This window comes from Stegodyphus dumicola, chromosome 5, assembly GCF_044657685.1.
Source record: "Stegodyphus dumicola isolate Sdum_Otavi_A_Nest chromosome 5, ASM4465768v1".
NCBI lineage: Eukaryota > Metazoa > Arthropoda > Arachnida > Araneae > Eresidae > Stegodyphus > Stegodyphus dumicola.
This window is the reverse complement of record NC_140772.1, coordinates 36523270-36667448: the sequence shown is the minus strand read 5'-3', so window position 1 is coordinate 36667448 and position 144179 is coordinate 36523270. Positions and strand designations below refer to the sequence as shown.

The 144179-nt window shown below is 34.5% G+C and overlaps 1 protein-coding gene across 1 annotated transcript; it reads left to right on the top strand.

Annotated features, from left to right (window-relative positions):
• The first annotated feature begins 43428 nt into the window (after nucleotides 1–43428).
• On the top strand, nucleotides 43429–132620 carry LOC146997077 (zinc finger MYM-type protein 1-like). The gene is made up of 2 exons (XM_085817799.1): nucleotides 43429–43488; nucleotides 130668–132620. The coding sequence occupies exons 1-2, from the start codon at nucleotides 43429–43431 to the stop codon at nucleotides 132618–132620; spliced, it is 2013 nt and encodes a 670-aa protein (XP_085673925.1).
• The last annotated feature ends 11559 nt before the right edge of the window (nucleotides 132621–144179 follow it).

Sequence of the window (144179 nt, the reverse complement as noted above, 5' to 3'; positions counted from 1 at the left end):
TTGGAATTTTTGTTACCTCTTTTGAAACTCAACTCCCCGCCGTTACGGAGAAGATGATGGTGCCACAAACAAACAAACAGACGCGCAATATTTTAATAGTCAAGACTATTTCGAGAAAAATATGATGCAAGTACACTATTTCATGCAGTTTACTCCAAGTAAAATAACACTTAGCATTTCGGTGGTATAAGTTTGATAAAAAACTGAGTTAAGACTTGACGATGTTCTTTGATAAAGCTTTTAAATTATTCAAATAATTTATATTAACTATGCCAGTTTTCCTTATTTTCAGCTCAGCTTACTTCAGAAGAATTCATATTTAGCTATAATTTAAACACAAGAAGCATGCATCGGGATATAAACTAGATGTTGGTATCTAGTAATCTACTTGAAAACGGCTGAAGCTCTTGAAGTTCCTCTGTGAATGTGTTTGTAAGAGAAAGCTTACTCGTATTCATGATACACATAAAAAATGCCATTCAAACTTTCATGGAGCCATTCTATTTGCCATAACAAGAAATAACGTGTTATCTTAAAAAAAAAAAAAAAAAAAAAAAAAAAAAAAACCTTAAAACACTACGGAAGAAAGCTAGAAAAAGGAACACTAGGAAAAGGAACATCTGAATGCTAGAAAGTAAAGAAAGGAAAATCTAAATGCTAGAAAGGAACATCAGAAAAGGAACATCTGAATGCTAGAAAGTAAAGAAAGGAACATCAGAAAAAGGATGGAAAGGAAAGGAAGGAACATCGGATTTCTGATGCTTGCTAGAAAGGAACATCAGAAAAAGGAACATCTGAATGCTAGAAAAAGGAAATGTATTGCAGTAGAGTTTCAAAAACTAGCTTTTACGTACAATAACATTTTAATTTTAATAATTTAACAATGCATTTTAATCATGTGTATACTACTAAAACTATTAAAGTGTATTGTATTCGAGACTTTAATAAACACATCATTTTTACACTGCTAAAAGAACGAAAGCATATTTATGTATTCTTAACTTAAATACGAATTTTTATACATTCAGAAATTTCAAAGGACATTTTCCTTTTCCGAATTACAGGAGGAAACTTATTTAGTTTTCTTACGAAATATACCTGGAAATAAAATGTTAAACATTTAGCCGAAAAACAATCAATTATTTTTAAATGGATAATTTTTTTGTCTTTGCTCATTTCTTTACGTAGCCATCAACTCCTCCTTCCAGGCTGAAGCAAAATAAAAAAATTGTCACATTTAATTTCCCCTTTTGAGTTCTTTTCTTCTCGTTGCCAAGCGAAAAGGGGAGGGGGAAATTGTGCCGGCAATTAGCGATAATTCGAGCGCTTGTTGTTGAAGAAAGAAGAAGCAAAATGGAAGATTAGAGAGCAAATCTTTCGTTCATTATGGGGAGCGTTCGAACTCCCGCTGGGTCCTTTGCTGCCTAGGGAGTTGCTCTGCATTTACAGTCATTCTATGAAAGAGGAGTATAAAGGAGTTCGCGTTCACTGTGCACGAGGCTGTGCGATTTTGCTTTGTCGCCCGATTCTTTCTGCATTTTCCAGAGCTATGTATGAAGAATATTCTTCGAGTTATGGACCAAAATCAAATTGATCTGTCTACTCTAGAGCAGTAATCTGTACTATTAAAAGCTGTGCCCGTCTGTTTATTTGTTTTATGTTTCTGCTTATTTGTTCTCTTCTAGAACGGCGGAACGTTGAGCTTCCAAAGAGGTATCTCCGGATCCCAAAAGTCCGTGGGAAGGCATTTCGGTTTCTTCGTACGACTTGAATTAGCCGAGATATAAATTAAAAACTCTGAAAACGCTAATTTTCGTCCTCATTTTTCCGGGTGGCAACAGTCTCGCATGCTGGGGATAAAAATCTGTTTTATTTCGAAAAGAGTTGCCATTGCTCGCTTTCAAATCGTAAAGTTTGTTAATAAAAAATTTCTAAGTTTTACAAAATACGAAATAAAAATAGCATTACCAAACATTAAATATATTATTACCGATTCTAAAAACTCGTAGGAAGCTATTTCGACCATTATAATCTACAAACGACTTTAATCAGCTGAAATATTAATTAAAAACCCAGAAAACGCTAATTTTCGCCCTCATTTTCCCGAGTGGCAACAGTCTCGCATGCTGGAGATAAAAAATCTGCTTTATTCAAGGAGGTTAGAATAGAAGGAGGGAAGGTTCAACTCAAATGCTGAAGTTTGGCGGCCATGTTCCTGTTATCGCTGTGACTTGTGCAAGGAAGTCTGTAATTGCAATATTTTGCTTTCTTTTCTTTTTGAAGCATGTCAGCTTGTGTTGTATATGGATGCACAAATAGATTTTCGAAAATGATTCCTGGGATTACTTTTCAGGCTTAAGTAGTGATTTTCTTTTTTATGTAATTTGATAACTATGGTAAAATTATCACAATGTCATGTTGTTTTCTTTCCAGATGTGAAAAAAAGGACTTAATAATAATCGAAATATGTTAAATACATTTTAATGTTTCTGTTTATAGCTTTTCTGTTGTTAATTTTTTTTTCATAAATTTACAAATTTGTGGGCAGTATAGCGATAAAAGTAAGTAAAATATTTACACAATTGAACATGTGGAAAGATGTATCCAAAAATATAGGTATAGGTATAATTGAGCTTTATTCAAGGCAATTTATTTGGGATTCATAAATATGAAACGCGCATAAACTGAAATTACTGAATTCACATAAATCTGTTTTATTTTATTAATATTTATTTTCTTGTTGTTATAAGGTTGTTGTTTGTGAAAAGAATCTATTTAAAACTTTCATTTAAAAAAATGCAACCTGTGACTATTTTTTTAGATAATTATCTGCTATTAATTTCAGGTTAAATATATTTTAAATGATTCTTTAATAAATTACAATATTGTGAATAAATCAGAAATATCACTTCTTAAAGGAAACACTGGAAAGTACACCCAACAGGTTGCTAATAAAAACCTAAACAAATTCTTGAAATATGCAGAAACATTATTTTTAAAGGCTTTAATGTTATGCACATGCATTTAGATTTCGAACTATTTCTTAATGATTTTTCTGTACGTAGTAAATTACAGATATCATCTTTATAACTTTAAAACAAAAAACTAACAATAGCGAAGTATTTCATTATAAATTTTACATATTTTTAGTGGAAAATACACGCACGGAACAGCTTAAAAACACGCACGTTTCCCTGCCGTAATGCAATGTTTTGAAGTTACAAACATGGACGCCGCTTGTTCGGTGGCGTTTCATTCCCCGATAGTGGAGGAAACTGCGAACCCTCCCTCCTTCTATTCTAACCTCCTTGGCTTTATTTCGAAAAGTGTTGCCATTGCTCGCTTTCAAATCGTAAAGTTTGTTAATAAAAAATTTCTAAGTTTTACAAAATACGAAATAAAAATAGCATTACCAAACATTAAATATATTATTACCGATTCTAAAAATTCGTAGGAAGCTATTTCGACCATTATAATCTACAAACGACTTTAATCAGCCGAAATATTAATTAAAAACCCAGAAAACGCTAATTTTCGCCCTCATTTTCCCGAGTGGCAACAGTCTCGCATGCTGGAGATAAAAAATCTGCTTTATTTCGAAAAGTGTTGCTATTGCTCGCTTTCAAATCGTAAAGTTTGTTAATAAAAAATTTCTAAGTTTTACAAAATACAAAATAAAAATAGCATTACCAAACATTAAATATATTATTACCGATTCTAAAAATTCGTAGGAAGCTATTTCGACCATTATAATCTACAAACGACTTGAATCAGCCAAAATATTAATTAAAAACCCAGAAAACGCTAATTTTCGCCCTCATTTTCCCGAGTGGCAACAGTCTCGCATGCTGGAGATAAAAAATCTGCTTTATTTCGAAAAGTGTTGCCATTGCTCGCTTTCAAATCGTAAAGTTTGTTAATAAAAAATTTCTAAGTTTTAGAGAACATGAAATAAAAATAGCATTACCAGACATTAAATATATTATTATTATACAAAGTTACATTCTGATATTGAAGAAAGCATGCGATTGCATGTGACGTCATTGTATGTCGAAAATGTTTCTTTAATGTCAACATTTTAAATAAATAGCTGCAGTTGGCAATTTTTTTGTTTCATGTTAGTATCATTGGCAGGATATATTAACGCCGTGTTAATTCTTTCATTGATATTAAGAAAAATGTTGTTATATTACTTTAAATTTAAATCATGACGACGTATGTATTAACCTGAAGCGTCAAAAGTTTCTGTTTCCTGATTTGCAATAAAAAAATTATATAAGAATTGGTTGTTGCTTGGAAAGAATGAACTGATTTCATTCATACTGAAATGTTTTTATACACTTGCTTTTTTGGGTTACATAGAATTCATAAATTTTGCTTTGGCTGCAGCCTTCTAGTCATTCTTAAATTGTGTCTACAGACCCGTGGTGGAAGTATCCGAGACTCGTGAAATTTAAGTCCTGGCGGTTAAAGTCAGCGAGTGATTTTCCAAACTGAAACTTGATTTGTTTTCGCTGTAAATGTGATATCCAACGACCAATGTGCGAATGGAGAAAGGAGTATGCCAGATCATTACTTATTCAACTTCTCTCTAACATCTACTACGCACTACAAAAATCAAATTCTGATCTTACAGCGTATCAAAAATATATGCTCAGAGTATTCCGTATGTTTATAAAATATACAGAAAAATCATGGAAATTCACAAATATGTTTGTGTCATATTTCTAACTGTACCAGATATAATATACAACAAAATTTAAGTATCACTCGCATAACAAGATGCACTGCCTAAGATTGCATACTAAATATTTATCAGAAAACATATCAGGCAGACTACATAACATGCAGTAAGTTCCTATGGATCTGTTACCATAGCGAAAAACTAAACAATTCAACAATCCATAAAGACGGTATATCTAAAATTCTACAAAATGGCTAAATGAGACAAGAGCAATTCGATGCACTAGGCCAGTAGTCTTAAAACTGCCAGATAGGAAAATTTTTTGTATATTTTTCAAATTTACAGAGAAAACTATCAAAGAGGGACAAAACTTAAGATTGACAACCCTCTTTCTTATATTTATTAAACTTTTTCTTTGACACAGGCATTAAAAATGCATATATTTGTATGTAAATAATTATAAACTTCTTTATTTCAGATTGACATTTGAAGGTATTCGATTCTTATTAAGTTTATAGCCTCGAAAAAAATAATTACAAGTTTTTTTCACGGATTGTAAATTCTCATCGGTTAATGAACACTGCTCACATATATAAATATATATAAATATTGTTCCGGGCGTACGGATTCATAATAGATTGAATGCACAAGTCCGATAAAAAGTTGATAAAATTTACTCTTATCACAAGAAATGTAACAAAATTCTGGATTTTTTTTTTCTATAAAGATATTCGTACAATATCACAATATAACATAATATCACGCTGTAATTATATTTGAAACTACTAAAACGTTAAATAGAACGCAATCCAAACCGCAGAGAAAGCTAATCCCATCTCAAAATTACAGCAGCTAAGTAAGCAACAGCAGCTAAGTAAACAACAGCAGCTAAGTAAACAACAGCAGCTAAGTAAACAACAACAACTAAGTAAAACAACTGAACTGAGATGTTTCTCTCCGGCATTTAAAGCTTTTTAATCAGTCACAAGAAGCTTCTGGTAATTTCCGTTTTCTGGAGATTTCTGGAAAGCAAAAGAGTAGAATTACGAGATATCTATTTATTAAATGTTAAATGCGCATGCTCCTGTATTTTTACTTTTTTGGCCTAGCTTTCTCTTAATTCAGGTAATGCATTGCACTGGGATATAAAACAATTTTAGTTATAATTCTACTAAAATAGCAAACTAAATGCAAAATCCGTAACAATATATTTTCAAACCAAATGATTATTTTTATTGCAAAAATTTCGCAATTGAGAGTACGTATCTTTGGACAATAATACGAATTTGATAATTTACTAATAAAACTTGATCAAAGTTGTATGTTCAAATCCTTGAATAAGATTTATATTACATTGTTAAATTAATTAAATTTTTGTTTGTAGATTTTTCTGGTGCGTTGTTCACGTTTGTTTTAATGGTAGGTTTAGGTTCTATCGAGCGGACATCTAATGGTTAACCGTTGGTAATGTGGGCATTGTCCAACTACACTATCTATCTTTATTTGAATATTATATTTTTTGAAGAGTTTTGATATATTTACAATTTTTACATACGGTTACAATATAGTTGTGACATATGATGCCTTTCATACTCGAATACAGAATGGTAAATATAGAGGTAAATACAGAACATAAAGGTGAATACAATTGTTTTAATGGTAAAGAAATTAATGCAAAACTGGACTAAAATTATTAATATCAGAATATCTTTCTTCAAATTCTTATCATACTGATGCCATTTTTCTTGCGTATTTTTGAAATTTTTTGGGATATAGGAAATGTACGAAATAGTTTTGTTCAAACTGTGTTGTTCCCCATAATTCCAGTTTAACTTTAAAAAGTTTAATGCAAGCATACAAGTAAACGACAAGTTTATTCTTTCCTTGCAGCTTTTTATTGAGAAGTTGTAAATGTCCAGTTAAATTAACAAGAAATGTTAAATCCATATATGTATGCATCTACGTATCAATCAATACATTAGCTCCTCGATGGTTTCATTAATTTTTATTTATTTATTTAGTGCCATGAAAATTTCGATTTCATTTATTAAATAAAAAAAAATATTTTAATACAGATCCCTGATTTAAATACCTTGTTTTACTAAATAATTTTTCTGTACTCACTTTCAGTTTCTTCAAGCAATGCAAAAAACTTAGTATTTTAGAACTCATTCGCGGATAATGTATTGGTTTAATTATTATTTCAATAGCTTTATCCGCCCACAAACTTTTGGCAGCATATTTACAACAAATAGATAACTAAAATATAGTCACGTCCATAAAATAAGGATAATCCGGAGTCATGCGAAAATCGAACTCTAAAATAAATATATCACCTGTAAAATCACTACCCACATCTTCAAGAATCATATGCAAATTTCAGGAAGTAACCAGATGACACCGATGGTACGTCACAATGACGAGAGTGTAAGAGTGATATATAAGAAATACAGGCAAAGAAGTAAAATTGTTCGCAGGCGCTTTATAAGCATTTCAGTGCAATAACCGAATAGTTATGATACAAAGGACGCATTTGGATGATTTTTTACGTGGCAGAATTATCGGCCGTCTGGAATGTGGGCGTACCCAACTGGAAGTATCGAACGAACTTGGAATTGCCCACAGTGTCATCTCCAGGCTTTGACAACGATTCCAAGATGATGGTAATGTGAGTAGACGTTACAACACAGGTCGCCCCAGAGTTACAACGCCGAATGAGGACCGCTATTTGGCAGTTACTGCCAAAAGCAACAGGCAGCGCACAGCCTCAGACCTGTCTCGTCAGTTCTCTTCAGCCATTGGTACGACAATTTAAGGCAGACCGTGTACAGACGCTTAGGGCAGATTGGTCTATATGCTCGTAGACCTGTCAGATGCGTTCCACTTAACTCACTGTCGCCTGCGGTTAGCCTGGAGTAGAGAGCATGCATTGTGGACACCGCAACAGTGGGCTTCTGTGATGTTTTCCGACGAGTCCAAGTTTAGCTTGCAGTCTGATTCTCGCCAGACGTTCATATGGAGAGCTCCAGGTACCCGTTACCACCAAGAAAACATCACTGAACGACACCGTTACGGTGGTGCAGGAGTGCTCGTTTGGGGTGGAATTATTCTGGGTTCCAGAACTGATCTGCATGTTCAAATTGGAACCATGACAAGCCAAATCTATCGGGACGTCATTCTGGAACAACATGTACGTTTGTTTCGAGGCGCCATGGGCGCACAATTTGTGTTTATAGATGACAACGCCCGTCCTCACCGTGCAAACATTGTAAGCGAATGCCTTCAATCGGAGGATATTACCCGTATGGACTGGCCAGCATTCTCACCGGACTTGAATCCAGTAGAGCACGTGTGGGACATGCTTGGCCGACGAGTTGCAGCCCGTCAACCTCCTCCTACATGTCTACCGGAGCTTCGGAGAGCATTGCTTTTTGAGTGGTGTAATATCCCCCAAGATCAGATCGATAATTTGATACTCAGCATTCCTAGGCGTTGTACGGGACTGTATTGCATCGTCTGGGAGACATACAATGTATTAACAATCATACCAACCATGTAATATTGGTTTTTTGTAAATAGGTTTTTTTTGTAATTTGCTCCAGGGAGAAAAAATCGCTAATTTTTTTAATAATATCAAACATATAGTATCCTTTTTTGCTCTTTACCTTTTGTTTAATAAATAAGCTTTACAAATAAGTCAAATTTGTTTTACTTCTAACTCTTCCTTTGCCTGATTTTGCATTATCCTTAATTTATGGACATGAGTGTATATTCGCGGGCAACATAAAATGAGACGAGCAACCAGTTTGATATTACTGTTTTAATACATTATTATAATGCATCATGGAATGCAAATATCATCGATTTGCCGTTTTCTTCTAATGCAGCGTAGAAGGACGTACTTCTGATTATTAACAGGACAGACCGAGAATTGTACCGCTACTATCAAAAGAAGAACGCACTGACGATCGTGACGTCACTAGTAGTGTGTAAAGAAAAGAACTCGCTCGCAGCTAGTTAATTCAGAAATGAGACTGTCTTTGGTTAACAAGGCTGGATTCTCCACCCTCCAAATATCGATATAAACGATATTATAATTAAGCGTTTTCCCTTTAATATTATTGAATTTAAGACATTTGCTGAAGTTTCGCCTAATAAATTACTATAAATTCCCTTTTGAAATTTAGGTTGGTTTTAAAAAATTTACAGCATTTGTTGCAATGCATTTATTTGATAAAAAAATGTATAGCATAAAAATTATTAGTACGATTCGTAAAAATGTTTATTTAAACAGCTTGATACTTAAATATTTATTTTTCATACGGTTTCGTAGTTATTTCATCCAAAGGTCTTCTGAATTCAAACCATTTACTTTTTGTTTAATGAAAGATAAAAAATATTCATCAGACTCTTCTTTAATGGGATTAGTATTACATCCCGAATATGTCCTATAAATTGTGCTTGGATGTGGCCAAACGATATTAGATGAAATTCTAAAAAATTGATATGCATGGGGAGAAATAGAATAACGAAAACATATACATATATGATGAATAACGAATACTCTTCTTTTTACAAATATGATTTAAAAGCTGCTTTATAATGAATGCCACAGTTTTCTGCTTATCATCATCATCAAGAGCTTTCGATACAGAAACAGCCATTTTAATAACATTAGAAAACAGATTTTCATTTTGTGGTTTAGAAATATCCAATAAAACAACTAATACAACTTCAAAAACATTTATATCATTTATTATTGCAGAAAACAATTCCTTATATATTATTTTTAATTCTGAGTTGCCAATAAAAACATTTCAGTATTACCGAAACATCAGTAATCGGTACATAATGAGCATCAATAATAATAAAAATAACTTTAACTTCTTCGAAAATAGCTGTCCAAGCATCAGGAATTTTCTCATATTTTATGCACGACAGAAATTCAGAAAACCTGTAAAAATATTTTTTATTATCGTAAATTTAATTGCTGGTGAGACTTACAGTAAATGCGAACTGTAAATTGTTTCTATCAGTTTCTATCAGTTGTTCATCAGCAGCACTTTCTCTAGAAATTGAAGATTTACTTGATAAATATTTTGGCCAATCAGGCAGTTGCGGAGGTCAAGTATCCTTTTGAAGCTTTGGACGAACCAAATTTATTTTTACAGAACTTCCTTTTTTCTTATCAAAATGCTGGATTACTGTTTAAGTATTTCATTCAAGAAAATGTTTTTCATAAACTTAACAAGGATAATAAATTCATTATCAAGTACCACTCTAGATTCATAAGAAAATGTTATAAATAGAAGATGAAGATACAAAATGAAGATGCGTTTTTTCTTGCAATGCGTTAGGTTTCAGTTCAGAAATAAATTTAGAAACGTAGAAAATACTAACTAGCTGAAATCCAGTACTTATTATACTGATATTCTAGAAAGGTTCATGAAATTTTACCTTATCTATTATTAGCTTAAATGTTATACTTTAATTAATATCTCAACACATTTCATTAGAGATTTAATTAAATATTTTCGCATTAATGACTGAATGTAATGTTATTTGTTTATTCATGTGTCAGCATAATTAATTTCAGATTTTATTGAATTTAAAATAATATTATATAAGTTAAATCAATATCAAATATGAAGCAATAAGGTGAAATGTTTTGGATAATAGAGAAATATATATTTTTTAAATGCACCAATTAAGGTTTTTTTCCAGTCAAAAAAATTTGTAAAGTTTAAAAAAACTGAAATTTATTCTTTGAAAATCCGTACATAGTATAGAATGTTTGTTTGGTTGAAATTCTGCTAGTGAATGGCACATAACCAGTTCTTGCACATCAAATCCGATTTCGGAAACGAAAACAAGTGCACTTTTTTGTTATTTGGGAAAAACCGCTTTATGAACGTGCATGCAGGTGGTACCACGAAGTAGATTGGTATGCCTACTAGTTCCCCTCCAGTGGCGTCACTCGCAGCAGAAGGGATGCCTTGTTATTTCGGTGGTGACGGCCCTACACCAAAGAACGTCTATGTAAAGAAGGAAAGGCTCCATAGACGTAATGTAAACCAGTTTGTCTTCTACGCCGCTAGAAGGAAGAGATTTGGCGCCGCCAAGAGATTTGGCGACGGAACCTGTTGGCGAGAATTCCCCCTTCTGTGATGTACCAGACCTGGCCTAGATTTTCCTCCGCCGCCACGTGTACGGGAAATTGAGGAACACGGGTTAAGATGAATAAGAAAATTAGGTGAAGTTTGACTTTCACTGGCTGTTGAACTTGCATTATCCATATCGCAGTTTGATGTCTGATTTTATATCCGTTAATATGGAGGGGGGAAAATGGAGTCACAAAGCTTTAAACTCTTGATAAAAGTGACCGTGGAACCTGTTCGAACTTCGACATCAGCTTCGAGCTTTGGCTCTTTTTGGCGACAGATGTTTCACGCATGCGCAGCTGTTTCCCTTTTCGTTCGAAGGGAGCCACTCCTGCTGCTGCGAAGCTTTCCTTCTTAACAATACATATTCTTTGCCTACACACCTGTATGTGTTCCACTATTATGCCTGTACTATAGTGCAACAGGACTGTACCTTATCTAGACTAACACATAGAATTAAAAGTGTCGAAACCTTTTTTGAAAGACTATTAAGAAAGGTAAGCAAAAATTAGTAGAATAATAAAGAATTAAATCTCAATAAAATGCTAAGGGGTAAATAAATTTTTTAAAAACAAAGTTAAATTTATAATAAAAAAATAAAATTAAAACACTCAAACACATCTTGTTCGGGCTTTGGCTACAATTGCAATTTTATTCCAAATAGAGAAGCTCTAGAGCCGGATTGCTGAATTTAAACCCCGCCTGCACCTCCAATGACAGGTAGAAGTAGTGGCAGAGTTTAAAGGGGGCTAACCTTTAAGAATTAGCCAATAGCATTTAGCGGTGTACTTCAAGTTAAGTCCTGCCAGTGCCAACAATAGCAATAAGCTCTGCCTATGACACTAAATTACTGGTGTCCTGTCTTCTTATTCCTGCCCTGTTCTGCGAGCAACTTCATTGTCAAAAAATTCCTAAATCAAAACCTTGATTCCTTCAGAACAGGACCAGCTTGTATAATAATAGTGCTATGGTTCCTTAAAACTCGTATTTATGCAGAACGACTTTCCTGATATTTCGTTGTGCGTTAAGAATTTGTTCACAAAACTAGCAAAAACGATTATCGAGCAATTAGTTCTTTTTTGTGCAGCATGTTTATGCAAAAAGATTTTTTTATTTTGGGCATATAAGAAACAAACGTCGAAACGAGTTGGATGCTGATTTTGATTTAGTCATAAAAGTTTCAAATATTTGATTAAATATTGCGCATTCAGCGAAAAAGAAACATCTTCATTGTTTTAAGAAAAAAGATAATAAATGTGTTATATTTTTCAGAAAAAAAAAATGTGATTACAGCTTTGGTATTTTAAACAAAATTTAACTTTTGTGCCGGCAGAATGGCATCTACGTGAAAAAGATCCTCGATTATTTGGAGTAGGTAAAGCAAGCGACGGTTACGGATGTCTTCGTGAAAGACTTTGTGAATGAAACTGGTTCTTTCTACATTACAAATGGCAAAAACCACGAAATCTTTCCATGCAGCCAAGACTTTTAGAGGTCTTTAAATGCGGATATAACTAACATCCTTTAACAGTTTTAACACTCGTCCACAGGCGGGAACAGAAGATGAGATCTAATCACTTTTCTACAGGAATCTTACAAAAGTAACTGAACACTGAATAATCAGATCTGGCGGATCAAAACTTTGGTGCCCGCAGAGAAATAACTATTACCCATACTTTAAAATGGATTATATTTATTTACTCAAATTACCCCTATTCTTGTTGCTCGTTATTAGTATATTTAACAATTATTCTTCAGCGTTTCCCTTTCGCTATATTAGTTTCCACAGATTTACCTCGCAATGTATCAACTTTTTAAAAAAAACTATAGACAGTTAAAAGCTGAATTTTATCAAATATGATAAAATGTGCTCAGTCTGAAATAATTTAATGAAACTTTCACTGAATTCTTAAAGAAAGAAAAAGGGTATTTTTCTTCGGAAATACTATTGCTTAATGGTCTGAGTACCAACGCTAATCTTTTTTCCCCAGTCTTGAGGATAATCACATTTTCTTAGCCAGCGGCTCACAGATGAGACTCCAGAGACTGTATTGGCAGATAATGATAAAATTTATTAGATAAGTCATCGATAGTTCCAGACCTGATTATCAAGTAAACGTACAAAGCCAGAAGCAGAAACATGGACGTTACATTTGTGTGGTCGATATATCCAGTATCCTATCCTGATCTCCATTGTGATGATGCGCCTGAGAAGTTGAAAAGGTTAGTGGAGTTGCAGGGAAAAATAGTTGCTTTCTCTATACATTTTATGGATGAGATCTGACGCTAAATAAAGACATCGAAAGATGGAGGAAATTTTGAACAGAATGCAAACGCTAAAAGCTATACATAAAAACAGCAATATACTATTAATTTAAATTATTATTTCGCGAATGTCAACTTGTCTCCTTTGAGTTTATTAAGCAGTTATTTTATGTTAAATCACTTTCCTATCCTCCTTATTTCCATTTTACTGCCAGAATGTAAATTTCTAGCTCACGTGACATTCAAAATGAGGTAGAAAGAAGACTATTCAAAGGAAGGTTTTATAGGGTAGAATTAGAGCATATTTTGCTTTCTGAAGACCACGTTGTTGATTTCGATTCTTCCGAGAATGATATTCTGTGGCGTTGTGTTATTCTTGCCGATAGGCTTGTCACGCCGACCCTTAGGTCAGAGTCAACTTGAGCGTTACTTTAATTGTGTGCCATTAGTCTTATTCACTACTAGCAGCTTCGCTGCCAGTCTTCGTCTGGCTTTTAAATGTACCGGAAAAATGGCTGAAGGGAACACCAAACGTTAAATTTAAAAACTGCGTAGAATTTTACGCTGCAGAACAACTTCATAAAAAAATTATTACGTATAACAAAATTACAATGAAATAAGCAATATCCCTTAATACAAATATTAATTATCCTAATAAATAAATTAACGAACTTTTCTTTGCAAAATCTTAAGAACTCAAATGGTATAAAAAAGGTTAAGAACTTTGTTTCCTAAAAAATCATTCATAACTTTTCAATATCTTAAACACAGTGAAATGAGCAATAAATATCATAAAAGAATACAAAAAACAAAAAATTCTGAAAAGCAAAGTATAATTAAGGATATTTTATCTCATATTTTCAAGGGAAAAAAATTAAAATGAAATAAGCTATTTCCCTTCACACAAATACTAATTATCCTAATAAAAGAATTAACCAACTTTCCGTTTAAGAGAAAAAAATCATGCAAAACTTTTCAATATCTTACAAATAGTGAAATAAGTAAAACATAACATGAAAGAAACTCAAAAAATAACAAATTCCGCGCAGAATTTTACTCTGTAGAACAACTTTATCCCCCCCCCCCAAAAAAAAGAAAAAGAAAAAAGAAAAAAAATCAATAAAAATGTATTATATATGACAATGAAATATGCCAATCTCTTAAAAACAGTGACATAAGAAATGCGATGAAAAATTGTTGCCAAACCCGTATTTCTAAAAAGAATGAAACTATTCAAAATGATTCGATTTCATCAAAAATCTACCAACAACAATAAGACAGGAAAATTGTTGCTAAAATCACATTTTTAAAGATGTGAGATGTGAAAAGTGTACTCGGAAGCTTCATTTAAAAAAACTTTATACGAAATATTATCATTTTTCCAAAATTCTTTTTGTAAAAGCAGTCGCAAGGATGAAAGTTTAACGTGTCCAAAAATCAAAAAAAAAATAAACTGTACATTTTTCAAAAAAACCTTTTTAGACAAACTCCCGTTGAAAAGTTGTTAAGCTCCCTTTGTTAAATAAATTCGTATTCAATCGATTTATTGAAACACGAAATTTATTTTAAGTTCGTAAAATAGCTAAGTGCCTACGTTTTATGACGATGTGAAAATGGAGTGTGTAGAGTAATATCTCGCTTTCCTATAGCCCATTATGTGTCAAAATGACGCGATTTCGTCACAAAACATAAAATAAAAAAAATTCGAATTCGAATTTCGAAAAAATCGCTTCAAGGTGCACTGGCTCTTGTCTAGATGCACCTATGTACCAAATTTCATAGCCGTGGGTCTATTAGCTTACGCGCAGCGCGAACGAAAGACACACACACACAGACAGACTCTTTCTTTTATTATATGTAGAGATTACTTAGTTCAGTCAAATTCTTTATCTTTGATTTAAGCCATAATTGCTGGCTATATTTCGTAAGCATGACTGGTGCCTTTCGTTAACTTTTATTTCAGTCAAATAGAGTGTCCTTTAAACTCTTTACTTAACTGAAATAATATTTGACCCTTTATTTCCCTTGTCTCTGTGGTACTTTGCAAGACACAGCGATAATTTACTTCTAAGTCTTTATGAACTTATATATATATATATTTTTATTTATATAAAAATAAGAATGTTTCGTACATTTTATGCTTTCAAAGAACACGAGACTGTATAAACTAAAGTAACGAAAAATATAAAGATTTTTTATGCAAATATAAGGAAATGGATAAGATAACTGAGCGCTGGTAATTCGATTCGGGTTCGAATCCGAATGAATGGGCTGGCAGCATGGGTTGTGCCCAAGGATAAATAGTTATTATACTAAATTTTATTATACTATGTATGGATTATATTTATTTAGCTAACAGTTACATTTTGAGTTGAACTTCCTTTCCTATCGCTTCTTGATTTCAACTTACCACTTCCAGCCAGAACGTAGTTTTAGAATCACGTTTGAATACAAATTGAGGAAGAGTGGTATTTAACCGCGAAATTTTATGTCTTAGTCAGAGAGAACCAGAGATTCTGGCTAGCACGCGTCTGCCTTTTTAAGCTACTCTCAAGCTATTATTAAGCTCGGCCGTACTTTAGGCCCTTGATAGCTTCGCAGTCAATTAGCGTTAAAGGGCCAACTCCGTTAGAAGTTTGATAGCTTCAGCTATATCTCTTTAGTTAAGACTAGTTTAGTTTAATTCTTAATCTCTTAAGTTCAAGCCCGAGTGTTGGCTTTGTTGTAACCCCAAGATGGAGTTCTGTTACACCTGATTGGAATAATAAAGGGTTATTTCACCCTTCTATCTTGTTGTTTTCTGTCACACGAACTCAAGCGATTATTCGCTTATTAGTTCTTAAGATTATTCACATTCAACTGCAGCTTAAAGTACACAGTACAGAATCTTACAACTTGCAAATTTATATAAAAATAAAATTTTATTTATAGTATACACTTTAATCAAGTATAATAAAAGCTTTACTAATTCATTTGGCTATATTAACTCGAGATTTCTAAAAAAATCCATTAACTTAAAGGAAATGCTACATATAAAATGAATTCTTTATAGTATTCTACTTAATTTGGCTATAATACCTCGAGTTTTCTAAGAATCCAATAACTTAAAGAAACTACAATTTTAACCTTAACTAAATTTACTAGTTTGGCATTACCATTCTTACTCGTAAAAGACGAAAAACCTTCGCAATTGTTAATTATTGCTTGTTGAACGGGGGTTGGTTTGCTCAACTAATTTAAGATCATTGAGGATAATTACTTGGTTTATTAATTATCTTTTTCAAAGTTTGAAGTACGTTTAAAAATTTTTTCGGAATTAAAATTTCATACTTCTGGGTTACTTCATTTAGATACATTCTACTAAATTTATATTATACCCCAAGATTAATTTTAGTAGAATTATCTTAAAAGAGTGAATCCATACTTAGCAAGTTAAATTTCGAAAATTGTTAAAAATGTTTAACGGGGACAAATCAAAAAATAAAATTTTTTTTAAAATATATAATAAGAAAAGGGAATGTACATGAAGATATAAAGGCCAGAAAAAGCATTAATTAACTTACGTTCTTTCTAGTGGGGAGTGGGCAAAGTGTTTTCTTCGCGTCGACTCAGAAGGGTTGTGTTTCGGAAATTCTTTATCTTTTGATTTGTTTTTACAAAGATTGCATTATTTTTCTTATATTTTGTAATTTTCTAATGTTTATTTCAATTACTTTGAATTCTATTTCATAATGACAATTTCAAATGTTTAATTTTTACAAATAGTTTTGAACTAAAATGCATAAACACGAGGGTGTCGGGGGACAATTACTCGAGCGATATCAATTTTACTGCAGAAATGGCTTTTCACTCAAAATTGAATTAGCTAAAATGCTTAATCGGAATGAGTTCTTTGGTTCTCTGCATTGGTTCTTAATCCCTTCTATTCACGGAAATGTTTGGCTTAGCTTGAATTGCCGGTTCGGCATCGCCTTATTGCTCGAGTAAAGGACGAAACACCTTCGTATTTATTTCTTAATTATTGTTCATTGAACGAGAGTTGGTTTGTTCCCTTTGACAAGTCAACTAATTTCCGATCAATGGCTATGATTACTTGCATTTAAATTAATTACTTGCTTTTAATTTATTTCTTTTTACAATTGAAATTTTGTTATTCATGATTTAATTCAAGTCCTCGCTAAACATTTTTAACATTTTTCGAAATTGAACTTACTAAGTATGGATTCACTCTTTTAAGAAAATTCTACTAAAATTAATCTTGAGAGATAATATAATCAATATTCTTTAGTAAATAAATTATTATTAACTTACTTTGCAGCAATTGCGCAAGTAGTAGAATAACTCGATTTTGCACTAAGTGAATTTAAGATCATACAACATTATATATATACAGGGGTTGGACAAAAATATGGAAACACCTTTAAAAAAACATGTTTCTTTGCTTAATATGGTGTAGGAAACCCGTTGGCATCCAAAACAGCTTGCAGTCTTCTCGGAATGGATAAATACAGTTCCTGTATGTTTGCCAAGGGAATATTATACCATTCTTCCTGCAAAACGGTGGCAAGTTTAGATAACGATGTTGGCGGTGGATAACGAGAACGTTCCAATGTAGACCACAAAGGTTCGATAATATTCAGGTCTGGTGACTGTGGTAGCCAGGGGAGATGGGACAACTCATCCTCGTGCTCCGAAAACCAGTCCTGGACAATGTGAGCTGTGTGAACAGGGGCTTTGTCGTCTTGGAAGACACCATCACCATCGGGGAACAAAGTTTGTACCATGGGATGAACTTGATCGGCCAAAATGTTCACATAAGTCTTGGCAGTCATGTGCCCTGACACAGTTATCGTGGGGCTAGCAGAGAACAACGATATGGCTGCCCAAACCATAACAGAACCCCCGCCATGTTTCCCTCTTGGCAACAAGCAGTCTGTATTATAGGCTCGAGATGGCGTTCTCCAGACGTAAACTCGGCCAGAAGTGGGAAACAATGTGAAAGAAGACTCGTCAGACCATATTACTCGCTTCCACTGCTCTATAGTCCAGGCTTTATGACTTAAACACCACCTTTTCCTGTTACGGACATTAGCATCACTGATGAGTGGCTTCTCAATTGCACCACGGCCAGCAATTCCCTGTTTATGAAGCTCCCTTCTAATTGTTTTGGTACTCACAGGGTTCGGTAACACAACATTCATTTCAGCAGTAACTTTTGCAGCTGTGGTCTTCTTATTTTTCGTCACAATTGCCCCTAATGATGGTCTGTCACGATCACTCAGGGCACACTTTCGCCCGCGCTGTGATTTAGCAGATGATGTTTTTCCGCTTTTCAAATATGCGGAATAAATCTTCGATACAGTACCTCTTGAAACACTAAACACCTCGGCTACCTTGCTTACGGAAGCACCTACCATACGTGCTCCAACAATTTGCCCACTTTCGAAGTCTGTTAACTCGGACATAATGCAATGACAACCTCACATAACAGTACTCCGACAACAACTGAACTGTTTAGCACATTTACGAAGTTGTATAGGTGGCGTCAATAGTCGAAAACGCCAGCGCCACCTACATATTTCATTAAAATCAATCTTTCTTTTCAAACATGCATTTCACAAGGTGTTTCCATATTTTTGTCCATCCACTGTATATATATATATAATTTATATATATATGCGTGCATATGCATGTATCTCTTATTATACAACAATAATTTCATGCTTTAACATAAATGAAAATCAATTTCATTGTTTTATTTTAGAGAACAGAAATAGATATGCAAGTACGCTTAGGTAAATAAAAAAATATTTTTACTGTTTAATTTTGTTGAAAAAAATCCTGTTATGAGCATTTCCATACAAAACAGAAAACGAAAATATTTTATTTGTTCAGCTGTTTTCTTTGAATTGAAATGTAATAAATGAAGTTTTGGAATTCCACATTATGAGTTACTAGCAATGGGCTGTATTTCTAGTTAGTCGGCATATTTGGAGTTCTAGATTTATGGTCAAGTATGCTTTTTTAGCATTAAGAAAGGATCCCCCAAAGTCTCGAAATTCGAGAAAATCCAGTTTGTGATTCCATTCTCTTCAATTTCTCTTATTAGAGCGAGTCAGGCTGAGGAGATGAGTATCGTACTCCCTGCTGCAGATCAATCAGAATCGGGAATGTTTCAATTTGCGTCTGTCCCCAGGAAATTCAAGAACTCGTCTGGCAGAGGGCCAGTTACGATCACCCGCCATCTTTTCGGTTTTTTTTATTGTAATTTCTTTCTTTTTTTTTATTTTTATTTATTATTATTATTATTTGATTCCTTCCGAAAAGGAGAAAATCTCCGTCACCTCTTGCATTTCTAAAAGAGAAAATAAATCGACTCCACTTCTCCGGAATTCTTTTATCCGTTGGAAAAAAAAAGGAAAAAAAGATCTGGAAAAGAAAGAAGCAATGCGACTCCAGAAGAAAAGCGTCGCCGCTGGCGTGTCTTCCATCTCAGCGGTAGGTGCGTAGTAGAAAATGTCGTTTTAGGAACAAACGGTTTTTCCATAGACGAAAAAATTTCTATCCTACCAATCAGCGCCATCGGATTCGTACTCACGTGACCATTGCGCGGGAAGACGCGGCGACGCCGAGGGCGCTTTTCGATATTAATCTGCCGCTTCAGATAGATATTTAGAAATAAAATTTAGCAACTGATATTTAAGGGTGCTTTTGCAAGAATAGCTTAATCGGTAATATTTATGAAATGGCTGACCTTCGACTTTTAAAAATTTTGAGGAAACAGTGAAATTGGCAAACTGCAAAAAATTTATCAAGAAAATCACGTTTTAGTGGCTTTTCTCGATGAGTATTTTTTTTTTTTTTTTTTAATTCACAAGCGGACATTTAAAGAGGGAAAAATTAATAGCGATAAAAGAATTCTTAAAACAAATTTTAATAACTATAAAAAATTTTGAAAGCTTTCAGATTTTACATTACGCCCATAGGGGCGTTTTTTTAACGTTTTGTGTGTTACCTTTATTTATTAAACATCATGTTCTTCGCACTTAAACCATGAAATTCAGTTCAAGAGCAATATCGCAAAATAATTTTAAAATCAGCATATCTTTAGAATTTCCGATACACAGTCTTGCGAGCTGGAGATAAAATTTTTTTCTGTAGAACGCTGCCATGGCTCGCTTTGAAATCCTTGAGTTTGTTACTCAAAAATTCGTTAAAGTTTTACAAAATAGGAAATCGATAATAAAACAAATTCCAAATTTGGGCTTCCAGATGCCCATAGTCGAAGGAGGATTACGTTATTCAAAATTTGATAGCTCTAGGTACCATTGTTTTATCATAATGCGAGAAACATGCATACATTCATGCAGATTCTTCATTATTTAATTTCTTTAAATATAATACAGAGCAATGATATTTGTTGGCAACAGTTTGAAAAGTGAAACAACGCTTATAGTGAATCAACGCAAAGCCAAAACAAAATTAATAGTCCTTCTGGACAAATTTCCCCTTTTTTGGACTAAACACAGTTTTATTTTTTATTAATCTTTCAATTAACTGGAATGTAAAGCAGTATAAGATTAGGTTCACAGGTCTGTTTTCCTCAATCTTAAGTAATTTAAATATCACCATAACTGATATTCAAGCCCTAACTGTGGGCCGTCATAAGGATGCTCCCACCTGTATGAAGAATGCGTACTATATGGAAAGGAAAACCGCCTTATAAGATCTTTAAAATAACGTAAACTTTGTGATGGTCTAAACTGATTTGAATTGGACATTTCTCATTATGTTGTCATTATTTTCATGGAGAGTCACCATAAGCAGAGCGAACGTTTTCTGATTGATTTTTTGAGGAATGCCGTTAAAAAATACTGCAGCAATTTTATGCAAAATCTCTTCGCTCATATATAATTATGACCATTATAATCATTTCGAATAATGGTGTCAGCACAACTTCTGCTGGTAAGAGACTTTGCATAAAAGCACTATGATTTCCTTCCTTTGTTATCGTTATTAAAGTAATTAGAAAAACGAGTTAGATGTTGCGACAGCAAAGAGCCAATGCCAGACTACTGGATTCATGTAAAGACCCTTATAAAGAATCCGGTACTTGAGGTATATTTTGCTGACATACACTAGGTGATCCTCACAATACCTGACATACCATGCAAGGATTTCAATGTCTTACTTTAAAATCTGCCATTTCGAGAGTGGGAGTCTTGGATGGTACAGGTGAATATAATATGTCTTGGATGGTACAGGTGAATATAGTATGTCTTGGATGGTACTCATCAGTAATAGGGGGACACCAGCAATGTACCATGGGATTGGCATCCGCGGATGGTACAGGTACAGGTATGTATGGGGGAAACCAGCCGTCTCCATGGGATTGGAAGCCTCGGATGGTACAGGTAAATATATATGGGGGACACCAGCGATGTACCATGGGTCAACTGGTAGTAGCTTCCCATACTAACTAACTCTTTAAAACAAAGATAGAGAGAAAGAAAAAAAAAAAAAAAAAAAAAAAAGAAAGAAAGAAAGAAAGAAGAAAAAAAAAAAAAAAAAAAGAGAAAAATTGCAAGTTTTCTAAGAATTTTCAAAAAAAGGGTTGAGAAATTGGGCAACTGATCTTTCCAAATGATCTAAAGTTTGCCTATTACGCTATATCGCACAAGCCCACCGTACGCCCCGCATCCAGTAACTATTAAAATTAATGATTAAGAAGATAAGGAGATTACAATATAGTTTCAATACAATTTGAAATTAACATGATTAATAGTTTCAACAATATTCAGTCAAGACATTCTGTGGAACTCAAACACGGGACCTCAATATCTTTGTTGTCAAATCAAAGCCGGTAGCCAGGGGTTTATATTAAATTACGTTGTATTTTACTCTTCTGTTTTCTGTTCGCAACGGAACTTATCTTGGCTGCTCACTGTCTTCGTGAGAAGTTCCATCTGCCCATTAAAGGTCATACCTAATTGGTGGGGACTGCTGTCTAACAGTGTTCAATAATAAAGATGCTAGCTCTTTAAGGCACTGATCTTCATAAATGTCTCTGCGTAAAAGTGGCGGGCACCTTAAGGTGAAAAGACTGCTGAATATTGGTAATTCGACCCGATTTCAAATCCTGACGAATGTATTCTCCGCATGAGTATTTTCGCGGTTTTCCACGTGTGAAAAGGGGTTATCACATCTAGCGACGGCCCCAGATAGACTGGAATTTTCTGAGAAACGAGATTCTGGTAAAATGGGATGATTCCCAGAAAAAAAAAACAGCTCCGCTGGAGGTGAAGTCCCGCTTAGCTACTGAAACAATGTACTGGCGGGATTTTTGGAAACTCGCCGATTCTTTTTCTTTGTTATATTAATCAGAGTAACTTTGCAAAACTTACAGAACTGGTTGTGACTCGAACTTGCAATTGGTTGTGACAAAACTTGCAATTTTTCTCTTTTTTTTTTTTTTTTTTTCGTTTATCTCTATCTTTGTTTTAAAGAGTTAGTTAGTATGGGAAGCTACTACCAGTTGACCCATGGTACATCGCTGGTGTCCCCCATATATATTTACCTGTACCATACGAGGCTTCCAATCCCATGGAGATGGCTGGTTTCCCTCACACGTACCTGTACCTGTACCATCCGCGGATGCCAATCCCATGGTACATTGCTGGTGTCCCCATATTACTGATCAGTTTACAGAACTGTGCCTCGGCATAACGGAGCCAGCATCTGTATGAAGGTACTATTTCCGAATTTAAAATTTATCTTTCTAAAGATACCAGCATCTTAGACTTGAACAACCTCGTGAATGTTTACGTTTTGGTGAACAGTGGCCGACTTGTATAGAAGTACCCCATAGTGTGCATAATAACAAGTGTCTATCTGATAAAGGTAAGTCATTGTTCGAGTCACAACCAGAAATCCTACTCATTAGAAACCCTCCCTTAAAAGAGCACAGTTCTTTGGAGGTAAACGAAGACCTTAAGTGATATTTACACAGGGCAGGATAGCTTTTTTTACTTACGCAAGAGATATATGAAGGACGCCAAGGCATATGTTTTAACACAAGCTTTATAGTAAATAATACTATGTAAATATTGTACTTAACGCGCTTAAACAGAATAAAGTCTTATATAGCGTAAAGTGTAATTAAAAATATTTTTATTCATTGTCTATAGGTTTAACTTGTATATCTGCTAACCATCTGCTATAACCATTTCTAGAAAATATATTCACCTAACATTACCTCACTACACTCTGTTACTTTAAGGCATTTCAAGGTCGCACCGATTTCTCCTCATTTATGCTCGTGACGTGTATTGCCATCACCGCATAGAGGAGGATGAAAGGATTTTAGCAAATTAGAGGATTCAGCATGTTTTCGCAGGAGCTGTTTCACGCTTATGCTGCGTGGTTTTGGGAGCGGAGAGAAATGGTATTGAAATGCCTATTCTAAAGTACACTCATGTCCATAAATTAAGGATAATGCAAAATCAGGCAAAGGAAGAGTTAGAAGCAAAACAAAATTGACTTATTTGTAAAGCTTATTTATTAAACAAAAGGTAAAGAGCAAAAAAAAAGATGCTTTATGTTTGAGATTATTAAAAAAATTAGCGATTTTTTCTCCCTGGAGCAAATTGCAAAAAACACCTATTTACAAAAAACCAATATTACAAGATTGCTATGATTGTTAATACATTGTATGTCTCCCAGACGATGCAATACAGTCCGTACAACGCCTAGGCATGCTGAGTATCAAATTATCTATCTGATCTTGGGGAATATTACACCACTCAAAAAGCAATTCTCTCCGAAGTTCCGGTAGACATGTAGGAGGAGGTTGACGGGCTGCAACTCGTCGGCCAAGATGTCCCACACGTGCTGTACTGGATTCAAGTCCGGTGAGAATGCTGGCCAGTCCATATGGGTGATATCCTCCGACTGAAGGCATTCGCTTACGATGTTTGCACGGTGAGGACGGGCGTTGTCATCCATAAACACAAATTGGGTGTCCATAGCGCCCCGAAACAAACGTACATGTTGTTCCAGAATGACGTCCCAATAGATTTGGTTTGTCATGGTTCCAATTTGAACATGCAGGTCAGTTCTGGAACCCAGAATAATTCCACCCCAAACGAGCACTCCTGCACCACAGTAACGGTGTCTTTCAATGATGTTTTCTTGGTGGTAACGGGTACCTGGAGCTCTCGATATGAAATTCCGGCGAGAATCAGACTGCAAGCTAAACCTGGACTCGTCGGAAAACATCACACAAGCCCACTGTTGCAATGTCCACAATGCATGCTCTCTACTCCAGGCTAACCGCACGCGACAGTGAGTGGAACGCATCTGACAAGTCTACGAGCATATAGACCAATCTGCCCTAAGCGTCTGTACACGGTCTGCCTTTAAATTGTCGTACCAGTGGCTGAAGAGAGATGACGAGACAGTTCTGAGGCTGTGCTCCGCCTGTTTCTTTTGGCAGTAACTGCCAAATACCGGTCCTCATTCAGCGTTGTAACTCTGGGGCGACCTGTGCTGTAACGTCTACTCATATTACCAACATCTCGGAATCGTTGCCAAAGCCTGGAGATGACACTCTGGGCAATTCCAAGTTCGTCTGGTACTTCCAGTTGGGTACGCCCACATTCCAGACGGCCGATAATTCTACCACGTAAAAAATCATCCAAATGCGTCCTTTGTGTCATAACTATACGGTTATTGCACTGAAATGCTTATAAAGCACCTGCGAACAATTTTACTTCTTTGCCTGTATTCCTTATATATCACTCTCTTACACTCTCGTCATTGTGACGTACCATCGGTGTCATCTGGTTACTTCCTGAAATTTGCATATGATTCCTGAAGATGTGTGTAGTGATTTTACAGGTGATATATTTATTTTAGAGTTCGATTTCCGCGTGACTCCGAATTATCCTTAATTTATGGACATAAGTGTAATAGACTACAGAGTACTTTAAAAATGTTGGCGAGTTATCGTCCTGTCTTCAGTCAAATTATGCAGTCATAGATTTAAAATTTAGCAAGTTTTATTTATCTAGGGCTAGAGGATTACAAACAATAATTTGTAAATGAAAAAGTCGATTATTTAATATTTAAAACTTTAGACGATCTGTCTTGAAATTTATTACTATCCAAAATCAGATCCTCTGAAATATTGTTTTACTATCAGTTCATCACTTTAGAAAACGGAACTTGCGAACTTCTGACGCCAATGGGTAGCCTTGCAGTTTGCAATTAATGCTAACTCTTTCGAAAAGGATGGGCATTTCCTCTTGAGAACATCAAGGCGGCTATTCACTCAGCAAGTCATGAGCTGTAGTTAATTTTGTTGTATTTTACAATCGCTTGCTCTTCCTTTCATTTGCACTACCTTATGGTAATGGAGTGAGCTGCTGTTGTTGTTGCTGCTAAGGCTCACTTGTCTGACCTATGTCAGCCCAAGCACGAAAATCCTCGTGGCAAGGAGCACAAATTTTACGCCTGTCGTTAGCAACAGCCTTGAGCACCTAACAGGTGACAGTGCGATTATTCCACCCCCAATTTTGATGCAGAGCACTCCGGGGAAAGACGGGTCTGAGGGTCTCCCATTCTTCCTCCCTTACCACCAAGCTCTCGAGAGGACTTTTGTATCGCAGCATATTTAGAGTGCCTCCATGCTGCAAGGATACTATACATTTACAAACACCCATGCCTTCAAGATTCGAAGCCAGTTTCTTCGGCAAGGCAGTCAGCCACGTTAACCACCATACCGGCTGGGCGGCGGAGTAAGTTGTAGTTAACTTTGTTGGATTTTACAGTCTCTTGCACTTGCTTTAGGTTAATCAAAGGGAAGATCGGACGCTGTTTATATAAAGTTCAATTGCTAGTAAAATTTATAGTATTTGTTACAAGCTAACAGAAAATATGCAGACGCAGTTATTTATTTAGGAAAACTGGAAACGTAAATGGTAACGGAATCTCTTTTCTGCCTCCTACACGACCAGCCTTTAATGCGCATCCCTGTTTGAGCTACTTTATTTTTTCTTCATACATTCTATCCAGTTTCGTCTATTTTATTTAATTTCGTTATTTTCCGTCTAGTCTGCTGTTTTGGACCGCTGACTCCTACTCATATAAAAAAGGAGGATGACACAATACTAAGAAGGAGTAGGCTTTTAGATGACGTTAATAAAAACTAGTCCGAGCTCCCATTAATGTTTGTTAATTAAATCTTGCAGCATTTTCTCTGCTTCTAATGACTGAATTTGCTCAAAATCAATTTGAAGATACACAAGAGCAAGCTATTATTATTTTTTTTTTTATAAATTGCCTTTTTGTTTCATTTTCTTTTTTTATATGATTTTTGTAATTTAATTGCGCTTTATGCCATTCTTAATTTTTTTTAAAGGAGAAATACTGGTGAAAAATTTTATTCCAAAATTTTAAATCCTCGTAATATAAATTTTATATCTAAATTTCGTAAATAGTTGCATTTTAGAGATGAAAATAAATGTTTTTATTTTTTTTTTTAGAAAATTTATTAAAAATTAGAAAATTTATTAAAATTATTTATTTAAATAAATGTTTTATCTTTTTATTTTTTTAGACCTGAATTTGTCGAAAGAAAATCTTCTCTTTTATAGCCTGTCGGTCGAATTTTCGTCCCGTCTGACTTCCTAACTAAAAGTATCACAGTCAAAGTAAAATATCAAATAAAATACTCAAATGTAAATAAAAACATGCTAACTAACTACGCTAGCTTGCGGGTAGACTAACTGCTCTTTAAAACAAATTCAGATTAATGCGAATGTAATTCACTAATCAATGAATGTATACAGCAAAGTCCAAATTAAATCTCAGCTGTCTATGATTAATAACTCGCGAAGAAATCTCGGCAAGAAAATCTTTGCCGGTATGCTAATGCAAACAGCAAAACTTCAAAGTAAAGCACAGCCAGCATAAGCTGTCAAACGCTGTTTGATAAACTTTGAAACTAATTCTAATTTACACTTTAAACTAAGCTGCATTTTCGTTAAAGATGATAAAGTATGGAACAGTCAATATGTTACGATAAATGATTAATTAAAATAAAACTTTGTAATTTGTTAGTGTATTTATATACGATAACATAAATAAAAGCTACATGATTTTGTTTTCTTAGTGCAGATAGATATATCGTCTAACAATTGGCGTATGATTAACATTACGGTTTATTCTGAAAAGAATATTAATTTGAATCTATTTTTAATACAACTTTACAGTTGTATCATTTCTTGTTGAAATGTAAATAAATAAGTAAGTTAAAAGCAGTAGTCAAGGCTGCTAAATAAGTAAGTTAAAAGTAGTTAATAAATAAGTAGTCAAGGCTGCTAAAGTCTGTTTTTACTTCCTTGTACGAAGTAAAAAGAAAGTATTGTAATTGCGAAAAGTTTCAGGCAGCATATTTCAACGAAAATATCCATTTTGACCGCTATCGAATGCAATTGAACGATGTTTTTGCATGATATCTGTACGTAAGGACAGAATAAAAGACTCTTTTCCTCCAAAAAAAAATTATAAAACTGCTTTAAAATGAATTCTGAAGAGAATTTTTCGTGGCGTCTGTACGAACGTATGTACGTACGTATCTCGCATAACTCAAAAACGAGTAGCCTCAGAACGTTGAAATTTTGTATATAGGACTGCTATAACATGTAGATGTGCACCTCGTATTTTGGTTGCAATCGGCCGCCCCAAACGTACATAAATATATTTATATATATATCCACTCTGTTACCCGGCTCAGTGATCTTAGTTTCTTTACTCTTATATGTTTGTAAATTGTACATTTTTTGCTTTAAAAATGATTGAATTATGTTGTTTTGGTCTTCCGGTTAAGGTTTTTATGCCTTTCGTAATTCTGGAAGCAATATTTGTACAATTATCAACCATTTAAAAGCTGTTTAAGTGCGGTTAAGTTTTAAATAACATGGCGGACATATTTGTTTACATTTGAAACAGCAGAATTGTAGATTTGTTGCCAATCTAGAGAGACTAAGCTTCGCAACACAAAAATAACGTCTTCATTTATTATTGCGAATTAAATCATGCTTAATCCTTTCTGGAATTTTTTCGAGGAAATAAGTGTTTAAGATTTACTTCGTAATTTTTAAAGCAGATATTTTGAGTTTTTATGTATTTTTGCCTTGTCGCGAAGTGAGAACTGAATTAATTGAATGAGAAATACTAAATCGCCTGTGAAAAACTGTTTCCTTTCTGTTTTGTTTGCTTAATTTCTTTCATGCATCGTTTTAGCTTTATTATAGTATTTGAAAAGAACATGTGGCAACGATAGTTCTTCAAATGATGTAAATTTTGTGCATTCAGAGTGTCGTTATAGTAAACAAGTATAGTGAATTTTAAAGAGTGCATTTATTCTATTGTGGTTTATGCGCTGTTGACGAAGTAGATTTAATTTAATCCAATGAATTTAAATGAAATTCAAGAAAAAAATGCGTATAATTTAATATTACGTACAAGGAAGTCATGTGGTGTACACATCAGATTTTTTTTCAAATAACAGCCTCAATAAGAGAAAGATTTAAAAAAGAAATAACAATACAGATTCTTTCAGCAAAAGCATTCCCAGTAAATTTTGCTTTATGTTACTGTTCTAAAATAGAGTGTAGCTGATTTCAAACTTCCACCTGAAATCAGAGTAACTTTCTCTTTCATCTGTGCTTTCGTTAATTAAATAATAATAATTGTCAAAAATTATTTTGATCAGCATAAATCTGAAATTAGGGCGCCTTTGTCCGAAAACATTGCTCGATTAATTTGAAAATATGGGAGTGAAGAGAATAACAATTTCAGTACATTATTCCAGATATTAATTGACCAACATAAGTTTTCAATTAAATGTTAGTTGTATATTTCAGTATTTAAGTAGGTAGAGGAGAATAAAGTTTTGTTAGATACTTTCATAACAATTCTCTTTCTTTTCAATGGATGTTTTTCAAAAGGGAAAATAAGTTTTACGTTAAAAAACTTCAGTGTCAGTACACTGCAATGCGCTATGGTCTTGAGTGATTTTTGTGAAGTCGCGTACATGCTAAGTAAAATTTCGGGGGACTATGTTTTCTCTGTACACACACAGCTGTAAAAAAATATAATGAACAGAAATTATATATGCAAGTAAATGGCCATGCCCTTTAAATGTTGCTTTTTCTTACACTTAATACACTGCGCGCACTCATTCATGCATTTAATACACACTTCTTCAATCATACACTCAGTCACACACTGCGCAAGTATAAAAAAAATCTGATGTATACACCACATGACTTCCTCGTACGGAATATTAAATTATACGCATTTTTTATTGCATTTTATTTAAACTTATTAGATTGAATTAAACCTACTTCGCCGACAGCGCATAAACCACAATAGAATAAATGCATTCTTTAAAATTCACTTTGTTTACCATAGCGACACTCTGGCGCTAGGTATACTTAACACTATTATATTTCATTCACATTATAACTCAGAATGCACAAAATGTATATCATTTAAAGAATTATCTAATCGTTGCCACATGTTCTATTCAAATACCATAATAAAGCTAGAACGACGTATAAAAGAAATTAAGCAAACAAAACAAAAAAGAAACAGTTTTTCACAGACGATTGAGTATTTCTCATTCAATTAACTCACTTCTCACTTCGCGACAAGGCAAAAATACATAAAAACTCAAAATATCTGTATTAAAAATTACGAAGTAAATCTTAAACGCTTATATCCTCGAAAAAATTCCAGAAAGAATTAAGCATGATTTAATTGAAAATAATAAATAAATGCGTTATCTTTGTTGTTGCGAAGCTAAGATTCTCTAGATTGGCAACAAATCCACTAGTCTACTGTTTCAAATGTAAACATCAATGACCGCCATTAAAAACAGGCTTAGCGGCACTTAAACAACTTTAAAATTGCTGATAATTCTAAAAATATTTCACACAGATTTACTAAAGGCATAAAATCCTTAACCAGAAGATACAAATAACATAATTCAATCATTTGTACAAAAGCAAAAAATGTACAATTTACAAACATATAAGAGTAAAGAAACTGAGATCACTGAGCCGGGTAGCAGAGTGGATATATATATAAATATATTTATATACGTTTGCTGCGGCCGATTGCAACCAAAATACGAGGTGCACATCTACATGTTATAGCAGTCCTATATATAAAATTTCAACGTTCTGAGGCTAGTCGTTTTTGAGTTTTGCGAGATACGTACGTACATACGTTCGTACAGACGCCACGAAAAATTCTCTTCAGAATTCATTTTAAAGTAGTTTTATAATTTTTTTTGAAGGAAAAGAGTATTTTATTCTGTCCTTACGTACAAATATCACGCAAAAACATCGTTAAATTGCATTCGATAGCGGTCGAAATGGATATTTTCGTTGAAATATGCTGCCTGAAACTTTTCGCGATTACAATACTTCCTTTTTACTTCGTACAAGGAAGTAAAAAATTATAAAGGAACATTAATAACGGAATTGAGGTACTATAACTTTGCGAGCTGCATTGGAAAAAGAAAAAGTAGCGCTCAAAAGACTGCTTCTTTAACCATCCACTTGCAGTTAGACAATGCCAATTATTAGGTTTTGGGTGTTATCGAATCCAATTTTAATGTCAGATTTATGTTTTGCTTGCTGCAATTGTTAGCCTTTGTCACAGAAAGATGAATCAGTGGTCAGTCTAATTCAGTGATCTTTGAAATGTCTTCCGCGGAACTTTGGAGTTCCATGCAAATTTTCTAGGAGTTCCACAAGTGAAATTCGAAAATGATATGGACAAAAAAACTAAATAGCTAAAATAATTTTAAAATGCATTTTTCTATTTTTACTATTGCCTAAAATAATATGAAGCAAATCGCCGCCCAGAGGAGAAAATGGCTAGTGACTGCGACTGCCGTGACGAATGCCACGGGTTCGAATCCCAGAGTAATGGATGTAATTTGTCCGTCATTTAAAAGGAGACAATGATGACCCATCTATTGAGTGCCTCCATAATAAACACACCACCGACTCCGGCCCTAGTAGAGGCGAACGCCTGTAAAATGTCTACAGCCCGTTACTGAAAAAGAGAAATATGAAGCAAATCTATTCTAACGAACAAAATTATAGCAAATCTGTTCTAACGAATAAAATCGTAACAGAATTTTAATTTCCTTTCCATTTCTCACGTAAAGTGAATAACAACGTTAATATGTTTTTAGGGTCTTCCAGAATGGTGTAGTGGTTCGGGGAGCCTGCTACAGTGCGCTAGAGACCGGACCCTCGTCCTGGTATTTCCTTGCGAAGTTGGATGACCGGGCTCCAGAAGGGACCCCTCAGTGGCGGCACAGACCCCACAGTCCCTGCCCGGCTTTATACGTAGCCTCAGCGAGGTAGAAGAAAATACTAAATACAAAAATACAACGCTCTGTCACTTTTTCCTCGGGGCACCACTCCCTTGGAATCAGATACATCATGTTGGTGCCTCACCTTACTCCGTCAGTCTCCGTCACTGGGACTATGAGGGCTAAACCCCCATCGAGAAGAGCCACTTACGTCTACAATACAGCTTCACCACAGCCAGAGGAACAGACACAACAGTACCAGTACGGTCCCTGCCAAGCCAGAACCTACCTGAGTACAATACTCGGGTTCTAGTCCTGTGAAGACTGTTTGTATGCCCCCGTGGGTGAGACTGCTTAGGTACAGATCCTAACCAATACTTCCCAGGAATTCTCCTGAGTCAACCCCCCGGGGGGGGGAGCCTGCTACAGTATAAAAGGGTTGGAGATCGAATCCCCGAGGAGGCATGGATGTAAATTGTCTGTCCCTTCGTAAGAGGTAACGGTAACTGATTGGTTAAGTGCCCTCATAATAAAATGACCACCGCTTCCGGACTTAGTAGTGGCGAAAATCTAAAAATGACCGCCCGTCGTAAAAAAAATTATCTTTTACATTTATACATTTTAGGGCTTCTTAAAATTCATTTTTCGGAGAATGTAGAAGTTCAACAGACGGCTGTGGGGGGTGGGGCGGGAAGGCGCAGTTTTAATAGATTCTCTGAATCGACAAAAATTCATGATCACAGGTTGAATTTATTTAACCTTGTACGGAAAAGCATTACTTTTTTCTACAGTCCCTCATTTTTCGTTTTCTGATTTAATTGTAGTTTTCCGATCTAAACTGACTCATTTTATGATTAAACTGTGTAATTCAATGATTTAATTTCGGATGTACAAAGCAGGATAGCTTCTTTTACTTACGCAAGAGATATAAGAAGGACGCCAAGCCATATGTCTTTACACATGCTTTATAGTAAATAATAATATTGTTAACGAAATATACAGGCGCGGTAAGATGGCTTTCCCGCAAAGCAGTTTTAGGGTTTCCATAAAATGGCAAAGGAGGGCAGGCATATTTGGCGAGAAATCGCCCTTTTGGCGACAAAATTTGTGATATACCATGGACGGTTGGAGAACCCTTTGGAACGAATTCTTACCGGTTTAGCCCAGAATGTTCTCGAACACAATCCGAAAGCTATATAAACCCTACTGGTCCGCAGTCAGTTAGTGTGTCTCTCATCGAGCGTGAGTGTGTCTCGTCTAGCGAGTCAATCCCTGCGGAGTCGATTGAGTTGACAGCCGGGCAGCGAGTGGCGAGTGGATCGCCGAGTCCACCGAAAGAGTCTGTTAGGCCCATATCACACGGTATTTGTTTCACTCGAACAACTGTTTCGGACAATTTTGTACACTAGTTTACTATTGAAAGAAAGACGTGCGACTTTTTCCTTCCTTTCCAAAAAAATTGCAAGTTGTTCGTTTTCAACCAATCAGCTATCAGCTTCGAATGCTATCAGATTGTTTGTAATGGGGAACCAGTTTTCCCTGTGTTAACTCCAAAGCGATCTATGGTGAATGGCTATTGGGACAAAGCAGAAAAATTGTTCCAAACAGTTGTTCATTCGAAACAAACTGCCGTGTGATAGCAGCCTTAGTGTATCGTGGGTAGTGCATCGTCGAGAGAGCGTGTTGAGCTTCGGTAAAGACTGAACCGAACAGTCAGTAGCTGTACTCGTGTGTCACTGAGTGCATCGCGACTTGTAGCGTGGAGAGTCTACAGAGTACGTGGAGTTCCGAGAACGACCAAGCAGAGTCGGGAGCTGTACTCTGGTGCTTTGCAGTGAAGCTGTGTCTACCACAAGGCTGTGTCGTTGATCGTGTCAGCGTGTTTATAGTAGATCTTCGACGACTGTAAAACGTGTTTTGGAGCTGTCCTAACAATACTGACTAATAAAGTGTGTTTCGATAATTCATCAAGTGTCGTAATTATTCACCCCAAATTCCCACGAACCCCGTACGAACGTGAAGGAAGAAAATAACGTAACAACTGGTGTCAGAAAAAGAGAAACGCAACAATATGTAAATATTATACTTAACGCGCATAAACAGCGTAAAGTCTTATATGGCGTAAAGTGTAATTAAAAAATATTTTTATTCATTGTCTACAAATTTAACTTGTATATCTGCTAACCATCTGCTATAACGATTTCTAGAAAATATATTCACGTAACATTACTTCACTACACTTTCAGATGTACAAATGCAAAAATGATGCGTAAAAGAACCAATGCAACCTCCCTTAACAATTTTCATTAGGTGACGCTTATCAGAAAGTTCAGCCCGCCATACAACCTGGTAACATCCAGATTCCATAGCTGGCATCTAAGCCAAAGCAATTTCTTTTCTAGTCGACCGATATATGGTAATAGGACGAAACCGTCAGCATTTTGCATGTGTTAATAATCCAAAATTCATAAAAATGGGCATTTTAAAATATAAAAACAAGAGCCTTTGTAATGTTACAGAACTCTCGAATCAGCTTGCTTACAAGTTTTCGTCTGAGAAACAAGATTATGGCGTGTATTAAAAATAGAGAATCTTGGGATATATTGAACTTTGAAGTACCACTTTATCAAAAAATCTCTCCTTTAACTTGAAAATGCAGTCTTCCATCAATCGCCTTATTTAAGGGGTGTGGACGGCGGCGAGAGGTTTTTAACGAGCAATTGATTGAAATATATCGATCCCCCGTGCAGATCATTAGAAAAGCTCGTTAACGGCGGCACATTTTTCTTCGGTAATTCATTAATTATTTTACTAGTTCGCTTTTTATTCCTCGGACATTAATTTTCGATTACAAGAACTATAAGGGAATTTTAAAGATATATCCATCAAGGGATTTTCGGGGTTTGCTCTTTGGTCACTTCACTCTACCCCACTTCACTTCACTTCGCTGTGGAGGTGGAAGGCATGGACGTTATTATATAAGGGAATCGAGATGTGAAATTTCATCCATGAAGTCTAATTTTAGTCGATAGTTGAGGTCAAACGCATTGACGTTTCGATGTTGAAGCTGAAAAAGTCTTCTTGTTTCCGGTAAAAGACATGGAACATCCATTTTCTGGATCAAGTTTGTTTTATATGCGTGGCATCAGTGATATAAGAAATTCAATAAATTACTTAATAATAATGTTGTTAAGTTCATGGTGAAAAATTAAATTAAAAATAAACACTTAAAAAAACGGCTAACATACAGGATATTTTTTCCCTTGTCGGCGAATTATCGCCCTTAACTACAGGTTAAGTGTAACACAAAAAAAGTACATGTCGAATTAAAATCCAGATAAAATTTATTAAGCCAGTCTTGGTGGTTTACAATTCCAACTAAACACATAAGTGATACTGCCGTAATAAAACTATTATAATGCCGAGAGTAATAGTTTTTTACTAGACTTGCCATGATAAAATTATTACAAAGCCCACGCAGGCTTTAGCTAAAGTTTAGATGTGTACAAAATAAGGTTATAATTCAGAGCTAGGCACCTGGTCGTACTATAGCTAAACGAGACATCGAAAGCTCCAGTAGGCCACATTAAACTTCTACTTTTAAGCTATGCTACGTGCGTTTAAATTTGCCTAACTTTCTGGTTTGAGCGAAAAGTATGACTTGAGCTAAGAGGAATAGAATAGTGACTAACTAAAAATCTAACCATTAGTAAGTCTTAAGAATATTAGTCACAATAGATTAACTATCACTAAACCGGAATCATTTTGTTGTCAATATTAATACATAACATATTGCTGCTTTTGTACAGGTTCATAATAGACTGAATACAGACAGGTCCGATGATAGGTTAATAAAAATTTATTTTGTTAAAATGAACACTTCAAGGTTCTGAAATTTTCCTCAGAAATACTCGTATAGGAGTTCATAGTATCACAGACTACAATCAGTAGTTACTCATCAAACAACTAAGAGCGTTAAACACAAAGGAATGCAAAGAGCATTTAAAGAAAAACCTAACTTGGATATCTCAGTTCACGTGGAATTAAACAGCTTGCAACAACAACACAACAACTAAGCAACTGGAGAGCAGATGCTCTCTCTTCGACTTAAATAGTTTCCAACCGACCGCCAAGATATTACTAACAAGTAGGTCGATTACATTTATTCAAATTCAGTACATATTACGGTGATACAAAAACCGGACCAAACTGTCGGCAAATTTGGAAATTTTTTTGCGATTTTCCGCTAAATTACTGAGTTACCCATTTACTCAATTTCAGTACAATACGGTGATACGAAAAGAGGAAAAAGTGCGAAGAGTATGATATTTAATAAGCAAAGGTAACACAAAAAACGAAAAAAAAAAAAAAAAAAAGAAAAGAAAAGAAAAAGCCTCTTTGGGCGTAATGTAAAATCAAAATCTGAAAGCTTTCGTTTTTTTTTTTTTTTTTAAATCTAAAGAAGCTTTCTTCCTGAAGGATTATTGTTTCCGTTTTGCGATTTTGCATTTAATCACTATAAATGTCCGTTTCATTGTTCAAACTGTTGCCACCAAATGTTAAAGTCCTGCATTATATTTGAAGAAATTAAATAATGAAAAATCTGCATAAATGTATGTATATTTCTCGCATTGGGATAAAACAACGGTACATAGAGCCATCGAATTTTGAATGACGTAATCCTCCTACGAATATGGGCCAAATTTGGAATTTGTTTTATTATCGATGTCCTGTTTTGTAAAACTTTAACGAATTTTTGAGTAACAAACTCAACGATTTAAAAGCGAGCAATGGCAACACTCTACGGCGGAGGGAGCGGGGGGGGGAAACCTTTTTATCTCTAGCGGGCGCGGAACTGTGTATCGGAAATTCTAAAGATAGGATATTATTTTGCGACATTGCTACTGAACTGAATTTTATGGTTTAAGTGCAAAGAACATGATATTTAATAAATAAAAGTAACACACAAAACGTTAAAGAAACGCCGCTTTGGACGTAATTTAAAATCTGAAACATTCCAGACTTTTTTTTTTAGTCCAAAGGGATTTGAATCCCGAAGGACTATTAGTTTCGTTTTGGCATTTTGCGTCGGACTCATAAATGTCGGTTCACTTTTCAAACTGTTGCCACAAAATGTTAGAGTCCTGACTTGAAGAAAATTATATTAAGGTGAATACGGTGTTAAATATTCGTCACATAAATAAAAGAATTTTTGGGGCATGAGTGATTTAATGCAACAATGGAGCTAAGTTAATGATTTAGAACTTCATAGCAGCATTTTAAAATAACTACTAATTTTAAAGTTTGCAAAGTTTTTGACTCAACTTCTTGGCCGCATTATTCTGTGCCTTAAAGAAAAAAATAAATGGCTAAGATAAATTTTGAAATAACATTTACACTGCATACTTCAATATTCTTTGTTGTGAACGGTATGCATGTAACATGTTTTCCTTTTTTACATTTTTCTTTACTCTTTTTAGCCCAGAAAAGGCTATTAGTCTCAAAATGTAATTTTGCGTTAGTTTATTATTTTTTGTTGGTTTATCACTTTAAACGATTTATTATTTTTCAAACCGTTGCCACCAGGTAATATAGCCCTATATTATTTTTAAAGAAATTAAATAATGGAGAATCTGGACGCGTGTGTATGTTCTTCGCATTGCGAAAAAATGGACAAAGAAGTCATGGACACTCCATGATTTCCTTGTATGGTTTATTAAGTTATGCATAATTTTTGCTGCATTTCATTTAAAGTTATTTACTCGAATTTCATTAGAGATTTATTTCTCATTCAATTAATTCAGTTCTCATTTCGCGCCAAAGCAAAAATACGTAAAAAAATCAAAACATCTACATTAAAAATTGTAAAATACAGAAAAACATAAAGCACATAATACAGTTAAAAAAAAATTTTTAGTCCAAAGGGATTTGAATCCCGAAGGACTATTAGTTTCGTTTTGGCATTTTGCGTCGGACGGATAAATGTCGGTTCACTTTTCAAACTGTTGCCATAAAATGTTAGAGTCCTGCATTATATTTGAAGAAATTAAATAATGAAAATCTGCGTAAATGTATGTATATTTCTCACATTGTCATAAAATAACGGTACATAGAGTCATCGAATTTTGAATAACGTAATCCTCCAACGAATATGAGCATGTGGAAGACCAAATTTGAAATTTGAAATTTGTTTTATGATCGATTTCCTATTTTTTAAAACTTTGACGAATTTTTGATTAACAAACTCAAGGATTTCAAAGCGAGCAATGGCAACGTTGTGCAGAAAAAACATTTTGATCTCCAGCGCGTGAGTCTCTGTATCGGAAATTCTAAAGATATGCTCGTTTTAAAACTATTTTGCGATATTGCTGTTGCACTGGATCTTATGGTTTAAGTGCGAGGAACATGATATTTAATAAAGAAAGGTAACACACAAAATGTTAAAAAACGCCCCTTTGGACGTAATTTAAAATCTGAAACATTTCAGATTTTGTTTTTTATTTTATTTTAGTTTTTTTTTTTTTTTTAATTTTTTTTTTTTTTTTTTTTTTTTTTTTTTTTACTTTTCTTTTATGTCAGTTTACATTTAAATAAGTAGTGCGAAAACAAAAAAGAAAATTCTTTTTGAGTTTAATGTTATACAAATCTAAAGTCGGTTTTATTATTTGGCAACAACTGATATTATTTTAAATAAGAAAACGAAATATTTGCGTGATATTTTAGAGTTTAAATTTTTTATATATTTCAATTTTTGAATCATTTTTATCGCAAACTCTTTTTTCGAAATATATCCTAATCTGAAATTTTAGATGGTATTTTTTTTTTTTATTTGAATCCGAAGTTTGGAAATTGTTATTGAACTCTTCGAATTTAAAATGAGGAGTAAAATCTATGAAAAAAAAATGTCATGATTATTTTAATATGAAAAATCATAGTAATACCTTTATGTTTCTTATTTCGTGTTTCCCTGTCCTTTTCACTAATTGTGATATTACATCGTACTTGAAAAATATCCCGAATTACTTTAAATGAAAGATAACCCGCGTAAATAGTAAAATTCTTGTTCATTCCTGTAGCTATCGAAGGAAAGGAAATATTTAGTGGTAAAATTCTTTCCTCATCAAAAGTTTGAGTGTTAAACTTTCATTTTAACATTCTTTGTTAGTCACTCAGAGTGGCTGTCCTACAAAATATATGATACGAAGTTTGGTTATTTAAAACATCCATTCCTTCAAATGAAAAATCGATATATTGTCATATCGATATTGAATACCTTTCCAGTGCCTGTCTATTTTGATAGCTCAGAATATACTGATGACGAGTTTTAAATCGATTCTTTGTTATATCGGTCGGGAAAACGTTGATAACCGACCTGAATTACGGAGTTGTAGAAGGAAAGTCAATAGAGAATTTCCTGTTTGCTGAAGCAAATTTCCAATGAATTTTACTGGAAAATTTACCTATATAAGCAAACAAATTGAGATATTAGTTTTCATTCGGAGACTTTTTAAGTTTGGATTCAATGAAAGAAGATCGTGAAGTTCTCTAAAGAGTTTGAATATTTTTATTCATTTGTACTATAAATATTATTTAAGAAATAATTAAATTATTTGCAAATTCCACTCTTATGTATAATTGGAGGAGAAGCATGCTAATGTAAATCTAAAGTTTGCTTTGTGAAAATCTTAAATTAGCGTAGATTTTGAAGGTAGATTTCCAGGCGCATTTGAAGTCTCTTTCTTTCAGGAATAGATGTAGAGTCATTGGGATTTTTGAAGCAAGAAACATGAAAAATGAGCAATGCCGTCGCCGGGATTCGAACCTGGACCTTTCGTAAAAGCGCCGAGTGTGCTACCGTTACACCACGAAGGCATGCAGAAAGGAGGGGGGAAATACTCCCCTTTTAAAAGAAGACTGAGGTTTAGGGGACCCAATCGCCAAATCCTGGTGGTGAAGAATCATCATCCACCACCTTTACGTTTTGGCGCCATTAAGTTTTTTGACGTTGGAAGCGTGAAAAATGAGCATTGCCCTAGCCTGGACTCGAACCTGGACCTCCCGAATAGGCGCCTAGTGTGCTACCGTTACACCACGAAGATATGCAGAAAGGAGGGAGAAAATACCTTATACGAATTCCTCTTCTATAGCTTCAAAAAATTCCTGCTCCTGGAGAATAAAGTCCCATCCTCGAAACTGGTACACTTTCATTCAGAATCTGCTTCATTCTAAGATCCCTGGTTGTAAAGTTCCACATGCAGTTAAGAATTTATAAAGAGTGAATAAATTTAAATAAAATGCAGGAATGATTACCGTTGCTACTTTAAATTAAACACTACAGTACGGAACCTGAAATTTTACACGCAGTGGTGTCTGTCTTCAATCCGTGTCTGTCAACAAAGATGAGGCCCGTAGAATTAATTCGCTCAATCAAATACCTCACTACATTGGTTTTAAATTTGATCAGAGGCTGACTCTAGTGGTGATAGTGTCACAGAAGAATATCTAAAAGCAAAAGTGTTCAGAGATTTATCGGCAGTTTACAGAAACAAGAGTCTGGTTGTTGGCTGCATAGCAAAAGTGCTCTATCATATATTTGACCACATTCTGGCCATCATTCGTCAAACCAATTGGCAGAATATTGATGGTGGTAACAAGTAACATCTGAAAAGACATTCCATAGCAATCTTCAGCAAAAGCACTTGAAAAGCTTCTAGTGATATCAATTTCGAATGCGATTACATAGCAAAAGCGCTCTATTATATAGTTGACCACATTCTGGCCATCATTCGTCAAACCAATTGGCAGAATATTGATGGTGGTAACAAGTAACATCTGAAAAGACATTCCATAGCAATCTTCAGCAAAAGCACTTGAAAAGCTTCTAGTGATATCAATTTCGAATGCGATTACATAGCAAAAGCGCTCTATTATATAGTTGACCACATTCTGGCCATCATTCGTCAAACCAATTGGCAGAATGTTGATGGTGGTAACAAGTAACATCTGAAAAGACATTCCATAGCAATCTTCAGCAAAAGCACTTGAAAAGCTTCTAGTGATATCAATTTCGAATGCGATTACATAGCAAAAGCGCTCTATTATATAGTTGACCACATTCTGGCCATCATTCGTCAAACCAATTGGCAGAATATTGATGGTGGTAACAAGTAACATCTGAAAAGACATTCCATAGCAATCTTCAGCAAAAGCACTTGAAAAGCTTCTAGTGATATCAATTTCGAATGCGATTACATAGCAAAAGCGCTCTATTATATAGTTGACCACATTCTGGCCATCATTCGTCAAACCAATTGGCAGAATATTGATGGTGGTAACAAGTAACATCTGATAAGACATTCCATAGCAATCTTCAGCAAAAGCACTTGAAAAGCTTCTAGTGATATCAATTTCGAATGCGATTACATAGCAAAAGCGCTCTATTATATAGTTGACCACATTCTGGCCATCATTCGTCAAACCAATTGGCAGAATGTTGATGGTGGTAACAAGTAACATCTGAAAAGACATTTCATAGCAATCTTCAGCAAAAACACTTGGCCAAGCGTCTAGTTGTATCAGTTTCGAATGCGACTAAATACTGATTTCAGTGATGGTAGCAACTAGGATGATTCTGTTTCAAAGAAGAAAAACTGTTGATTTAGTTACCATCTGTTAATATAAATAAACTGGTGAAGTTTTTCTCTTAACTTTGTTTGTTTCATTGACATCATTCTTAGCAGTTGAGATTCTGAATTTTCTATTGCTTGTTGAGTATCATCCAGTGTACTGTCAGACAGTGTATTCATACAGTATTGAGAAATCACAATATATTGAACTTCATGCGATTTTTAAAGCTTGGTCTAAATTTTCAGAAAACGTTCATTAAAGAAAATTACCACATCAACAGTTCCCCAAATCAATGGTTACAAGGAAAGCGAAAAGGAAGCATTAAATTGTAGCAAGCCGTATTAAACTTTATTAGAAGTATTTTCAAATTCCCTTCGCCTTCATGCCCAGTAAACTCTTTACCATTTCTTTACAGTTTTAACTTTTTTTCATGTTCAATAAATATATTTTTTAAAGATGAGTAGTCATCGTACTAATGTTTCAGAAGATTATTTACGAGAACTTCAAAATTAATTAAGTTTTGAGAAATAAACGAATAAAGACTGCAACGTTAGCGTTCTTAAAAACACCAGAAAGTATGATAAAAGCAAGTACACTTTGAGAAAAATGGTCGTAAAAATTCATGGATAGTTAATCCTCTTACATTTCAGAAGCAATTGAATTATTTATTCTTTTTTGATCGAACAATCTTTCAGACTATAATAAATGCGAAAAATTCTAAGATTACTGTCATTGAGCTGTTTTAATCAGTGTATCGTTGAGCATTCTTTATGACATATGATGACATATTTTTCTATATGTAATTTATTAATCAAGAAACTGTTATTACAATTAAGAAATTACCAGCTGAATACTGCTCACAAAACAGTAATTGATTGGAATAATTCTAAACAGAACTTTCGAAGAATCTAATAAAATAAGAGAATTCGACCAATACCTTTTTACAAAACGCAAAAACAAAGCGAGTCGAATAGTGATTGTTTATAAACTAAAGAGACTTCAACTCCTTTAGAATTCCGCAGGAACGATTGGCGCAACTTTGGCGGGATCCCTGTCAACTTTGGTGGTTCGATGGTAGGTAGTTTTAACGGTTGGCGGTTAATATGTAAGTACCGAGAAATGGTTTAATTGCAGCAAATGTTTATGTTTTGGTACTTTTAAATTTAAAGAAATACTTTTTAAATATTCAAAACTTAATTTCTTATATATTCCTCCGGTCCATATGCAGTGGTATCTCGGTACTTAAAATGCGCGCAGCCTAGCTCACCAAACCAAACAAGTCACCAAACCAAAAAGAACTGCGCCCTATCCAGTGGTATCTCGGTATACGTCGCTTTGAAATACGTCCAACTTAGCGTATGTTCTCTTTGTACTCGAAAAATTTTGTTTGGAATACCACGCAAATCCGACCAAACACAATTGCGTACACTACACTTGTTTACTTCTTTAGAGACAATGCTATGTAATAACTACCTATGACTGTCAGCAGTATTCTGCTGTACCTATGACTGTTGCTACCATTCAGTAAGCAGCTATAATTCTGAGTTTATTCTAGCTATAATACGAGCTATAGTTCTGAGTTTATTCTAGCTATAATGCGAGCTATAGTTCTGAGTTTATTCTAGTTATAATCCGAGCTATAATTCTGAGTTTGTTATGTGATTTTTGTATTTTCTTGAATACATTGTTTTGTTAATTTATTAACAATGAGTTTTAGGAAAGTTAATGAGATAAGTCAAGCAACCAAGAAAATGACTAAGATCACAATCGAGGTGGAAACAAAAGATATTGTTAAAAAGTATGAAGATAGTATGTGTATCCGTAGCTCGGCTGTTGCAGACCGTATGCCAATTTTAACGCTTGCCTACGACTGAGTTGTCTACGATGGTGAGTAAAAGTAAACTAAATTTGGCGGCACAAACAGCCCATAGAGAGCCACGGTCGGCAGTGCTCTGATATCTGCTTTCTAGACCGTGGGCTCCTGGGTGCTTGTGCATCTTAGCCTGGACAAGTGGTCAGCTTGTCGCAGGATCCCCGGTGTTTAGTCCCCAGGCGAAGTTATTGCTCATTTTATCTATTCACTCCAGGGATGAAAGGTTGTGTCAACCTTGCCCAGCCTGGGGAACGAGCCCCGAACCTGTGATGCTGCTGCTCGACATGCTAGCCACTGCGCCACCAGTTCTCACACGATGGTGTCTACGGTATGGTGTTGGTATATTGAGGATACGGCAAAGCACACTAGGGCTATCTGCCTAAGGGGAGGGATGCCTTTCGTGGAGGACTTTCTAAGGATGGTGTCTACGAATGAGAAAAATAAAGATGGTATTAAATTGCCTAACGTTGCGGAGGAGGTGAGATCGATTGCCAGACTAAGATCAAAGGCAAAAGAACATGTTCAAAAATGACTTTTGATTTGCATAACAGAAAAACATTTATGTACACTCTTCAATAAATAATTGGGGGATAGTTCTATATCTTCCATTTTACTGAACAGACTGACAAAATTTAATTTGCGTTTCTCACGTCCCGAAAATGCCACTGAGGATATATATTAGATTTATATATAACATTGGTCTAACATAGGTATTTTGACACAAAATTTGACTTTTTCTGAAACGACATAGCGATTTCTTTTCCCATGATTCGATTCTATTGATTATCCAATTATTCGAATATATATTTCCCATTATTCGATTCTATGATTCTATTCATGATTCGATTTCAAATTATGCCTAAATACTAAATTGTGCAACTTTGGTGTCAAACTTATAGACAAATTTAAAAATTTATCTCGGCGAACGTTTTGCAGTTTACGCCAAGAGTAATTCACTTGGGAAAATTCTTAATTTATGGTAACTTATTCTTAATTTATGGTAACTTATTCTTAATTTATGGTAACTTATTCTTAATTTATGGTAACTTATTTTCTTTCCGTTTCGTTATGCGTGAGCGGAAACAGAGATGCTTTGAAATAACTTTAAACAAGTGTGTAAACCACACTGGCGTTATTATCCTTATAACAAATATGCACAATTTCAAAATGCGCTAATATATAAATCCATGTAAATCTTGGGAAATTTTGAATAAAAAACTGCAATTTTTGCAAATATGCCTAGGGTCATTTTAAGGTGATGGTAAAAATGTTATAGGTTATAACTCAAAAACATTTTCGAAAAATTTATAAAAATTACTAAAATATACAAATTAAAAAAAAAATCTGAAAGGTTTCGGATTTTAAATTACGTTCAAAGGAGCGTTTTTTTAACATTTTGTGTGTTACCTTTACTTATTAAATATCAAGTTCTTAAGTTTTAAAAAATATAAATTCGGCAATAAAATAAATTTCAAATTTGTGCTTCCGTATGCCCATATTAGCAGTAGGATTACGTTATTCAAAATTGGATGTCTCTGGGTACCGCTGTTTCATCACAGTGCGAGAAATATACATACATTTAATGCAGATCCTTTAAATATAATACAGGACGATAATATGTGGTGGCAACAATTTGAAAAGTTAAACAACTCTTGTAGTGAATCGACGCAAAATGCCAAAACGAAATTAATAGTCCTACTGGGCAAATTGCCCCTTTGGACAAAAAATAAATCAGAAAATATCTGCGAATTTTATTCCTATTGAACCTAAATTTCGAACTGGGAAAGGAGAAATCAAGTAAGTTTACTAAAAAAAATCTGATGTGTACACCACATGACTTCCTTGTATTGGAATATTAAATTATACGCATTTTTTCTTGCATTTCATTTAAACTTATTGGATTGAATTAAACCTGCTTCGCCGACAGCGCATAAACCACAATAGAATAAATGCATTCTTTAAAATTCACTCTAGTATTTGTTAACCATAGCGACACTCTGGCGCTAGGTTCACTTAACAGTATTAATAATTATATAAAAGTTAACTTATATAATAATTATATAACGGAAACTAAGTTAACTGTTATATAATCCAATAATTACAGTGTCTCACAAAAGTGATGGGACACTTGTGCTTTACGAAAGGAAACTGTAGTAAAATAATTTAAAAAACATGTAAAAATTTTTTGTGGGTGTGTTTCATACTTAAATTTAGTAACAATTATTACATAACATACATTTTCTCAAAATATTAAAATATTAATTTAATAAAAATACAATTGTTTGAAATGGCTCCATATAATGGAGCAGAAAATGGCTCACTTAAGTGATGGGACATTTACTTTTCCATCAAATATTTATCCAAAAATTTTACTTCTTAAAATGTTTTAATATTTTGTTGGATTTACTTTTACTTTTTAAACGTGATTTAATCTTCTTGGGATGATTTCGACTAATTTTTTTGTGATTTCTGGAGTGATTTTACCCCATTCTTCTTGAAGCACAAATTTTAATTGTTGTTTTGAAGAAATGGTGTTTTTGCGAATTCTTGATTCCAATTCTTGCCAAATATTCTCTATGGGATTTAATTGTGGAGATTGTGGGGGTGTTTTTATTATTTCAGGACAGTTATACAGCAGCCAGAGTCTAACGTTCAAAGCACTGTGCTTGGGGTCATTGTCCTGGTAGAATTTAAAATCGTTATGAAGGTTCAATTTTCGTGCTGAAGATTTCAAATTTTGATTTAAAATGTCAATATACTTGTACTGATCCATTATACTGTCAATAAAAACAAGATTACCAACTCCAGCGGACGACATACACCCCCATACCATAACTCCTCCTCCACCATGTTTTAATGTTGGCACCAAGTTCTGTTTGCGAAATTCTTTCCTGGGTTTTCTACCGTCAGAACCAAATATATTAAATTTACTCTCATCAGCAAATATAACTTCATTCCAGTAATCAGACTTCTTATTTATGTTGGATTTTGCGAAAGCCAGTCTGAGTTTTCTATTCTTTTCACTTACGAAGAATTTTTTTCTGGCTGCTCTACCGTGATATCCAGCAGATCGAATTACTCTTCTAATAGTCTCAGGATTAACAATTACTCTATATAATGCTTGTAAATCAGCTTTAGGAGCACTCATTCTTGAATTTGGATTTTTTAAAAATATTTTGAACAATAATTCGCGTTATTCCATTGGATAGCTTTGATGGTCGGCCAGGTCTTCTTTTATCCTGAATCATATGATTCTTTTTATATCGTTTAATGATATTGAAAGCTGTTGAATGACTCATGTTAACTGTTTCAGCAGTTTCTCTAATAGATTTTCCACGTTCAATATGCAAATTAATAACTAATTTTCGAATTTCAGGCAAAGTTTCTTTTCGTTTAGCATTCATGGCTGCACAGGGCTAAAAAACATACAAATTCCAAACCAAACTGGAGAGAAAGACTGCAGACGATTTTATAAATTATTGCCAATTGCTTTTGAGTAAAAATAAAAACCCCAAAAAATATTTTTATTGTAGTACATAGTAGTATCTAATGGTGTCCCATCACTTATGTGAGCCATTTTTTGCTCCATTTTAAACAATTCTATTTTTATTAAATTACTATTTTAATATTTTGAGAAAATGTATGTTATGTAATAGTTACTAAATTTAAGTATGAAACACACCCACAAAACATTACAGGTTTTTTTAATTAATTTTATTACAGTTTCCTTTTGTAAAGCACAAGTGTCCCATCACTTTTGTGAGACACTGTATATAACAGTTAACTTATATATTTCGTTCATATTATAACTTATAACGTACAAAATTTATATCATTTAAAGAATAGAATTATCTAATCTTGCCACGTGTTCTATTCAAATACTATAATAAAGCTAGAATGATGTATAAAAAAAATAAGCAAATAAAACAAAAAAGAAACAGTTTTTCACAGACGATTGAGTATTTCTCATTGAATTAATTCAGTTCTCACTTCGCCAGAAGGCAAAAATACATAAAAACTCAAAATATCTATATTAAAAATTACTAAGTAAATCTCAAACACTTATTTTCTCGAAAAAATTCCAGAAAGAATTAAGCATGATTTAATTGGCAATAATAAATGAATGCGTTATCTTTGTTGTTGCGAAGATAAGTTTCTCTAGATCGGCAACAAATCCACTAGTCTCCTGTTTCAAATGTAAACATCAATGGCCGCCATTAAAAACAGGCTTAGCGGCAATTAAACAACTTTAAAATTGCTGATAATTCTAAAAATATTTCACACAGATTTACTAAAGGCATAAAATCCTTAACAGGAAGATAAAAACAACATAATTTAATCATTTTTAAAGCAAAAAATGTACAATTTACAAACATATAAGAGTAAAGAGACTGAGATCACTGAGCCGGGTCACAAAGTAGATATATATATAAATATATTTATATACGTTTGGTGCGGCCGATTGCAACCAAAATACGAGGTGCACATCTACATGTTATAGCAGTCCTATATACAAAATTTCAATGTTCTGAGGCTACTCGTTTTTGAGTTACGCGAGATACGTACGTACGTGCAGACGTTCGTACAGACGCCACGAAAAATTCTCTTCAGAATTAATTTTAAAGCAGTTTTATAATTTTTTTGAAGGAAAAGAGTATTTTATTCTGTCCTTACGTACAGATATCACGCAAAAACATCGTTAAATTGCATTCGATAGCGGTCAAAATGGATATTTTCGTTGAAATATGCTGCCTGAAACTTTTCGCGATTACAATACTTCATTTTTACTTCGTACAAGGAAGTAAAAAGAGGCTTTAATAAATATTTATCAGATTCAAATTAACGCTGAAGTGGTAAAATTTCGAGAGCTAAGTTTTTAAAATCTACTTGTGCGAATTTTACTTAAATTTGGGACTTTCGCATAAAAACGAGTATGTCATTTTAGAAAAAGTCCGATTTTGTATAAAAATACTTATGCTAGAACAATTCTTATATATAAATCTAATGTATCGAATCTAGCTTTTGAGACCTGAAAGATTTTAGAAATTTATAAATTACTTGCGTGAAAATTCTTTCTGCATGCCAAATGTAACAAAATAATAAAATATGACACTTCTAAATCACACAAAAGAATATCGTTGAATGGCATTTAAGTGGAAAAATTAACTTATAATTCTAATTTATTTATAAATCGACCCCCAATGCAAATTAAAAATGACATCAAAAATTGCAAATTTTAAGATTAGATATCTCGTTCAGTTCTTGTCGTATACGGGAGAAAAACTTTCTGTGGTTTTTCTTATATTGAATATAACAGTTTCCTAAATATAAGTATAAAGACTGCGAAGGGGGGAGTAGAAAATATTAGATTTCGTATTATATGCAAACATTTTTTTAAAAAATTTAAAAATGCGAAAACATGACATTTGTGTCATTTAAAACACTTTTGCAGATATGCAACCAACGGCTGCGATAAAAAAGGCTGTGTAAAGACTTTTGTATGTGACTTACTGCGCTTAAGCATATATATGAACTGATGCAAGATTACGATTGGTGCAAGATTACCGCGAATTACACTGCTGTTTTTCAAGAATATATTTCTATTTTCAAGCACAATCGAATAAACTAATTAACTTGTCATGCATTAATTAGCTCTCTAATCGCTAAAATCTTTATTCCATGCACTGTAATTTGTATAAATGTGTCCTTAATTTCATAAACAGCACAAACGTTTCATAAACATGTTATTGTTTTCTTACCTCTTTGAAAAGCGTTAAACGTATATTGATGGTCCAACTGGATTACTTTGTATAGCCTCCGACCTCCGTGTCAGTTTCCTCATTAATTAATAGTGTTCCTTTCAACATCGAATTCTAAGGACAATCATACCTGACTTGAAGAAAATTATATTAAGGTGAATACGGTGTTAAATATTCGTCACATAAATAAAAGAATTTTTGGGGCATGAGTGATTTAATGCAACAATGGAGCTAAGTTAATGATTTAGAACTTCATAGCAGCATTTTAAAATAACTACTAATTTTAAAGTTTGCAAAGTTTTTGACTCAACTTCTTGGCCGCATTATTCTGTGCCTTAAAGAAAAAAATAAATGGCTAAGATAAATTTTGAAATAACATTTACACTGCATACTTCAATATTCTTTGTTGTGAACGGTATGCATGTAACATGTTTTCCTTTTTTACATTTTTCTTTACTCTTTTTAGCCCAGAAAAGGCTATTAGTCTCAAAATGTAATTTTGCGTTAGTTTATTATTTTTTGTTGGTTTATCACTTTAAACGATTTATTATTTTTCAAACCGTTGCCACCAGGTAATATAGCCCTATATTATTTTTAAAGAAATTAAATAATGGAGAATCTGGACGCGTGTGTATGTTCTTCGCATTGCGAAAAAATGGACAAAGAAGTCATGGACACTCCATGATTTCCTTGTATGGTTTATTAAGTTATGCATAATTTTTGCTGCATTTCATTTAAAGTTATTTACTCGAATTTCATTAGAGATTTATTTCTCATTCAATTAATTCAGTTCTCATTTCGCGCCAAAGCAAAAATACGTAAAAAAATCAAAACATCTACATTAAAAATTGTAAAATACAGAAAAACATAAAGCACATAATACAGTTAAAAAAAAATTTTTAGTCCAAAGGGATTTGAATCCCGAAGGACTATTAGTTTCGTTTTGGCATTTTGCGTCGGACGGATAAATGTCGGTTCACTTTTCAAACTGTTGCCATAAAATGTTAGAGTCCTGCATTATATTTGAAGAAATTAAATAATGAAAATCTGCGTAAATGTATGTATATTTCTCACATTGTCATAAAATAACGGTACATAGAGTCATCGAATTTTGAATAACGTAATCCTCCAACGAATATGAGCATGTGGAAGACCAAATTTGAAATTTGAAATTTGTTTTATGATCGATTTCCTATTTTTTAAAACTTTGACGAATTTTTGATTAACAAACTCAAGGATTTCAAAGCGAGCAATGGCAACGTTGTGCAGAAAAAAACATTTTTATCTCCAGCGCGTGAGTCTCTGTATCGGAAATTCTAAAGATATGCTCGTTTTAAAACTATTTTGCGATATTGCTGTTGCACTGGATCTTATGGTTTAAGTGCGAGGAACATGATATTTAATAAAGAAAGGTAACACACAAAATGTTAAAAAACGCCCCTTTGGACGTAATTTAAAATCTGAAACATTTCAGTTTTTTTTTTTTTTTTTTTTTTTTTTTTTTTTTACGATTAAAATTAGAGTTTCTACGCTCCGCCAGCGGACAAGAAGGCAAATGTTTCGGCGCACAAAACTGAAAGTTTACTTTTCGTCCCACTCGACAAAACGACATTTAAGGTGCAAAAACTGAATTCACTATTCTACTGAGTTTCAAATGTAAAATTTTCAGAAAACGTTTATTAAAGAAAATTATCACATCATCAGTTTCCGAAATCGATGGTTACAAGGAAAGAGAAATGGAAGCATTAAATTGTAGCAATGGTGGTTCGTTAGGCTTAACTCATCACTTAAACTCTTAAACTGTTAACAGCTCTAGAACTATTGCATGCATGTTGACAAAAGCCATAAAAACCTTAACCGGAACATAAAAACCACATAATTCAATCACTTTAAAAGGAAAAAAAAAGCAGAGTTTACCAACATATAAGAATAACAAAACTAAGCTCACCGCGCAAGGTAACGGAGTGGTAATATATACACTGAAGTGACAAAAGTCATGGGAATATCAATATGCAAATATACAGATGGCAGTAGTATCGCGTAGAAAATGTATAAATGCGAAGTTCTTTGGCAGGGCTTTCATTTGCGTTCAAGTTATTCATGTGAAGAGGCTTTGACGTGATTATGGCCGCACGACGAGAATTAACAGACTTTGAACGCGGAATGATAGTTGGAACTAGACGCATGGATCATTCCATTTCGGATATCGTTAGGGAATTCAACATTCCGAGATCCACAGTGTCGAGAGTGTGCCGAGAGTATCGAGAGTGTGCCGAGAGTGTCGAGAGTGTGCCGAGAGTGTCGACAGTGTCGAGAGTGTGCCGAGAGTTTCAGGCATAACATCCCACCATGGACAGCGCAGTGGCCGACCACCTGCACTTAACGACCGAGACCAGCGACGTCTGCGTAGAGTTGTCAATGTTCACAGACAAGCAACACTACGTCATTTAACCGCAGAAATCAATGTGGGACGTACGAGGGACGTGTCCGATAGGACAGTGCGGCAAAATTTGTCTTCCTTGGGCTATGCCAGCAGAAGACCGACTCGAGTGCCTTTACTGACAGCACGACATCGCCTGCAGCGACTCTCGTGGGCTCTTGAGCATATCGGTTGGTCCCTAAACGAATGGAAAACCATAGCTCGGTCAGAGTTGTTAGTTAGTTGGTAAGAGCTGATGGTAGGTTCGAGTGTGGTGCAGACGCCACGAAGACATGGACCCAAGTTCTCAACAAGGCACTGTTCAAGCTGGTGGTGGTTCCATAATGGTCCGGGCTGTTTTTACATGACATGGACTCGGTCCTCTGGCGCAACTGAACCGATCATTGACTGGAAATGGATACCTTCAGCTACTTGGAGATCACTTACAGCCAATCATGGACTTCACGTACTCAAACAACGATGGGATTTTTATGGATGACAATGCGCCACAATTGTTCGCGATTGGTTAGAAGAACATTCTGGACAATTCCAGCGAATGAGCTGGCCACCTAGATCGCACGACACGAATCCCATCGAACATTTATGAGACATCATCGAGAGGTCAGTTCGTGCCCAAAACCCTGCACCGTCAACACTTTCACAATTATGGACGTCTATAGAGGCAGCATGGCTCAATATTCTTGCAAGGGACTTCCAACGACGTGTTAAGTCCATGCCACGTACGAGTTGCTGCACTTCGCCGCGCAAAAAGGGGACCGACAAAATACACTCATGTCCATAAATTAAGGATAATTCGGAGTCACGCGGAAATAGAACTCTAAAATAAATATATCACCTGTAAAATCATTACACACATCTTCAAGAATCATATGCAAATTTCAGGAAGTAACCAGATGACACCGATGGTACGTCACAATGACGAGACTGTAAGACAGTGATATATAAGGAATACAGGCAAAAAAGTAAAATTGTTCGCAGGCGCTTTATAAGCATTTCAGTGCAATAACCGAATAGTTATGACACAAAAGACGCATTTGGATTCGGCCGTCTGGAATGTGGGCGTACCCAACTGGAAGTATCAGACGAACTTCGAATTGCCCAGAGTGTCATCTCCAGGCTTTGGCAACGATTCCAAGATGATGGTAATGTGAGTAGACGTTACAGCACAGGTCGCCCCAGAGTTACAACGCCGAATGAGGACCGCTATTTGGCAGTTACTGCCAAAAGAAACAGGCGGAGCACAGCCTCAGACCTGTCTCGTCAGCTCTCTTCAGCCACTCGTACGACAATTTCAAGGCAGACCATGTACAGACGCTTAGAGCAGATTGGTCTATATGCTCGTAGACCTGTCAGATGCGTTCCACTTACTGCAACTCACTGTTGCCTGCGGTTAGCCTGGAGTAGAGAGCATGCATTGTGGACACCGCAACAGTGGGCTTATGTGATGTTTTCCGACGAGTCCAGGTTTAGCTTGCAGTCTGATTCTCGCCGGAATTTCATATGGAGAGCTGCAGGTGCCCGTTGCCACCAATAAAATCATTCAACGACACCGTTACTGTGGTGCAGGAGTGCTCGTTTGGGGTGGAATTATTCTGGGTTCCAGAACTGATCTGCGTGTTTAAATTGGAACCATGACAAACCAAATCTATCGGGACGTCATTCTGGAACAACATGTACGTTTGTTTCGAGGCGCCATGGGCGCACAATTTGTGTTTATGGATGACAACACTCGTCCTCACCGTGCAAACATCGTAAGCGAATGCCTTCAGTCGGAGGATGTCACCCGTATGGACTGGCCAGCATTCTCACCGGACTTGAATCCAGTAGAGCACGTGTGGGATATGCTTGGCCGACGAGTTGCAGCCCGTCAACCTCCTCCTACATGTCTACCGGAACTTCGGAGAGCATTGCGTTTTGAGTGGTGTAATATCCATCAAGATCAGATCGATAATTTGATACTCAGCATGCTTAGGCGTTGTACGGACTGTATTGCATCGTCTGGGAAACATACAATGTATTAACAATCATACCAACCATGTAATAGTGGTTTTTTTGTATTATCCTTAATTTATGGACATGAGTGTATTAGGAGGTATCCCATGACTTTTGTCACTTCAGTGTATATACTGTTGGTGCAACCGATTGCAACGGAAAAGAGAAATGCAAAACTATATTTTACAGCAGTCTCATATACAAAATTTCAACGTTCTACGATTACTTATTCTTGAGTTATGCGAGATACATACGTACGCACAAACATCAGGAAAAAAATCTCTTATAAATCCATTTTAAGTCCATTTTACAATCCATTTCGACATAAACAGTCTTTTATTCTATCCGTGCGTACAGATGTCACGCAAAAACATCGTTTAGTTGGTTTCTAGAGCGGTTGAAATGGATATTTTCGTTGAAATATGAAACCCAAAATTTTTCGCAATTACAATACTTCCTTTATTTTGTACAAGGAAGAAAAAGCAGTAGTGCCTAAAACCATAAAATTTTGAATAGTGTAGTCCCCACAGTGTAATAATACCACTATTTAACGTCTCCATACTGTCCTCCATTCGAATTTCTGCACATAGAAGTCTGCAATTTGAATTTCGAATTTTATTTTATCATTTTTTACTTCCTATTCTGCAAAACATTAATGAATTTTTTATTAACAAACTCAACTACCGTAAAGGGAGCAGTGGTAAAACTATACGAAATACACTCATGTCCATAAATTAAGGATAATGCAAAATCATGCAAAAGAAGAGTTAGAAGCAAAACAAATTTGACTTATTTGTAAAGTTTATTTATTAAACAAAAGGTAAAGAGCAAAAAAAGTTGCTATATGTTTGATATTATTAAAAAAATTAGCAATTTTTTCTCATTGGAGCAAATTACAAAAAAAAAAAAAAAAAAAAAAAAAGCCTATTTAGAAAAAACCAATATTACATGGTTGGTATGATTGTTAATACATTGTATGTCTTCCAGACGATGCAATACAGTCCCGTACAACGCCTAGGCATGCTGAGTATCAAATTATCGATCTGATCTTGATGGATATTACACCACTCAAAAAGCAATGCTCTCCGAAGTTCCGGTAGACATGTAGGAGGAGGTTGACGGGCTGCAACTCGTCGGCCAAGCATATCCCACACGTGCTCTACTGGATTCAATTCCGGTGAGAATGCTGGCCAGTCCATACGGGTGATATCCTCCGATTGAAGGCATTCGCATACGCTGTTTGCACAGTGAGGACGGGCATTGTCGTCCATAAACACAAATTGTGCGCCCATGGCGCTCCGAAACAAACGTACATGTTGTTCCAGAATGACGTCCCGATCGATTTGGCTTGTCATGGTTCCAATTTGAACATGCAGGTCAGTTGTGGAACCCAGATTAATTCCACCCCAAACGAGCACTCCTGCACCACCGTAACGGTGTCGTTTAATGATGTTTTCTTGGTGGTAACGGGTACCTGGAGCTCTCCATAGGAAAGTCCGGTGAGAATCAGACTGCAAGATAAACCTGGACTCGTCGAAAAACATCACACAAGCCCACTGTTGCGGTGTCCAGAATGCATGCTCTCTACTCCAGGTTAACCGCAGGCGACAGTGAGTTGCAGTACCTGGAACGCATCTGACAAGTCTACGAGCATATAGACCAATCTGCCCTAAGCGTCTGTACACGGTCTGCCTTAAATTGTCGTACCAATGGCTGAAGAGAACTGATGAGACAGGTCTGAGGCTGTGCGCCGCCTGTTGCTTTTGGCAGTAACTGCCAAATATCGGTCTTCATTCGGCGTTGTAACTCTGGGGCGACCTGTGCTGTAACGTCTACTCACATTACCATCATCTTGGAATCGTTGCCGAAGCCTGGAGATGTCACTTTGAGCAATTCCAAGTTCGTATGATACTTCCAGTTGGGTACGCCCACATTCCAGACGGCCGGTGATTCTACCACGTAAAACATCATCCAAATGCGTTTTTTGTGTCATAACTATTCGGTTATTGCACTGAAATGCTTATAAAGCGCCTGCGAACAATTTTACTTTTTTGCCTGTATTCCTTATATATCACTGTCTTACAGTCTCGTCATTGTGACGTACCATCGGTGTCATCTGGTTACTTCCTGAAATTTGCATATGATTCTTGAAGATGTGTGCAGTGATTTTACAGGTGATATGTTTATTTTACAGTTCGATTTCGGCGTGACTCCGAATTATCCTTAATTTATGGACATGATTGTAGAACGTTTTATATCTCCATCCCACGAGAATGTTGCCATTGAAAAAAAAATTATCATATTTATCTTTCAATTTTAATTAACAAATTTTTCTCTATGAAAGCAATGTTTTGCGGCACTCGGAAATAAAATAATTTTATCTTCCATGCCTCAGCGTGTTGCCATTCAAGTAAAGCTTAAGTCTCTTTCAAATTTATCTAGAAAGTTTTGAGTAATAAACTAAGTGCAAACATTAAACACAGTTCCTAAGAATACATTTTTCAATTTTTTAATGTGTTTTATTTAAAATACACGTGCATTAAAATCACGAGAAGTGTAATTAGAAATATTCAAAATTTTTAAAATCATTAAATACTTTTTTCTTTTTGTGATAACTGTTTTAGGCGTTTTAAAGAAATAATATAGCGAATCTAAAATATGTATGGCAACTCTGCCGTTTTATTGAGAATTCTAAAGATATGCTGTGTTTAAATAGTTTGTGATTTTGATGTTGAACTGAATTTTATGAGTCGTAAGTGCGAAGAACGTGATGTTTAATAATAAAGTTAACATATAAAAAGTTAATAATAAAAATACAAAAAAAAATTGTTAGCCATATTACTGAATATTGATATATGACTATGTATATTGATTTGATAAACTGAGAAAGGACTGAACAAAATATAGAAATATGTGCTAAGACTTAATAGTGTTTTGGGAATTCTAAAATTATACTAATATGCATCTTAAAAAAATTTGTGATTTTGTTGTTGAACTGTGTGTGGCATAAATGCGACGAAAACAATGTATAATAAGCTGAAAAGAGAGAGGGGGGGAAAAGAGGATTCAGAAGTGACTGCAACAGACTGAAGCTGTAACTGTAAAACATAAAAAACCTTTTTGGGCCACTGCTAAAATCTGAAACGTTTGAGATTTTTTTTCCTTGTCCTTTCTTTTTAATTTCATTCTGAAAAGCGATAAACTTTTAAATTATTTTTCTCTTTATGCCACTTTAAGCTCCGGAAAAAAAGAAAATTAAAAACAAAATAGCTTTTAAAATTGAAATTCTTTTTGAGGTAAGTTATACATTATTATAATGGATTCATCCTCTAAGATTTAATTTCATGAGTTATGTGTTGCGAATGTAATGTGGGTATTCAGTCCATTAAGTTCGTGCGCATTAAGAGTATGCGTGGTAAGAGTAAGACTATGACGCATTTACTAAAACAATACAATTTTGAACCTGTTGAAACTTGTCATCGTTTGACTAACATATTATTCATTTCATCACCAACTTTCGAACGCATTTTAGTATCCATAGAAGATGACTGTGCTACATTTTTATTTTCGTGTGGTGAATCTGCCAGGTTTGCAGCGAAAAAATTAATAGTGTACATGGTGAACACACTATTACTGTAAAGGTTGGTGTTGGTGTATTTAATTATGGCAAAGCACACGAGGGCTATCTGCCTAAGGGAAGGGATGCCTTTCGTGGAGGACTTTCTAAGGGAAACTGGCTCGTATACACGTTACACATGGGGAAAACCACGAAAACGCCCATGCAGCCAGCCCGTTCGCGGGATTCGAACCTCAGACCGAACTACCAGTGTTCAGCGACTTTACCGCTCGGCCGCTGGTGGGCCCCCCTATTAGTGTAAAGACTGCCCAGAAATGGTTTAAAAAAGTAAACAGCAGCATTGATGATGAACCCCGTTTCAGGACGTTTTCAACTGTTAGAATCAAAACAAACGATTCATTCAGAAGTTTATAGTGAACAACTTTGCCGTCTAAACTCAGAATGGATAAAGAAACGCCTACTATTGGTGAATATCAAGAAAGTGTTGTTTCATCATGATAACGCTAGACCGCATACGGCTCGAACAAAGCTGCAAAAAATTAGTGAATTTAATTGGGAGCTTTTGCCACATCCTGCTTACTCCCCAGATGTTGCCCCAAAGGATTTTCACCTATTTCGTGCCTTACAAAATTTTTTACTGGAAAAAAAAAATTAAATTCTAAACAGGATGTACACAATGAAATTTCAAGGTTTTTTTTGCATCAAAACCAGAGTTTTTCTACATCAATGGCATAAAAAAACTGCCTGTAAGATGGCGAGACATTGTAGATCACGGAGATATTATTTAAAAATATACCAAAAAATGCGCACAAATTTATGGACTGACCCAATATTTTCATTAAAAAAGATAAACTGAATATTTGTAGAATATTTTATGTTAAAAATTTTTTTATCTATATTTTTTATGAACAAAAATCTTGGAGGTAGACTACTATTTCAGACGTTAAAACCTAATCTGAAGTTTTCAGATTGCCAATTTTTTTTACTTAATTAAAGCTAAGAGTATTCAAATTGAATTCCCCTGATAAGCTACCGTAATGATTAAAATCAATATTATTATTTAGACTTCCCAAACAGACAATGGGCTCCTATCACAGGATGTGTGAAAAGGAAACATTTATACTGACGAAACTTTATTTTACATGTTGCTATAGCGTGCGTCTCTTCGTAAAGCACGCAATATCCGCATATTTTAGTTGAATTTAGAGCTTTGACACAGTCAAGTTAAATTTAGTGAGAAATAAATCTGAGTAGTTAAATTCTATTCAGGAAAAAATAGAAGGAAAACAAATGCTGTTCTTTCAGTGCGCTATATTGATAAACAAAACCAGTTCATGCAAATGGATGATAATATCCGCACAAAATTTCTTTTAAAGTGTTTTCAAGCCAGCAGGCTTAATACATTACATAAAAAATCTGATGTGTACACCACATGACTTCCTTGTATTGGAATATTAAATTATACGCATTTTTTCTTGCATTTCATTTAAACTTATTGGATTGAATTAAATCTACTTCGCCCACAGCGCATAAACCACAATAGAATAAATGCATTCTTTAAAATTCACTCTAGTATTTGTTTACCATAGCGACACTCTGGCGCTAGATTCACTTAACAGTATTACTAATTATATAACAGTTAACTTGTATAATAATTTTATAACGGAAACTAAGTTAACTGTTATATAATCCAATAATTATATAACAGTTAACTTGTATATTTCGTTCATATTATAACTCATAATGCACAAAATTTATATCATTTAAAGAATAGAATTATCTAATCGTTGCCACATGTTCTATTCAAATACTATAATAAAGCTAGAATGATGTATAAAAGAAATTAAGGAAATAAAACAAAAAAGAAACAGTTTTTCACAGACGATTGAGTATTTCTCATTCAATTAATTCAGTTCTTACTTCGCGGGAAGGCAAAAATACATAAAAACTCAAAATATCTATATTAAAAATTACGAAGTAAATTTTAAACACTTATTTCCTCGAAAAAATTCCAGAAAGAATTAAGCATGATTTAATTGGCAGTAATAAATGAATGCGTTATCTTTGTTGTTGCGAAGCTAAGTTTCTCTAGATTGGCAACAAATCCACTAGTCTCCTGTTTCAAATGTAAATATCAATGGCCGCCATAAAAAAGAGGGCTTAGCGGCACTTAGACAACTTTAAAATTGTTGATAATTCTGAAAATATTGCACACAGATTTACTAAAGGCATAAAATCCTTAACGGAAAATAAAAACAACATAATTCAATCATTTTTAAAGAAAAAAATGTACAATTTACAAACATATAAGAGTAAAGAAACTGAGATCACTGAGCCGGGTAGCAGAGTGGATATATATATAAATATATTTATATACGTTTGCTGCGGCCGATTGCAACCAAAATACGAGGTGCACATCTGCATGTTATAGCAGTCCTATATACAAAATTTCAACGTTCTGAGGCTACTCGTTTTTGAGTTATGCGAGATACGTTTGTACAGACGCCACGAAAAATTCTCTTCAGAATTCATTTTAAATCAGTTTTATAATTTTTTGGGTGGATAAGAGTCTTTTATTCTGTCCTTACGTACAGATATCACGCAAAAACATCGTTAAATTGCATTCGATAGCGGTCAAAATGGATATTTTCGTTGAAATATGCTGCCTGAAACTTTTCGCGATTACAATACTTCCTTTTTACTTCGTACATGGAAGTAAAAAGGGAAACGAAAATAGGTTACTATAAATTAAGTAGTTCACTAAGCGAATTATTCTTGGCACTAACTGAAGAAAATTGCTCCAAAATAAATTTTTAAATTTCTCCGTAAATTTCTGACCAAAAATTACAAAATTTAATATCTACGCACAATTTCAGTCCTAGACTTGAAATACGGGGAAAAAATTGGTATGTTATTTAAGAAAAAGTCCGATTTTGTGTCAAAATACCTATGTTAGAGCAATGCTATATATATATTTTAAGTCGGGCTTTGGAGACATGGAAAACGGAATTGGAATTTCGTCAATCGGGCCTAGTAAGAACGGGAGATATAAAACTGTTTCCTCCCACCGCTTTTTTTTTTTCCCCGTAGTGTACATGAAGTACTGACCTTGGCGGAGGGGAAGGCAAGGTGAACCATACTGGCATAATCCTGTTTTAAAAAAGACAGGTATAGTTGCACTTTTAACTTTGCAGGCTATAGCAGAATAAAACTTTTCAGATCTACCATTTGTTTCCCTCCTGCCCCTGAGAAATCTACGATTCTTCAAATCTAAAATTTCAAAATTTCAAACTGTGTAAATTAGTTAAAATTCTTCTATATCCTCAATTTTTAATCCGAAAGTGCAGACTCCGCATTTTTAACTTGTTTTCAATTACTTTAGATCAGCGGTTCTAAACCTTTTGATCAACAAGTACCACCTAAACAAAAAACTGAAAAGCTTTAGTACTCCCCCCACATTTTACAATGATTATTTTTCAATTTCTTAACAGAAATATAAATATATATATAAATGTGATGTATCAGCTTTAGTCGTAGCTTAAATAATCAGACGATAAGTTTAAAAAACAGGATCCATTTATTATTATTCAGGAGAAAATAGAAGTTACAAAATCAGATATCCGGAGTAAATAAAAAGAATTACTAATAACTTTTTGTATGAAGTTTACTGCATCGTTACATTTAAGAAAAAGCCCCGATATTCCTTTTGCGAGTCCTTTTATAGCCTCTGGAAAGGCGGAGCTTCACAGAAATGACGTCAGCTTCGTCAGCCAATCCAGTTCGCTTTAAATATCTCCAGAACATACTAAAACTGTACGTGTAGAAAAGGCGGGAAAAACAACTAGACTACGGGGCTGTGGATTTAATTCCACGTACTTTCAAATAAGAGAACATCGCCATTAAAAATGAAAAGAACATACAGTTAGAATTTTAAGTGTATTCTTGACTACGGAATTTTATTATTACATATATATATACTGCCATTTGCACAACCTCAGTTATCAAATTCAATTATCAAAATTTCAATTATCAAAATTTAAGTTATAATACTTTAATTCTAAAATTTAGTGTGAAATTTGGGCCTGTTTAAGAGCCAATTTCTTTATGTCTGTTCTTATTTCACTTAACTTTAGGATCCTAATTTAGGATCTTAAATTAGGATCCAACTTTAATTTCGTTCTATATTTCTTTTTGAAATAAAACGTGGAAGAAAATACTTGTTCAAGCAAATAGTTTGTGCAAAAAGGCAATAAAAATTTAACAGCCTTATTTGAAACGCCTTTAAATTCCTTTTTTAAGTTCAGCCAATATTTAACAAGTTTGTTATTTTTGAAATCTTCAGTTAAAGCTCGATCACGGGAAATTTCTATCAATTTTTCTTTTTCTCTCCGATTTTTGAATGTAATAGTTAAAAATACTTCTCGCCAGTCGGTATGCTGGTCAGGGAAACTGACGACTGCAATGCGGAAGAGCCTGGGTTCGAATCCCGGAGAAGGCATGGTTGTAACTGTCCGTCCCTTCATAGGAAAGGCGATAGTGGCCCACCTATTAGGTGCCTCCGTAATAAAGGTACCACCACATCCGGCCTTGTATAGATTAAAGGACTATAGTTCTCTTGCGTACCAACAGATAATACTTTAGATAACACTGGTTGATGTTACCTCTAAACAATGGTCTATCGCATTATGAATTTTAACACCTTGAAGTAGGTGTTATTATTTGGTTACGGGAGTTTTAGTCCCGGCAAAGTAGAAATTACTACCATTTCACTTGCGTGCCTAGTGCGTCAACGATCCATTGAAAACAGGATCTGAGTCTTTAATAGTGCAACCCAGAGGGTGTAATGGCTAGGGGAGGTAAACCGCTGAGTTGGCTTCCGACCCAGGTATAGATATATCCATGCAGAATTGGTTACCAACTCGGCGGGAGTCAACCACTAGCTACCACGCCGCAGCCCTGGGCAGCCCCGGCTGAGCAGACGACATTTATAAAATGCAAAAAAGAGATATACATATGCATACAAGGCACTTGAAGAAGAGTACAACAATGTACAAAGAAATATATACATGTGCATACAAGGCACTTGAAGAAGAGTTCAACAATGTACAAAGAAATACTATGTACATGTTCATATAAGGCACTTGAAGAAGAGTACAATCAAAATATATGTATATACATATAAGTACAAACTCATATACAGATATATAGTACACACTTACATACATACATATTCCGAAACAAATAGAAGTATAATATATACTCTCACTCATATTGATATACGTATACACCCATACATATACGTTATCATGATAGTTAAAGTTTACAAGAAGCATGCCATTGAGGTACGCGTGATCCTTAGTATAAATTAGGTATCATAAATAAAAGATATAAACATGTACAGATACATTACAGCATTCAGATACAGTACGAACTTTATGTATGAGGACCTGGCACAGCATAAATACAAAATTACATATTGAACATACATATCACATACTTTGTTGCTAACACATTGAACTAGCTTATATAGACTTTTATGGCTACTATCTTCCAGCGTCAGAAGAGTAATTGCTAGTACAGTAGTCAATTATTGTTTTCAGTTTCCGCTGGGCAACTCTGTTACTTTGTAGATTCTGGAACCAATTTGGCCAGAAATGGCTAGGGAAGCACGACTGCCATACCTCCGGACCCTTCGGTATGGCAGTCCCGGAGAAGGGATGGTTGCGAATCCCGGAGATCTCGAATCCCGGAGAAGGCATGGTTGCAAAATTGTCTATTCCTTCATAAGAGGTAACGGTGGCCGCCTATTAGGTGCCTCCATAATAAAATGGCCACCACTTCTGGCCAATGCCGTTATAGGCAAGCGCCCGCCATTGGAAAAAGAAAAGTCTTTAATAGTTAAGACACTTTTTTAATCATGTGCAAAAATCTTTGCATAGTGTTAATCTATTGGGTATCCAAAACAAAAGTAAGTTCAGATAGAATTTCAGTTCATCATTCCTTTTATTGAAAGAAAGAAAATCTCAGCGAGTCCCCCACCTACCGTTTGGCATTTTGAACAAACAGCTCATTTAAAATGTATATTTTATATTGAGGAATTGTGTTTAATTCATGAACTGATAATCTTTACGTAACTATTTACAAGAGGGAAGGTGGCAGCGCCTGTCGTTGACGAAGGCCTTGAGCACCTCATCAAGCAAAAAATTTTCTACCCCTTATTTCCTATTACGACGCAAAACCACTATATATTTACATATAGCCTGTGCCTAACGATACGGCAGCCGACACCGCTAACCTCCATACTGATCAGGGAGGCATAAACTCTTTTTTAAGAATGAAATTGTAAACTTAAATCTACAGACTGCAACCTTTTTTCTATCTCCCCCCCCTTCTAAAATTCTGATAAGACATGATTTCGTCTGTATTAAAAAGGCTTATTTTCAGCATATGTATAATGCTTTAAAAATAACTGCTAAATTTCTTACTTTGTTTGGCACTGATTTCAAAATACAGTAAAACAGGTGGAAGCTTCCCAGTTATTAAGGTTCAAGTTAGCCAGAATGTCTTATATCTGCTAAAGTACACTATTACTTATGATAGCAAATTCATAACGCATCTTATTATCGTTTTTATTTATGAAATGAAAAAAGAAGAAGAACTTTTTGAAGTTTTTCTTCTTTTTTTTTTATTTCAATACGCTCTTATGAATATTAAATTAACTGTCTTATTACCAAACAATAAAATTTGATTAAAAAGAAAATAGAAAGACAGAGAGAACTTTTAATTTATTTTTCGCGCCAATATTTACTCCACCCTCTTAAGAAGATTTCACACCTGGTTCCGCTTGTTCCAGATACGAGTATACATTTAGAAGATAACTTTTCTTTCTCATGAACGAGAATTATCTCCAGAAAAATACAGCCCCTTACGAAGATAAATGGCTAAATTAAGATACCCGCAAGTCAAGATGCGTTCGAATCTGTTCGATCGCGATCTCAAAGTCATTCTTTTCAACGCAGGTGTGCCCTATCATCGCAAACTCTTCCATAAATCTGACACCCGATCCGCGAACACTTACGCATGCGCGCCTAATTTTCCCGCCGAGCAACAAAGAATCGGAGACCCCCCTCACCGATCAACCCTTGGGAAGATTTCTCCGCAACACCAAACGATGCTCCACGGCGATAAAATAATATCCCCTCTTGTCTGAACCTGGGATCTTGGGCTATTGCGTCATCGTCTCTCTGAAGGAAGAACCGTCCGGAAACATTGTCCCAAGTGGTGTGGGTAAAATATCACTGCTCTAGAAGATTGTTGGTCCTTGCCGAAGGTTCTTTTCCTAGGTATCGCTATTTATATAACCCGGCAGCTAAAACCTGAATGACCAGTTCGAATAACGGTATCTCGTTGCCTGAGAGGGGTTGTCCAATGCGTGCGGATTTCCATTTCGATTTCGCGCAGCTTTTTCTAGTTATCTCCAATAAGAAAATTTCGGATTTTTTCCGTTATATAACAACACTTACTAAAGAATTTTCTGCAGAAAGAGCTAAGCACCAACATGATACTGCCAGCAAAAAAGCATCGTTTCATCAACTCATTATGACTGTGGTAAAATGTTTCTTAAATATAAGAAATACATTTGTTGCGTTAATTATTTCAATGAACTCAGAATAGAAAAGAGTGACATACATTAAAAGCAGTGAATGACATCTTTGGGGACAAGAATTCTTATCAAAGATAAAAAGAACACTTTCAGTTTAATGGTAAGGCAGCTTTGATATCTGTTATCCTACGAAGCAAAGTTAGTAAGTTACAAAAGGCAATAACAAAATAACCTAACAAGGTATTCCTCTGAAAACTATTTTTATTTCTCACCATAATCTTCATTACTTATATACTTATCTCTTATCAATGCTCCAAATTCACTTGCTTAAATTTCTTTAGGTTGCTATCTCAGCCGTATTAGGACTTCATCTTGAACATTTTGTCATTCGCAAATCATCTGCCTCCAAGATGTTTTCCCTAGTGGACCAAACAAGTACTGTTACTGTTACTGTTACTGCTATAGTGTACCGTAAAATTTCCCGAATCAGTTCCTCTATCCTCTACGTTGTTGAGTCTGCCTCAATCCGAGCAAGACGCGCATTTCAGTTTTCATCGAAAACTCTGGACTCTGGAGAGGTTCTGGAGAATCTCTGACCTTGAGAAAATTTCTCGAACCACTTGTGCACGGTTTTACGCGGCAAACGTTTCTGTCCATAAACAGGAAACATTCCTTTATGAATGAATATCTTTCGCACGAAGTACTCCCCCCCCCCCACACACACACCTGAAAAGGGATTTAATAGCTCGTTTGTCCTCTCTTCATCGAGCTCCATCGTTGGCAATTTCAGATTGAATAATGCATATGCAGCTGGTGCTTAGTAATTAAGGAAATTATTAGCATGAGCTGTAGCGATTTTTGCTCATCTGTTAACATGTAAGGAAAGAAATCAATTGCTATTTTGAAGTAGAGGTACAACTGCGCAAAAAACGGGGGGGGGGGACAGTTCTATATCTCGAGTTCTACTGGGCCGATTGACGAAATTCAACTTGCTTTTTTCATGTCCGGAAAGCGCGACTTAGGATATTTATTAGATTTATATATAGCATTGTTCTAATATAGGTATTTTGACACAAAATCGGACTTGACCTGCTCATTTATTTCCATATTTCGATTCTACGACTCAAATTATGCCAAACTGTCAAGTTTTATAAAAATCGCGAGAGTAGATTTTCAAAAATTAGCTCTCAAAATTTTAACGCCTCAACGTTAATTGAAGTTGATATATATTTATTAATATCTCTTTTTTTATTAAACTTATTTGATTACTTCTTCCAGAATCCGAAATTTAGGCTTAATTCAAATATAATAATTCATACATTTTTTATGATTTATTTTTAAAATCTGTACTTTAAAATATTTTATATAATTTTTTTCGAAAAAATTTTTGGGTAAAATCCTAGTATACGATGCAGCCTTGGCGCGATTTTGGAAATTATCGCCAACACCAAAATGACTCGCTTAACTACTCATCGTATATTTCCCGTTTACTGCTCATCATAAAGTCGCCAAAAGTAGCCAAATCCCTTGTGCACCGCATACTAGGATTAAACCAATTTTTGTGTTATAAAATATAAAATTTTTAACATAATCTTAAAGCAGATGTATTTCTGGGCTCACTTGCAAAAAAATAGAGTATGTTATTCAAAATGTTCTAAGATACATGAATTTACGAATTGGCGCGTTTTAGTATTTGGCGTACGTATTAGCGATAATAACGAAAATGTGGTTTATGCACTTTGCTAAAATTTTTTGAAAGAATGAAGGATGAACCTTTTTACCGCTTTTGCATTAATGGAAAAAAAAATAGAATGTAAGTAGGTTGCCATAAATTAAGAATTTCGCGAACTGACTTAATCTTGGCGCAAACTGAGAAAAATTCGCTAAGGTCAATTTTTAAATTTTTCCGTAAATTTCGCACCAAATTTTACAAAATTTAATATTTAAGCATAATTTGATTTTTGACAAATTTATACTTATTAATAACAATAAAATTTAATAAATTTAATAATCTTCCCTGAATAAAATGTTAGAATACTTATACATTTTAATTTGGAACCGAAGAAATTAATTACACTTTGATACCATATTTAATAATATTTCATTTTCCAAATGAGATAAGCAATTCTGAAGACGCAGTTAAAATCAGTTTCATAGTGATTGAAAAACACATTGCTTATGATACGCTATTAAAATTAATTTTCGCGTATAGTTCGATGTTGCAGTGACCTTGGCGTGATTCGGAATTCAAGTAGTGATGAACACTTTCGGTTTAATCCTAGTATCCGGTGCACAAGGGATTTGGCTACTTTTGGCGACTTTATGATGAGCAGTAAACAGGACATATACGATGAGTAGTTAAACGGGTCATTTTGGTGTTGGCGATAATTTTCAAAATTGCGCCAATGCTGCACCGTATACTAGGATTTTACCATACTTTCTTTTTTATTTTATTCATTAGTTAAACGGTTATAGAATAGTTGAATAAACTCTGCATTGGGACTTCCCCGCACTTGCGACATGCCTGCCGGTTCGAAAAAATCGACTCCATCAAACAATGTAGTTATAAAAGCACAATTTTGGAAGCACTGGATGTAAGAACATTAAGATGTAGGATGCGTAGAAATGCTGATGGCATAGATACTTGATGCTTAGAGCGTCCATCCATTTTAAAGAAGAAGCAGTCGATCCGGATTAAATTTCCATATTTATTTTAATTCACATTGGTGGCCGCAATTCACTTGGCACTCCAATCGTGCCTATTTCCAGAAAAATTTTGATACTATAGTGATAGAAGCGAATACAGAAGATTACTGCAGCGTCTTTACAGGATCAAAGCGTATGCAAGAAGAGAGAGAGTGTCGCAGTAGTAATGCAGAGGAAGAAAGGAAGGAGTCAAAGTTTTGGCTTAGAATTATTTGATTGATCTCATGATTAATTTGAATGACGAAGTTTAGACTTATGGCGCTGTTTCTAAGACAGAGAAATGAAGTCCCTGAATTAAATATAAATAAATAAATAAATAAATAAAAGAGCTTATAGCCAATTAAAATTAGAAGTTTGCTTTTATATTTTTTATCTTGTATATTCATATATATATGTAAGAAAAATAAAGAATACTATGCAAGAAATTAAATTTGCAGAGAAAATTAATTCCCTTCTGTATTCTAAAAATACTATTTGCACTGCGTCATTTCGAGAAAAATCTATGTCATATGACTCTTACATAATTCTGATGATGTAAATGAAAGTAAAACTCAAACAGCCAATAGTAATTTTACATCAATATTAACTGTCCACTCAAAATGCATTGAGAACCAAAACTAGCTCAGTCTGAATTAAGATTTCTCTCTGAACGTTACGCACTTTCTTTCTGCCTTAGCTGGACTGCAGTCTGTCTGCTTCTTCTTTTTTGCTGTAAATCTATCAAAAATGTAAGCCCTTTGGAACAGGCACATTTAATGTGCCGATTTGTGTTTAGCCGCAATATGTTGCTGAAAATAAAACTGAAGATTTAATCTGCCTTTGCCTCTAATTTTCCTAAACATTATGGATAAACACTTCTACGCCATCAAAATTCCTGCTCCTGAATATATTATATACCGTATATACGCGCGTATAAGTCGAGATATTTTGGTCAAAAAAAAGACTTCAAAGTGTGTGGGGGGGTCGACTTATACGCGGGGCCATAAAAAATTAAAAGAATCGGAAGTTCAAAAATTTCTTTATATAATGCAGTTGTTTTCTTCCCGCACTCAAATTGGACGACTTATCAAATAAGTCACTTACTTGAAGTAATTTCATGACTTAAATTATGTGACGAACTAATCGCAAAGTTTCATACTTTAACTAGAGTAAGTTTCGATAAAACGTACGTATAAGTCTTTATAATAGTTATTGTTCATTCATGAAATACTTTTGTTCACAGGCGTACACGTCAAAATTTAAAAAAATAGCCTGCGCAATAACTGAACAGTTTTGAATATTTCTTTTAACTTTTAAAAAGGGAAAATGCAGATAGATTTTGCGTACGCGAATCTTTTCCGGAACAAATTCTAGAAGAAGGATTTTGATTTTGTTTATTTACCAAGGTAATTTTTATCGTATATTTACTTTTTTTTCTCAGATGATTTTGAATAAATGTAGTACTTAAAAAAAAATTTTCGAAGTTTCTAGATCGATTTCGGAAGTCGGGGGTTGACTTATACGCTGGTTTCTCATTTTCTACGAATTTTTTATGTCGAAGTGGGGGGTCGACTTATACGCGGGTATATACGGTATATAATTTTATCATATGCCTTATTGCCATAGCGCGATTTCTAAAAAGGAACGTCTTAAAGAACTGTACATCAGATTCATTTCGAGCAGTTTAAAAATCATAGAACCCAATTAAAAAAAAAAAAAAAAAAAAAAAAAAAATTTCTCCGAAACAGAAGCCCTAACGCTTCGTTTTCATTGCTCAACCCTTCTGATTAAACTTCTCTTGCAAGTCTGGGACTCACTATTAATCACGTGTATACAGTTTTAAAAGCATACGCGGGGACAATATACCTTTTTTCATTTCGACTAAAATTCGACGTCCCATCCGTAACTGGCGGACTTTTTCGAAAAACACTCAAGCTAATGAAAACATTTATAACTGCCGCCTTTGGCTTGGTGTTGTAGGAAATAGCTACCCGGTTCCAGTGGCCTTTATTCCGAGTTCGAATTTCGGAGAGGACAATGTTGCAATGAATTTGTGTAAGCCTCTGATAGCTTTGGAACATAGAGGCGCTTAAAACACCGTCGAGCTAAAGTCCCTACGATGTTCTCGGATCCGTCCCAGGGGAATTTTCTTTTAAATGTAACCTGGTATGGAGTTCAGCAAAATTCATACTGACATCTATAAGGGGCTGCATATCCGTATAGTACTTAACAATGCTAAATGCCTTAAATAATAGCACTACTAATTTTCACCATGCTTGTTTTATTTTTTCCCTTTTCCTTTCTTTTTTCTTTTTTTTTTTTTTTTTAATTTTATTTATGATAACTGGGTTAGTAGATTCTAAATTATAATTTTAATGAAAATAAAAATAACTTTGAAGTTTATGTACATTTTATGCAAGTTGCATTTCTTTGGGAGGGGACAGAGGAAATAAATTGAACAAAAATGTTATATAAAAGAACGGAAATTTCTATTTTACCTTTTACAAAAACGAATTTGACTACATATTGCTCGTGGATCAAAAAGAGGGTACAGTTTGTAGTTAAATGTCGACTAAGAGACGTATTAACCAAGCTGTCTTTAAAAAAAAAAATAAGTAAATAGAATAAAATACAAGCCCCTCCAAAAAAAATCTGAACGCTTTCAGATTTTAAATTACGTCCAAAGGGGCGTTTTTTAACATTTTGTGTGTTACCTTTCTTTATTAAATATCATGTTCCTCGCACTTAAACCATAAGATCCAGTGCAACAGCAATATCGCAAAATAGTTTTAAAACGAGCAATCTTTAGAATTTCCGATACAGAGACTCACGCGCTGGAGATCAAAATGTTTTTTTCTGCACAACGTTGCCATTGCTCGCTTTGAAATCCTTGAGTTTGTTAATCAAAAATTCGTCAAAGTTTTAAAAAATAGGAAATCGATCATAAAACAAATTTCAAATTTCAAATTTGGTCTTTCACATGCCCATATTCGTAGGAGGATTATGTCATTCAAAATTCGATGGCTCTATGTACCGTTGTTTTATCACAATGCGGGAAATACACATACATTTATGCAGATTTTTCATTATTTATTTTCTTCACATATAATGCAGGACTCTAACAATTGGTGGCAACAGTTTGAACGGATATTTATAATGATTCAAAGCAAAATCGCAAAACGAAAACAATAGTCCTTCAGGGACAAAGCTCTTTGGACTAAAAAACTGGAAAAATTTGTTACAGACAATCAACATTAAACAAAATTATCTATGGGAAATGTGAAAAGGAAAAGAAAAACGCGTCGAATAACAGCTTTGATAGCAGGAAATTTCAAAGTATTGAGGAGTTGCTTTTATACACAACAGTAAATATTTTAATTGCACTAAATCCAAAATATATAAACATTGTACAGAAAAAAAAAAAAAAAAAAATCTGATATGGACACCATAGGACTTCCTTGTGCGGCTTATTAAATTATATACATTTTTCTGCTGTACTTATTTTTTCGAATTATTCTAACTTAATTAACCGATTCCTCAAGGCAAGTTGAAAATGACATCGAAAATTGAAAATTTGGAAATTAAATAGCCAGGTCAATTTTTCTTGTACGAGAGTTAAACTTCCTGGAATTTTGTTTTATACTCGTCTGCATAACGAGTATTAAACTTTCTCAAATCTCAGTATAGGAACCTGAAGGTCGCATTAAAAGTTAAATTTTGTTATTGTCAAAAATTATTTTTTTAATTAACATCGCTAGAACATGAATATTTTCGTCATTAAAATACTTCTTGTAATTGGGAGTATATGACTGTGATCAAGAATTGCAAAAATAAAGGTCGAATAAAGACTTTTAAGCCAGACAAGGGGTGGATATATATATATATATGCTTTTGGTACTGCCGTGGGTGGGGATTGCAATAAAAAGCGAAGAGCAGAACTAGATGTTATAGCAGCAGGTGTAATAGCAGTTATATAATATACAAAATTTCAACGATCTAAGGCTAATCGCTTTTGAGTTATGCGAAATATATACATACGTACGGACGTCCGTACATACAATAATAAAAAACACCTACACATTCATACTTAGCACAGTTATTGTATGCATGTATACACTAAAGTACAACATACTTTTACACTTATTATATTGTAACATTTTTCTTCTGACACCAGTTATTACCTTATTTTCTTCCTTCACGTTTTACAGGGTTCGTGTGGATTTGGAGTGAATAACGACGACACTTGATGAAGTATCGAAACACACTTTATTTAGCAATATTAATCAGGACAGCTGCAAAGTCACGTTTTACAGTCGTCTAAGATCTACTATACACTCGCTGGAACAATCAGCGACACAGCCTTCAGGTTATCAGGCTATCACTGTGGAAACAGCTTCACGGCAAAGCACCAGAGTACAGCTCCCGACTCTGCTCGGTCGTTCTCGGAACTCCACGTACTCTCGAGACTCTCCACGCTACAACTCGCGATGCACTCGACGACACACAGAGCACAGCTCCCGACTCTTCGGTTCAGTCGTTCGCGGAGTTTAACACACTCTCTCGACGATGCACTAACCGCGATTCACTAAGAGACTTTTCGATGCCCTCGACGACCCATTCAGCCCTCGCTGTCCGGCTGTCAACTCGATCGACTCCGCAGAGATTGACTCGCTAGACGTGACACCAACTCGATACTAACTAACTCTCCGCGTATCAACAGGGTTTATACAGCTTTTGGCTGGTGTTCGAGAACATTCTGGGCTAAACCGGTAAGAATTTGTTCCAGAAGGTTCTCCAACCGTCCATGGTATATCGCCATATTTGTCGCCAAATGGGCGATTTCTCGCCAAATGTGGCAACCCTGCCTTATCTTGTCATTTTATGACAACCCTAAAACTGCTTTGCGGGGAAGCTATCTCACCGCGCCTGTATATTTCGTAACAATATTATGCACACATTACAGTAAGAGGATATATCCGTATATACTAAGCCCACTAATTAATACACCGGATGCCCGATATACTTTTATAACGCGGAGATTACTATGGTAGGTTTGGTACACAGTATGCTATTGTGTGTTGTACATATGAATGATACACTATTTACATGCGTTAATACACAATGTATATAAATATAGTGCACAATTTATGAAGGTTATACACATGTAATTTATATATTATATACACGTATATAATATATAAATTACATGTGTTTGGTTCATAAGCGCGTATATATAATACGCAATTAATGAAGATAAGAAATATCCATATATACTGCACGAATTACACCTAAGGTCCTGGCGTAGTGCCTATAGATTGTCCACTATGCATCTAAGTTTCTTAACAACTACTGGCTGCTTAATGAACAGTCGCTTGAACGGTGACTCGTTGTTCGGATGAGGCATACGCCACTCCTCTCGTACAACTCTAACGGATAGGGCAGCTTCCGACCTGAGGCTAATTTGCAAGACGTCACTCAAAAAAGTTGTGCAAATGGATTCCGGAACCGTCAAAACGGATATTTCCGTTGAAATATGATACTCAAAATTTGTCGCGATTAATTAATTATTTTATTTCGTACAAGAACGTATAAACACAATGTCCCAAACTACTATTTTGTAGCCGACTTTGATTTGAGTCACGTTCTTCAAATCATCTTACAAATATTTTATATTCATATATCTTACAAATGCCCCTGTTTATTCTTCTCTTACTTACAGAGTATTCTTTTATTTTCAATACTAATTTACTTTACGTAAACAAATGGATTTGCCCTCCAATTTAAACTAATTGAAAATTGGATAAATTGGTGGTGTTATTTTTTTTTTTTTTTTTTTTTTTTTTTTTTGTCCATTTATAATTATATAGCTTATTCCTCTTTCTTGTGTTTTCTAACTACCATTGAATTAACTCGTTGAACTAGACATCAACTCCTAATTATTACCCCGGTGAACTGGAAGCTCACTGTAGTTTGATCTCATTCTGTTTTAATAAATAAAGATTCTGCAATAGTCAATAATGCTCAACTGAGAACCTATAACCACAAAAATAAACATATGCACACTCCCTTTTAACAACTGACCCGAGAAAGGAAGTTTCCCGAGGCTAAGGAAGCCGATATGCATTTTTTCCCCACTGGATTTGAGGCTCCAATTAAAAGCTATATATGCATCTAGCTTTTATCTTGGTCGTGCTAATCTGAAACTTCGTTGCCTCCTCCCGCCCCCTTTCCCCCACTTCCATTACCTGTTTAAGTTTAATATTTCTCCCATTTTTATTTTCTTTGGCTTGTCGTTGTTGTTGTTCTTCTGATTGCGCAATTTTCGTCTGCTTCAGCTCAGCTGTTTATTTTTTGCAGCTTCGTTCCTTACTATCTTGCTTTTAACATTCGCAATAAAGGGGTCAGATGAAAGGAAATGCCCGTTTGTTCCGTGTATGCCCGGGCAGTAGGGTGGTGTTCGTTTCCGACTTTCTTGATGTACTTCCGAGTGAGTTTAGCCATTAATTTTAGTAATGAAACCTGGAAGTGACAAGTACATCTATTAAAATCCTTTGTTTGTATGAAAATGTGGGTGTTGGTTTCTTCTTAAGAAGATAATAAGAAGATCTTTAAGAAGATAACAAGAAGTTCTTTAAGAAAATTAATAAATCACAGAAGGAAGGGGGGGAAAACTGAAAGATTGATATTCTAAAGTCGCACCAGAGGATTTGTTAATGTTTTTTTACGCTGTCGGTGATCAAAGCAGGTTTCCATTCTGCTCTTGGAATCTTTTACTCCCTCCTTCCAGCATGCCTTCATGGTCTAACAGTGGCACACACGGTGCGTATTCGACAGGTCTAGGTTCGAGTCCCGGTTATAGCACTGAACATTTTTAATATATCGTGCAGAAAAAAAAAAAAAAACTAATGGCTTAACAATGGCACCTGAACAAAAAAGGTGTTGGACGGGAGGCTTCAGTCTGCCTTTAAAAGGGGAGTATATAAAGTATTTTCTCCCTTCTTCCAGCATTCTTTCGTGGTGGGGCACACTACAAGCGCCTGGCCCCAGCCACCATCCCTGTTCTTATTGGTTGCCGTTTATGACGTCAGGCTGAAAAGATTCCATTATCTGTTTCGTTTAAGTTATGTCAAGGGGAACATATAACTACTTTGGATTTGGTTCTCTCCTGTGTTAATGTGAATTTGTGCAATGTAACAGAATATTTGCTATTAAAACGAACCTAACAGTATAAGAAAATATGTCGGCACTTTTTATATAAATTTTTTAATCATGTTAATGGAATAGATAAAACTTTATAATGCGTAAATAGTGTTTGGCTAAGCAATCTGTATTCAATGCAATTCATAGCGCTATACTGATATTTAAGAAATGTATTTTATAATTTCATATAAAAGGAGACCATTAACAAGATTTGCTTCGTCAGCAATGTCAAAAAATAGCACTTAACTCTTACTGTGTTAATAATGTCTGCCGCAGTTTTCATGAATTAGCGGTTTATTTTGCAGAAAAGTGTTTTTAAAAGTGATATAAATGTAAAATTTAGTTATTTCTTTATAAAAATGAACTGTTTGATAATTAAATAACCTTCCTTTCATTTATTGCTTGTTATAAAGAGATTGTTTGGTATCAAAATTGTTCGTAGTCAGATTAATTTTTTACTTTCTAATCCTAGGAATTAATTTCTCCTCGTTTGTGGTTAAAAATAAGATAAAGTTATAAGATACTTTTAAATCGTAAAATACTTGTAATATCGTTTATTTGACTTTGTCAATTGGAGTTATCATTCTGCTTTTTTATGTATTATTGTTTTGTTTCTTAACTTTTATATCTTATGTTTATTGTCAAATGACTTCGATATTCGTCTAATGACCAAAATACTGCTAAACGGTTATAGACTGCACATCGAATTGCACCTTTTTTCTAATATTATGTATATTAACAATATATTTCTGAAGCTGCTTTTTATTTTTGTAATTTTTTCGCAAATAGGGCAAATTATTCCATTGCTTCGCCTGTTTCAGCGCTTAAATGATCTCGAGCTCAAGCTTTTGGCGCACAAAAATGCTGCAGAGAATTCTTTTCGTCACTGTATAACATCAGAAGTCGTGTCCAATAAGAGCTTGGGGTGGTGGCTGGGGCCAGGCGCTTGTGGGCACACTGGGCCTTCGTAATAGCACACTGGGCTATCGCCATTCGAGAGTGGCAGGTACGAGTCCCGCGAGGGTATGGCGCATTTTGCACGTCTCCAGCTTTATAAAAAAAAAATAAATAAATAAAATAAAATAAAATAAAATAAAATAAAATAAAATAAAAAAACCAAAATCTGAAATGTTTCAGATTTTAAATTACGTCCAAAGGGGCGTTTTTTAACATTTTGTGTGTTACCTTTCTTTATTAAATATCATGTTCCTCGCACTTAAACCATAAGATCCAGTGCAACAGCAATATCGCAAAATAGTTTTAAAACGAGCCTATCTTTAGAATTTCCGATACAGAGACTCACGCGCTGGAGATCAAAATGTTTTTTTCTGCACAACGTTGCCATTGCTCGCTTTGAAATCCTTGAGTTTGTTAATCAAAAATTCGTCAAAGTTTTAAAAAATAGGAAATCGATCATAAAACAAATTTCAAATTTCAAATTTGGTCTTCCACATGCTCATATTCGTTGGAGGATTACGTTATTCAAAATTCGATGACTCTATGTACCGTTGTTTTATCACAATACGAGAAATATACATACATTTATGCAGATTTTTCATTATTTAATTTCTTCAAATATAATGAAGGACTCTAACATTTTGTGGCAACAGTTTGAAAAGTGAACCGACATTTATGAGTCCGACGCAAAATGCCAAAACGAAACTAATAGTCCTTCGGGATTCAAATCCCTTTGGACTAAAAATAAAAAAAAAAACTCTAATGACTCTACAGTCTTGTTACATTTATTATTAAGAATGTACCTTATCTTCAAATTTCAAGTAACTTTTCGTTTCCGCAACGAGATGCCGCTGTTTAGTAAACTGAGTCACAAAATGTGAAGAATTAATTAAAACTGATAGTTGGCATGATAAATTAATTAATATTGTTCTCTTTTTCATGTAGAAAAAAATACAGTTTTTTCTTCAAAAGTAGCAACGGAGAATGCTAACAGAAAAAGGTAACAGCGGTTAGTAAGTCTATAAATCACAGAATGGGGACAATTAATTAAAATGATAATTTGAGAGAATAACTTATCATTATTATTCCTAAACCGATTAATAAATGATTATGTTAACTAAAATAAATTTAACTAATAAAAATTTGAAAGTCATTAGAATTTTTCGATGTCCGTAATCTGAAGAAATCCACAATGTCCTGGCCCGGACTGGAGCTCCGGACCACCGAATACGCGTCGAGCGTGCTTATAATTACACCACGATGGCATGCGGAAAGGGTAAATACCTTACATACTCCCCCCTTTTAAAGGACGATTGGGGATGAGGAGACCCAGTTGCCAAATCCTAGTGGTGATGACTTATCGTCCTCCAGGGTTCGGGGGTCATTGTAAAGTCTAGCAGAATTTTTTCGATGTAAGAAAACTGAAGAAATCCGAAGTACTTTCGTCAAGACTCGAGCTCCGGATCTCCGGCATATGCATCAAGTGTACTTTCCAGTTACACCACGAAGATATGCGGAAAGGAGGAAGAAAATATCTTGTAAACTAACTAAGAAATAGAAGTATTAATTAAAATATATTTAACTAATAAAAACTGTTACTTACCAGTAGCTGCGAGAATAACTTGACATTATTATTGCTAGTTTATCATAGAAAAATACTGAAATTCTATTTATGCGATGAAAAAGTGTAGAAAGAGAGGAAAAGCTAATATTGGTTAGCAAATTAATATATCAGAGAAAAGGAAGAATTAATTAAAACCGGTGATTTACATCACATATTGCAATTTCTTGCTAAGGAATAGAACAATAATACGGTTAGTCATAACATCTCTCTCTCTTCTTTGTACGAAGTAAAGGAAGTATTATAATCGCGAAACGTTTCGGGTATCATATTTCAACAAAAATATCCATTTCAACTGCTTTCGAAAACATTTGAACGATGCTTTTGCGTGACATCTGTACGTACCGACAGAATAAGGATTGCTTTTGCCCAAAAGGATTGTAAAATGGATTCAGAAGAGATTTTTTTTCTTGACATCTGTACCTGTCTGGAAACCGAGCACTGTAATTAACATGTAGGATTCCGAAACAAACGTAGACGTCGGTATTTAAATATCAATATCACTAAAATCAGTATCTTGATATTACGCTTGCTTTAAGTTTTAGGAATTATTGCACAGATATTTTTTCTTCATTCTTTTAAGAAACATAAGGAGATACTTTAATTTATGGAGTAGGGGTCAAAATGCCCAAGTTTCATTTCTATTAGCTTATATTCAACAAGGTATAGCGTTATTTAATGCTTTTCTGAAAACCATGTCTACGTAATAACTAGTGTCTTCTTTGTTATATCTAGACTTAAATTTTAAATATAAAAATAACTGTGCTTTTGTGTTGTAATGGACACCACAACGATTATGGTTTCTGGAAGTCTCTAGTTGAAATCAGAGCAAGAGCAAGTTTCATTTTCAAAAATTCTCCTTTCCGTTTTTACTTCCTTGTACGAAGTAAAAAGGAAATATTGTAATCGCGAAAATTTTCAGGCAGCATATTTCAACGAAAATATCTATTTTGACCGCTATCGAATGCAATTTAACGATGTTTTTGCTTGATATCTGTATGTAACGACAGAATAAAAGACTCATTTCCTCCAAAAAATTATAAATAATTTATAATTTTTTAAAATCTCCAAAAAATTATAAAAAATTATAAAACTGCTTCTAAAATTAATTCTGAAGACAATTTTTCGTGGCGTCTCTACGAACGTATGTACGCACGTGCGTACGTACGTACGTATCTCGCATAACTCAAAAACGAGTAGCCTCAGAACGTTGAAATTTTGTATATAGGACTGGTATAACATGTAGATGTGCACCTCGTATTTTGGTTGCAATCAGCCGCACCAAACGTATATAAATATATTTATATATATATCCACTCTGTTACCCGTCTCAGTGATCTCAGTTTCTTTACTCTTATATGTTTGCAAATTGTACATTTTTTGCATTAAAAATGATTGAATTATGTTGTTTTTATCTTCCGGTTAAGGTTTTAATGCCTTTAGTAAATCTGTGTGCAATATTTTTAGAATTATCAGCAATTTGAAAGTTGTTTAAATGCCGCTAAGCCTTTTTTTTTATGGTGATTATTGATTGTTTACATTTGAAACAGCAGACTAGTGGATTTGTTGCCAATCTAGAGAAACTTAGCTTCGCAACAACAAAGATAACGCCTTCATTTATTATTGCCAATTAAATCATACTTAATCCTTTCTGGAATTTTTTCGAGGAAATAAGTGTTTAAGATTTACTTCGTAATTTGTAATATAGATATTTTGAGATTTTATGTATTTTTGCCTTCTCGCGAAGTGAGAACTGAATTAATTGAATGAGAAATACTCAATCGTCTGTGAAAAACTTTTTCTTTTTTGTTTTATTTGCTTAATTTCTTTTATACATCATTCTAGCTTTATTATAGTATTTGAATAGAACATGTGGCAACGATTAGATAATTCTATTCTTTAAATGATATAAATTTTGTGCATTATGAGTTATAATATGAACGAAATATAATACTGTTAAGTGAATCTTACGCCAGAGTGTCGCTATGGTAAACAAATACTAGAGTGAATTTTAAAGAATGCATTTATTCTGTTGTGGTTTATGCACTGTCGGCGAAGTAGATTTAATTCAATCCAATAAGTTTAAATGAAATGCAGGAAAAAATGCTTATAATTTGATATTCCGTACAAGGAAGTCATGTGGTGTACACATCAGACTTTTTATTTCTGTACAACTGGCTCCCAAACGAAAAATGGTGGGTGCAAATTGGTTCAACTAAAGTAGAAGTCTCTGACTGGGGGTTGTGTGATTTGTCTCCAGTTATTGAAGGAGGCGGTGTGCGGAATTTGATGTATAATTCATAATGTGCTCTCGTTGTGTACGCAGATCTGTAACACACAGATCTAGAAATTCAAAACGCTTAAGGTTGATGCCGGAGGATGATATTAGGAATTGTCCTGCCCTAGTGTAAGTGGTTAGCACATCCAGCTAGCAAATGGAAGAACCGTGGTTCGAATTCTTGCTAAGGAACATGTGAAATTTCACACTTCCTTCTTCGATAAAAAAAATATCATCAACAAGTCAATCTTCTAAATTACATTCTTCAAAGACTTCTTGTCTTCAGGATGTATGTGAAAATGACTGTAAAAATTTTTTACATCTTCCTTGAGATCTTTCATCTCCACTTTTACCGAAGATGTAAAATTTTCCCCGAAATAAGCTATTAATTTACTATTTCTTCGTTTAAAGTAATCTGAACAAAAACACATTTCACATTTCCACAAGTTTGGTTTTTGTAGTCTTTGTACTTTAAACTTAATTAATTAGCTTATGCACTTTAAACCATTCTTGTGTCCTTTTATCCCGGAAAGAAAATGTGATAAGATGAACCTAAATAAAGAAGATGATGAATCTAAAGAAAAAGATGAACCCAAAGAAAATTTACTGATTTTTACTAAACTAAACTACAGCTATAAAAGCAAAATAATGCATTTAAAGTATCCATCTGTTTCATAATCAAGTACATGACTATTTACGATCATCAAAAGACCCTCATATATTCACGTGACATCGAGATCTTCAAATGCAGGAGTTACACAATACCAGAAATTGGCGTTACATGTTAGTTTATAAATCGAGAGTTATCTAAACACTACATGAGAATGTAAGACAAAGGTGTAGTGTTTGGTTTTTCAAGAAAGAAAAGCATAAAAAAAAAAAAAATACGAAATTTAAAATTTTGTTTCACCTTGTAATTGTATATTTCTAAAGCTAATTAATTAAAATTATTTAAAATTTTACATAATTTTAGATTTCTCTAAAAATATACAAAATTTTAAATAATTTTTAAATAACCTTTCGGTTTGCAGGTCCAAAACACATATCCCATTTGGCATTATGTAAATCAGTGCCTACTGTACATGTCCACACTGATTCTTGAGATTTTTTTCCCGCCCTATTTTCTCTCTACTTAAATGGATTACTACTTAATTAAATGAATGTGTGTATTTTCAAATTATGAATAGTTTGTTCGATGATTCCAAACATTTTTGCGACAGGTTTAATATTTGATAAGCATATGTAAATCTTCGGGAAAAATTCCGAAATAATGTAATGAATAACAACCTAATGGAGCTAAATTTAGTCTTTCTCTCTGTATTTGGAAAAAAAAAAAAAAAATGATATATCTGACTAAATCCAAAGGAAGAAATACAGATCAAAAAACGTTATTCAGAAACATGGTACTGAATTTGTTTTGTAAATCTTTGATGATAATTAAATCAGTGTCGACGTTTGTATCAAGATTAGATTATATAATCCAGATTGCTCTTTTTCGAAAGCAAAAGATTTTATTTAATTACATATGGAGAAAAGGGACATATATCAGTGTGCCTTTGAAATCGAGAGAATTTTATTTTAAATCTACTGCAATGTACATTTTGTGTGTGTGTATATCTAATTTTATACGAATAAAGTGTTTTTGCGTTAGAATATTCTTACAGTAATCCTAGAATCGGTTACTGAAAAATAACAGAAATTTGCAAGGTACATTTGATGCGAGACTCCTAACTCAGACGTTCGTTGATTTTATTTATGTATACATTGATTTCTTTGCGAAATCTTCTTTGCATTTTCAGATTTAATTTTCTTCTATGATTTTATTCTGTATGAAATGAAAGGAAAACTCTTAAACATAGCTATCCTTTTAAATTGCTTGACTATTAATTCAGTTGTTATATTGTTGAAAAAATAATATCAACAGGTTTATGTTTAAATAATGTAAGGAATAATAGCATGCCCTAGAGGGATCTCTTGCATGAATGGTTAGCAAGGATAGGGAAAATTGGACGGAGCGCCAGAACTTCGTCATTGACTCAGATAATAATAGCATGCCCTCGAGGGATCTCTTGCATGAATAGTTAGAAAGGCTAGGGAAAATTGAACGGAGCACCAGAACTTCGTCATTGACTCAGATAATAATAGCATGCCCTCGAGGGATCTCTTGCATGAATGGTTAGCAAGGATAGGGAAAATTGGACGGAGCACCAGAACTTCGTCATTGACTCAGATAATAATAGCATGTCCTCGAGGGATCTCTTGCATGAATGGTTAGCAAGGATAGGGAAAATTGGACGGAGCACCAGAACTTCGTCATTGACTCAGATAATAATAGCATGCCCTCGAGGGATCTCTTGCATGAATGGTTAGCAAGGATAGGGAAAATTGGACGGAGCACCAGAACTTCGTCATTGACTCAGATAATAACAGCATGCCCTCGAGGGATCTCTTGCATGAATGGTTAGCAAGGATAGGGAAAATTGGACGGAGCACCAGAACTTCGTCATTGACTCAGATAATAATAGCATGCCCTCGAGGGATCTCTTGCATGAATGGTTAGCAAGGATAGGGAAAATTGGACGGAGCACCAGAACTTCGTCATTGACGTCATTGATTCAGATATTGCTCTGCTGCACTACTGTACCCGCTGGGCTTTCAGTTGGTCCTCATCTGGAAGATCCATTGCTTAAATCCCAGCAACAGCTCAGATAGTTTCCCGTTTCTCATGCTATGTAAAAACCTAATAGGGCCCACCAGCTGCCGAACGGTAAAGTCGATGGACACTGGTAATTCGGTCCGTGGTTCGAACCCCGAAAAACGGGCTGGCTGCATGCGCTTTTCGTGGTTTTCGCAATGTGTAACGTGTATACGAGCCAGTTTCTATTAACAACTTCTCCACGAACTCATCCTTCCCCTTAGAAAGATAGCCCTCGAGTGCTCTGCCATAATCAAATAAGCCAAACCAAACTAAAAAAAAACTGATAGTCTTCATACTTTTACGTGGTTTCGTTAAAAACGTAAGCCCAAAGTCTGCATATAATTCAATGCATTTTACACATTATGCATTAGTGGAAACATAATGCAAAAATGATGATTAAAAAAAACCTTTCTATTGTCATTTCATAATAGGATTTTATCTATTATGGACTTCCATAATGCCGTTAAACTATTCTTTTAATATATAAAAACATATACAATAAAGTAAAAAGCATTGTTTATAATCCTTAGCCTTTAAACAGTCGATCGCAGAAGGTATGTTATCGTCAGGCAATCAATATCGACATTCAGTGAAAAGCATTAATCTGATGTTGAGAGGGCTCACGACAAAGACATCCTCTTCTGTTCCAATGGATCAAACGCTAAAAAAGTAAATAAAAGTTTAATTAAAACGGAGGGAAATGAATTCCATTCATAATTAAAATCGATCCTTTATACGGCCAACCAGTTCCTTACTGAACACGAGATACCAGGCAAATTTATGAAACACAGTTTTGGGCTCGTCACTAATAATTTCCATCTACGATATGATGTTCATTATTAATCTCTAGTATACTATTTGTCCACTATAAAAATAAATTTTCTATATAGTAAAGTAATATTTTAGTTTGAATGAAGTCGGCTGGATGATTTTCGACATATCATGTGGAACATATTCTGTGTTTTTCCAAGATTAAGTTTTGTTGGAATTAGCCTAGTACTTCTGAATGGACTGTGAAGAAATCGAATTTCATTAACAGCGCTAATTTATTAGACTGTGCGATGATGGCATTGCTTGCATGAAACCAGATTTATTTACTTTTTCCATATTAAAGTGAAATACTTCCCAATGTTTTTAATAATTTCAACTATCTTGTACTGTTCCTGCCCAATAAAACTGAGGAGATAACAAATTTAGCACTAAGGATAAACTAACATGACCAAATTCATTAGGAGATTTTGCAATAGAGATATTGGTATTACAATTTTATACAGCCCTTGTTTCTTTAAAACTAAAACATTATTAATTTTCTTATACTGAGGATTACAAACATTATTCAAATTGTGATGATCATCAATTTCTTTCGATGATAATAAATTAATTTGTTCACACAAAGCCGGCAAATAGGATATCTTGTTAACATACCAGCATCAACATTAGTAAAACGTTTTTATATTTAATATCAAAACAGTACATAGATGCTTCTAAAGACCATCGAAATAATATGTTTTCTGTAAGATGTTTTCTGTTCTTAAGCCAATCTGAAGTAACATGATCTGTATGTACAGTAAAATGGTTGCCAAGAAAATAGTAATAAAATTTATTTATAGCATCTACAGTTACTTGGAAATTTCTCAGTTTACTAAAATATGAAGTGACCTTTTATTTTAAAAGGTTTATTAGTAAAATGTGTTAATGCCCAAAACTGAACTGTTTTTTCAAAATTAGCTGTATTTTAAAATTTGATCGAAAAATTCCGTTTTCAGACGAATATCGGCTTATGTACACTGCGGAAAAAAAAAAAAAAAAAAAAAGGACAGTTTTATATCTTCCGTTCTATTGGTCCGATTGAGGAAATTCAACTTGCAGTTTTCGTGTCGAAAGCGCGACTTAGGATATGTATTAGATTTATATATAGCATTGTTTCAATATAAGTATTTTGAGACAAAATCGCACTTTTTTTTTAAATGACATGTTAATTTTTTTCCATATTTCTATTTTACGACTCAAATTAGGCCAAGCTGCCAAGTTTTGTAAAAATCCCGAGAGAGTAGTTTTTAAAAAATTCGCTTTCAAAATTTTAGCTCCTTAATGTTAATTCAATTTGATATATATTTATTAATATCTCTTCTTTTATTACACTTACTTGATTTTCTTCTTCCAAAAAATTCAAAATTTAGGCTTAATCCAAATATAATTCGCACATTTTTCATGATTTATTTTTAAAATATGTATTTTTAAATATTTTTTATAAATTTTTCGAAATTTGTTTTTTGTATTGTCGCTAATTAAATTCGTTGCCACTTGATCATGTGCTCATGCTAATTATTACTAAAACATTATTAATTTTCTTATACTAAGGATTACAAACATTATCCAAATTGTGATGATCTTCAATTTCTTTCGATGATAATAAATTAATTTGCTCACACAAAGCCGGCAAATAGGATATCTTGTTAATATACCAGCATCAACATTAGTACAACGTTTTTATATTTAATAACAAAACAGTACATAGATGCTTCTAAGGACCATCGACCTTGGCTGCATTATGCACTGTCCATTGACACGGCTTGCTCTGTGTCGATCCTTTGTCGGCTTCGATATTAAGCATTGTCGATCGCATGCCTATGATAATTCTGTGCTAATGCTAATTATAATCCTTGACTACATTAAGAGTCCTATAGAATGCAAACCATTTAAGACAGGAGTCCCTAAAGTGAACGATTTAGCTCCTGGAGGCTAGATATTCCATTCAGAGAGGTCGATTCAGAGTCGGGTGTATATTGTGTATTGTGAATACGGCAAAGCACACTAGGGCTGTCTGCCTAAGGGGAGGGAGGACTTTCTTAGGGAAACTGGCTCGTATACACGTTATACATGGTGAAAACCACTAAAACGCCGTTGCAGCCAGCCCGTTCGCGGGATTCAAACCTCGGACCGAACTACCAGTGTTCAGCGATTTTACCGCTCGGCCGCTGGTGGGCGATTCAGAGTCGGGAATCGATAGAAATAAGTAAGCTGAAAAAATAATTTATATAAAAAATGACTAAATTGTAAAGATTTAATTTTAAAACTAATTTGTTTCTAGTACATGTATGTATAATTACGTTATATATTCAAAAAAGGAAGGAAAAATTGATTAATTTTATTTTATGTTTATTTTAAAATTGTGAAAAATTGGAGCGAAATCAGCCGCAGCAGTGTTATATCGGAGTGAAACTTTTCAAACTTTCACTTTGAATTAGTTTATTGAAAGTACAATTCATAAATTTTCTTCTTGTCATATTTATGTAATTAAAGTACAAGGGGTCTATCAAAAGTTAATAAATTCAGGAAGTGGTCAACTGGACAAAATGCTTGGTGACTCCTAATCTAACACTTCATCATGGCCAATTGACATTTAAAGAATTTCAAGCAGTATAATTAATTACACATTTTACAAAACGGCAGTATCAAATATGCTACTGCTATGCACATTAATAAATTGTTCAGCTACTGTCACTTATCGAATCAGGTTGAAATAGGAAGACCCTCCATACCCTTTCTTGTCGAAGAGTTGTCAGTACTGTACAGTGAGCAGATGTCCCACATTTGAATTTATCCCCTTCCATTCATAACCGAATGGAATATTTAATGCATTAATAATTTAATTTCTTCAACCAAACATAAAAGATAAAAATCTGATGTGTACACCACATGACTTCCTTGTACGGAATATTAAATTATACGCATTTGTTCTTGCATTTCATTTAAACTTATTGGATTGAATTAAATCTACTTCGCCGACAGCGCATAAACCACAATAGAATAAATGCATTCTTTAAAGTTCACTCTATTTCTTTACCATAGCGACACTGTGGCGCTAGGTTCACTTAACAGTATCATATTTCGTTCATATTATAACTCAGAATGCACAAAATTTATATCATTTAAAGAATTATCTAATCGTTGCCACATGTTCTATTCAAATACTACAATGAAGCTAGAACGATGCATAAAAGAAATTAAGCAAACAAAACAAAAAAGTAACAGTTTTTCACAGACGATTCAGTACTTCTCATTCAATTAATTCAGTTCTCACTTCGCGACAAGGCAAAAATACATAAAAACTCAAAATATCTATATTAAAAATTACGAAGTAAAACACTTATTTCCTCGAAAAAATTCCAGAAAGGATTAAGCATGATTTAGTTCCCAATAATAAATGAAGGCGTTATCTTTGTTGTTGCTAAGTAAGTTTCTGTAGATTGGCAACAAATCCACTAGTCTGCTGTTTCAAATGTAAATAATCAATGGCCGCCATCATAAAAAAGGCTTAGCGGCACTTAAACAACTTTAAAATTGTTGAACATTCCAAAAATATTGCATACAGATTTACTAAAGGCCTAAAAACCTTAACCGGAAGATAAAAACAACATAATTCAATCATTTTTAAAGCAAAAAATGTACAATTTACAAACATATAACAGTAAAGAAACTGAGATCACTGAGCCGGGTAACAGAGTGGATATATATATAAATATATTTATATACGTTTGGTGCGGCCGATTGCAACCAAAAATATGAGGTGCACATCTAGATGTTATACCAGTCCTATATACAAAATTTCAACGTTCTGAGGCTACTCATTTTTGAGTTATGCGAGATACATACGTACATACGTTCGTACAGAGGCCAGGAAAAATTCTCTTCAGAATTCATTTTAAAGCAGTTTTATAATTTTTTTGGAGGAAACGAGTCTTTTATTCTGTCCTTACGTACAGATATCACGCAAAAACATCGTTAAATTGCATTCGATAGCCGTCAAAATGGATATTTTCGTTGAAATATGCTGCCTGAAACTTTGCGCGATTACAATACTTCCTTTTTACTTCGTACAAGGAAGTGAAAATGGATGTATTGAAAACATGTTTTATTTAAGAATTCCTTTTTATTTTATTATCCTGTCTGACGAACTTTAGACCATGTGAACTGCATAAACACGCGAACTCTTCTACGATTATTGTTCTTAAAAAGCAAGTAACGACATGTGTTTCGTTTGGTTTGGTTTATTTAACAACGGCAAAGCACTCGAAGGCTATCTGTCTAAGGAAAGTGCTGCCTTCGTGGACTTTCTAATGCAAACTGGCTCGTATATACGTTACACATGGGGAAAACTACGAATACGCCCAAGCAGCCAATTCATTCATCGAAGATTGGAATCCCGGACCGAAAAACCAGTGTTCAGCGACTTTACCGCTCGGCAACTGATGGGCGCCCGATGCGCAGTGGGAGAAAAAAGTGTCCCCAGATCACAGTTATTAAAATACCTTTTTGTTTCACTGCTTTGTCTTATTCGTTCCATGTTCCATTTCGGAATAGAATTTAGGTTGATAGGGAAATAATTGAGAAATGCAAGAAGAATTCTAAAGCTATTGTGCAATCGATATTTTTACAGATTATTATAACTTTGATACTCTGCCTTTTCTTCCCCAACTCCACTGAATCAACATTTCATTAATTTTATCCTCAGGTAAATGATATCATACGATAAGCTGCGAATTCTCTGTATGAATGTCGCCTGAATGGAAATGCTGCAGAAGCCATGCTGAAGATTTATTTCAATATACGCAGATACTTGTCAGAGAATATGAGCGGCAAGGAGAGGGACTAAAGAAGTTTTGAAGATGAAAATTTTCATCTTTAGATCGACCTTAGAAATTGGAGACCGAGGGAGACTGATAATGACGAACTGAAGTCAAATCTTTGTATCTCCAGTTAAATAACGGAGAGGCGTCATTGTGCACACTAAAGAGCGATAAATCATTTGAAATGATTAGGAAAGTTTTCTTATGGACTTTTTGGAATGGGTTATCTGATTATGGAGAAGTTTATTATGGGCTGTCTGCTTATGAGAGGTATTTTCATGGAGTACTTACTAAGAGAAACTGACTATATTTATTTTACGATTTTGAAAAATAACAAAATCCCTCTCGTAACACAACACTTTAAGCGCTATTTGTTAGTCGCCGATGACTGACGCTATGCTTTCCGTTCAGAACGCGTCATCAGTGGTGATTGATAATATGCGTTTCATTCAGGTCGCATCAGTCACTGTTGATTGACGGTATATAATTGAAAAAAAACGCATACTCATCAATTAATAAATTAAAAATAATTCAAAGCTCATAAAATAACGTACCTAAATATCACTTATTACTAAAATTCCATTTTATGAAAAAGCGGTATACATAAAAATGGTTGTTCTTTGAAAGTTTCACGGAATATTAAATATTCAGCTTTTATAAAATATCTCTTCCAAATCTCGCTGCATTACTTTCGTAGCATTTTTTCCAATATCTTCTGAATTTAGCACAGTCCAGTTTTTGTTAAGTTTGTGACGAGATATTTCACATAAAGTACTGCTACATGGAATTGTTTCATTCGACAGTTTATTAGATGAACAGATAATTTATTCTGAAATTTTGCGATGCTAATATTTTTACTGATACTTTGAATCGAATATTGCGGAATTGAAGAAAATGGAATGGAAATGAAGGCAAAACGGGCTTGACAGGAGTAAAACCTAAGGTGAGATACCAACATTTTGAGGCTTTAGCCACTACACCAGCGATTCTCAACCTTTCGACCAACGCGTACCATTTAAATAAAAACTGAAAAATTCATTGCTACATTTTATAATGATTATTTTTCAATTTCTCAATAGAAATATTAAAAATAAATATATACTGAAGTGACAAAAGTCATGGGATTATCAATATGCAAATATACAGATGGCAGTAGTATCGCGTAGAAAATGTATAAATGCGAAGTGCTTTGGCAAGGCTTTCATTTGTGTTCACGTTATTCATGTGAAGAGGCTTTGACGTGATTATGGCCGCACGACGATAATTAACAGACTTTGAACGCGGAATGGTAGTTGGAGCTAGACGCATGGGTCATTCCATTTCGGATATCGTTAGGGAATTCAACATTCCGAGATCCACAGTGTCAAGAGTGTGCCGAGAGTATCTAATTTCAGGCATAACATCCCACCATGGACAGCGCAGTGGCCGACCACCTGCACTTAACGACCGACACCAGCGACGTCTGCGTAGAGTTGTCATTGTTCACAGACAAGCAACACTGCGTCAAATAACCGCAGAAATCAATGTGGGACGTACGAGGGACGTGTTCGATGGGACAGTGCGGCGAAATTTGTCTTCCTTGGGCTATGCCAGCAGAAGACCGACTCGAGTGCCTTTACTGACAGCACGACATCGCCTGCAGCGACTCTCGTGGGCTCGTGAGCATATCGGTTGGTCCCTAAACGAATGGAAAACCGTGGCTTGGTCAGATGAGTCACGATTTCAGTTGGTAAGAGCTGATGGTAGGGTTCGAGTGTGGCGCAGACCCTACGAAGCCATGGACCCAAGTTGTCAACAAGGCACTGTTCAAGCTGGTGGTGGTTCCATAATGGTCTGGGCTGTTTTTACGTGGCATGGACTCGATCCTCTGGTGCAACTAAACCGATCATTGATGGAAATGGATACCTTCAGCTACTTGGAGATCACTTACAGCCATTCATGGACTTCACGTACTCAAACAACGATGGCATTTTTATGGATGACAATGCGCCATGTCACCGGGCCACAATTGTTCGCGATTGGTTAGAAGAACATTCTGGACAATTCCAGCGAATGATCTGGCCACCTAGATCGCCCGACATGAATCCCATCGAACATTTATGGGACATCATCGAGAGGTCAGTTCGTGCCCAAAACCCTGCACCGTCAATACTTTCACAATTATGGACGCCTATAGAGGCAGTATGGCTCAATATTCCTGCAGGGGACTTCCAACGACTTATTGAGTTCATGCCACGTCGAGTTGTTGCACTTCGCCGGGCAAAAGGAGGACCGACAAAATATTAGGAGGTATACCATGACTTTTGTCACTTCAGTGTATTTTGCCATTTGCACAACCTATTGGCTATTTGTGTTAAATATGCATGCGTAAAAAATATATTAGATTTTTATTATCAAAATTTAAGTTTTAATACTTTAATTATAAAATTTAGTGCAAAATTTGGGCCTGTTTAAGAGAGACAAATTTCTTTGTGTCTGATCTTATTTCACTTAGTTTTAACAGGAAATTAGGATTCACTTTTAATTTTGCTCTGCATTTAATTTTTAAATATAACAGGGAAGAAAATCCTTGTTCACACAAATTGGTTGTGCAAAAAGGCAATAAAAATTTAACAGCTTTATTTGGAAGGCCTTTAAAGTTATTTTTCGGTTCAAACAAAAGTTAACAAGTGTATTATTTCTGAAATCTTCAGTTCGAGTTCAATCACAGGAAATTTCAATCAATTTTTCTTTTTCCTTACGAGACTTTTGAATTTAATAGTTAAAAATATTTTTTCTTTGTGTACCACCGGTTGAGAACTCCTGCACTCAACCAATGGCTGGTTTCGGTTTTAAAGAAATTTAAGGAACATATTCTGCATCTGAACACCGGCACTTCTTAATTATCTAGCTTTTTGTAACAGAAGAATTTTCCGATCATTCCACTGCGCTCGTAAAGTACTGCCACCTTCTACCCAGTCAAGATTACCATTCAAATGCTGCGTTACAACAAATCCCGGCCAATTTGTTTTAGATTTCAAGGTTAGTAGAAAATGTAACGATATAACCTCTTATCTTTGCGGTTTTTATATCCTCTTCTTGTTTTTTAGGTAAGCTGTAAAAATACTTACCTCTATTAACGAGAAGTAAATGGCTGTAAAATTGCAGCGTATTTCTGATTTTTTTCTTCAGTTCCGCTTTGATTTCCGTTTCCGCTTTTAGGTTGTAGTTATCGAATCCTGTGAAGAATGTTAAGAATAAGCAATAGTTCTTTTTTTCTTTTAATTCTTACACCTGTTTACAATATATACGTGTAATCATTGAAGTAAGTTATAAATATTTAAAAAAAATTCTAAATATGAAGGATAGTACTTAGTATATAAATTACAAATACTTAAGGTATCAGGCAGTAAGTTTTTACCCTATTAGAAGCTGTTTACTATATGTTCTTCAAACTTCCGTATTAAACCAAAAATTTGTATTTTTTTTTCTTTAAATAAAATAATATTACTCTTAAATATTATGAGATTAATTCCGTTTAGTGACACATCATACCTTTTCTCTGCTTTTACGCAATCACTTTAAGCCGCTTTTGTTATTATGTACTTAAAATTATCCAGCACAAGTTTTATACAGTTTTTCGAAATTTTAAAATATGCACGATAAATATAAGCTTTCATCTACTCGTATTAATTGAAAATAATACGAGTTAGTGTAAAAAAAAATCATCATGGTGTTGATGATTTCTATAGAAAGAATTTTAAAAATAGGTTTAAGCTTTATTTCTTCCAAGATATCCTCATGAAATCTGCATCATAGATTCGTCATATTACGTCATATAATATGAACTAAAATTTTGACATTTATGTTTTTGAGAGGTAAATGTGCATCAAAATATAAAAGCTGAAATTTAGTACATATTTCTTTCCCTTAAAAAACAAAGAAAATAAAAATTTATAAAATGACTAATATTTTTAGTTTAATTTTGTTCTCAGGCATCTTCTGCACATAAAGAAATAAAAGTAAATATTTTGGAACAGAAATCTTGTATAACTGTGCACACGATCAAATATAGTTTAATTAGATGTGAAAAATATGATTTAATATATTTATTTTTTAATAATATTATTTATTATATTTATAAGTATTCAGAAATATTTTATTGTAAGACAGATACATATTAATTTAATGAACAAAAATGTTATGTATTTTTAACCAGAAATTAAAAAATTGCATAAGGTGGAAAAAATTGATCTTCGAGTCATTCAAGGGTCCTATAGATTCAACAGCCTCATTCAGAGAAAAGCAAACTGTTATCCACTTTTTTCAAGTCTGGTTCTTTTTTCAAGTCTTTCTATAAAATTTAAGGTGCGTAAAATTTTAAATAATTTATTTAAATTTTATGTCTTGTAAAAATAAAATTTGAAGCAGGAAGAAAAAAAAATTTTTCTGCATTTTATTTTTATCAGTCCAAAAGGGCTTTGTCACTGAAGGACTACTTTTTTTTTCGATTTATTTCACTTTTCAAACTGCTGCCACCAAATGTTAGAGTCTCGCATTATATTTGAAGAAATTAAATAATGAAGAATCTGCATAAATGTATGTATCTTTCTCGCATTGTGATAAAACAACGGTACAAAGAGCCATCGAATTTTGAATGACGTAATTTTATTACGAATACAGGCATGTAGAAGCCCAAATTTGAAATTTGGAATCTGTTTTATTATCGATTTCATATTTTGTAAAACTTTAAGGAATTTTTGATTAACAATCTCAAGGATTTGAAAACGAGCAATGGCAACGTTGTTAAAAAAAAAAAAATTCCAGCGTACGAGACTCTGTATCGGAAATTCTAAAGGATATGCTCAATTTGAAACGATTTTGGGATATTGCTCTTAAACTGAATTTTATGGTTTAAGTGCGAAGAACGTGATATTTAACAAATAAAGGTAACAGACAAAATGTTAAAAAAAAACACCCCTTTGGACGTAATTTAAAATCTGAAATCTTTCAGATTTTTATCTTTTTTAATTTTTATTTATTTACTGCATGTGTGTTTTCAAAAATCCAACAATAAAAGGTCATTAACACCCCTCTTCTGACTTCTGTTAAGGCCAGAGAATAAATCCTCTACGGTCTTTCTAGAGCTCGTTAGTTTTTGTTACCAAAGAATACGAGACTCTGTAAACTTGTAAGGATCTTAAGTTTTACTAACGTTTATTTTATTTTAAATCTTTACTATCACTTCTTATTTTCTACTTCCGGCCAGAATTAAAAGCTTTAACTTATTTATGCAAATTTGTCTTGCGAACGCCAAGTACTTAAGTTGTGGCTTTTTGCCAAGCAAGAGAGAGGAAGGAGTGATTAGGAGCAGGCCGCTTGCCATTGCAGTTTTACTCGGTTGCTGGTTGCCTTCAAGGCCAGAGGTTTAATCCTCTTGATAATTTTAAACGTATCGTAGTGTTAACAGTTCTCTGTACTACATACGCTTCCTGTTAATATAAGGCCAATCTTCCACGTTTATTATTCTAAAGTTAAATTAGAGTTTAGTTTTATTTTTATACTTTTACGTTTTGACCCCAAGTAGCGGGTCGGTGTATTCCGAAGTACGGAAATCATTGTAAATAGAGAAAAATAAAGGGTTTTGTATACCCTTCTTGTGTATCCTGTTTACTTCCCACAGTTTTGAACATAGCTTTAGTAAGCTCTCTGTTCCGAGTCAGGTCCTTGCATGTTCCCGAAGAAGGTTAGAAGGAACATTGACCCTGATAAACTGTTAGATTATTTCGTGAAATACTTTATGCAATTCACATCAGAAACATCGACTATGTGGCGGACCACACAAGGATAAGAAATTTATGTGTGCCATCTCCTCATAGGTAACAATCTTCGAGCTGCTAGGTGTGAAATGACATTCTCTGACATTACAGAAGCAAAACCTTGTTCAGTTATTCATCCACTTGATATTACAAAAGCCATGATTTCATTATCGTTGTAAGGTGATTTTAGCAATCTGCTCTGTGTCTGTCATCAAAGCCTCTCGATTTCAGGTAGCTGACACATCAATGTACCTGCATATTCTCTAATTATGTTTTCAACTATAATGAAACACAGAGGACATAAAAATGCAACCGAAAAATTAAAACAACGTGAGTTAGAAATATATTCCAGACAGAGCAGGTACTGAGAACGCTCTGAAACTCTCGTCTAGAGAGACTCTTGCCTCCAGCAAAGTCCTCACACATTGGGAAAAATAACTATACCTTTTTTTAATAATCCCTTGTAGGGATTTACTATTGAATTTATTATTATCATATGTTAATACAGTTGCCTATATGAAGAATTATGCATATTGCCTAGTGTAAATGAAGAACCAACAAAACCTGCTTTCATTCGGCTAAGGAACTCCGCTATAAGAATAATTTAATAACAACTTAATTATCCATTAATAGGTATGCGTATATATTATTTTATCCTCTAAATATTTCGTAAATGTGGAATATTCTCTCTCGGCACCTCATCCAAGTTTATGCCTATTGAAAATAAACGAATCGCTTTGTGATCAAAGACATCATCAACAGTTTTTGCATTTTTCGTTACAAACAATTAATATTAACGGCCATTAACTAGAAAAGTCAGTTATTTATTCAAAAAGGGCAAATGGAAATGGTACGATGACAAAACCTTAGGGAACAAAACAAGGTGTAATGCTTCTCTGACGAGATGAAGCAACTCCAATGATGGAACACAGAAATAACTTTTATTTAACACTCAAAAATGGCGACATAAAAAAAAAAAGAAACATATTCTAACATTTAAAAATAAATTACATTCTTCGTGCGAGAGTCGCACGAGGCACTCGAGTCTGGTTTCATATATTGCCATTCACAAATACCTTAATGTTCATCTATTTAAATTATTTAAACTACAAGATTTTAATATTATTTAAAGCTGTTACAACCTCTCCCCCAACGGAGAGACTTTTACCGAAGGGAAAAGTTCTGTAAATTTCGAAAGTTTATAAGCTCGGCTTGCTCAATTGCTTAAAGATAAAAGATAACTTCTCTCATAATTTTCCAAATTTTCAGGCCGAAAATTTTAAATTTTAAACAAATATTTTTACACCACATTTAAATAGGAAGAAAATGGACAGTGTTCAAATTAGTCTTCTTCTTTTTTTTTTTTTCTTGACGGCGCCTAGATCTCTTCCATGGTGGACCAGTTCCTCGGCTATAATTCACAGCAAAGCCTTTCCTCAGTTCATCTGTGCCTTTCGGATAATATTCATTGGTCATTTGCTTTCGACAATGGTTTTCTTCGTCTATTAGTAGCGGCTTTGATATTAAATCAAAAGCCGAAAATGATGATAACGCTGCATTGCAAAATGATTCTCAATATTAATTACTTTATCGTTTTTCAAATTTTCGTGAACATCTTCCACGTTTAATTCTGGTGATTTAACTTCTTCTTCAAATACATCTCTGGATGCTTTATTTTCTTCCTTCATCTGTTCCAAGATCTGCTCTTCAGCTATTTTTCTTTTCCTTTGAGCTCTAGTAGAAACGGCATTAAAATGGTATCACTAAGTTTACGTTCAAGTGATAAACTAATAAAATAAGGCAGTTCAGTGTTAACAGGAAGTAATAACCTGATATCACTAATATTACGTTCAGTGATGAACTAATAAAATAAGGCAATTCAATATTAACAGGAAGTAATAACCTGGTATCACTAATATTATGTTCAGTGATGAATTAATAAAATAAGGCAATTTAATATCAACAGGAAGTAATAATCTGGTATCACTAATATTACGCTCAGTGATGAACTAATAAAATATGGCAATTCAATATCAACAGGAAGTAATAACCTGGTATCGCTAATATCGCGTTCAGTGATGAACTAATAAAATAAAGCAATTCAATATTAACAGGAAGTAATAATCTGGTATCACTAATATTATGTTTAGTGATGAACTAATGAAATAAAAATACGCACAATTATTCGATCTCGGTCGGTGACTCCAAAATAATTAAGACTGTAATGCTTCTCTGGCGATATGAAGCAACTCCAATGATGGAACACAGAAATAACTTTTATTTAACACTCAAAAATGGCGACATAAAAACAAAAAGAGAAAACATATTCTAACATTTAAAAATAAATTACATTCTTCGTGCGAGAGTCGCACGAGGCACTCGAGTCTGGTTTCATATATTGCCATTCACAAATACCTTAATGTTCATCTATTTAAATTATTTAAACTACAAGATTTCAATATTATTTAAAGCTGTTACAAAGGTGTAGTTTTCTGAGAATTGCTAGCTTATTATACTTCCATATATTTGTGGCTTGGATTCAAAATGTGTTCATTTGTTTAGAAAATTTTCTCTGAATGGCAACCTCAGACAAAGACTGTTTTCCCTTCTAAGAAATATTTTTTCGTGACCAAAACCTCCCCTCCCCACACTCTATTTTTGCACCCACCCAAGTCAGAAAAAGGAGACGCGGAGCTACCTCTTCGTGAGATTTTATCACCGTAATCCTATATATTTGCTCTCCCCCAATCATCTCGATTCAGCAGATTTTCGAGAATTCCACATTTCTGCTAAACAAGCAAGAAATTTTTTGCTTGAGAAAAAGAAATGGTTGCTACAAAAGCGGCGCCTTTTTAATTGATATTCCGGTCTCGTCGTTTTCGTATGCAAGGTTGTTTCTTAAACGCTTTCTGCAAGATTCCTTATTCCGAAGGAAATAGTCTGTGTTTGCGAAAGATCCCTTGCTTAATGATCTGAAGAACTACTATAATTGTATACTTACCCTTTATATAATGAATATGTACATATATAATGATATTTTAGATGTAGTGACGTAGAAAATGACAACGGAAGTAATGCATCAAGATGTTATTTCAGTCAAGCCTATTACCTTTATTCTTGATATACACAACTCAACAGATGCGAGATGCTCGCCCATTCCTCAATATTTATATCAACACTTTCATATACTTATAACAATATAATTTACAGCAGGAGGCGGGTTGTATATCAGCAGGGCAAGGAAGCGTGAAAAGAATTCGTAGATTACGATATTTGACTAGATTAAAAATAGGGAAGTTATGAACCCGCTTTATTTCTATTGGTTGATTAAAGTTCTAATCTGCAAAATCAAACACTAGAATTGTATAAAACTAGAGCTTGAATACGCAGGAGCCCCACGGGCTAGAATTATGATTTATTTCAAGTACTGAGAAATATAGCAGCCTCTGGGTTGTATTTCTCTAGATTTGAGATAAATCGTAATTCTAGCTGAAAAACCGTCTGAGCCATGACTAAAAGGCACCCCCCTCGTACTTTAGTAGCAAATCAGTCTTAAAAATCATAACTTTTGACTGCATACCTGTATTTGTTCCTTATATATGTCTTTTCGGCAGTGACTTTGCATCCAAAATTGCCTCCCTCCATCATGGGTGAAAATTCGACCACGCTTAGATGGTTATCTCTAACCCTTTGATAATCCTTCGACCCATCCCCTTCCAGCGTCCGATATCACTCACATGTCTCTCGTCGGCTTTAAAAGCTAAGAATGTTCTGCGTTTGCTCATTAAGATTCTCTTCGGCTCATTAACATTTTCCCTACAACTTATTTTTATAGAATATTCTATATAAGAATACAAGTTAAATATCAGTATTTTATAGCGTACTATTATGTATTTATGTAATTACTTAATGAACGTGTGCAGTATTCTAAAGTTTAAATTTATGATAAAATAACAGCTACGTGGCCAGCCTTCGTCTGGCTTTTAAATGTGCCAGAAAATGCCTAAAGGGAACACGAAACATTAAATTTAAAAACTGCACAGAATTTTACCCTACAGAACAACTTTATCAAAAAAAAAAAAAAAATACAAATTTCAATAAAAATGTATTACATATAAAAAAATTACAATGAAATAAGCAATATCCCTTAATACAAATATTAAATATCCTAATAATTAAATTAAATAACTTCTCGTTGCCTTCTCTCAAGAAACGTCCAGTATCCAGGAAAACATTAAAATCTGCACAGAATTATCGCCTTCATTTTTCCAAGTGGCAACAGTGCTGATTTTCAACAGTCAGCAGCTACTCGGCTAAGCATTGAATGAAGAACTGTTGCCAAAATCATATTTCTAAAAGAATAAAGCTATTCAAAGTGATGCGACTTCTGAAATGAAACGACGGTCTTCTGATTCATCAAAAAAAAGATAAAATTAAAAACAAATCTGATTCGAATTTTGAAAAAATCGATTCGAGGTGCATTGGCTCTTGTCTAGATGCCCCTATGTACCATATTTCGTAGCCCTGGGTCTATTAGCTTACGCACAGCATGAACAAAAGACACACAGACTCTTTTATTATATGTAGAGATTTCATAACATTAAAACTTTATTTTAATGGTAACTACCCACCTATTTAAAGGATTTTGACGGCTTCACGAAATAATTTAGAATTATACCATGCTTCTTTAACTGATTTATGAACAATTTAAGCTTTATGTTATAATGGCTTCGAAAATGTCAAGGAACGAACTTTCTACTGAGGCAAAAATTCAAATTTCTGCAATTTATGTGGTATTCCTTGAGACAGGCTACTTTTGATTTTGATAAATTTTCCATGATATAGCTGATCGAATAGTTTCCCAGTTGAGTTCTGCCTAATTCTTTATACAGCTAAATACACTCATGTCCATAAATTAAGGATAATTCAGAGTCGTCACGCCGAAATCGAACTCTAAAATAAATATATCACCTGTAAAATCACTACACACATCTTCAAGAATCGTATGCAAATTTCAGGAAGTAACCAGATGACACCGATGGTACGTCACAATGACGAGAGTATAAGAGAGTGATATATAAGGAATACGGCAAAGAGGTAAAATTCTTCGCAGGCGTTTTTTAAGCATTTCAGTGCAATAACCGAATAGTTATGACACAAAGGACGCATTTGGATGATTTTTTACGTCGTAGAATTATCGTACGTCTGGAATGTGGGCGTAGCCAACTGGAAGTATCAGACGAACTTGGAATTGCCCAGAGTGTCATCTCCAGGCTTTGGCAATGATTCCAAAATGATGGTAATGTGCGTAGACGTCAAAGCACAGGTCACCCCAGAGTTACAACGCCGAATGAGGACCGCTATTTGGCAGTTACTGCCAAAAGAAACAGGCGGAGCACAGCCTCAGACCTCTCTCGTCAGCTCTGTTCAGCCACTGGTACGGCAATTTCAAGGCAGACCGTGTACAGACGCTTAGGGCAGATTGGTCTATATGCTCGTAGACCTGTCAGATGCGTTCCACTTAACTCACGGTCGCCTGCGGTTAGCCTGGAGTAGAGAGCATGCATTGTGGACACCGCAACAGTGGTCTTGTGTGATGTTTTCCGACGAGTCCAGGTTTAGCTTGCAGTCTGATTCTCACCGGACTTTCCTATGGAGAGCTCCAGGTACCCGTTACCACCAAGAAAACATCATTAAACGACACCGTTACGGTGGTGCAGGAGTGCTCGTTTGGGGTGGAATTATTCTGGGTTCCAGAACTGACCTGCATGTTCAAATTGGAACCATGACAAGCCAAATCGATCGGGACGTCATTCTGGAACAACATGTGCGTCTGTTTCGGGGCGCCATGGGCGCACAGTTTGTGTTTATGGATAACAACGCCCGTCCTCACCGTGCAAACATCGTAAGCGAATGCCTTCAATCGGAGGATATCACCCGTATGGATTGGCCACCGTTCTCACCGAACTTGAATCCAGTAGAGCACGTGTGGGACATGCTTGGCCGACGAGTTGCAGCCCATCAACCTCCTCCTACATGTCTACCGGAACTTCGGAGAGCATTGCTTTTGGAATGGTGTAATATCTCCCAAGATCAGATCGATAATTTGATATTCAGCATGCCTAAGCGTTGTACGGACTGTATTGCATCGTCTGGAAGACATACAATGTATTAACAATCATACCAACCATGTAATATAGTTTTTTTTTTTTAATAGGTTTTTTTTTGTAATTTGCTCCAGGGAGAAAAAATCGCTATTTTTTTAATAGTATCAAACATATAGCATCTTTTTTGCTCTTTACCTTTTCTTTAATAAATAAGCTTTACAAATAAGTCAAATTTGTTTTGTTTCTAACTCTTCCTTTGCCTTATTTTGCATTATCCTTGATTTACGGACATGAGTGTAGTTTCAGTTTTCAGGCAATTTATTGCTGTAGCTTTATTCAGCAAGTAACTAGTGAATTATGGTTTGAGGTTTTTACGATATATAACCATGTATTTATTATATTCGTTTTTAATATTAGCATAAAATGAAAATATTTTTATATCAGCTATCAAAAACTCTCCGGTAACCTATTGGCCGTTCAGAATCAAAATTTTGGTAATCCTTGTTCTAGATGTTACTTAACACAGCGAGAAGAGACGGAGACAAAAATTTATTCTATGTATTTTAAGGGATAACAAAATAATGCCCCGCCCCAAGACAAAAAATTCTGAAAGTTTTCAGATTTTATATTGCGCCTAAAGGAGCGTTTTCTTAACGTTTTGTGTATTAACTTTATTTATGAAAAATCATGTTCCTTGAATTTAAACCATAAAATTCAATTCAACAGCAGTATCCCAAAATAATTTAAAAAGAGCATATCTATATATATAAATATAGAACTTCCGATAGACAGTCTCGCGTACTGGAGATAAAAATGATTTTTTCCCCCCTTCCATACAGTGTTGCTATTGCTCGCTTTGAAATCGTCGAGTTTCTTAGTTAAAAACTCATAAATGCTTTACAAAATATCAAACAGGTAATAAAATAAATTCCAAATTTGGGCTTCCAGATGCCCCTGCTCGGATGGAGACATATGTTATTCAAAATTTGATGGCTCTAGGTAACGTTGTTTTATCACAATGCGAGAAACTTTTTGCAGATTCTTCTTTATTTAATTTCTTTAAATATAATATAGGGCAATAAATTTAAATTTAAATTTTAACAAGCACGTATAAAAGTTAAAAAGCAAATTTAAAGCCAAAATTGTTTCATAAGAATAAATTGAATTTAATTAAATAAATTTAATTTAAATACAAATTTAATTAAATAATTAATTAAAATAAATTTAATTAAATAATTTTTTACTTTTTTATTTTTTTCACTTTTTTACTTTTATACGTGTTTGTTAAAATTTAAATTTAAATTTGTTTAAATTTAAATTTCATTCCTTGCAGCAATGGCGCAAAGAATTATTTAATTAAATTTATTTAATTAAATTCAATTTATTCTTATGAAACAATATAGGGCAATAATATTTGGTAGCAACAATCTGAAAAGTGAAACGCCATAAAATGCCAAGACGAAATTAATAGTCCTTCTGGACTAACGCCATTTGTGCTAATAATTGAAAACAGAAATGTGATTTTGATTCGGTATTTAATTTAAAACTGAATTTTAATTAAAGCATCATATTTTTTATTAGGTTTTCTGTCTTTGAAGGAGGTATAATTTTGATTAATTTTTCAGACATGAAAACTATCAACCTATTGGAAGGATTGCCTTTATGGAATGCTTTTTGTCAGAATTTGACTCGCTTCACGTTATCTGTATGGAACATTTGGAATAACCAGTCTTTTCGCTGAGAAATTACTTTGCAGGAATATATGACAAAGTTTAATTTGCGTTTCTCACTTTCTGAAAATGCGACGGAGGATATATATTAGATTTATATATAACATTGATCTAACATAGGTATTTTGACACAAAACTTTTTCTGAAACGACATAGCGATTTTTTTCTATGATTCGATTCGACAGCTCAGACTATGCATAATTATTATATTTTGTAAACTTTGGTGTTAAACCTGCAGAGTAATTTAAAAACTTATCTTGGCGAACTTTTTGCAGTTTGCGCCAAAAATAATTTATAAGGTATTCTTCCGTCTTCTTAGCATGCCTTCGTGGTGTAATGGTCAGCACGCTCGGCGCGTATTTGAGAGGTTCAAGTCCCGGCGAGGGCATTGCTCATTTTTCATCTCTCCTACTTTTAAAAGACTCCTGATGTCTCTACAGTGGCGCCCGAACTAAAAAAGGTGATGAATGACGATTCTCCACCATCAGGATTTGGTGACTGGGTTTCCTAATCCCCAGTCGGCCTTTAAAAGGGGGAGCATATAAGGTATTTCTCCTGCCTTCTTAGCATATCTTCGTGGTGTAGAGATCAGCACGCTTGGCGCGTATTCGAGAGGCCCGTGGTTCGTGTTTCAACGTAGACGTTGCTCATTTTGTATTTCTCCTGCTTTGAAATAACCTTGTAGGGTTTATATTTATTTTAACTAACATTTATTTTAAGTTTAAATTATCTTTCCTGTCAAGCCTTACTTTCCCCTGGAACTGCCAATGCCAGAATATGTAAATTTTAGTAGAACGCGCAAGGATTCAAATTATCAGCGGAAGTATTCTGATTTAAATAGAAAGAAAACGAGTTCGGTGTGTGATATTCTTACTTCACGAGCGCGGAGGTAGTTAGCGAGAAATTGAAGAACCCCGCGTTTCGGCCTATGTGCTTGGCGGGAAGTAGTGTTAATCGTTCAAGTGAGCTTCAAGTCTGCTGAATTAGCAGCGGTATTGTGAAACGCGGTGAGTTAGTTATTTTAGAGAGCCTCGTAGTTAGAATCTTGTCTTTAGTTTCTTTTCAGGTTATTATTTTTATTTGACCGCCAAGTAGGCGCAGTCTGTGAGCGTCAAGAGCACGCAATTGTAATTTATTACGTTGAATAAAAAGGGACTTAAACCCTTCACAAGATTCTGTATTTTATCCAGTTGTCACAGTCACCTCTTGGTTGCGTGCAAGTTGGAGGCGCGCAACGTTACATTGGCGCCCGAACAATTATCGAACTGAAATGGCCGAAAATTGGATGGAAGCCGCTGGACAACACCAAGAAATGACAACTCAGACTTTGAGAGCGTCAATCAAGCCAAACGTCCATTTCGACGGAAAAAATTCGGTGGCGGTATTTCTGGAAGGTCTAGAAAACCACTTTCAGCTCTACCCTGTTCCTGAAAGACAAAAAGTTGCCATCGCCTCATCAGCATTAAGAGGACAGGCCGCGCTATGGTGGAAAAATATAGGCAAATTTTTATTAGGGGGAATTTGGAAGCCAGACGTATACATTTGAAAATTTCAAAAAATCGTTAGTAAAGGCCTTCCCCATAGTGAAAGATCGCGCACGGCTGGAAGCCGAACTATATAGTTTCTATCAACGGGATATAGCAGAATTGACGGACTTTATTCTACGAAAAATCATGCTAACGGATATGCTGTATGGAAAGAAACCCGATGCGGAGATAATTGAAATAATATTACCAAGATTGTTACCCGCTGTTCAAGACTACTTTGAAATTAGAAACCCAAGCACATTGCAGGAACTCTTCGAATTGGCGGTGAAGTTTCAAAATCGCAGAATAGCGGAAAAAGCGAGAGGGGAAACATATTCTCAAAGTACCCGAAGGAAATCTTCAAATGAGGAAACCAGAAATGGAAATCGCTCTTATGCGGGAAAGAGCTATCAAGCTAACTCATCGAAACTCGAAGGTCAAGGCCCAAAAAGAAAATTTGAAAATAAACATCCGCGTACCCAGAAGACACAGATTGAAAGGAAAGCTTTAAACGAGTAGAGGGGCCTGTGAAAGGGAGGGTCCAGACCCCGGAAGTTTTAAAAAAACCCTCAAATAGACATTTAAATACGGTCATCGTAAGAAACTCACAGCTACCAATTATACAAGTCCTGGTTGGCGATGTACCAGTAGAAGCACTCATCGATACAGGAGCAGAAGGAAATTTTATGAGTGAAAATTTCTTCAAAAAGAATTTTTATAGGGTACGATTATTTAAAACCAAAAATACGGAAATTATAGCGGCGCAAGGAAAAACATGTCACTGCATCGGGAAATTATCATGAAACTTACAGGTAAAAGAGGAAAGTCTCAAAGTATTAATTTTTGTGGTGAAAGATCTGCAACATTCTCTTATTTTAGGTATGGAGTTTTTAAGGGCCGCGAGGGCCAAATTAAATTTTCAAGATAGTTCCGTGGTGTTGGAGATGGACCAGAGGGTGGTGGAACCTGTGGAGACACCTCAAGTGGACCTTAGCCATCTGAATGACCATGAAAGGAAAGCAATACAGCAAGTGGTGAGTAATTTTTCTCATTTGTTTTCAGAAAAACCAGGAAACTGCCAAATAGTGACGCACAAGATTCAATTAAATGCCGAAAAACCTTGTAGGACTAAACCATACCGTTATCGAATATAATCATATAATCATCGAAGAACATATTCAGGAGATGTTAAAGAATAAAATAATAACGCCCATAAATAGTGAGTACGCGAGTCCAGTCGTACTATGTAGGAAAAAGAACGAGTTTCCTCCTTCGGATAATAGGGCTTGGAGGTTTGCTATTGATTACAGAAAACTAAATAGTATTACCAAATTTCCAGTTTACCCTTTGCCGGTTATAGACGAGATCATTAGACAGATCAAATCGACAAGATATATGTCTACTTTGGACTTAACGTCTGGCTACTATCAAATAGCTATGAGACCCGAAGATATACACAAAACCGCGTTTATAACAAAATCGGGCACTTATGCATTTTTACGCATGCCCTTTGGGTTGTGTGGGGTCCCATCAACATTCCAGAGAGCTATGGACATTGTTCTAAAGCCTGTCCTAGGAAAATCAACTTTAATTTATCTAGATGATATAATTATAACGAGTAGTACGTTGGAACAACACATTAATGACCTCGAACAAGTTTTTAAATTATTAAAAAAGGCCGGTCTTACAATTAACGCCTCAAAATGCAAGTTCGCAACTAAAGAACTTAAATATCTCGGTTATAAAATTTCGCAAAAGGGTATAGAAACGCAAGATTCAAAAATAAAAGCTATTAAGAATTTCCCACCGCCCAACACCGCCAAGAAACTTTCTTCCTTCCTTGGGTTATGTTCTTACTATCGATCTTTCATAAAAGATTTCGCTAATATTGTTGAACCACTCTTAGTAATCAAAAGAAAAAGGGGTAAGTTTACGTGGACAGCGGAAGCTAACACAGCTTTTGAAAGATTAAAAGAAGCGCTCATTAATGCCCCTGTTTTAAAATTCCCGGAGGGGGACGAAAACCTGGAAATTGCAGCAGATGCGTCAGACTATGCGGTGGGTGCGGTTCTTATGCAAAATAACCATCCTCTGGCATTTTTTAGTAAAACATTGAATCAGACACAAAGGAATTATACAGCTACAGAAAGAGAAACATTAGCCGTATTAATGGCTGTACACAAATTTCGAGTTTATTTCGGCAAATCGCCAGTAACGGTCTTTTCGGATCATGCGGCTGTTGGTAGACTTTACTCGGGAAAAAACCTAACACCCAGGTTAATAAGATGGGCTTTAAAACTCCAAGAATATAATATCACAATAAAATATAAACCGGGTAAGGAAAACAATGTAGCTGACGCACTTTCTCGTATAAAACTGGACGATGAAGGTAATGAACTTAAATGCGCTGTGTTGACTTCAAAAATTTTAGATTCTAGAGATACGGTTATTACTGAACTGAAAGCTGATCCTGAATTTGGAAATATCTATGCTTATTTGAAAGACCCCGAAAGCTTTGAGCACACAGATATCGATGCGATAAGAAATAGAGCAAAAAACTATGAAATAATAGATAATTTATTATTTTATACGAAAACAACAAACGAAAATCTTGAGTATAAACGAGTCATCCCAGCCTCGCTTCGATTAAGCATTTTGAAGGAGTTGCACGAAGCAAAACCAGCGGGCCATCTAGGGGTCAGAAAGACTTTAAAAAGGGTACGCGAGGCGGTATATTTTCCGCAATTATACAAAATAGTAACGGCGTATGTCAGGTCCTGCAATCAATGTCAGTTAATAAATGATATTAATTACAGCCCGGCCGGGTACTTAAATAGCATTCGCGCTACATTTCCGAATGAAATTTTAGGCATAGATCTTCTTGGTCCCTTCCCCCAGAGCGAGTTAAATAAAAATCGTTTTCTTTTAGTAATAGTAGATCATTTTTCAAAATGGACAGAAATTGTTCCACTTAAACGCGCGTCAGCCAAAACAGTCGCAGATGCATTCTTACACAGATACATTTTAAAATACGGTGCACCGATAAAAGTCATTAGCGATAACGGAAAACAATTCATTAGTCAAATATTTGAAAACATATGCAATGGACTTGGCATACGCCATATCAAAATGGTTCCGTATAGACCACAGGCTAACATAGCAGAAAGAGTTAATAAAAACATAGTAAAAATAATTCGCAGTTACGTGAGCACACATCACAAGCGCTGGGATGGCTACATAAATGAATTAGCTTATGCTTTAAGAACGACACATCATGATACTAGGGGAAAAACTCCAGCAGAATTATTTTTAGGCAGAAAGTTAATTACGCCTTTAGATAAATTATTCTTTGTGCAACAAAGAGAGCAGGAGTTTAAACAAAAAGATGTGCAAAAGCTGATTGATCAGGCGCTTAAAAGCTCGGATACGGCAAGAAATAGGCAGAAAATATATTATGATAGAAAACGCCGTGAAGCAGATTTTAAAGTTGGGGCTAAAGTATTGAAGCGAAATTTTCTTTATCAAGTGCCCCAGACAATTTTACGGCAAAGCTAGCTCCAAAGTTTGAAGGCCCCTATGTAATTCAGGAAATCAAAGGAGTAGTATTATATCTTAAGAACGAGAGAGGGGAAATCTGTAAAGCAAGTCCCGACCAGGTGAAAAAACACTATAATACAAATGATTTTGAAATCCTTAAACGTTTCTTGCAGGACTCAAGTCTAAACGAAATAGAAGGTCCAGAGACAACAACTATTCCACCACCCAAGAAACAGAGAACTGAAGAGAGACCTAGCCCTTCTACAACCCGGACGTCGGTATCAAAAAGAAAAAATAATTTTCAAACTCCAGCGTTTAAGAAAAACAAAAATACGGATGCACCGGGTAAAGAAACCGTGGTAAAGAGAAAAACACCACCTACAAAGGATTGCAGGAAAAATTATACATCAAGGAGAACGCGCACACGGCCACAGAGTCAGATGCCAGCAAGGCCGCCGTTCCGGAAACTGAAACGGCAACAGGAGGCACAAAAATACGAGGAACAGAAGAAATTCAAGAAGGACTCCAGACCGGAGGACGTCAAGACCAGCCGTCCCAGGGAAAAACGGAAATGCCAACAACCAGACGATTACTCCGCCAAGAGGCCAGCATGTAGAGGACGCAAAAGAAAAAGTAATATGGACGACACTCGGAGATCAGTAAGGAGAAGATTAACATCCATGAAACCTCTAACTTGGGAACAATATTGCCAAAAACGAATGACGGAGTTTCAAGCATCGAAAACTCAAAGATAAGTTAAAACCTTCTATAAATTTTTCTTTCTCTTTTGTTCCGAAATGTTATGCATAAGTACGAAGTTCTATGTTTTGACGAAAGTCAATATGTCTCGGTTGAGACTTAGTTTTGTTTTACTTTATTTAGCTAAGGCAAAAGTATTATTTTCTTTAAGTGTAAAAGCTAAAAACAAGCATTTTCTGTTGGTCGAAAGACTAATTCTGTTATGTTAAAGCCAAAATTTGGCCGAAGATAAAAATAACTTTGTATTCTTGTATTAATAAGAATTTTAGTTTCAGTGCCGCCAGCTTGGCGAAGAATGAGTAAAGTAAAAATTTATTTTCTCTTATTCATTTTATGGTAAATTGTAAAAATCATATGTATTAAAATTTTGTAAATGTACGTAAATACTTGAATGTTATGTAAAAGTATAATTTAGTCTAGAAGCATAAAATTGTAGATGCTAAAAGTGAATGCTTAAAAGCAATGGAGTCAAAATTTAAGTATTAAATTGTAGATAAAGTCATGCTTTAGAGCGAAAGCCTGCATGTTTAAAGATGAATGAGGGGGAAGTTAGAATGAATGTGTTTTGTAGGGTTCTCCACCTACATTTGAATTTTTAAGAATATTAAAGTAGCTCATTGAGTTGTAGAATGTCGAGTAAGGTGTGTCTATTTGGTCGTTGAATTCTAACAAATCATGGTGGTTAGGGGAAGTGTTGTAAGACTAAAACACGAATATTCCCGTTTGACACCACACACGGTGGAGAGCCAGGGTAAAGTTAAATTAATGCTTGAAAAATTGAATGAATGTGAAGTAAGCAATAACTAAGAAAAACGAATCGTTAAAAACAAAAATTTATTGTGTCAAGAAAGTGTAAATTATAATGTATTTAGAAAGATGATACTTATTCCTTCCAGATGCTGGAAGGAAAGACCAAGATTGATTGATGAAGCCCAGGAAAAGTTGCTGTAAGAAGACAGCTTTATAACGATCAACAGAATTTTAGTATACAATTGTTACATAAGATTTTTTTGTGTAAACGAGGTTCTCGCCAGTTAGTTCAGAATTAGAGAAACTTACAACAGGTCGTTTGTAGGACCTGCTTCCAAGTTTTCCAAATTCTGGCAGCGGCAAATGTAGGGTTTATATTTATTTTAACTAACATTTATTTTAAGTTTAAACTATCTTTCCTGTCAAGCCTTACTTTCCCCTGGAACTGCCAATGCCAGAATATGTAAATTTTAGTAGAACGCGCAAGGATTCAAATTATCAGCGGAAGTATTCTGATTTAAATAGAAAGAAAACGAGTTCAGTGTGTGATATTCTTACTTCACGAGCGCGGAGGTAGTTAGCGAGAAATTGAAGAACCCCGCGTTTCGGCCTATGTGCTTGGCGGGAAGTAGTGTTAATCGTTCAAGTGAGCTTCAAGTCTGCTGAATTAGCAGCGGTATTGTGAAACGCGGTGAGTTAGTTATTTTAGAGAGCCTCGTAGTTAGAATCTTGTCTTTAGTTTCTTTTCAGGTTATTATTTTTATTTGACCGCCAAGTAGGCGCAGTCTGTGAGCGTCAAGAGCACGCAATTGTAATTTATTACGTTGAATAAAAAGGGACTTAAACCCTTCACAAGATTCTGTATTTTATCCAGTTGTCACAGTCACCTCTTGGTTGCGTGCAAGTTGGAGGCGCGCAACGTTACAACCTAACGCCTCTACAGTTATATTCAAAGTATTAAAATATTTATACTAAAATATTTATTATTCAACTATAATATGTTACACAAAATCAATTAAATTAGCAAAAAAAAAAAAATAATAAATAATTAGCATTTTACAACCCAGGCTTCTGAATGCAGTAGCTTCGAACATCGATCTAAATTTTCTTATAAAACTTCACTGCTTAAAATTTTTTCTTTTACAATTTTTCATTTTCCATTTAATTCTCAATATTTCAACTAGAATCGCCGTGGTTTATTGTCGCAACTTAACTACATCAGGGTGACTGATTCATTTTATGCTTGGTCTTAGTTTAAAAGTAGAGCCAATGAAAGTACTTTTAAATGGGGACGGAAACTCTTCAGTGTGATTATTAGTTCTTGCTCCATCATTTGAGAAGTCATTCCAGATATTTCTGCAAAAGAAAATAAACTTAAACAAACAAAAATGTATATATATGTAATAATAAAATTCCATAGTCAAGAATACACTTAAAATTCTAACTGTATGTTCTTTTCATTTTTAATGGCGATGTTCTCTTATTTGAAAGTACGTGGAATTAAATTTACAGCCCCGTAGTCAAGTTGTTTTTTTCCGCCTTTTCTACACGTACAATTTTAGAATTTTCTGGAAATATTTCAAGCGAACTGGATTGGCTGACGAGGCTGACGTCACTTCTTGGAAGCTCCGCCTTTCCAGAGGCTATAAAATAACTCGCAAGAAGAATATCGGGGCTTTTTCTTAAATGTCACGATGCAGTAAACTTCATACAAAAAGTTATTAGTAATTCTTTTATTTACTCCGGATATCTGATTTTTGTAAATGCTATTTTCTCTTGAATAATAAATAATGGATCCTGTCTTTTAAACTTATCGTCTGATTATTTAAGCTACGAATACATTAATGATTCTTCAACAATCTATTTATTTCTGACAAAAGCTGATACATGACATATATATATAGAAATAAAATTACACTTTTTTTAAAAATTTTATACCACTTTTTCATCTAGAATACTTGCGCCATTTTTTTATAAATGTAGATGATTTTAATTAATAAAAGATGTTTCTGACAACATACATTCCGCACCATGGAACAGAATGATCTTTACAGTAAACTCTGAATAGTATAATCTTTCTGAAACATACTGTAGAGAAAGAAGCTATTTAACAAAGAGAATTTTCATAAATTCACTAAATTATTTTTAATGACAATCGAATAAAAATCAGATGATATGTGTATTTATCCTTCTCGCATGTGGAGCTGAGATTAGGACAGTGGGTGAATCGGGAACAAGACACTCCTCCGCAGCTGATCAGGGAGAAGGAAAATTGAGCGAAACGCCATTTAGGCAAAAAGGCATATAAACCATTTTCCCTGGGAAACAAACTTGGATAGGAACTGAGGTTTTTAATTACCGAAAAGCTCCCACGCACGTATCAAAACCTTTTTCTTCAGGAAGTGCAATAAAACTGTTAAGAGCTTATTTGAAAACTGATGAATTTTTCGTTCGTGAAAGATCATAAATGATCTCCTTAGTCGCGTTGTCATATCATCTGATTTGGTATCAGTGTTTTCAGTTACTAGAAACTTACAATAAAAAGGTCCCCGTTTTATTGTAACAGTTGTGAATAATCTTAAATGAGCACCAAATTACAAAAGGTTTAGCATGGGGAAATAATAAGATAAACTCAAATACATCTAGCATTAGTCAACAAGCTTGAAAAAAACCACCTGCAGAGTTTTAGAATGATATAAACAAGTATAAAAAATGAAAATGGCCACTTGTACAGGACATTATGTTTGTTTTCAGTTTCATATCAACCCTAGAATTCAGAGGAAATTTTTTTTCACTATCACATTCTGCTTGTCAACTAGAATTATACCGGCAGCGGATCGTGATCAGGAAGAATTGGAATGTTTTATCTTTGTTTTAATAATTACAGTCTTCGTTTAAAATTTCCTTTAATACTCTTACACTGTTTCTTGCATTTTATCTATTCTCATTAATGAGACTTAAATCGTTTTAATTTTTCTATAGGTACGCTAAAATAAATAAATAAATAAATAAAAAATAAAAAAAAGAAAGATCATTGTTTCTATCCTCCTTTGGAACAGCACACTACGTTGTATATAGTCGAAGATCGGCTCCGCTATTTCTTAGTTTTTGAGAGAAACTGCAATTCCAGTTGAAGCCCAATGGTATTTTATTTCATTATTTATTATTAATCATTAATTTAACTTAATTTACTAAATTCTTATTTAACTCTACATGTTTATGTGAGTATCGTTTGCTTCATTTTATTGTTGCAAACAGCGTAAATTCCTTTTGTTTTTCTTCCTTTAGTTTTGAACTTTATGTGTGGCAACAAGATAATTGATTGATAGAATTGTGTTTGTGACAGCCATGTAGAATGGCTCGCTTATTTTGTATCAACGCTAACATCTTATTTATAATTAGTGTAATGAAATAAAAATGAAGGAACACAGTCCATTTGTTGATTGATTATTGTTTGTGAAACATATTAAGTTAAAGAACATTTACTGTTGGTCAAAAGTCTAGCCGGAGAGCTAGTGAAGATAGTGACTGTTCTAAGCACATTGTAACAACGCAAATATATATATGGTTGGTGAAAAATTACTCCACTTTGTGAGGTAAGTGGATTTTGAAATGGAGGTTAGGGAGAATAATTGCTTTTCATCCGGGCTCAGATCATAGAGTCAGAGTTGTTAGTATTAAAACTGGTCATGGTGTCATAAAACGGCCAGTCGTGAAATTGTGTCTTCTTCCTATTCATACTAAAAACTATGAACTGCTTCGCATATAATATTTTGTATTATTTTTCTTATGTTTTATCTTTTATTACAGACTAAGAAGTTTCAAAATGCTCCAACAGTTGAAATCCCCTGGGATTTCAACGAGGGCCAGAGTATCGTTTGCTTCATTTTATTGTTGCAAACAGCGTAAATTCCTTTTGTTTTTCTTCCTTTAGTTTTGAACTTTATGTGTGGCAACAAGATAATTGATTGATAGAATTGTGTTTGTGACAGCCATGTAGAATGGCTCGCTTATTTTGTATCAACGCTGACATCTTATTTATAATTAGTGTAATGAAATAAAAGTGAAGGAATACAGTCCATTTGTTGATTGATTATTGTTTGTGAAACATATTAAGTTAAAGAACACTACATTTTATAAAATTTGAATTTTAATTAGTTTATTTTTGTAGTTATTAGCTACATTATTAAGTATCTTATTCACTTATTATCTAACAGCGCCCCATAGGGCTCTGACATTTCTAATTTTAGAAGTTAAGCCTTTGATGAAAGACCTTTTCTTGTTATGTAAGTACAAGAGTCATAAATGTTATATAAGAACCATATGAAGGAGATCAGTTTTAATTGACTCACTAGAGAGATTTATCCTATGCATGTTGCTATTTTTAGAGCAGAAAGGGGAAGCAATGCAATTAAAAATGAGACTTCAAGATCTATTGCTAACTAAAGTTACAAATTGATCTTACATATAACTCTTCCTTACATATTGTTTACCTTACACACACACACACACACAATAATTATTCCTGTTCAAAATAAAAGTGATGTTTTAACCATCGAGCCAGATGTGATTTTTTCTTCAGCCATGCGTGCCATGCGTGCCGCTTATGCTTCCCTGCCTGAAATGACGTCATAGCTTTTTGTTTGTGTATAGTATAAAAATTATTCGTATTCAACTATGATCGAAAAGTAATTTGTCTGCCAAAGAAACAATTTTTTATATGCTTGAGAATAAAGATGGTGATTCGTCGAAATTAGTTTTGTCAACGTGTTACTCCTTATTCATGGGTGGATAAACCCATCCATGTCTACAGAAGTTAAAAGTACCGGATTCATGACTGCGCGCTTAGTATATTACATATATATATATATATATATAAAAGAAACGCAAAAAATTTTTATATAGAAATATGTAATCATTTCAAGTCTTTCCGCGCATTTTGCAGCTGAAAATTGATCAGTAAATACATAAAGATAGAAATTTAGAGTTAACTTTTCACAAAGACTGTAAAGACTTTATTTTATTCTAACCAATTAATTAACTTTGTTCGATTTTTCTGTCCCTTCTTATTTCAGTTTCCCGCCGGAATATAAATTTTAAATGAAGTAGTGTGCAAAATCTAAGTGTGTTTCAGAAGCAGTATTTAAGCTGCGTTTCAAGGATTCGCGAGAGTAGCAGCGGATTTAGTTTCAAGTTTATGCTGCAGGTTTGAAATTAGCTCTCCAGTCAGTGTTAGACACCTTTTAGTTTATACTGATATTCTAGGATCGGCTTTGATGTGTACCGCCGATTTAGCATTTAGATATTATAGCCAGCCAATCGCTAGTCATTCAAATTTATTGTGATTTGTTACATTTTTATTTTCTGTTAAATTTAGTTCAGCCACAAGTGATGGTGAATTGTGAGCACCGAGTGCGTGCGTCTGGTTAAATTTAGTTCAAATAAAAAGGTTATTTTATAAGGTATTTCTCCCGCTTTCTTTAGCATGCCTTCGTAGTGTAGCGGTCAGCACGCTCGGCGCGTATTCGAGAGATCCGTGGTTCGATTCCCGAAGGTGTTGCTCATTTTTTCATCTCTTCTGCTTCGAAATAATCTAATTACTCTACAATTTGAAAACTTTTCTGCAGTATTTATTCTTCGAAGACATAGCGATTATTCGCTACGTCATCTACTGCGTAGGATCTACATTTTATGCTTCCAAAAAGGATGAGACTCTATGACCAAAAATTGAAATTCATACTTAATAAATTTCAATAAATCCTTTAAATGTAGAATAAGAATTCTAAAAATGTTAAGGGAAAAATTAGAAGAAACCATCACAAGAAAAATTAAATATACGAGTAAATAAAGTAAAAAACAAAAAAGAACAAGAAAGAAGTCAAAGAGAAAATAGACCAGTGAGAACCGAAGTAAATTATAAAATGTTGACAGTTCAGGTTAAAAATTAATCTTGAATAAACTGCCTCTAGTAACTAGCTTGGACTGGATTATTCAACCAAAGCAAAACGCAGGATGTCCAACTGATTAGATCCGTCCTAACTATAATCAAAAGAGGGATATCATTGATTGATGTATAAATTATTAAGAGAAGTCAAATGCTGGATCTACCAGTGATAGGCATTTCAAATAAAGTTTGTTGAGAATCTTACATAATATTAAAAACCGGTCTTTAGCAAACATGTTGAGTTCTATAAATTTCCATGTAGTAAAATATTTCGTAACCGGTAAAAAAAAATAATGGCACTTTTCGAAATTTAAACTGTAGAATAAAATAATATATATGTAAAGGGCTAAAATTCTAAAAATTTAAGTGTAAAAAACATTTGTATTATGTTTCTGCTACCAAATGCAACAAGTTTTACCTTACCAGTGGACCAAAGTGTTATCCAGAATACAAAGATGAACTGCCGATTCCTTTAATTGTATCAATATGCGAAGGTAGTGTTCTTTATTTTTAGAAACAATGCATATTGAAAGGCGCCGTACTTGTGTACAGATGGAGGACAAAATAATACGAACACCTGTGAAATAAAGAAAAATCTTTATTAACAGGGGGTTGGACCACCCTTTGACTGATGTACAGATTGAATGCGACGTGGGATAGATGCATAAAGGTCATGGACAATATTTAATGTTGTCATGGACATTCCTCCTGCAGAGCGGTCTCTAATTCCGAAAGTCCGGATGGAGGTGGGAATCGGGAACGAAGTTTGGACTCCAAATATGCCCGTAAATGTTCAATAATATTCAAGTCCGGAGACTGAGGGGACCAAGCATGATGTTCAATTGCATCGTCATGCGCTTCGAACCATTCTTGAATACACCTAACAGTGTGGATAGGGGCGTTGTCGTCTTGAAAAAGCAATCGCTTCCCAGGGAATACAGTCTGGACAAAAGGATGGACATGATCCCCTATAATGCTTAGATAGTGATTGGATGTGATCCTCTCATGCAGAATAACAAGTGGCCCAAGACCGCGCTAAGATATCGCACTATAGACCATAATGGCGCCACCTCCATACTTCACAGTCAGCAAGAGGTAGTCAGGATGAAACGCTTCTTTGGGCGTTCTCCAGACATAAACGCGTCCGGTCATCTGAAATAGGGTGAATGACGATTCATCTGACCACATTACCTGTTGCCACTGCTTTGGGGACCAGCCTTTGTGATCTGTGCACCATTGGCATCGCTTGAAAGCATTAGTTGCTGTCACCAAGGGTTGACGAATTGCCACTCTGCCATAAATGTTCGCAGCATGAAGTTCCCTTTTGACAGTTTTTGTTGAAACGGGGTACTGAGGATGACTGTTCATTTCGGATGTTATCTGGGATAACGACTGCTTGTGCTTTCGGGCAACTATGCACTTCAAAACCCGTCTATCCCTATCAGCCGGCTTTGAATTTCGGCCGCTGTTGTGCTTCGAAGACGTCGTCTTACACTCTTTCGTATACGCTGTCATAACGGCTGATACTGTACGCCTTGTACACCTCACAAGGTTTGCTGTTTCCGTAACCGACGCTCCACTTGAACGTGCTCCAACTATCATTCCTCAATGGAACTCTGACAGGTCTGACATTTAAACTTCTCACAGACAGTTCGATCGAAGCATGCAACGCAGGTGACTGCTATTGAGAGACTGATACCTTCCTCTTCACGCTCAACTAGGTGGCAGACTTTTATTGTAAGTGCCGCGACTGTACTCCAGGTGTGAAATACGTCATTCTTTTTCACAGGTGTTTGCATTATTTTGTCCTACATCTGTAATTTCTTGCCTGGAAATATTTAAAGGACTTTAATTGGCAGTTTGGCATAAGTTGCATCTCATAATCATGTTCGTAGATGATAAGTCGAGGGCTGTAGATTCTGCTGGCTTTAAAACACATCCGGTGCCGTGGCTGACATCTTGGATTTAATTACATGTTCGCAGAATGTCAGTGAAGAGGAGATAGGCTTGAATGGTGAAGAAATTTTTGTTTCTATCACACTCTCTCAACAGGACAACGAAATACTCGACATGTTGATGTATTGGGGCTTACCTCACTTACTCTGACAGTAACAGGAGAACAAACCCACGAAATTCATCGTGGCAAGGAATGCATGACTGAGCCTGCTGCTGTATGGTGCTCAAGGCTCGCCTTGAGCACCATACACGTGACAATACGACTTCACTCATCTCCGCTTCCATTTTTGATGGAGAATACCACAGGGGACGGATCCGAGGTTCTTACATCCCTCTTCTTCTACCAACAACCACTCGAGAGGACATTTGACTCGCCGCATATTTAGACTGCTCCTATGCCTCACAGGCACTATAAATTTACAAACTTCCATGCCTTCTCCGGGGTTCGAACCAAAGTCCTTCGGTACGGCAGTCATCGTCGCTAACTACTATCCCTAGAGCCATCAAAGAGGCTTTGTTCCTGAAGGACTATTGTTTTCGTTTTGCGATTTTGCGTTGAAAACTGGCTGTATTACTTTTCAAATCGTTGCCACGAAATACTGTCGCCCTGTATTATATTTGAAGAAATTAAATAATGAAGAATCTGCATAAATGTAGGTATATTTTTCGCATTGTGATAAAACAAGGGTACCTAGAGCCATCGAATTTTCCCGGTGGACGACAGTCGACATCTACTGGGGGGGGAAGAGAACTGAGGAGGAGAAGGAGTGTAATATATCCGTAGTGAGGTGAGTTCTGGATATGTTCAACATGAAAGTGATGTCGACATTTTCATATAACATACGTACGACTTGGATAAATACTTTACTTTTTAACACGAACAAAATAAACAGATATAATTTGCATAAAGTTAGTAACATAATATTCCACTTTCGTACAGCTTGTGACGTATATTATAGTGACATTCTGTCCTTGTTTGTAATTTCTGTTACGTCAGAGAGAGAGACAAAAACGCGCGCTGTTCGGCTAAAGTGCGCATGCGTGGTCTTCATCAAGTCATCACAGAAAGGTTGAAGATGAACAGCGTAAAAAGTTATATAAAAGGGACTGACGAAGGAGTGCAAAATTTCATGAGATTTTGCCAAGCAAAACTGATTTCTGTCAGCACATGATGTGAGGATGCTTTCATTGTATACATAGCGAATTAAAACTCTGGCAACAGTGTTATAACAAGGCAGACAAATTTGCATATCATCACCCTAAGAAATTCGTAAGTTTCGTGTGATAATATATATAGGAATTTTAAAACATAGTTTAATTTTGTTTTCCTGAAACATAAAATCATGTGTTTGTGTTTCAATTTAAAATAATGTGTAAGAATTTTCTATATAATTTATTTAATTGTGGCCCACTAATCGAAAAACATGACCAATGGACTTTGTCTGCAGCAATTTCTACAGATGACACTATAAAACACGAACAAGTTAAGTTCTAAAAATATGCATTAAATTATCCAGAATCAGCGAGATCCTGTAGCTGCCAGTTAAGAGAAATTTTACTACACTATTATTTTCACATTCTTACCGTTTATAGTGTACAAAGGCTATTAATCATTTCAAAAAAAAAAAAATTTACGAGGAAAAAGGCTTACAATCTAAACAACTATTTTTGTTTCAATTTTTATGTAAAAATTACTTGTTTTGTTATAAACACCTAAACCTAAATGCATATTATTGAATAACATTGAAATTCGAGTCATGAATAATTTCAAGTTTAAAGCTTCAGCATTTGTTTCTCCGTTATTTTTTTGAATGTATAATGGAAATGAAATAAAAAAAAAATGAAAAATATCAAATCATAAAAAAAGATATACCCATCTGAACAAAATAAAAACGTAACATATACAAAGACGCTTCAGGTTTTGTATACTACTACAAATCTCAGTGACAATCTTACTTTATTGCAGTACGCAAAAAAGCAATATAGGATATAAGAAACTTACATTATTTATGATATTCGTAATACTTACACCGTGAACACAGTACTTATAGTAAAATATTGTTACGAGAGCAGATAAAATGACTTTTTGGTTAGTTAATACAACTATGTATTCAGCACCGATTTTTTATAATAAAATAAAAAGATAAATTAAAGATTTTATTCATTATCGATTAACACAACTTGTACTTATATCTGATGCGTTTGTTTTTATCATTACTGAGAGCAACAGGAACCCTTCCATATTAATTAAGAAAAGAAACATTATTGTAAAACACGAAAAAAAATGTCTTTTTGTCACTGAAACTAAACTGTGCAAGAAAAGGTAGCAATTTCTTAATGTTTTCTTTCCTATTAATATCCTTTTTTTTTTTTTTTCGTCCCACTGTGGGTGGAGAAATAAGGAGCTATGAAAAGTAAACGCAAACAAGGAAGTCAATGAACCATTTGCAATATGAACAGCCTTCCAAGTAACTACTTTCTTTTGCCATCGGCTCTTTTATTTTAAGCCGACAATAGTTATCTTTCTAAATGGACTTCCACACTGAATTCAGCTCGTTGATTCTAGCAAAACATGACAGGTTTTTCAACCACGTTTTAAGTCCGATTACCTTCGGATCAATCCGAGCAATTTACACGCCATGGGGGGGGGAGGAAAAAAAAACTCGGAGAAAGAAACAAAAATTGGCCAGGGAAAGACATTCTCACTATCGAGCCAAAAGTTAACTTTCCGCTGCCAAATCCCCCGCACACAAACGCCAAACGCGGAAGTAAAGCTGAACCATGTTATGAATTGCCATTGTCATGGTAACGGCTTTCGATTCCCAAAGGCGTGCCCGGGTTTCGTGGCTCCGGTACTAAAGGAAGGGACAAAAATAATAATAACGAGACTATTATATTTAGTAATTATCTTTATTGTTAATGACGCCAGTAGTGCTGCGATATTTAAGCGTGATACAGGAGATGAAGCTGCCAATTTTCCATCTTTCTACGATCGCAGTTGCTGTTAAGTGAGAATGGGAATTGAATCCAAAACGTACTTTTCACGATAACGAAATTTCAGTATGCATTTTGCCTTCCACAGACTCTTCAACTGAGTCCTTCTGTCAAACAAAGAGTCCATATTAAGGCAGGTTTTTAGCATTCAAAATAAAAAAAAACTGTCCAGGTGCCAAAAGGAAAAAAAAAAAAAAAAAAAAAAAGAACTTTATCAGGTTCAGTGTTCCGCCTTAGTTTCTTTGGGAACGTGCAAGGACCTGACTCGGAACAGGGAGCTTACTAAAGCTGTGTCCAATAAATGTGGGAAGTAGACAAGATACACCTTTATTTTTCACTCTTTACAATAATTTCCGTACTTCGGAATACAGAGACCAACTACTTGTCTGAACGTAAGAATATAAAAATGTTTAACTAAACTCTAACTTAACTTTGGAATAATAAACAAGGGCCTACGTGGAAGATTGGCCGTATATTAACAGGAAGCCGTATGTAGTACAGAGAACTGTTAACACTACAATACGTTTAAAATTATCACGAGGATTAAACCTCTGGCCTGGAAGGCAACCAGCAACCGAGTAGAACTGCTAAGGCAAGCGGCCTGCTTCGACTAACTCCTTCCTCCCTCTTGCTTGGCAAAAAGCCACAACTTAAGTACTTGGCGTTCGCCAAAAAATGTTTAACTAAACTCTAACTTAACTTTGGAATAATAAACAAGGGCCTACGTGGAAGATTGGCCGTACATTAACAGGAAGCCGTATGTAGTACAGAGAACTGTTAACACTACAATACGTTTAAAATTATCACGAGGATTAAACCTCTGGCCTGGAAGGCAACCAGCAACCGAGTAGAACTGCTAAGGCAAGCGGCCTGCTTCGACTAACTCCTTCCTCTCTCTCGCTTGGCAAAAAGCCACAACTTAAGTACTTGGCGTTCGCCAGACAAATTTTGCATAAATAAGTTAACGCTTTTAATTCTGGCCGGAAGTAGAAAATAAGAAGTGATAGTAAAGATTTAAAATAAAAATAAACGTTAGTAAAACTTAAGATCCTTACAACTTTCATAAAAACTCAAGGATTATTCATTCAAGGAGCATTAACAAACTCAAAGATTTCAAAGCGAGCAATGGCAACGTTGTACAGAAGAAACATTTTTATCTCTAGCGCGTGAGCTGTGCATCGGAAATTCTATAGATATGCTCAATTTAAAATTATTTTGCGATATTGCTCTTGAAATGAGTTTTATGGTTTAAGTGCCAGGAACATGATATTTAATAAATAAAGGTAACGCACAGAACGTTAAAGAAACGCCCCTTTGGAAATAATTTAAAATCTGAAACCTTTAAAAAAAAATTTTTTTCCCCCTTAGTCCAAAGGGGCTTTGTCCCTGAAAGACTATTGTTTGTGTTTTGCGATTTTGCGATGAAAACTTTAAAAGGCTGTATCACTTTTAAAATCGTTGGCACCAAATACTATCGCCCTGTATTATATTTGAAGAAATTAAATAATGTAAGATCTGCATAAATGTATGTATATTTCTCGCATTGTGATAAAACAACGGTACCTAGAGCCATCCAGTTTTGAATGACGTAATCCTACTGCGAATATGGGCATCTGAAAGCCCCAATTTGAAATTTGGAATTTGTTTTATTAACGATTTCATATTTTGTAAAACTTTAACGGATTTTTGATTAACAAATTCAACGATTTAAACGAGAGCAGTGGCAACACTCTGTCTACGGGAACGGAAAAAATACAGGGCGAGAGTATTTGGTGGCAACAGTTTGAAAAATGAAACGGACATTCAGTAATTCGACCTAAAATTGCAAAACGAAAACGGTAGTCCTCAGGGACTACCAGCAGTGTCCAAAAAGTTTTTCGGAGCATAAATTAACTGTGCCCTCTCTGCTATTCGAGCCTTGATCTTGCTAACTGCACAAGCTACCTATTTACCCATTAGAAGTTGCTAACTGCACATGCTACCTATTTATACCAAGGAAAGCACGCACCAGGAAATAGGATAATTTCTTAAATTTTCTCCTATTTAAAGGATGAATAGAGAGAGGTATAAGACTCAAATCTAAGTCTTTTTTTTTTTTTTTTTTTTTTTTTTTTTTTTGTTGTTGTTGTTGTTACATAACTTCTTTGACATCTAGTACTAAACATTCGATTGATATTTCCGTTATTATGCAATTTTCCATTAAGTCTAAAAATAACGCTTCACGCAGTTTCATGGGCACTACCATCTAGGCCATCAACTTTATAATGGACCTATTATTTTATCCTCTTAAAACTGTGAGTTCGATTAGCCTTCCTCGTCTAATATCAAAAAGTTTTATGTTCAGAAAAACATTAAAAAGGCGCTCTATGATCAAAAGATAAACCTGGAGGTTGTGCGTACCAGAACACCAGTGGCTCTGGCAATGGTTGCAATGTAACCATTCAATGGCCTAATAGAAAATGGTGCCATTTGTTATTTTCAGAATAGTGAAAGGAAAATTCTGCACAGGGAAGCTGCAAGTTAAAAAAAAAAGCGCAGCTCAATATTTCCTTGAAATTCTGTGTTGCCCTTAGTTGTTGACTCCCAGATATGTTCTATGCTTTCTTTATATCAATATTTTTTCACGTGCTCTCTTTTATTTCGATACTTTTATACTCCCTTTTATCGAAATTTATAGGAAAAGACCTCACTTCTCTTCCTTATTCTGATTAATATTTCCGGAATTATAACTCATGATCTTTCCACTAACATGATCCTCTAAGAAAATGTTAGAATGCATTGTGTTGATCAAATGTTTCTGATATATCTAGGTATCCTAATTTCTAAAATTAAATTTCTAAATTCTTCATGTTTCAATGCAATTAAATGGCATCGAATTTTTACAACATTCCTAAGACATAAATTGGGAGGGTAGAGTCTTAATAACTGATGATGATGTTCTGTAATTGGAGATAATTTTATGAGGAATTTTTTCTTCTCTATCCTGTGCGCTCTCATTTGTAACTGGTAGGCTAGTTATTAAACGATCGGAGTTCGAATCCTGAAGACAGTATAACTGGATTTTCGTATTTCCTTCCTATAAAACCTAATCCTTCTACAGTGGCTGGCAACTAATATGTGGTGGACGTTAATTAGTCACCAACTGTGTTTTGCTCACTGGATCTCGTTCCTCTCTCTTCTGTTGGCCTCTAAGTGGGAAAAACTATAAGGAATTCTTACGTTCCTCACTGCGGGATTTGGTGGTGTAACTGATACCACGTCTGCCTGGAAATCGTACGATCCGCGCTCCTGGAGACATTATGGAACTTATCATGCTTCGAAAAACACTAATAGCTCTGTAGTGACATTAGGATTTTTTGGAAGCAAGAGAGATTGAAAAAGGAGCAACGCCTTCACCGGGAATCAAACCACGGACCTCTGGAATACGCGCCCAGCGTGCAGACCACTACACCACGAAGGCACGCTAAGAAGGCGGGAGAAATACCTTATAGCCCTACAACTCGAACTATAACAATTTGTTGAATCAAATCAAGCCGTTGTAAAGAAATACAGTCGCCCAGATGGTATACTGGTTAGGGAAAGGTAAGCCGCTGAGTTGGCTTCCGACCCAGGTATAGATATATCCATGCAGAATTGGTTACCAACTCGGCGGGAGTCAACCACTAGCTACCAGGCTGCAGCCCTGGGCAGCCCCGGCTGAGAGTCCGGGGTCTGGGTTCGAATCCCGGGTAAGACATGGATGTTTGTAAATGTATAGTGTCGGTGCGTCATGGCGGCACTAAAAATATGCGGCGAGCCGAAATGGATTGGTGGGAGACTCCCGGATCCCCCCGGGGTGCTCTCCCTCAGAATTGGGGGTGGGAAATAGAAGTCCAACCTATCTTCGGAGAAGGTTCTGGCAACCATTGTTCCATATGATTCGGACAGAACAACAAGATATATAAATAAAGTAAAATGTTAAAAAAAAGTTTTTAATCTGAAAGCTTTCAGATTTTATAGTACTCCCAAAGGGGCGTATTTTTAACATTTTGTGTGTTATCTTTATTTATTAAATATCATGTTCACTTAAAACATAAAATTCAGTTCAAGAGCAATATCACAAAATAAAATGAATATGTATGAAGCGATATCACAAAAAAACATGAAACAGTATCACAGAATCAATACCATATCATAATACATATATACAGAAGCAATATCACAATATATGAAGGAATATCACAAAATGAAAGGATAAAATGCTATTGTAGAATGAGAGGACGGAGTTATGAAGAATTGATATAATTGCAGAATGAGAGGGTGGAGATATTTTTAATTTAATTATTTGACTTATTAAAAATTTGACTGCCCTAGGTACCGTTGCTTTTTTAACAGAGCGAGGAACGTACGTACGTACAATGCAGATCCTTCGTTAGTTAATTTCTTTAAGTGTAATACCGGGCGATAACTATTCGGTGGCAATAACCTTTCAAAAGATCTGAAAGTTTAAGATTTTAACGGTCGCCCAAAAGGGTTTGTTACAGTTTTTTTACGCTCTCGCCGTCTACTTAGCCATTTTTAATCTACTACGCCATTTGTAGTGATTCACTGTAAAATCCCGTTTAATAGCCTATTTGGGCTAACACCCCTTTAGGGATAAAAATACACAAAAATTTCTTAATATATTTTAAAAATACATAGTACGTGTTTTATCATACAAATGTGTTTACGCAATAAGTGCAGTATACAAAAGTAAAACTCTCAGGAACGTTAGAAAATAATAAAAAGATAAGAAGGCAAAACTAATGAAAAAATCTGCATCCCCCCGACTTTACGATTATGTTATATGTTAAATAATATAGAGAAATGTAAGGGGCGATGCAGAAAACCAATCTTTTGAAAGGTGTCGATGCAAGAGAAAAGTTAGAAATCTCTGCTGTAACTTATCCAATCAAAATTAAATCGCTTGGAAATATTGGTAAATCAATAGTATTATACACTTTCTTTTAATCATAATATGGTTTACTTCTTTGTGTTTATTTTCTGCTCTTGGATTGAAACACAGAAATCCTTCCCGATATTACCCCGGTTAATCGGGAGTTAACTGTAACCCTGTTTTGTTTCTTTGAAAATGTGGAACAGTTAACCAACCAATCTAACACTTCGTATTTTGTTTCTCTTGTGTGTACATGTATTCTTCTGTGAAATAGTTGTTAAAAAAATAGTTAATTATGTATGGATTAGTAATTAGGTACTTAAGGAAAAAAATTTGTATTTAACTATTAGCAATTATGAATTTAAACTCTTGCTCATTTAATAATTTAGCACATTCAGTTATATTTCTCATAATTCGAAACTTTTATCATGTTATTCGATGAGGGGTAGGGCTATGGCGCCCAGGCACCCTGGTGGTTAAGCACCGCAGTTCAAAATAATAATGAAAGCTACCCTATCGTCATAGCGACTGACGTCATAGCGACCTTTACATCGGTGAAAGATTAAATTTAACTCTTCCGGTAACACTAACAATATAACGAACTTCGATATAGATGCAGAATTTCATAATAAAAACTTGGAATCAATACGTCATCCTAAAAACCTTATTATTTAGAATTTAAAAAAAAAAAAAAAAGAACCGTTTTTAAATTCACATTTTTCATCCGAAAGAAAAAGCAAAATTACTCTGACAGAAAATGTAACAGTTTTGGAGCTTTATATGTATAAACTGTGGCTTCGAAAATCTACAATCTAATCTCGAACCAGGGGTGGGTAATCTCGAAGACCTGTCGGTTAATTACCGAGAACCATGATTAATCGCCTCTCGTGGAAAATTCGCTGGCTGCTCCACCAAAAAGAAGCGCCCCTACTTCGCTAGTATTGACACCTCATGCATTAGTAATGGACTCGGCGGCCAGGGGGCGTTGACTGCCTTCCAAAATAACTGAATGGATCTTATTTACCCTGACGTTGCGTGAGAGTTGAAAATGTGCATATAGATTCGGTATTTGCGGAAATTAGAAATCCCTGTTCCACGGGAATTGCGACTGTCTTTCCTAAAAAAAGGGGGGAGGAAAAAAAGGGGACGTAAACTGTATTGCAAATCTATCGTTCTACTTGGTTATAAAAAGACAATTTTATTTCCATATAATTTAACGTCTTATTAAAACCGAATGATTTATTGTAATATGTATCTTTACTTTTCGCTGTTGCATTACATTTAACCTTAAACAATACGCAAAAGGAAAAAATAATTCGACTTAAAAATGAAATTTTTGCAAAAGGAAAAATTAATTCTTCTTAAAAATAAAAGTTTTTGTGACTTTATTAACTCTGGCTTTTCATATTTCCTCATATTTATCTCTGCGTCCTTTTCTTCCCCAATCGCTAATTGAGGCGTGAAAAATTAATGAATTTTTCTCAGGTAAGACTACACCAGTATTTTGTAAGCATTTTAATGAGCAGAAGAAGTCACGATTTAATAAGATGGATTTAATATGCAATTAGAAGATACAGAAGTCATTACAAAATATTCGAATAAGCCAAAAAAAGTAATTTCGGTTTAACGTAGACTTAGGAAAATTCTATATAATTCTATATAAAATTCTATATATTCTATTCTAACGTAGGAAAATTCTATCGAATTGGAAAATTCTAGGTTCCTCTTCCTTCAAGAGCAAAATAGTTTTGCAAAACGGAGAAAAAAACAATCATATTTATGCAGAAATCAAGGGATCACAAAGCTAGGCAAGCTATATTTGAAGTTTTCACTTTCACAAAAAAGTTCCTTCTTTAAATGGTATTAATTTTAATCCTGTTCTCCAATCCTGTTTCGTTAGATTCCATAATTTACCTCTGAAATCCCTTTCGGAATGATTTTTGATATCTTAGATTTTTAACGCTGTTTTGCTCGCCAGATGGCACTGCATTCGTTTTCTCTTCTCCGCCTATTAATTTTTTCTGTAAAGTCGCTGTTGCTGCTCCCGTCTTTGCAAAATTTTTATGCATGCTTGCTAAGAAGATGGATCTATGTCTGATCGCCCTCGAAATCAATAGAGTTTTATTTAAAATCTGTGCCAGTTTAAAGCTACTTTCTTTTTTGTCTAACAGATAGAATAGTTTAAAGTTTAACACAAAACGTAAGGAACTACCGCCTTCCTTTGAACGTAATTATCTTGGTGTAAGTGTCCAGTTAGCAAGTGAAAATCCTTGGTTCGAATCGCAAAGAAGGCCCAGTTGATCTGTCATCTTTTCTGTTCCGAAAAAACCTACTAGTCGGTACACTATTGATGGTTTTTAATCCTAAAAGCTGAAAAATATCATTTTGGCTGGAATTTTGGAGAGGCATAAGTAATATTTTCAGGATAAGTTGAATTCTTTTAAGTAAATAATAAATTTATTACAATGTGAAATTTATTTAAAATAAAATAGATTTAACGATTAATTATTAGGAACATATTAATGTGAGATTTAAAAAATGAGATAACTGACTACACTCTTAGCAATATTTAATCAAAACAGTAATACATTTCTAATTTTCATCACCTAATTAATTTCTCTGTCTTATATAAAACATAAATTCTTAGAAGTCTTATGTTTTAAGTGTTTTGCTAAATTAAATCTTAATCAGAAATTTCCAAAGCGTTGGAAATCTCGTTTTTATAGTAATTTGGTCAAAATATTTCAATTTGTTATTTAAATTAATTCTCATAGCTCCATGTTCCATCCATGCACTTCATGCACCTTCAATATGAAACGACAAATGATTCTTTTAAAATTGTTCTAGTATAACTGTCCATGTGTGACTGGAAAGTGCATCATGACAGAAAATGGTACCCATTGATATGTCTTTAATTTCAGCAATGGGGCCCCAAATATTGAAAATGTTGTTTTAATACGTTTTTAAGGTTAATTTTAGCTCCATCTAAATGCCGTCTTCACGAGACTACTTAGTTTTGTTTTGCGCTAGTTTGTCAAGCATTAAAGAATCGAAATGCACTATCAAGAAAGAATCGGTTATGAAAAGTTACATTCTGCTGATATTTCTTGAAAAATTCGATTGCGTATGTTACTCTCCTATTATTGGAATTAAAAGAAAACGACTTTCTACTAAGTGATGATGATGATAAAGAATGGCAGAAAAGTAATGGTAATAAAAAAATTAGAAAAAGTAAGCTCGCCAGTTCAATGATCTATTTGAAAATGATAAATAAAATAAAATGTTTCTGATATGGCGAGCTAATTAAAACGAATGAGGAAAGGAGTAATATATGTTCAAGGTAGCATATTCTCTCTTAAATTCGGAAGCAAATACTTAACATTCTGGAAACAGAAAGCTGTTAAATTCGTCAACATATCTTATAAATCTAACAGCCATTCCAATGAAACTTTCAACAAGTGTCTTCTCGCAATTATTTTTTTCATAATTTCACCAACACCAAGAAAATCGTCATGTTTCGTCTCTAATCACTTTTCTTAGTAAAGGAATGAAAATAAGAATCGTAGATAACCAATCCAATAACTGAACTTTCCGTACTGTCTAACCTAGACCCAAGGACCTCTGCTTCGATTTGAACTCGAATCCAGGGTTTCAGCGGAAAGAATTTTTCTAAGATGAAGTTCATTAAAACGTATTCAAGGTCGCTCATAAGTTAAAATAATAAAGTTTTCATTATGTTTCTCCCCATAGAAATGCTTTTACTCAAAATTTAATGTACAATTACAACATCAACGACTAGCTTTTCGAAAGACCCGTTGAATCCATTTATAATATATTACAACTGGCAGAGGTTTTTTATCTTTTGATTAACTAAATAACAACGTATTTTGATTCAAAATTTTAATATGTTTAATATACACGATGGATATTATCTACACTGGATCTATTTTTGGATATTATCTATACTGATCGTTTAGAACCGCGGATCTACAGACTGACACTTGATGGCACTTCAATTCTGATCGAAAAGCCTTTAATTCGATTATAAAGTTTGTAAATTTGAATAAAAATAACTAGAAAATTATTTTCTTCATGGATTGTTCATACTCATCAGTTAATCGGGTTCTTTTCTTATTAATTTTCAAATGCGAAAAAACCCGTTCACATAAATGTATTCCTAGACAAAGTGATTACTCGTATTCTTAGTGCGAAAATCCGTAGCTAAGCTTATTTACGTATTTTTTGACAAGTACGAATAAAAATTAATAAAATATGTATTCTCTAGTCTTTGAATAAGATTTATATCCCACTGTAAATTAGTTAGCTTTATTTATAGATTTTGTGGTGCGTTATTGATATAAACTCGAACTTCATATAACTAAAATCTTGAAATCTATGCAAAAGGGTATTTGTAAAAAATATATAATTGAAATAGCTTCTCGAGGCTCATAAAATAGCTTTGGAGACTACTTGCCACCAGTTTCAGACCAGTGACGTAGATGATATCTTCCGTGTGATTTCTTTAGTTGTACCAAGTCTGACAATTACAGTTCTGTGTGATTTAATTAATCCTAGAACGATGCCCATACGATATTTTTATTCTTTTCGTATTTTTCCTCTTTAATATTTAAAACTAATCATTTAGCATTATTTTGACACTAAACTCACTTTGAGAACGAACTTTCAAAACAGACGGCGAATTCTACAAAACTGCTGTCCAGAACAAGGATTTATGATACTTCATCGCAAACATGCAAAGAACGGTGGTTATTATCTTCTGCATAATCCGTCCAATCCAGTGATAGATGACCTCAACAAACGGCCATTTCTCTTGGCTTTTCCTCTTCAAAGGATTTAGTTTTATTTTTGATGACCATCTGATGTATTCGGCTGCGTCATTTCGTTTTGGAAAGGGTTTTCCCGCTTTCACACATTATCAATATGAACAGACACGCCCACCATAACTGCATCCAATACTCCGCCCAAAAAATTTATTTCTTCGCAACAGGTTAGCGGTCTAAAACAGTGCGAATTTTTATCTGATATGTGTTGCTTTCTGCGACTGCTTATAATTGAAGCAACTTCTTTTAAGGAGCTTGCAAATTGCAATAGCCGATGCGCAAACTGGCGCTTAGGGCAGTAACTTTATCGCAGAGTGAGTTTCCGAGGATTTTTAAAGATTTTTCGAAAATTAGATAGTTTTCGTTAATGCTGAATAAATCTGCGAATTTTGAATTTTTTTCTATTATTATAATTATTTAAAAAACTTTTATTATTAATTGTTAGATTATTTTTGTGCTTAACTATTTTTTATGATACTCTCTGTTTATGCAGTTTTATGATACTCTCTGTCTCTCTGTTATGCAGCGCATAGTTTCGATAACTATGCGCTGCAGAGTAATTCTATTCGAAAATATAGCTTTGAATTACCCTAACTATCTTCTGGAATGTGAGAAGTAGTTGAAAGTCAACGATATTAAAAAGCATAAGTGTTAATCAGGTCGACAATCGATATTTGTGAAACTGAAGATACAATCTACAAATAAGAATGCGGACAGAACAGCAGAGGTTTTGATTTTTTTGCAAGTATTTTTCAAATGGCGGCCTCTAACCGTTTTAAAGGCGTTGGCCACTAAGCTGGAAGCGGTGGTCTCTTTATTATGGAAGCACCTAACAGGTGGACCACCGTTGCTTCCTATGAAGTGATAGACAAATTACATTCGTGCCTTCCCCAGGATTCAAACCCGAGCCCTGCAATACGACAGCCACTAACCACTTTCCCGTCTGAGCGGCTTTTTGCAGATATTCAGATACTTATCAGGCTACCAGAATTAGACATGCCCTCGAAAGACTCAAAGCACCACAATATAGTAGGATAAATGACTACCTTTAGCGATTCTGTGATGATCTATCTGTAAGATGTACTATCTATGTATCTGTAAGATTCTATCTATGTATCCAGGGCCGGATTAAGGGTGTCGTAGGCCCTAGGCACTCCAGCAGCGTAGGCCCCGAAATAATAAACATTTTTTAACTGAAATTGACCGCTAATATTAAGTAATAATTTTGTTGTAGATATAAATCCGAAAATGTGATGATGCGGTAAAATAACATTATTTTATTTTGGGATTTTAATGTTTTTATTTTTCATAGAGCCATTTTCAATAGCCATAATTCCAGAATTGAGTTTATCTGCAACAATGCAAATTTTATATCTACCAAATTCCATGCAGAATTCCAGGGTTTTAGTACATGAACATGACAAGACATTAGCCGCCGGGAAAACCTCTCGGACGGGCACATGCGTTTGACACAGTTGGCCACGTTTCCATGCCCACTACCAAACGCTTGCGCGCGATCGAGAGGTTTTCCCTGCTGCTAAGGTCTTTTGTTTTAGTAGCTCAGTTGTGTAATAAGTTAATATGTAAACACTACGATAGAGCGTGTATGCCTGTGCTTGTATTTCATCACGCTCAACCCCAAGTCAATCTTTAGTTTAAAAACTGGAAGTTAAATTTATTATAAGTAAGGTAATTAAAGGAAAGTTGTTTTTATACTCTACTTATTTCAACCTAGTTTTTGATTCTGGAATATTGCTTCATTCCATTATAAATAATAGAATTTTCATTTTATCACTTCTTATTAGTATAATAGTCCGCCGTAGAATGCAGCACAATGCAAGGAACTTTGAGTAGGCCTACTATGGGGTGGTTTGGCCATACTATTGTAAAAAATCTCCAGTAGTAGTCGTAGAAATAGTACAGTCCAAATCACCTTTGGAATAGCTTAATTTTAATCCATACTCGTAAATCCGGGTTTCGTTTTTACAAGTTTAAAATGCATTACTTAACAAATTTAAAATAACTTTTTAGCTTTCTGATAGCATAATAAAAGCGACGGGCGCAAACTAAAATGTATATTTAAAGGTGACGAGAAGAAGGAGAAAACAAGTTTAAATTTTAGTTTGTGCGTGCCCATCGCTTTTATTATGGTATATCAGAAAGTTAAAAAATTATTTTAAACTTTTAAGCGCAATTTATAAAAGCTTTTTTTTAAATATTTTTTTTTTTAGCGAAAAATGTCTGATGGATATAAAAGAAAACACCAAAGTGGACATGAAAAACGCAAAAAGAAAGAGAAAGTGAGTGAGTCGCTTAGTAAAATTAAAGGTTCTTTATTGAAATATGTTAACATTTCTAAGGAGACAGAAGATAATGCAGATGCGGTAGATATTTCCTCGATCGAGGTTAGACCTAAAGAAGCTGAGGCTTGTTGGGACTCGCAAGAATGTTCAACCAATAAAACTGAGAATGTCACAGAAGACGAGGCTAACGGGGGTTTACGAAATTTTAACGACGCTTCCAAGCAGGTGGTGCCTGAATCACTACCAACAACATCAGCCTCAAGTATTTTCAGTTCTGATCCAGCACGGTGGACAACCATAAGCTCAGATCTTATCGATTACTTCTCTCGTAATCACCCTGTGCAGAAATTGGATATAAATTTTAAGTTATACGCCCCTAAATTTGGCGAAATAATGAGATGTCCATCACAAGATTATTTTTTCAGAAAACTGAACAACAATGATATTATAAAAAGGGACTGGTTGATATTTTCCGAATCTACTGGCAAGTTTTTTTGTTATAAATGTATTTTGTTCAAATCGGACCTACCTGGAAATCCAAACCTGTGTAACCAATTCCTTACAGGCTTTAATGACTGGAAAAACGCACATTCGAGAATTTCAAGTCATGAAGTGTCAAAAGAACATTTTCCATCTATTTCTGCTTTAGTGAACTACCAACAAACTAGAAAAATTGATGAGACGTTTGATATTGTCAAGGAAAAAGAAAGCACATATTGGACAACGGTTTTAAGAATAGTGGAAGTAACTAAGTTTTTGGCCGAAAGGGGACTAGCGTTTAGAGGCGATAATGAAATACATGGTGATCCTAGTAATGGCAATTTTCTTGGGTGTATCGATCTCTTAGCCAAATTTGATCCGTTTCTAGAAGAACATGTAAGAAGATACGGTAATCCAGGCCGCGGAAAAGTATCATATTTATCCTCCACAACGTATGAAGAACTAATAATTTTACTGGGGTCAAAAGTATTGGAAAAAATAGTTACAGAAATCAAAGAAGCCAAGTATTATGGAATCACTGTTGATTCTACACCTGACGTTAGCCATACGGATCAACTCTCCATAGTTATTAGATATGTCTCAAAAACTGGAGATATATATGAAAGATTTTTGATGTTTGTTAAAATAGAAAAACATGATGCCAAGTATCTTTTTGACACTCTAATTTCAGTTTTAGAAAATCAGGGAATAGACCCAAAATTTTGCAGATGTCATTCTTATGACAATGCGGCTAATATGAGCGGAGTGTATTCGGGAGTACAAACTAGATTTAGGGAAATCAACAGCGCAGCCACTTGGGTACCATGTGGATCTCATAGTCTTAATCTAGTTGGCACAGCGGCGGCAGAAAGCTGCTTAGAAGCTGTAAAATTTTTTGAAATTTTGCAATCGCTCTACAATTTCTTTGCAGCGTCCCCTCAAAGATGGTCTAAACTAAGGTCTTTGGGAAGTAAAATTTCTGTAAAAAGACTTTCAGAGACCAGATGGTCAGCACGTTATGAGGCTGTAAAAACATTATGTGCCTATTATGATGATATACGTGGTATTCTTACAAATATTTCAACTAGTGAAGGTATGAAACCTACAACAGTGATTGAGGCACAAACCTTAATCCATCAAATGAATACTTTGGAGATGGTATTACTCACAGTTATTTGGGAAGATCTACTAAAACACGTCGATATTGTAAATAAATCTCTTCAAGAACCTGGCATCGAGTTTAACACGATGGTGCGACTTTACAACAGTTTAATTCAATATTTATCTCACTGCAGAACTGAGGACATGTATAATAGCTATTATCTTAAGGCAAAAGCCCTTGCACCAGATTCAGAATTTAAAGAATCTGAAACTAGAGTTCGTAAGAGAAAACGACAGTTCGATGAAGGGCCAGATGAGACTCCCTCTCGCAGTGCCAAAGATTCCTTTAAGATTAATGTTTTTTTTATTGTTCTGGATGTGCTTTGCGCTGAAATGACAAAGAGACGCACTGCGTATGCCAGCCTTTAGTTTTCTTGACACATTTAGTTTTCTTACGGATAATACACTGACCGAGGACATTATCAAGGTTAAGGCTCAAGCTCTGGTAAAAATGTATCCGTCTGACTTAGAAGAAAACTTTGTTGATGAGTATTTGATTTTTTTCAAATTTGTACCCCAAAACCACCTCTATAACGGATCTCATCAAATTACAAATAAAGGATAAACTTGTGTCAAGTTTCCCAAATGTTAATATTGCATTGCGCATATACCTTTCGATATTGGGTTCGAATGCAGAAGGAGAAAGATCATTCTCCAAGTTGAAGCTTATAAAAAATTTTATGCGTTCAACTATGCGTCAAGAGAGAACTTCGTCACTGGGCCTTCTGTGTATTGAAAGTGATGTCGCTCGCGGCATTAATTTTGAAGATATAATACACGAATTCGCTGTGTCAAAATCCCGAAAAAAAGGAGTTATTTTAGGATCTACTTAGTAAACCAAACGTTTTGTATTCGTATTTTTTGTGTATTTGTATTTACATATATTATTTTGACCTTCACTATATAATAATATAAAAATGTTTATAAGTTTTTGGGGTATTTTTATTTCAATATATTTTTTTTCAAAGCCCTAAGACCTTTGGCCTTCGTAGGCCCTAGGCACGTGCCTAGTGTGCCTAATTGGTAATCTGGCCCTGTATGTATCTGATGTACTATCTATGTATCTGTAAGATGTACTATCTATGATTCTTTTTATCTGTAAGATACATAGATCTATGTTATCTATGTATTTGTACTACCTGTATGTATCTGTACTATCTGTAAGATGATACTAAGATCAACACTGTTCGGGAAGGAAGATGCTGAAATTATTAAATATGCATTTGCAGTCAAGGGTTTTCTTAATGGCGCCGCATTTTTTAAATACTTTTCAACTCTTTAATATGATTGCTATTGATGAAACTGCTGTGTTTATGGGTCAAGGATCTCAAATGACAGTTGGTCAGTAATTTTTTTAATCTATGCAATCAAGAATGCCATGTGTATTCAAGGTAGTCCTTTGTATTCCCTATCTAGATGTGACTCTGTAATTTTTAGTCCAAAGGGATTTGAATCCCGAAGGACTATTAGTTTCGTTTTGGCATTTTGCGTCGGACGGATAAATGTCGGTTCACTTTTCAAACTGTTGCCATAAAATGTTAGAGTCCTGCATTATATTTGAAGAAATTAAATAATGAAAATCTGCGTAAATGTATGTATATTTCTCACATTGTCATAAAATAACGGTACATAGAATCATCGAATTTTGAATAACGTAATCCTCCAACGAATATGAGCATGTGAAAGACCAAATTTGAAATTTGTTTTATGATCGATTTCCTATTTTTTAAAACTTTGACGAATTTTTGATTAACAAACTCAAGGATTTCAAAGCGAGCAATGGCAACGTTGTGCAGAAAAAACATTTTTATCTCCAGCGCGTGAGTCTCTGTATCGGAAATTCTAAAGATATGCTCGTTTTAAAACTATTTTGCGATATTGCTGTTGCACTGGATCTTATGGTTTAAGTGCGAGGAACATGATATTTAATAAAGAAAGGTAACACACAAAATGTTAAAAAAAAACGTCCCTTTGGACGTAATTTAAAATCTGAAACATTTCAGATTTTTTTTTATTATTATTATTATTTTTTTATTTAGACTCCATAAATGCCGTTATGGCTTCTGCAGGCGGACGTCATACTGCAAGGCCTTATCCCGGTCAGTAGTCCTCCTTAGCAGTGTAAAAGTTTAAAAAAAAAAAAAAAAAAAAAAAAAAAAATTATCAGATTCAGAAGACAATTGATCAGAAGGGCGCCTCATCAATTTATATACTCTGTACTGGTTATGAAAGAGCTCATAGTAATTGCATTTTGGTAATTCGCTTAGATGGAAAAGAAAGCCTCACTTCTAATCCTCATCTCTAAGGAGAAGGAAATTAAAACCGAACGCATGTTCGTTCGGCTAAATTCTAAATGGACTGTAACTCTTAATTAAACTAATTAACAAACTAATCTGTAACATATCTTTATTTTACTAATCTGTGAAAGACACCCAGCCTTCCACACAACTCTCTGCTTCTCCATTGAAGCCAACTCTACCACTAATTAACATTCTTTTTGTAAACAGTAACGATGGCAGCGCCATCTGGCTTCAGAGGGACGTAACACATGTTTTAGGCATTCATGTTCTTGAAGCCGAAAATGCTTGGTGCACAGGCATTATAAGTGGAACGATTTCACACTATCACTTGTTTGCGAGTTAATCAAATAGGTTTGCAACCCTGGGATTTGGCCACTCAGTGCAGTAAAGACATGGAGCATTTTCTTGTCGAAAGAAGAATAGATCAAATCATGTTTTCTGCAGGAATGACCACTTATCTCCAGATTCTTTGTATTGCGAAAACAGGCCATTGAAGGATCATTTGTGCATAGAAATCAATAACTACATCGAATACAGAATGAAAAGAAATCGCGTGAGCACTAAACTTGTTAAGAAGTCGTGGCTTAAAGAAAGAATTCATGGCATAAAATTATTGACAGCTGTGCTATTAGTGCCCTGAGAGCTGACTACAGGCACAAGAAGTTAAGAACAGCTCTGTCGCTAGCCATTATTTCTACAGGAAATAGACCTTCGAGAAATTCAAGTTTGGATTCAAGCTTTCGAGCTTTATGCTGGTGTTTCAAAAAAAGATGACTGATTATATATGAATAAATGTAGATTGCACTAAATGGATGATAGTTAATTGTTGCGTGTGAAAAAATAATCTCTGAAAATAAGTTTCAATGATTTTTTCGAATAAGAAACTAATTTCAAACATGATATTAATGAGAAAATACTCCTAGCCTTAGCATTAGCCAATAGTGTGATTTAGTTTTAGATTACGTTTTAAATTAATGCTAAAATTAAAAAAATATGCTGTGTTTAGTTCAATCATTAGATGTTATTGCTAAATTTTTCCTGTCAGAATACATGTGCGTTTTTATTATATTTAATTTTTTTTGTTTATATATTGTTAAGTAATAAATAAAATAACATGATAAATAAAGAGTACAATTTATTTATTACTTTATTTAAATAAAAAGTAAAATTTAAAATTAATGGGCATTCCAAATTACAGATAAATACGAAGCAACTATTCGGTGAATTTTTTTAAGATATGTATAATTTTTTAAGTTTTTATAATTGATAAATGTACACTGTATTCATAAACGTCTTTAAGCGGCCTTTATTTACTACACCGTTCGTCGTCAACATGAATTTTCATTTCGAAAAATGTTTTAAATAACGTAAATATTTATATTTTGACATTTTTAAATCTAAAAATTAATTTTCCAGAAATTACGAAGTCTTTCACGGCTGCTCGATCTCTATATTTGCATTTAGAAAAGGTTTATACTCATTAAAAAAATAAACACACAAAAAATTGGGCTCCCAAAAATTGAGCAGAATAATTAATTTCCCAAAGATGGAATTCTTTAAGGGATCATTTAAAAAATAATTCAGAATAAGTCGAGGTTATTTTTTTTCCTTCATTAATGTCATTCAGTGATATTTCTTTATGGTTTTGTAATGCGTAACATTCTTGAATTTATAATTTTGTTACATTTACTAAGCCTAAAGTTCTTTCACTCAAACATTCTCAAGTTTTCAAGTACTAATGTTCATTAGTAATATTTATTCACATGTAATTTCAGTATTTTAAGATAAAAAACCTAATAGTTATACAAAAAATTCAATGGACTGGAAGTAATTTCCATTCTTAATTTATGCAAATAATGCTAGGAGTTGCTAATGTGTCGATAATTTCAAGTTTACTAGTGTTTTCTGAAACAGGAATTCTACAAGAGTCTGCGAATAAGATCTCCTTTTAACAAAGGGGGGAACAAATCTGCAAGTTTTCAGATTTTATATTGCGTCCAAAGCGACTTTTTTTTTTTTTTTTTTTTTTTTTTGAACGTTTTGTGTGTTACCTTTATTTATTAAATATGGTGTTCTTCGCAATTAAACCACAAAATTCAATCCAACAGCAATATCGCAAAATATTTAAAAGAACATATCATTAGAATTTCGATACACAGTCTCGCGCGCCAGAGAGAAAACAATTTTGTTTTTCCCCCCGTACAATGTTGCCATTCCTTGCTTTGAAATCGTTGCGTTTCTTAATCAAAAACTTATAAATCCTTTACAAAATATGAAATGCATAATAAAACATGCTTCGAATTCCAAATTCAGGCTTTTAGATGCCCATATTCGGTGGAAGATTACGTTGTTCAAAATTGGATGGCTCTAGATACCGTTGTTTTATCACAATACGAGAAACATACATACATTCATGCAGATTTTTCAATGTTTAATTTCTTTAAATATAACACAGGGCGATAATATTTGGTGGCAACAATTTGAAAAGGGAATCGACATTTGCAGTGAATCAACGCAAAATACCAAAACGAAATTAATAGCCCCTCTGGGTGAACGCCCTTTGGCCTAAAAAAATTCGATTAATTAAAATTTCTCATTACATTGCTCGTCACTTAATCTATTAACCTGAAAAACGTTTTTCTAAATTTCGATTTGATTTTTATTTACATACAAATTGAAATACTTCGTTTTTCAATTTGTATACTAACGTTGAATTTTCGGGAAATCCTACACTGAAGCATTAAATGTATAAATTTTTGTCGTCAAGGATTTTGTTTTTTATTTCTTGGAGTGAGATTAAATTTTCACAATATAACTATAGAGATCCAATGTGAATATAAAAGAGGGATTTCGTAACTTTTACAAAACATTTTAAATTTAAAAAATGCCATAACCCGAATATTTTGCTTATTAGAATCCTTTTTGTAACTAGAAGTATATCTCTATGAAATATGACAAAAATAAAGTCTCTCATTAAGGACTTTTATGGTCATAGTATTTATTTTTATGCGTTTTATTAATGTATAACTTTCCATATATTTAATAAATTAAATTTAGAAAACACTTCTACTCTTTTCTGTTTAGAGACAAACAAAATTTCATTTTTTCAGACCGATCGGGTCCCGTGATTTTAACCCCGCCTTTTGAATTACACAAAAATGTTTTGTTAAATTATATTCCGACATTTTACTGGTTATTTTCGGCTGTAAATTCTGACATTAAAATAAATCTCACTGTGCAAAAAACGACCCAAAAAAAAAAAGTTTTAGATTTTAAATTACGTCCCAAGGGGCGTTTTTTTTAACATTTTGTCTGTTACATTTATTTATTAAATATCCCGTTCTTCGGCCTTAAACCATAAAATTCAGTTCAAGAGCAATATCGCAAAATAGATATAAATTGAGCATACCTATACGCCGGCAATTTTCGTCATACGTGTATCGTTCCACCGCCATTTGTGGTTTTTCAGTGCTCTGATCAGTGCGCAAGAAGAAAGTGGGTATTGCCATTCGAAAATATCGAAATATTTTCTCTGTAGCCGTAACCGTGAGAATCCTATTGTCTTAAATCATCACAATCTCTATACCTAGGTTTACCCAACGTATACTTTCAAATATAAATATTATATAAATATAAATATAAATTCAAATATAAATATTATATAAATATTTCAAATTTCGAAAATAATTGAAGCAAGCCTCCGCTTGCTTCAATTGTTTTCGAAATTTCGTTTCAGTTGGTTGAGCATATAAGCCGCTAGGGTTTCATGCAATATGAAATCCTAAGCGGCTTATCTCTAATAATTTTTATGACCACCCTGTGTGTGTGTATATGCATATATATGTGATGTATCAGCTTTTGTTCAGAATAAATAGATCGTTTAAGAAATATAGATGTAGTCGTAGCTTAAATAATCAGACGATAAGTTTAAAAAACAGGATCCATTTATTATTATTCAGGAGAAATAGCACATTATCAGATATCCGGAGTCAAAATCAGAGAACAAAATCAGATATCTGGAGTAAATAAAAAGAATTACTAATAACTTTTTGTATGAAGTTTACTGCATCGTTGCATTAAAGAAAAAGTCCCCGATATTATTTTGCGAGTCCTTTTATAGCCTCTGGAAAGGCGGAGCTTCCAAGAAAATGACGTCAGCCTCGTCAGCCAATCCAGTTCGCTTTAAATATTTCCAGAACATTCTAAAACTGTATGTGTAGAAAAGGCGGGAAAAATAACTTGACTACGGGGCTGTAGATTTAATTCCACGTACTTTCAAATAAGAGAACGTCGCCATTAAAATGAAAAGAACATTCAGTTAGAGTTTTAAGTGTATTCTTGACTATGGAATTTTATTATTACATATATATATATATATAATTAAAGAAAAGAGAACAAACTAAAAAAGACCTATGTGGTCAAAAACTTTGCGCATTGAGCTGCAAAATTTAGAAAAAAGTTAAAAAGAAAATTCCTAGTTCGTACGCCAAAAAGTTGCTTAGATGCTGTGGTTTCGTTGACAATATTAACATAAGTAAAATAAAGTGCAATGAAATGTGTAAATATAAAAGATTAAACAAACAATATAAATACTTGAATATTTACAAATAAAATTTAATACTAATTGTAAGCAATATGCTGATCAAATAGTTATTCGTATATACAAATACACGAGTTTTATCTAATGATAACTACATTTAAAAAAATACTCAATGTTTTCTCAGTTTTGCAGAAACACTCGCCTTTTATTTCAGATTAATTTTTGCAATTAACTTGATTAGGAAAGAAATGTGATTATCACTGACGTCACGATGCATGAGCGCCATTTCTTGTGGATTGTATATTTTTTCAACACTAAGACAATTACGCATTAAAAAAACTGTTTTGTATTTTAAACGCACATTGATAAAATATGAATACATTTTACTCTTTATTGAGTTTTAATATAATATTATAATGTAGAAAACAAATTAAATCAAATACATTAAACTACTTCACATTTCATGTTTCCTTTTCTCCCCACAATCAATCTCTTCCGAGTTTACTAACTAATAATGGATAAAATGTCGATCACTTGGTGACATACGCAGATTATTGAGACATTCTTCATATACACTATCTTGTATGTCATCAGTTACGAGCGATTCATCACTCGCTGATAAATCTGGTAGGTGTCTGAAAATGGATTAAGTACACCTCATTCGAACGTAGAAAGGGTCATCCTCTTGAATCTAGGTCAGGGTATGTCCACTTGCTTCAATTATTTCGATTGATGACATTACAGTTTTGACAGCATAAAAATAGTTGTAATTATGACTGTTAGTCTTACCATTTTATCCATTCCACTGGCTTTCAAAATATCAGATAGTTCCTCTTTTCATTGCTGCAAATGTCCTAAAAAAATTCCTGGTTTATCTTGAATTTCCAAGCTGGATACTAAGAAAATGCTTTCTTCATAAACTCAAAAACCGGTCTATCAGTTTACATTTATATAATAAACACTTTGTATGATCGTCATCGCGTAGAATCGATCCCAGCATATAAGGCAGACAGTATAAAATGTAAAGTGTAATAAATAAGAGAGATATATTGTAATACTGAATAAGAGGGATTAATGCATTTACATAGAGTTGCTACAGGTATAAAATCGACAAGGTGTAAGGTTGACATCAACATCCATCCACGCAATAGATAGTATATGTACTATAAGATCGATGCCGCCATAAGATCGATATGGCATAAAACGAACATAGGTTGGACAGTGACATAGAATCGAACATGGCATAGGATGGATACAAACGTAAGAACGACGCGGCGTAGGATGGACGCCGACATGAGTTCGACACAGACGGAAAGTGGAATAAGATCGAAAAGGTTTAGGATGAATCTCCACATAGGATTGACGCGTCGTAAAATCGATATTGACCTACAGTGTATATTAGGATTTTACAATTAGCAGAGGAATTTGATAATATGAAGGAAACTAGATCAAGAGCGAAATAACTTTATTAAGTTATTAATTTTAGTGCACTTACGTAGGGTCAACATCGATGTAGAATCAACATCGACATAAGATTAACAAGACGTAAGATAGATGTCTTCAGGATTAACCCTGACAGCATAGACAAGCTTATAATTAACAGAAGAATTTGATGAAAGAAAATCAAGAATAAAAGGAGCTACTGGATGATGCTATGCTTTGCTTTGCTTCTACTAGAGTACAAAGGCTGACGGCGAGAAAGTGGTGCCAGTCTTGCGATGTCTGTGCGGGTCGGAAAGAGCGGATAAAACTCAGCTGAGTGAAACTGCAAAGTTACAGTGTAGGAGAGCATTTTTGAACGCATCGCCTTTCACATCCTGGAACCTCTGCCACGGACTGCTGATGACGGCAAGTACAACCTCGTTGTCAATGATTGCTTCACAAAGTGGCCTGAAACGTATCCTATCCCTGATCAAGAGGCTGCCACGGTAGTAGAGGTAATGATATAGCATTGGATTTTTAGGTTTGGAGTGCCTCTTCAACTGCATTTTGATCAAGGAAGGTTGTTTTATCTCGGTTGTAATTAAATAACTCTCTAGAGTATTCGGCATAGACACAATTCAAACGACGCCTTTACATCCACAGTCAAACAGCATGGTAGAGAGGTTTAATAGAGTCCTCCCAAAGAGTCCCCTTCCCCCCCCCCGCTGATGGTTTCCAGAAATCAACAGAACGGGGATTAGATGCTATTTTTAGTCCAAAGGGATTTGAATCCCGAAGGACTATTAGTTTCGTTTTGGCATTTTGCGTCGGACTCATAAATGTCGGTTCACTTTTCAAATTGTTGCCACAAAATGTTAGAGTCCTGCATTATATTTGAAGAAATTAAATAATGAAAAATCTGCATAAATGTATGTATATTTCTCGTATTGTGATAAAACAACGGTACATAGAGTCATCGAATTTTGAATAACGTAATCGTCCAACGAATATGAGCATGTGGAAGACTAAATTTGAAATTTGAAATTTGTTTTATGATCGATTTCCTATTTTTTAAAACTTTGACGAATTTTTGATTAACAAACTCAAGGATTTCAAAGCGAGCAATGGCAACGTTGTGCAGAAAAAAACATTTTTATCTCCAGCGCGTGAGTCTCTGTATCGGAAATTCTAAAGATATGCTCGTTTTAAAACTATTTTGCGATATTGCTGTTGCACTGGATCTTATGGTTTAAGTGCGAGGAACATGATATTTAATAAAGAAAGGTAACACACAAAATGTTAAAAAACGCCCCTTTGGACGTAATTTAAAATCTGAAACATTTCAGATTTTTTTTATTTATTTATTTATTTTTTATTTTTTTTTTTATTTTTATTTATTTTTTTTTTTTTTGGTAAAATTTTCCTCTGGAACCTTCTGAATCGTTTCACAAAAATACTCGTACAGTATCGCAGAGTACAATCAGCAGTTACACTTCAAACTATACTAAGAACGTTAAACGTGACGGGGTGCAAACAGCATATAAAGAACGGAGCTAACAGTGAGACATTTCAATACTCCTAACTCACGCTGAACTAAACAATCCTACTGAGAAACGAATGCTCCCGTCGCTCTTATATAGTCTTACCCCGGCCGCCGAGAAATCTGTAGTACCTTCCACTTTTTGTAATTACTAGAGGATGTATGAAGGCCGGTTACAGTTAAATAGAGGATACAGTTATTCAGTTACAACAACCATTACTGTTACACAGAGACTGGACCAAAATATCGTCAAATGAAAGCCAAGTTCGGCAACTTTTGGTGACTTTTCACCAACTTTGGCCACAAACATTAGTTGCCAAAACCATCGCCAGCTTGGTGATATCTCACCAATTCAGCGAATTACCCATTTACTCAATGTTAAAAAGACTTGCCACTGTGTTCTTACTTATCCGACAAAGCTTAGCCTCTTTAGATTTTCATGTTACAAGGGGGAAAAAAAATTAAAATTAAAATTTCACTGAAATTATTTGCATATGCACAAAATTCGTAACAACAATATTAACATTTCTGTATCCGATGTGAACATGTCAACAGGAAAACAAGGAAAATACACCTAACGTTCGCCAGATCCACGATAAGCAAACTTTTATCATATTGGAACAATGTTATATTTTCCGAAAAGTCAAATTTTAACGTATTTGAGTTGGATTGACGAATTGATAGGTGGCAAAATCCGAATTAAAAAATAAATTCGGAAAACATACTGCTTAATGTTTCGCCTAGGTGTAGACGCATAATGGTTTGGGGATGTTTCGCTGGCTTTGGAATAAAAAATTTAGTGTTTATCGAAAATAATACGGCTTGGTAAAGATATATATAAATATATTTAATGGAAAGCTGCAAATATCTGCGATAAATTTTGGAATGCAAAATACATTCAAGTTCTATCAGAAGCAATCCTAAACTTTAAACTGTTCGCTTATTAACTTTAAATATTCGTTTGTCATTATACAGCTGCCCTGAAGTTATCCAAACGTCTCCATATTCTTCGGACTTAAATTCTGTAGAACATGCATGAAGTAGGTTGAAGAAAAGAATAGGGAAACATGATATTTTTTCCAAAGCTCTACGAAAAGCAATTCGAAGGTAAAAATAGAGCAAATTGAACATTTTTACTCGAAAAAATTTGTTGAATCCATGCGCGCATGAAAAGTGTAGTCTTGACTGAAGAATATCCAACGAAATATCGAATGTCCATTATTTTCATGTTTTTTATTAAATATAAACTTCCAGTTCCAAATGTCCGAGTGCTTGTGTGAGTTCATTTTCAGAACTTTTTGAATAACTTTTTCTTTTTAACAGAAAACCTTTTGAATAACTTTCGTAAAAGAAATCAGATTTTTCAAAAAGGTGATCAATAGTATCTGGGGAAAAACTAAAGTGATTTTGCTAATATTTAGTTCCTGATATTTGCAAATAAAATTGATACACAAGTATTCGGAAACGAATGTGAACCACTGTATTTTCTAACAGTATTGATGGTCGAAACAGTATAAACATAAGAAAGAGAATTAAATATGTTATTTTTAATATGTGTGAGCAATTTTACTTTTAATCCTCGTAGTCTTAATCGTTCAAAAAGTGTTCTAAAATCGTAAGTTCTTTTAAGATTTTCTTTTATAAAAGTTTATAATGAGGAAATAGTATGTGCATAAAAAATAAGCCTAAAAATAATGTCATCTCTTAAGAAAAAAATTTATATCGAGTATTTTAATATGTATAAACGATAATTTTCTCATTAAACTGCTATTGAACGAATCTGACCACATAAAAAAAAATGGATGCCATTAACTGCAGAATCTTATTTTCTGAAGAAATTTCTCATTTCACCGCCAGATGGCGCTAGATTGGCTGAAGTACATTCCGTTAGGAACGCGACTTTTGATACTGTTAACGCATTTGACAATTCAAGCAGAGAGGTGGTACGATAATATAGTTCAACTAACAATTATTATAGCGCATTTGGTAATCTCTTGATAGTTTTTAAATTTTTATGAACTTAAAAATTATGTGTAAGAATTCTTCAATTGATAAAACTTATCCAAATGCCCAAATCTTTCGGTTTTAGGAAATGGTTTATTTTTAATCCACTTGTAACGTATTTT

What these genes read in the sequence shown, in the direction of transcription:
- LOC146997077 (XM_085817799.1), top strand. Translation starts at nt 43,429, where the DNA reads ATGGTGTCTACGAATGAGAAAAATAAAGATGGTATTAAATTGCCTAAC. An exon ending in TGCCTAACGTTGCGGAGGAG is followed by an intron (nt 43,489 to 130,667) that starts GTGAGATCGATT and finishes AACATTTCTAAG; the next exon opens with GAGACAGAAGATAATGCAGA.